This window comes from Mesocricetus auratus, unplaced genomic scaffold (genome assembly GCF_017639785.1).
Source record: "Mesocricetus auratus isolate SY011 unplaced genomic scaffold, BCM_Maur_2.0 Super-Scaffold_100066, whole genome shotgun sequence".
Taxonomy (NCBI): domain Eukaryota; kingdom Metazoa; phylum Chordata; class Mammalia; order Rodentia; family Cricetidae; genus Mesocricetus; species Mesocricetus auratus.
Window position 1 is genome coordinate 941,289 of NW_024429235.1, and position 121,168 is coordinate 1,062,456.

The 121,168-nt window shown below is 38.7% G+C and overlaps 4 protein-coding genes and 4 pseudogenes across 4 annotated transcripts; 3 read left to right on the forward strand and 5 right to left on the reverse strand.

The window, feature by feature from the left end:
• Positions 1 to 330: 330 nt before the first annotated feature.
• Positions 331 to 1,254, reverse strand: LOC121136337 (olfactory receptor 7E24-like). The gene has a single exon (XM_040736666.1). It carries the CDS (start codon positions 1,237 to 1,239, stop codon positions 331 to 333), a length of 909 nt encoding a protein of 302 aa, XP_040592600.1. The 5' UTR covers positions 1,240 to 1,254.
• A 64-nt stretch (positions 1,255 to 1,318) lies between these two features.
• LOC121136338 lies at positions 1,319 to 11,408 on the forward strand (annotated as a pseudogene).
• A 14,980-nt stretch (positions 11,409 to 26,388) lies between these two features.
• LOC121136339 (olfactory receptor 7E24-like) lies at positions 26,389 to 27,285 on the reverse strand. The gene has a single exon (XM_040736667.1). The coding sequence runs from the start codon at positions 27,220 to 27,222 to the stop codon at positions 26,389 to 26,391; it is 834 nt and encodes a 277-aa protein (XP_040592601.1). The 5' UTR covers positions 27,223 to 27,285.
• Positions 27,286 to 39,900: 12,615 nt separating this feature from the next.
• LOC106020763 lies at positions 39,901 to 40,825 on the reverse strand (annotated as a pseudogene).
• A 2,130-nt stretch (positions 40,826 to 42,955) lies between these two features.
• On the forward strand, positions 42,956 to 44,777 carry LOC121136340 (annotated as a pseudogene).
• An 8,723-nt stretch (positions 44,778 to 53,500) lies between these two features.
• Positions 53,501 to 95,473, forward strand: LOC121136341 (annotated as a pseudogene).
• Positions 89,767 to 94,089, reverse strand: LOC121132750 (olfactory receptor 18-like). The gene is made up of 2 exons (XM_040736723.1): positions 94,061 to 94,089; positions 89,767 to 90,712 (listed from the first exon to the last, which is right to left on the reverse strand). The coding sequence occupies exons 1-2, from the start codon at positions 94,087 to 94,089 to the stop codon at positions 89,767 to 89,769; spliced, it is 975 nt and encodes a 324-aa protein (XP_040592657.1).
• Positions 95,474 to 111,775: 16,302 nt separating the features above from the next.
• On the reverse strand, positions 111,776 to 112,693 carry LOC121136364 (olfactory receptor 7E24-like). The gene has a single exon (XM_040736695.1). It carries the CDS (start codon positions 112,607 to 112,609, stop codon positions 111,776 to 111,778), a length of 834 nt encoding a protein of 277 aa, XP_040592629.1. The 5' UTR covers positions 112,610 to 112,693.
• Positions 112,694 to 121,168: the final 8,475 nt, after the last annotated feature.

Sequence of the window (121,168 nt, forward strand, 5' to 3'; positions counted from 1 at the left end):
GCCTTGTAGGTAAGCCTGGTTCTCTGCCATTTCTGAAACACAATTCAGCATAAAGGCCCATTTAAATTCCCTCCTTTACACACCATTTATTTAAGTGTTGAATATACTCATAAAATAAGGGCTTGTTCAGCAATGTAACCCACTCATCCCTAGAGACCTTTCATCTCTGAAACTTCAAATTTTTGGTGTAATTATAAGACTAACCATTACCATACGTGGAACCTCAATGACACTTCATCATGCAATATTGTGAAGCATCAGCTAGGGCTGATGGGAAACATTGGCTTGGATTTACATTACATATGGTGAATCCTTAAAGAATAGCAGTGATTAGAATGCTCTGCCTAGAATCTTCCTTAAGGCAGTTTTAATGTCCTTGTTCCTCAGGCTGTAGATATAGGGATTCAACATAGGTGTGACCGCAGAGTACATCACTGAGGTCACTGCAATACTTCTTGGAGAATGTGAGAGAGAGGAGGTGAAGTACACCCCTAGTCCTGTTCCATAAAACAAGCAAACAACGGACAAATGAGACCCACAGGTGGAGAAGGTTTTGTGCTTCCCACTTGATGATGATGATCGCATGATGGAGGAAACTATTTTAAAGTAAGAGAAAATGATTCCTGAAATAGGAAGTAACCCAAAGAGGGTGCCTATACAGTATCTGACAATGTTATTGGTGACAGTATCAAAATTGGCAAGTTTAAGGACTTCAGAAGGGCCACAGAAGAAGTTAGAAATTTCAACATAAGCCTCACAGCTGGAAAAATTTAATGCTGCCACAAAGTGAAAAAGTAATTCCACAAGGCTAAGGAGAAAACACCCTAGAAGTAATACACAGCAGCGACTGGGATTCATAATGACCTGGTAATACAGAGGGTGGCAGATGGCCACAAACCTGTCATACGCCATCACAGACAGAAGCATGCCATCCATACATGCAAAAATTATGAGCAGTGACATCTGTGTCAGGCAGCCCATGTAGGAGATGACTGGGCAGTGAACATGGATGTCCACAATCACCCTTGGAACAGTGGTGGAGATGAAACCAATATCAACCATGGACAGGTTGGAGAGGAAGAAGTACATGGGTGTGTGGAGATGAGAGTCAGAGCTTACTGTCAGGATGATGAGCAGGTTTCCAAACAGGGCCAAGATGTACATGGACAAGAATATGCCAAAGAGAACAGTCTGTAGGTCTGGATCCTCTGACAGTTGAATGAAGTGGAATTCTGGCATAGATGTTGTATTACATATGTTTTTATTTCTTGAACATCTATTGGAGGAAACCAAAAATGCTTTTAACATTCTTACCAGCATGCATGTAGATCTTCCTTATAATTTGAGTAAATTAAGTATAAATATTGGTTATTTCCTCAAGCTTATTTTGATATCATTAATAATTGCACGGTTGTGGCAAATACCATACTCTAATTGTATTTTGTTCTCAGCTAATGTTTTACCTATTATGAGAGCCGTATTGAATACAGTAATCTAGCTGATTAGGCCACAGTTACTATACACAGCTGGCCTGTAGTCACAGTAATAAAGCAAACACCTTTAAGAAAAATATAAGTATTTTGTAGAAATCTTACATTAGGAAATGTTTAATCAAATAAATTGAAATGTTGAAGCATTAACATATACTTTTTCTTTTATTTTTATTTTATTTCATTTATTTTTGGTTTTGGAGACTGTTTCTCTGTATTGTTTTGGAGCCTGTCCTAGAACTAACTCTGTAAACAAGGATGGCCTTGAACTCACATAGATTCACCTGCCACTCCCTCCTGAGTGCTAGGGTTAAAGGCATGTGCCACCAATGCCCGGGTTAAATATCTTTTTTATTATTGCAGTAACATGGGGCAATTTTATATTTTCTAGATTATGTCTGACAATGTGGAGACCTAGTCTCTAAGTAACAATTTATGACTCCTAACCAGAAAAAAATTTTCAGGCTTCACCCTCTTCTATAGGTTTCTTTTTTTTGACTTAAATAAAATAAAAGTCACAATAGGTTGGGCAATATTTAACTCGTTTTAATAACTTATTTATATTTTAAGATATATTAGTATATTTATCCCTTATTTATCTTAGTGTATTTCAAATTTTGTTAAGTATGTCTTAGTTTAATCTATGGTATCACACATCATTTCTGTCCAAACTGCTAAGATATCCAGTGATGTGAAAAATGATACAATATCAATAAATACAATTGAAATTTTATGCTAAATTTGGGAATCATCACCATATAATCTCAATAATATACCTGCTTTAAAACATAATTTTCATATGACTATGCATTGTCACTGATTTTCTGAAGAGCAGTCATCTTGACCCAGGCCCTAGTTTCAGTCCCTACCTCCTCAGACTGTAAAATGATTTACATGTGAGTCAGGACTGTTGCATAGATTTCCATGTTCTTACTTCAGCTACAGAGGAAATTTCAGGTTCACTTTTAGGTCAGTGAACCTAAATATTTTAAGCACTGAATTGCTTAAAATATAACAGACTTAAAATACAGAAAACATGGACAAGGGGATATGTATATGAGAAATACTAGATTATATTTAATTCAGCCTGGGATAGAAGGCACTGCTTTATAACACTTTCTGGCATTTGGAAAGTATTCAATAAATACCATGTGGGTAATAATACTTTTAAACAGAAACCAACCATGACTAAATCATAAGCATTTTGTATTGTATATGTCAGATGTGCTACTTTACAGAAATTTGAACTATGATGAATGAAATTTTACTTCTTAGTGGTTCTGCATGATTTTATTGTCTGCTTCATCTACCTCAATGACTGATAGGAATTCAGGGGTCAGATTTTTTCCAGTGATATTTCTATATAGATACCTGTTGAAATTCATATACAGAGCCATTTTAAATTAACCTAATGCATACTTGATGCTCATTTATTAGTATGCACCATAGCACATGCTGTCCCTATAATGAGTCTCCTCACATTGAAGAGAGGTTCTAAGTCTGTCTGTGAAATTCCCATATCAACTGCACAGGGATTAGCTGAATCACTGTCTCATGGACAGACAGGCATTAGATTTTAAGTACTGTATTTATATAGAAAAACTGAAAACTGAGAATAATAAATTGATATTAATTAGGACCTATAAATTGCTTAAGAAATATTAAACCACATAAAGTAGAATTAGCTAAAGCAGTGCCCCCAGTTGTCTTATAAGGAAGAGCACAATTCTGAAGGAAGACAAGATAATCTTGATTGACAGCTGCCTCTTCAAAGCAGTCCTTGTCTGTCTCCAGAGCACTATGACAATAGTATACATTGAAAATCTCCACATTTGTTCAAACAACAAATTTGTTATTTCTGTCTGTGTAAAGCATGGTTATTACTTAACATGTAACTGGGGACTACAAAAATATAAAAAGAAACAGGGATTTCTGATCCTGGCTGACTCCCTTTTGTCCATGAGCCAGAACCAGGCATGCATTATAACCAAAATAATTTTACCTTGTTAATCTTTAGCTAGTAGACTGGTTTCACCTGAGCAGATAGTCAATTCTGCCACAAAATTACTTATATCATACAAAAGCTCATCTTTTTCCGTTCCTTCCACATGCTACTTGGTTACTTTATAGAAATATGTGAACAAACAAACTTGTAGCAATAGATCTGTGTCTTTTAATACTCATCAGTTAATTTTCTGATAAAAACTGTCTCACCTGGGTACTCTAACACCTCTTTTGTTTTGCACTATAAAATATGGGAATTATGATATTATCACATATAAATGTCATCCACTTTGCATAATGATTTTCCCATTTTACCTATAAAAGACATGAAATCAAACACCAAAATATTTAATCTTGGTTCAATTTCAGGGTCACATTCCTGAAAAAATGAAAATGTAAAGTAAAACATATATGTTGAAGTCAGTGTTATGAGAAGAGAAAGTGACTACTTAATGACTAAAATAAGTATTGTTCATTTTACATCTGTTTCAAAGACTCTATAGACTCTATGAGACAAAAAAATTGAAAGTTAGAGGTAGTAAATTATATCAATATACAAAAAATTCTGATATAAGGGTGACTGTTCTTACAAAATATATTTACTAAAACTTGGTCATCTGACAGTTAATGTGTGTCAGAATTACTCCTACAGGTCCTAATTCACATAAATAAATAGGAGAGACAAACTAATTAAAAACAAATGGGTCATTCTTTTTCTCTAAAGCAGTTTGGTTTGCTTTGGGTTTAATTAGTGATTTTTATTTCTAATTTTAATGTATCAACATTTCTTATGTCCATTTCACCTCTTCTAACTCCTATATAACTATATGACTCACCTATATAACTCACCCATGCTACTTCACATTGATAGCTCCTAGTCCATTCATTTTTATTTCATCTGCATATGTATATTTTCGTGGATTACAAATCATATAGTTTTAAGGTAACCCTCAGAGGCCTTTACAACAGGTATATGTTTAAGCACTCATGATTTCAAATTACAAAACGTATGCGGACCTGACCTTATTTCCTCATTGAAACCTCGGAATGATGGAGGATGCTGATAACAGCAAAAATATCTGAGAAAATAGAGTGCTATCTTTGTAAATCTGTAAATCAGGCACTTCAGAGGGTTAGGGCAAATATAGATCAAGGGAACTAGAAAAGCCTGAGTTGAATTATTGTTTCAGTGTTGTAAGACTGTTACCAATGCACCTCAAGTATGCAACACTCTGTTAACACAGCAGAAGTGAGTATTCCATTACAAAGGAACTGGAAACCTGGAGAGAAAAAAGGCAGGGCCCTAAAATTCTTTTTAGAATAAAGCATTATGAAATGTCTGTTTACTTAAGAGATCATTTTGTGTTTTGATCAGTCAAAGTAATTCCCACAAGATTTCATTTTTTTCTGCCTGACCACCTTCGTAGTCATTTAAATTCTATAAATAAAAATTATGCAAATGCTTACAATATTGATATTTGGAAGAAATATTCAGATGAAGTAAGATACATAAAGTGTACAGCTCAGATTTTCCAACCAGGGAAGCCATTAATAATCACACACATAAGACAGTTTTCTATAAAAGTATAGTTAATGAATCACTGTCACCTGCATAGCCACAGTACTTTAAGTTGTTTCTAAAACAACATTTTGAACATATTTTCTGCTCTCATTGGTCATTGGACTGTGAGGAAGAGACACTGGTGATAGTTCAATGAGAATTTGAGGACTGCTATCACACTAAAAAAATCCCAATAGAGAAGCTCAAATTTTAGTAACACTTATTACAACATCATGCTGTCTAAATTACTGTTGTTCATATGATTAGGAAGAAGTAATAAATCTTGTACTCTCTTTTTTATCCTCAATTGCCTCAGAACTTACATGAATATATTGTAGGCCTCTGCATCCATGATAAAAAATGGTTGCTATGACAAACCCTCCCCTACTTATTGGATGTTGATGGCTCAAGCTCACTTCTGAATGCTGAAGTAAACATAATAGCAAGAGCTTTCTGATGCTGAGCATTGTAGAAATCGCAAACAGGGTTATATAGTCCTGGATTACAGAGAACAACCTGATGACCTACAGGAATGGACTAACTAATTATTCTTACGTAACCTTACAAACAAAATGCACAGAGCTGGTGATTACTCATACTGGTCCACAATATTGCAATCTCTGAGGAATTCCTGGGCTAATGCAGGAAGCAGGAGAGAAGTTCAATATTCCCAAGAGGATAGCTATGAGGATTTTGATTAACATCCTAAATATTACACGTGCAGTTTTTTTCAGTTTGGGCTCTCTTTAGTAAATATTTTTTCATTATTATGTCCTACTGAATGCTCCTTCTGTATCTGCAGAAACCTGATTCTTTTCTCTGTGGCAATTCAAAGGCCAGAATTTCACCCTATCTCTTCTCAAAATTTGTATCAAACAGATCTTTGTCTCTTGAGGAATCCCACTGTTGAGGTTGATCTCTGCAACTCAAAATGTCTCTTCCAAGCTGCTTTGCCAAACAGTGCCTCTATTGACACACATAAGACCCTGGAACTCTGTGACTCTGATACCATCTGCTACTGGGAAAGGGGTCTCCTAGGCTCTTAAGCACATCAGTAAGAAGAAACTCAATGTTGTGGAACAAGATAAGATGGACAAACTGATCATCGAGATGGACGACACTGAAAATACATCTAAATTTGGCACAAATGTCATACTGGAATTTCTCTGACTTTTTAAAAAGCTGGTGCTGTGGAAAAGGGTGTTTCCCTGTAGCCTCACATGACTGACTTGGCTGGCATACCTGAAGTCATCTCATGGGTCCCACATTTCAATGTGATCAATAGTGGTTTTCATGCTGGCCACAAGCTGGTCATGCAAATGTTCATGATCCTGCTTGCAGGGAGTCCAGTTTCAGGGAAACCAGGCCCATTGGAGCAGAGGTTTACCACAACCTGGATCACAAAACCACATCTCCAACCATCTTCTTACGTTTTACTTGACACAACGTCTCACTCTGTTGCCCAGTCCAGCCTTGTTCTCCTGAGCACCCTGCTTTAGGTGAGTTTTCAAGAGAGGACTAGCTAGATTTGGTGTTTACTAAATCCTTCAAGTGATTCCAATGTATTCTAAAGTTTGAACGTCACTGTTCTGGTCTTTACTGAACAGTCTGTGACTAACAAGGCTCCAGGAAGAATCAGAAAGAGAGAAAGTGACAGACAGAGATAGAGACAGAGTGTTGTGCCCAAGTTGCAAAGTCCCCAGAAACCACCAGGAAGACACACCCAATAAACTGCAAAAGCAAAGTTTAATGATTATTCGTCCACCCAGGACAGGGACCCCATCTGGCTAGCTGGTGCTGCAGCCCCCAGAGGGAGTGAAATTCCTTGTCTAATGCTAGGTTTTTAAGACAAAAGTTACAGGATTACATCTGTAGGTTCAGGTTCGTTTCTGATTGGTTGACGTTTGGAAACGATCAAGAGAATTTCTCAAAGTCAGATTTGGGCATGAAATATCTGTGTACCAGTTATTTTCATTGGTCCGTGATGAGAGGGAGCATTCTGTGGTTTCTGTAGCTTTGTCTTGTTACTGCAGGTGGCCTGTTGTTCATAGATATCGATAGTTTTAAAAACTATATCCTGGAGACTACAGGGGAGGTTTTGGTCCCCCCTGGAGTTTCTTTTGTAGCCAAACAGTTCCCATGAACCAAGCATCTGGGAAATTGGAGGTGGGGTTTCTGGAGTTTCATTGTGTGCAGTTTTGGTGCTAGACTCCAGGAGGCCAGAGGATCTGGAGTTTCCTTATGTCAGAGGCATATATATGTGTCTTTTCTGTAGCCTGTCATGGCTGCTAAAGCAGGGGGCTGAGTGAGGGTCTGGTCTCTATTTCTATTATAAGTAAAGCCCTTGAGTTTAGTTTACCCCTTTCACAGAGCAGAGGCACACACACACACACACACACACACACACACACACACACACACACACACACGAGAGAGAGAGAGAGAGAGAGAGAGAGAGAGAGAGAGAGAGAGAGAGAGAGAGAGAGAATTACAAGTCCTAGGTAGGTAATAGGGTAATAGGTAATCAGGAAAACTCAGAACAGATGAATTTTTTAATATCCAAATCAACGTTCTTTGATGGGATCAAAATAGTATGCATTCATTGAACTCACCCACTTTTGTTCTCCATAAATATGAACACAGGACACTTTCAGGCACTTTGACATTTGGGGAAATAGCTAGCATCCAAGTGTGAGGTTCCTCCGAGATTAATTCCACAAAGGAAGAGAGAGAAGACATTTAACCATTATTTAATTTTTAACTTAAAACAAGAGACCTTGTCTTTCTGGGCTCCTATTAGGCACTTCAGTGCCTGATACAAGGTCATGTTATCTTATATCTGGGCAACTTTTTCCTTATCAAAAGGAAAATCATTAATGAGAAATGATTGTTTAAATAACATCTTTTAGACATGTAAAACTAAGGTCTGGGGAGTGAGATTCCTTGAAATGTTAAAGAAATGTTCCAATAATGTTGATCATTAGTTATGGTTTCCTTATGGGTGTCCAAAATTAATTATTTTCTTTTGCTATTGTTGATGGTTATTGTTGTACTTGTGACACAATATGAGGCACAAGTTTCCATGTAGCACATGACAAAAACTTTAAAAGAATATTCTGAAAACAAATAGCAGAGACAACATAGCCTCTTGGTAGGAACATTTTCTCAGGTGGGCACTGTTTGCCAGAGACAAGAAGAGGCTCAAGCAGCTCCTTTAAAGGAGGTTTCCTGAATCAATATACGTGGCAAAAACCAAATAAGAGGCCCTGAAAATAACAGAATGGTGTGTACCAGCATCTGGCAGTGGCAGTGACCACATCTCTGAGATGGCAGCACACTGCTTGATGGCAGCATAGACCAAGGCTGGGAGCACAGCTAAAACATGCACCATTCATTTAGCAGATAATAGACTCATGACCAGAAAAAGTGTTTTAGCACATCTGCCCCACAGAGGCTAAAACATGCACCATTCATTTAGCAGATAATAGACTCATGGTCAGAAAAAGTTGAAGAAAAACCTCTATTACATTTACATTGTATTTAAAAATATATGTAGGCTTGGGAGAGAAAGATAAAATGATTAAAAAAGAAATAAGGGTAGCTGGGTGTGGAGGCACATGCCGTTAATCTCAATGCTCAGGAGGCAGAGGTAAGCAGATCTCTGTGATTTCAAGACCACCCTGGTCTAGTGAGTGAATTCCAGTACAGGCTAAAGTAAACAGAAACACTGTCTCAAATAACGAAAAAAGAAAACAAGTAGAACAAATTGAGTAATGAAAAGGTCACGTAAAGATGGAAAATACACAGAGAGTCTAGGTACTGTACGTTATTGTGTTGTATTTGAAATGATTGCTAAGGAAAAGCATCAGCGGCTAACAGGCATTTGATTATAAATGATGTTGTTTTTTATTCTTTTTTATTTTTAAGTTTAAATTTAGATTAGAAACAAGGTTGCTTCACAAGTCAGTTCCAGGACCCTCTCCCTTTCCCTCCCCTTCTCCCGTGCCCTCCCCCAACCCCCCATTATCACCTCATTATCCCAGGGAGGGTGAGGCCCTCCATGGGGGTGTCCATAGTCTGTCATTTCATCCAGGGCAGGGCCTAGACCCTTCCCCAAGAGTTCAGGGTGAGAGTGCATCTCTCATTTTTGGATGAGAGTCCAAAGTCCATGTGTATACTTGGGATGAGTACTGATCTACTACTCAAGGCTCAATAGAATACTTAGGCCCCCTCACTGACACCCACATTCAGGGGGTCTTGATCAGTCCCATGCTGGATTCCCAGGTTGATGCCTGGGACTTAAGAGTTAACCTTTGTCTGGTCATCTGTTTCTGGGGGTTAAACCAGCCCAGTCTTAATCCCTTTGGCCATCAGTCCTCCCTCTCTGTTACTGGCTTTCTTGAGTTCAGCTCAGTGCTTAGCCATGGGAGTCTGCCTCTTCTTCCATCAGCCACTGAATGAAGTTTCTGTTTCCCAGACTCTCTGGCCATGGGATTGTAGGCTGGCACTCCCCAGATCTATGTCTAAAATCCATATATGAGAGAGTACATGCCATGTTTCTCTTTTTGTGACTGGGTTACCTCACTCAGGATGGTTTCTTCTAGTGTCATCCATTTGCCTGCAAATCTCAAGATTCCATTGTTTTTTTCTGCTGAATAGTACTCCATTGTGTAAATGTACCACATTTTCTCTATCCACTCTTTGGTTGAGGGCAATCTAGGCTGCTTCCAAGTTCTGGCTATTACAAATAATTCTGCTATGAACATAGTGAAACAGATATCCTTGTTGTATGAATGGGCATCTTTTGGATATATGCCTAAGAGTGGAGTTGCTGAGTCTGGTGGTAGGTTTATTTGCATTTTTCTGAGGAATCTCCATACTGATTTCCAAAGTGGCTGAACAAGTTGACTTTGCCACCAGCAGTGGAGGAGTGTTCCACTTTCACCACATCCTATCCAGAATAAAATGTCATTGTAGTTTTTGATTTTAGCCATTCTGACAGGAGTGAGATGGTATCTCAGAGTTCTTTTGATTTGCATTTCCCAGATGGCTAAGGATGTTGAGCACTTTCTCAAGTGCCTCTCAGCCATTTTAGACTCCTCTATTGAAAATTCTCTATTTAGTTCTGTAGCCCACTTTTTAATTGGATCCTTTGGTGTTTTGGAGACTTGCTTCTTGAGTTCCTTGTAAATTTTGGAGGTCAACCCTTTGTCAGATGTGGGATTAGTGAATATTTTTCCCATTCAGTGGGCTGCCTTATTGTCTTGCTGACTGTGTCCTTTGCCTTACAGAAGCTTCTCAGTTTCAGGAGGTCCCATTTATTAATTGTCGATCTCACTGTCTGTGCTAGTGTTGTTATGTTCAGGAAGCTGTCTCCTGTGCCAATTCGTTCAAGGGTACCACCCACTTTCTCTTCTAAGAGGTTCAGTGTGGCTGGATTTATGTTGAGGTCTTTGATCCATTTGGACTTAAGTTTTGTGCATGGTGATAAACAGGGATCTATCCGCATTCTTCTACATGCCAGCCTCCAGTTATGCCAGTACCATTTGTTGAAGATGCTTTCTTTATTCCATTGTATATTTTTAGCTTCTTTGGCAAAGATCAGATGTTCATACATGTGTGGGTTAATATCAGGGGTTTCAATTCAATTCCATTGGTCTACCTGTCAATTTTTGTGCCAAAACCAAGCTGTTTTCAGGACTATAGGTCTATAATAGAGCTTGAAGTCACTGATGGTGATGCCTCTGAACATTGCCTTGTTGAACAGGGTAGTTTGGGCTATCCTGGGTCTTTTGTTTTTCCATACAAAATTGATTATTGTTCTTTCAAGGTCTGTGAAGAATTGTGCTGGGATTTTAATTGGGATTTCATTAAATCTGTAGATTGCTTTTGGCAGGATTGCCATTTTTACTACATTGATCCTACCTATCCAAGAGTATGGGAGATCTTTCCATTTTCTGAGGGCTTCTTTAATTTCTTTCTTTAAAGATTCAAAGTTCTTGCGATACAGGTCTTTCACTTGTTTGGTTAGCATTATCCCAAGGTATTTTATGTTGTTTGTGGCAATTGTAAAGGGTGATGTTTCTCTGATTTCTTTCTCAGCCCTTTTATCAGCTGTATATAGTAGGGCTACTGATTTTCTTGAGTTGATCTTGTAGCCTGCCACTTTGCTGAAGGTGTTAATCAGCTATAAGAGTTCCCTGGTAGAGTTCTTTGTGTTATTGATGTAAACTATCAAATCATCTGCAAAGAGTGAAAGTTTGACCTCTTCCTTCCCAATTTGCATCCCCTTGGTCCCCTTTGGTTGTCGTATGGCAATGGCTAGAACTTTAAGTACAATGTCAAAAAGGTATGGAGAGAGTGGACAGCCTTGTTTTGTTTCTGGTTTTAGAGGAATTGCGTTGAGTTTCTGTCCATTTAGTTTGATGTTGGCTGTTGGTTTACTGTATATAGCTTTTATTATGTTTAAGTATGTCCCTGTTATCCCAGATCTCTCCAAGACCTTTATCATGAAGGGGTGTTGGATTTTGTCAAAGGCTTTTTCAGCATCTAGTGAGATGATCATGTGTTTTTTGTTCTTCAGCTTGTTTATATGGTGGATTACATTGATGGATTTTCGTATGTTGAACCATTCCTGCATCCCTAGGATGAAACCCACTTGATCAGGGTGCATGATTGTTTTGATGTGTTCTTGGATCCTATTTGCCAGTATTTTATTGAGTATTTTTGCATCAATGTAATGAGGGATATTGGTCTGAAGTTCTCTTTCTTTTTTTTTGTAGTCATAGGTATGTGCAGGTATGTGTTGAATGTACATATTCATGTTTGTGTGTGCATACATGTGCATGTAGAGGCCAAAGGTCAGCTGTTGGGTATCTTCCTCTATCACTCCTCTCTTTTGAGGCAAGATCTCTGAACCTGGGACTCATCAATTTGCCCAGTCTGGCAGGCCAGCGAACTTCTAGGTATCTACCTGTCTCGGCCTCCCTAGGACAGGAGTCATAGGCACACACCATCATGTCTGGTTTATTATGTGGGTGTTGGGGAGCAAACTCAAGTCCTCTCAACCTTGGTCCTTTCATTCAGGACAAGAAACTTGATCTAGAAATTTCCTGCCCCACCCCACTGTCTGAAGTCCTAAGGTGGTCTGTACTCCCTACAAAGGAGGCTGGGACACTGATAGCATCTGTGGGTGGGACAAAGACAAGGGGGATGTAGGTGGCATTTTTGCATAGCTAGTCTACAGTACTTGTCACAATCCTACTACCCCATCCTTTAGATCTTAGCCTAAACCCATTCATTCAAATAATGTGTTTCTATACACTTCCAATGCTCATATTCTCTGCCAGCTGTTAAAATAGTCAAAATTATACATTGATCTGAAAAAAATCACTGGATTAATGTTATGGGCCGAATCTGAAAGACTCCCTACAGACTCATGTTCTGAATACGTGTCTCCCAGTAGGTGGCGCTATCTAGGAGGTAGGGGATCTGTTCTGATTACAGCTCCCCTCTGCTTCCTGGTTGTGTCAATATGAGGAGTGTCCACTTTGCTGTACCTAACACACGGAACTGAAATCTGTCTGAAACCTGGAGCCAAAACAATCTTCCGTCCTTACATCATTTTATCTGCTGTTACTGTCACAGCAATGTAAGAAATTGCTGAATAAAACATGTGATTAATATCAGTGGTTCCCATTCGACTACAAGGCCTGGGCTTGCCGGCAGAAATTCTATACTAACTTGCATTCTTGGGACCAGGGTGCCTATTATTTTACAGTTTGGGCAAACATTGAGAACCAGGGTTGGGGACACGGCTCAAGGGTTAAAGCACTTGCTTTGCAAGCGTGAGGTATGGAATTCAGATGCATAGAAAACACGCGGATGTCTGTAATTCCAGCCTCAGAAATTTGATTAAGCCTCTGATTTTGGTTGAGAGACCCAGCATCAGTGTTTAAGGTGGAAAAGGGATGGAAGATGATTCTCAACATTAACCTCAGGTTTCCACACGCACACACACACGTAAGTGCACCCCACATGTGTGCTCATACACATGCATAAATACGTGTACACATGAGAAATGGAAAACAAACAACTATGGAGATCAACATTTACACAGTGTGAGTATATTAAGTATTAGGAGACCCGAATATTCACCTATTCAAAAACAAACCAATGATGAAAGTGCGAGACAACAACACATTGGAAAACAATGGCATATAAGTTATGATGATTTTTTTTGTTTTTTGTTTTTTATCATTTTTTATTTTAATTTTAAATAGCTTGTTTTACATGTCAATCCCAGTTCCCTCTCTCTCCGCTCCTCCTGCACTCCCCTTCTCCCCCACCCTCCTACCCTATTGCCAAATCTTTCCACATCAATATTGGTCTGAAGTTCTCTTTCTTAGTTGTGTCTTTGTGTGGGTTGGGGATCAAGGTTATTGAAGCCTCATAGAAAGAGTTTGGCAATGACCCTTCTGCTTCTATTGTGTGAAATAATTTGAGAAGAATTGGCATACGCTGTTCTTTGAATTTCTGGTAGAATTCTGCACTGAGGCCATCTGGACCTGGGCTTTTATTGGTTGGGAGACTTTTGATGACTGCTTCTATTTCCATAGGGGTTATAGGTCTATTTAAATTGCTTATCTGTTCTTGATTTAATTTTGGCAAGTGATAGCTATCCAGGAAGTCGTCCATTTCCTTTAAATTTAAAAATTTTGTGGAGTACAGGTTTTCAAAGTATGACCTGATGATTCTCTGGATTTCCTCAGTGTCCATTGTTATGCCCCCCTTTTCATTTCTGATTTTGTTAATTTGCATGTTCAGTCTCTGTTGTTTGGTAATTTTGGACAAAGGTTTGTCTATCTTGTTGATTTTCTCAAAGAACCAAGTCTTCGTTGCATTGATCCTTTGTATTGTTTTCCTAGTTTCTACTTTATTGATTTCAGCCTTCAATTTGATTATTTCTTGGTGTCTACTCCTCTTGGGGTAGAGCCGTTCCCATTTTCCTGAGAAACAGCCATACTGATTTTGAAAGTTGTCATATAAGTTTGCACTCCCACCAGCGATAGAGGAGTGTTCATCTTTCTCCACATCCTCTCCATGATAGGCTGTCATTAGTGTTCATCATTTTAGCAAATCTGGAAGGTGTAAGATGGTATCTCAATGTTGCTTTGAGTTGTATTACCCTGATGGATAAAGATGTTGATCACGTAAGTGTCTCTCAGTCATTTTATGTTCCTCTATTGAGAATTCTCTATTTAGCTCTGCCCCCATCATTTTTTTGGATTTTGTTGGGTTTTTTTGTGGCTAGCTTCTTGAGATCATTATATATTTTGGTAATCATCCCTTTGTCAGATGGGCGGTTGGTGAAGATCTTTTCCCATTCTGTTGACTGCCATTTTGTCTTTTTGACTGTGTCCTTTCCCTTGTAGAAGTTTCTCAGTTTCAGGAGGTCCCATTAATAATTGTTGTTCTCAGTGTCTGTGACTACTGGTGTTACATTTAGGAAGTGTTCACCTGTTCCAATTCATTCAATGGTACTTCCCACTTTCTCTTCTAAGAGGTTCAATGTGGCTACATTTATGTTGAGGTCTTTCATTCATTTGGATTTAACTTTTGTACATAGTGATAGATATGGGTTTATCTGCAATCTTCTACATGTCCATATCCAGTTATACCAGGACCATTTGTTGAAGATGCTTTCCTTTTTCCATTGTATAACTTTAGCTTCTTTGTTAGATCAGGTGTTCATAAAGTGTGTGGGTTAATATCACTAAATACCCTTGGTCAATCTGTTTACTTTTATGCCAATGCTAAGCTGATTTCAGGACTATAGCTCTATAATAGACCTTGAAGTCAGGGATGATGATGCCTCCAGAGGTTCCTTATTCTACAGGGATTTTTTGGCTATCTGTATTTTTTTCCATTTAAGTTGAGTATTCTTTTTTCAAGGTCTGTGAAGAATTGTGTTGAGATTTTGATGTGGATTGCACCGAATCTGTAGATTGCTTTTGGCAAGATTGACATGTTTATTATGTTGATCCTACCAATCCAAGAGTATGGGAGATCTTTCACATTTCTGGTATCTCTTTAATTTCTTTCTTTAAAGACTCAAATTTCTTACTGTACAGGCCTTTCCCTTGTTAGGTTAGCATTACCCCAAGATATTCTATGTTGTTTGTGGTTATTGTAAATGGTGGTGCTTCTCTGATTTTTTTCTGTGTGTTTATCAATTGTATATCATAGGGATACTGATTTTTTGGAGTTGCTTGAATATTTAAAAGTGATATAATAATGTAAATCTAATAGTTACTACCTCCCTCCTCCCATACTTAACATATGCCCACCCTTGCTCTCTTTCAAATTCATTACCTTTCTCTCGAGCTGTTGGTATGTCTCTTGTTCTCAGAATCCCTTCTCTGTCTAAAGATGAGGTCACTGAGCTTTCCTCTTCCACATTATCATGTCAGTTTATGTTCCTTGTTAAGTTCCTGTTCAGGCAGCCTGCTTGACAATCCTGGTTCCTTGTCATTTATTAAACACAATTTCAATAGAATGACTCCTTTCAACTGCATCCTGTGCACAGCTTTCAGGTGTTGATTGCACTCATGTTGTAAAAGGCTGTAAAAATGTGCACCAATCCTCACTAGAAAAGTTTAATTACTCCAACTACAACTTGTTGTGCACTTTTACATCTACCCATGTACCATATGTGCAGCCTCAGTGACCATCACTATGTCATGCAATACTATGAAGTATCAGTTAGTAATAATATGAGATATTAACTGGGATTTATTGGTACAGTTAGTACATGGATACATAAAAGTAAATTCATAAAGAATATCATTGATGAGAATACTCTGCTAAGCATATTCCTTAAGGAAGTTTTAATGTCCTTGTTCCTCAGGGTGAAGATGAAGGTGTTCAACATAGGTGGGATAACAGTGTACAACACTGAGACCACTGCATTATTTCTTGGAGGCTGTGACAGACAGCAAGTGAAGTAAATTCCTAGTCCTATTCCATGAAACAAGGAAACAACAGACAAATGAAACCCACAGGTGGAGGTTTTTTGATTCCTACTTGATGGCGATGATCGCATAATGGAGGAGACTCTTTTAAAGTAAGAGAAAATGATTCCTGAAATAGGAAGTAACCCAAAGAGACCAGCTTCACAATGTCTGACTATTATGTTGGTGAAAGTATCCAAACAGGCAAGTTTAAGTAGTTCACAAGTGTCACAGAAGAAGTTGGAAATTTCAAAGATATCTTCATAGTTGGAAAAATTTAATGCTGCCACATAGAGAAAAAGTAATTCCAAAAGGCTAAGGAGAAAACACTCTAGAAGTAAGACACAGCAACAACTGAGTTTCATAATGACCTGATAATACAGGGGTTGGCAGATGGCCATAAACGTGTCATATGCCATCACAGCCAGAAGCATGTTATCCATACATCCAAAAATTAGACACAGTGACATCTGTGTCAGGCAGTCCACATAGGAGATGACTGGGCAGTGTTTATGGATGTCCACAATAACTCTTGGAACAGTGGTGGAGATGAAACCAGTATCAACCATGGACAGGTTGGAGAGGAAGAAGTATATGGGTGTGTGGAGATGGGGTTCAGAGCTTTCTGTCAGGATGATGAGTAGGTTTCCAAACAGGGCCAATTTGTACATGGACAAGAATAGACCAAAAGCAACAGGCTGTAGGTATGGATCCTTTGTGAGTTGCATGAAGTGGAATTCTGATGTAGACATTGCATTTCCCATGTTATTATTTCTTGAATATCTATTGGTGAAAAACAAAATTGTTGTTAATGTTGGTATCAAGGAGTAGACCTTTAAAATTTGAGTCAAGTAAGTAAAATTATTGATATTTTCTCAAGGTAATTGTTATCAATATTACTCAGCTGTGGCAAATGCCATACTCAAAATAGTGTTTTTATTCCTTAGTTCATTTATTACCTCTTAGCAGAGCCATATTGAACACTGTAGTCCAGATGATGTGAAGTCAGAATTACTGTAAAAAGGCTAGCCTATATTCACAATAAAATGAAGCAAACAACTTTTACACAAAATGAGTTTTTATGGCAGCCTAATTTTAGGAAAACTGTCAGTCAAATAAAGTGAAGGCTTGAAGCATGTAAACCGAAGTCTTTTTTCTGCAATAACATAGAATAAGTTTATTCTTCTTAGAATATATCTGACAGAGTGAAGTCCCATTGTTTACATAACAATTTGTGATTCCTACCCAGAAAAATGTTTGAAGGTTCCAGTGTCTTCTATATATTTCTCTTCTTTGACTAAAAATATTTTCTCCATTTTTGTTTTGTGATTTAAGGAAGCCTTTGTTAAAAAGTTATTTAGATTTTTAATGGCAATTGATGTATCTAACGTTTATTTCTCAAAGCCTACTTCAAATTTTTTTAAATATGTGCAACTTACATCCTCATGATCACAGAACCTTTCTGTCCACAACTGCTGATGTGAAAAATATGCAGTGTCATTAAACACAGTTGAAATTTTATGCTGTGAAGTTACCTTGGAGAGTGAATCTCCACATAATATTAGTAAAACACGTGTTATAAAAACATGGTTTTTTGGGTCTATGCAATGCCATTGATTTTTCTGAAGTCAGTACAGATTAACCCAGAGCACTAGCTTCAGTCCTCATCTCCTCAGACAGCGAGGCCTGGTGCACACATGTCCGTGTTCTTACTTCAGCTACAGAAGAAATTTCGGGCTCACTTTTAGATCAGAGCACACCGAATTGCTCAAAATGTAAAAGGTTTAAAATACAGAAGAAATAGCAGTGCAAGAACATGGGCAATACTCTAATGGATCCTAATGCCCCTTTTATGTTTTACCTATTAATTAGTGGAGCTACGATATTATTGCATATAAACATCATGCCATTTTCATGATGATTTTCCCATGAAAGACATCCTTCTAATACGTGCCATTAAAAATAGTTAAATCTACCCAGTAATACTTCTTCCAAGATAATGCAATATGGGATGAACTCACATGACGAATATATTTCTATTTGTTTCCAATGATGAAGAGATTGTCTGTGGTTGTGAATCAATGAATTGAGAGAATATGACATTTTTCATAACAACATGCTCATTTATAACAATGATAATAGCCTACCTCAATTTGCAAAATGATAAGTTTTGTATTGTATTCATTTCTCCATGAATACAGAAAATGTGGTTTTGTGGGAGTATTACCAAAGAGAACTTGACGATAAAATTATGTGAAACTATTAAGTGGGTCTTCACACAAAACAAAATATTGACTTTCCATTTCTTTTCATGCCTATACATTGTTTTGTCTTCAGGTAAGAATACATAAAACAACTTTTGATAACCTAATAGTGCAGCTATTTAATATCATTAGATGATCCAAAAAGTATATTACACTGAATCAAACAATAAAATATTGATCTTGCATCAATTTCTTGGCCACATTTCTGAACGGAATGGAAATGTAAAGAAAACCAAGTATTTGTAATTCAGTGTTTGATAACATTAAGGTCTACTTAATGTTTAAATCATATATTGTTCACTTCACATCTGTGGAAATGAATTTTTAGGCCCTTTGAAACAAAAAATGAAAGTTAGAGGTAATAACTTATATCAATATACAAAATAAACTTCAATAAGTAAGACCATTGATGTTAAAATATTTACTAAAATTTGGTCATATGATAATTAATGTGTCTCAGAATTACTAATAATGTGTCCTAATTTACAGACATAAATATCAGAGACAAAATAATTCAAAACAAATATGTCATTCTTTGATTCTGGAGTGTTTTCTCTTGGTTTATTTTTGCTCTTTATTTGGTTATTTTTGTATCTCAAATTAAAATATAGTAAAAATTCTTCCTTCAATTTCACCACTTCAGTCTCCCTATATAACTCTAACTCACCCCACTGTACTTCACATCCATAGCTTCTGAGTCCATTAATTGTTTCATGAATATATGTATATTTTTATGGATCACTACTCATATAGTTTTAAAATGATATCCAGAGGTCTTCACAGCATGTATCATTTTTTTAAACTCATGTTTTCAAAATACAAGTGATATAGGGACCTGACCTGGCTTCCTCATTTCAAACTTAGTGGCTGAGCCTTGGAATGATGGAGGATGCTGATAGCATCAAAATATCAACAAAAATAGAACACAGGATGTGTAGATCTGTAAATTCAGCACTTCAGAGGGTGCAGTCAAAGGAGAACAAGTTCACTGAATTCCTGCTGGGAATTTGATAAAACCATGTCTCAAAGTACAAAGGAGTCAATGTGAGCCAAGGGAACTAGAAAAGCCTTAGTTGAATTATTCTTTCAATGTTCTCAGCCTGTTCCCAATACTGCTTGGATACAATACCCACAGTTCACACACCAAAGGTGAACATTGTGTTAAAAAGATCTGGAAACCATGAAGTAAAAAAGACAGGTCTGTTTCTTTTTAGAATAAAGCATTATGAAATGTCTGTTTACTGAACAGATCATTTTGTGTTTTGACCAGACAAATAATTCACGCAGGACTTCAATCCTTTCTACCTAACCACTGTCTTTGTCTTTAATATTCTATAAGTAAAATTATGCAAATGCTTATAATTTTGGAATTTTGAAGAACTATTCAGGTGTAGTAAGATACATAAAATTTTGAGATCAGATCTTCCAACCAGGGAAGACCATGGTGGTGAAACCCACAGAGACAGCAGACCTGACAAGGGGGAGTTCTTGGACCCCAGACTGATGGCTGAGAGGCCACCTTGGAACTGATGCAGAAGCCCCTGAATGTGGTGTCAGTGAGGAAGCCTCGGCAATCTCTGGGGCCTTGGGTAGCAGATCAGTGTCAATCATGGTTTATGAATGATCTTTGGGAACCCATTCCATATGGAGGGAACTTCTCTCAGCCTGAACACATGGGGGAGGGCCTAGGTCCTGCTCCAGATAAGTGACAGACTCTGGAGATCCCCCATGGAGGGCCTCACCCTCCCTTGGAATAGTGTGGGGATTGGGTGGGGGGCTGGGGAAGGCTGCTAGAAGGGTAAGGTAGGAGAGATGGGAGAGAGAGTTAGGATCAACATGTGAAGCAAGCATGTTTATAATTTAAATAAAATATATTGAGAAAAATATATTACTGGGACATATAAGGACTTTAGTAATGGAAGACAAAGCACATGTTTGTGTACTCAAACATTCATTATTTCTATTAAAATGTCCATTCTTCTGACTGGAGAGATGTCTCTGTGATTAAGATCACTAGCTGGTCTTAAAAAACAAACTGATAATTGAAGCAGAATGCACTGTAAATAAATATAAATTTGGTGTAAGTGACATAAAGGAAGTGTCTCTGGGTATCTGAAAAGCCGGTGCCATGGAAAAAGGGTTGGCCCTGCACCCTGACATCGCTGATTTCACTGGTAACCTAGGAGTTAGACTGCAGGTCATAGCTTTCAATGTGATATACAGTGGTTCTCATGTTGGCAACAAGTCAGCCATGCACGACATGAGTTCATGATCCTGACACCGGAGACATCCAGTTACTTGGAAGCTACCTGCTTTGAAACAGAGGTTTCCTACAACCTGGAGAATGTCATCAAGAGGAAATAAGGGAGGGAAGCCACCAAGGTAAATGATGAGTAAAGATTTGTGCCTAACATCCTGGAGAACAATGAAGCCTTGTTGTTGCTGAGGGCCACAATAACAAAGGCCCGGTAAATGGACCAGGGTGTATTCTGCATGGATATGGCTGCCTCTGTGTTCTTCAGGCCGAGCAAATAAGACCTGGACTTCAAGTCTCCTATGACTCCAACAAATACATTAGTCATGAACAGTTGGCTGACCTGAAAAGTCCTTGACTGTGGAGTATCCAGTGGTATCCATTGAAAACCACTTTGAGAAGGACAACAAGGAAGCTTGGCAGAAGTGCACAACTATTGCACTTCTCCAGGTGAGTAGGAGTGATCTCATGGTAACCAAGTCTAAGTGGATTGACAAGATTGCAGAGTAATCCTATAACTGCTTCCTGGAAGTGAACCATATCAGCCCTGGAACTAAGTCTGAATGACTGTAGGATAACCAGTTCAATTGTTGGTGCATTAAGAAGGCCCATTTCTTTGGAGACATTGAGGATACTTTTCATTGCTGACCGGGTGGTGAGGTACTGCACAGAGAAGATCAATCCTGCTGTCCCTTGCTGATCTGAGTGCCCAACCAACTACAATCAGATGCTGAGAATCAAGTGATCAATGGACATGGATGCCAAGTTTGCCTGTAGGCACTTCAGGAATTCCCTGGAAAAGTAATGCATGAGCTGGAGGTCCCAGGAGCCATCAGCTGCTTAGGCCTTGTCCCTGATATCTTTGAAATGATGCATGGCCAGCCCAGTTCTACCTGTTCAAATACAACAACTACCTTAAACATTTAAAGCCACACCTGATCATCTGGAGCCCTGTAGAAACTGCAGCTTTCTAATCAAGTGATTGTTACAAACAATAATTCATGTCACCTCACTTCCCAACTAATGTCTGGAGCCCTCATAACTACAGTGCCATCTCTAGGGTGGCCACAAGCAAAAACCACCTCATTGGTTCTGTGTGCAAAATAAAACCTCAGTGTCCCCAAAATAAATTAATAAATCAATGGATAAATTTTACTTTTATACCTTGAATATTTTTCATTATATGATTCTAACTTTGCTTTCACAGACATCATTTTTAATATCTTCCTTATTCATATTCTCCATAAGATCCTTGAACATATTAATAATTACTACTTTAAAAGTCCTTGTATTGTCCTTCAGCTATATTGTATTTCTCAAGACCTTCAGAAACAGGTTTACTAGCATCTGATGAAGGCTTGTTGTCTTGGGTTCATGTTTGTGTTTTTGACTCTGATCTATGCGTCTGGAACTATAATGTGTTCGGTGTTTCTTGGTGTTGATAACTAGTCTTATCCTTGATGGATGGGCGTTACATTCCTTGGTTGCTGCTAACCTAACAGGATCATAGGCAAGTATGATGTTTCTGGGGTTTCTTGTAAAGAGTACATCTCAGGGTAGTTCATTGTCAGAAAGGAATGGAGATGGGCTAGAAGGAAAGGCCAAGAAGACTATGGGAGAGAGCTGGAAAAATGTGTACACACCAAGAGAGAAAGTCCCCAGGAAATGTAGGTTAGGCAGAAAGAGGGCCTCCTGCATAGAGAGTGCAATAGGATGAATAATAAATGTGGACAGACAGGGGTTAAAGAGAAAGGGGAACTCTGGTTCTTCAACAAAGCATGGAGTTTCAGGTGAGCAGAGTATGATTGGGAGGAAGGGCTCATGAAAAATGCTGCTTCAGGACTGGGAAAAGTCTGAAGAAAGTATAATGAAGGACAGGAAGAACAGTGAGAACAGCATATCTAATGTCCAAGTCAGTGCAGCCATTGGGGATTGCTGGTAGAATGTGCTTGTGGAAATGGTAGGTTCACAAAATGAAATGCAGATGGAGTAAATGGAAGGCATTTGAGGGTCATCAGGAAAGACCTAGCTGGGCCTGCAGCAAGTAGCAGAGTCTCCAGGAGGTAGGCTAGAGGAAGGGCACCTGCAAGCAGACTGCTCCAGGACTGTGAGACTGGAAAAATGATAATGGCAGACAGGTAAGATATAGGGAAAACTGCCTACCTGAGCCCCAGCCGTGTATGGTCACTGGTACAAAATGTTTATAGGGATCCCAAACGGACATGAATGAATGGAGATGGACTGAAAGTGAAGGCTAAGAGAGTTGGCAGGTAAGTTATGCCTGGTATACACCAAGAGTCAGGTTCCACAGGGCTGTACATCTCATAAAAATATTATTTTGGTCTTTTATTCATGAGTGACTAAGAGACCAATCTCTCAGCTGTTCCGACTGATAAAGGTGATGATTGTGCCTGTATGGGGCCGCTAATGTTGCTTGACATGGTGGGCCAAGGGGAGGATGAAGTGGTTGGTGTGAGTTAGTGACAGAATGGGTCTTCTGGGAACAGGGTTCAGTGAGTGGCAACAGGGGTTTCGCCTGCACACAGGTCTCTCAGATGCAGGCCTATTGCTGGCGTCTGCACTAGAGCTGTGGGATTATACCAGAGTTGAGGCAGAGTTCAACTGCCTTAATGGACCTGGGATAGGAGAGGGAAATTTATATGTATTAAATAAGGTTTCTTCATGGATTGTCATTCTCCATCTCTTATCTAAAATTTTACAGGATGTAGTGGACTGGGTACTCCCTTAGATTTTGTGGAACATTAGGCCAGTCCCTTCTTCACCTCAGAGCCTTCATTGAGAAACGAGGTGCTTTTTAGTAAGTCTTCTGCCTTCATGTTATTTTATCTTTTTCCTTGCAGCTTTATTTTCTATTTTTTTCTACATTTTCAGTGTTTTGATTCTTGGATGTTAAGGGCAACTTCATTTCTCATTATTTCTATTTGGTATTCTGATATGCTTCTAATAATTTGACATGACCTCCTTCTGTATGTTTTAAAAGTTTCCTCTTATGATTATGGTTTTGTTGAAAATATTTTCTATACACTTGATATGGGTTACTCCTTTTTGCTCTCGTCCTGTTATTCTTAGTTTAGATATTTTCACAGTGTCCCAGATTTCCTGCCTGTTTTGTGCCTGACTATTTTATACAGTATTTTCTTTGCCTAGGGTATCCTTTTTATTCCTGTACTGTGTCCAATGACTTGGATGTGCTCTTCCACCTATGCTATTCTCTTGGTGAAGCTTGTCCTTATATTTCTTAGTCTAATTCCCAAATTTTTCATTTCACATCTCACCCCAGTTTAGATTTACATTATCAATATTCTTTTCATGTCTGGAACTGTTTTTGTCATTTTATTCCACTGCTTATTATATTCATTGAATGCATTAATTTGTATCTTATGATTTTTTTTGGTTTTTCGAGACAGGGTTTCTCTGTAGCTTTGGAGGCTGTCCTGGAACTCACTTTGTAGACCAGGCTGGCCTCGAACTCACAGAGATCCGCCTGCCTCTGCCTCCCGAGTGCTGGGATTAAAGGCATGCGCCACCAACCCCCGGCCAAGTTGTATCTTATTTAAGCTCCTCAAGACTATATAAATGTTATTCTTGAAGTATCTGTCCTATGCTTCAGCTCTACTGCTTTACTCAGGGCCTACTGCATTGTTTTGCTATGTCCTAGAAACTACATATGGTTCTGTCTGATATTGATTATGTATTTATACTGCGTTGTAGATATCTTGTCTTGGGATAATTGTCATTTTAGATGCTGACATTTGGTCTTGTCTTTGTTGGGTGAGTGTTTTCTTTCTTGGGTTCATTTTCCTTCCCTGATTCTTAGTAGACTGTAATAACTGTGGGGTGCCTGTAAGGAATTACTTCTGAAATACATGTGTGGCCATTGGGATTTCTGGGTGCAATGTAGTTTTAGGAATTGAAAACTGACCATTATGACGACGTGTATGCTAGAAAGTTAGAGTTTGAAGGAATTCATTGGTAAGTAGGAAGAATGTAGGGTATACCAAAACAATCTTCCTGGACCCTTGACGATGTTGGCAGAAAAGTAATAGAGGCCACATCAGGTGGTCTGGTACAGGGGTGGGGGATAAGATGGTAGATTGAAATTGAAGGAAATGGGGGAAGAGTGAAGATGCCCATTGAGGATGTGACTAAGGGATGTGGTCCTCCTTGAGGCTATAAGATAGCTATATGCCTGTTCCACTGGAGGTAGGAGCAGACAGTCTCTTTGCTGTTTAATTTCTGATGTTTCTATCCAAAGCTAATTATTGGCCTTCAGTGTCTCAGTATGTATATAAGCCCAGGATCTTGGTCAAATAGAACCGCATCATTTAAAATACAGAACACTCAAAACAAATTTCTCATTAAAAAAGAACTCTTTTTAGTTTAAGAAAAGTAGGAAGTACTTAAGTTTACCCTTGCATGTTACCAGACAATAATATAGTTTTCTTCTGTTTAAAATAACTAAAGTCCTTTAAGATATCCAGAGAGAGTACAGTCTAAATGGTGAATTAAAATTAATAGTTCATAATTCAAAGTAGTTGTGTTCTGTTTTCCCAAGCAGATTTTCTGATACTAGGAAGACATTTTTTATAGTCCATGTTTGTTTTTTAACCAACGTTATGTTAAATTGTGCACAGATTATTATTTTTCCTTTAATTATACTATTCAAAATATGGTAAATGTGCTTTTTATTAAAATTTACATGTTAAATGGAACCACGAAACAAAAATGTGCCATTATAAAATGATGTACTTTCCAGAAACATAAAATATTGAAATATTTTTAAATTCATAAAGTTTATGTTTATATGTTCAATTCCATCAGTCCCCCCTCAAATACATCACATGGCATCAATCTTATATTCTTCTCCCTTGTTCCACATTCTACAGTGACTTTTTGATGCAGCTTTGTGGACTCTGTGGACATATCACCATTTAAACCTGGGTAGAATTTCAGAACTGAAATTGACAAGAGCATTTTGAACTTCAGCCATCTCATACTTCTTTGGTAGATTTTATTCATGTCAATCCTTATACATGAATTTTAATTCTCTCATTTCAAACAACAGGGTCACTATTTTGACAGCTCACATCATGGCTTAATTCCCATGTACTTTGTTAACTCCCCATGGGAGCCCTTATCTGTTGGGAATGGATCTGGGTTGAGCTTGGGCCAAGGCAAGAGGAGGGAGATGAGGAAAGGCAGAACTTTGTTGCAATGTAATATGAAATTTTAAAAATGACTTAAAGTAAACTGATTCATTTAAAGAAATTACAGAGCAAAATATTATCATATTAAAATGTTCCAAATCAATAAAAATATATTATGGACTTGTAAAATTTCAATTTGTGTTAGGATGAGGCCTATTGATTTTTATTTCTTCCACATTACCATATCTAATCATGTCTTCCTCATTCAGGTGATGCTCAGGCAGCCTGGTAGACAAGCCTGGGTCTCTACCATTTCTAAAACATAGTTCAGCCGAACAGCCCCTTTAATTTGTCTCCTGTGCACACCATTTAGTTGTTGAATATACTCACACACATTGTAAGGGCTTGTTCAGCAATGTAACCCAGTCATCCCTAGAAACCTTTCTTCTCTGGAAATTTAAATTTTTGTGTACTTTTAAAATTACCTATCACCATATGTGCAACCTCAATGACCACCACTTCATCATGGAATATTGTGAAGCATCAGTTAGTGATGATGTGAGACATTAACTGGGATATATATATATATATATATATATATATATATATATATAATTTTTAAGTAATATCAAAGATTAGAATGCTCTGCCTAGAATCTTCCTTAAGGCAGTTTTAATGTCCTTGTTCCTCAGGCTGTAGATATAGGGATTCAACATAGGTGTGACTGCAGAGTACATCATTGAGGCTACTGCAATACTTCTTGGAGAATGTGACAGAAAGGAGGTGAAGTAGACTCCTAGTCCTGTTCCATAAAATAGGCAAACAATGGATAAATGAGACCCACAGGTGGAGAAGGTTTTGTGCTTCCCACTTGATGATGATGATTGCATGATGGAGGCAACTATTTTATAGTAAGAGAAAATGATTCCTGAAATAGGAAGAAACCCATAGAGAGTGCCTATACAGTATCTGACAATGTTATTGGTGACAGTATCAAAATTGGCAAGTTTAAGGACTTCAGAAGGGCCACAGAAGAAGTTAGAAATTTCAACATAAGCCTCACAGCTGGAAAAACTTAATGCTGCCACAAAGTGAAAAAGTAATTCCAGAAGGCTAAGGAGAAAACACCCTAGAAGTAAGAAACCACAGCGACTAGGATTCATAATGACCTGGTAATACAGAGGGTGGCAGATGGCCACAAACCTGTCATACGCCATCACTGCCAGAAGTATATCATCCATACATGCAAAAATTATGAGCAGTGACATCTGTGTCAGGCAGCTCACATAGGAGATGACTGGGCAGGGAGTTTGGATATCAACAATAACCCTTGGAACAGTGGTGGAGATGAAACCAATATCAACCATGGACAGGTTGGAGAGGAAGAAGTACATGGGTGTGTGGAGATGGGAGTCAGAGCTTACTGTCAGGATGATGAGCAGGTTTCCAAACAGGGCCAAGATGTACATGGACAAGAATATGCCAAAGAGAACAGTCTGTAGTTCTGGATCCTCTGACAGTTGAATGAAGTGGAATTCTGGCATAGATGTTGTATTACACATGTTTTTATTTCTTGAACATCTTTTGGAGGAGACCAAAAATGTTGTTAACATTAGTACCAGAATGCAGGTATACATTCCTTATAATTTGAATAAAGTAAGTATGAATATTGTTTTTTATCAAGCTTATTGTGTCATCATTAATAATTGCACATTTGTGGAAAATGCCATACTCTAATCATATTTTATTCTTAGCTCATTTGTTAACTATTATGAGAGCCATATTGAATACAGTAATCTATATGATGAGGTCAAAGTTACTATAAACAGCTGGCCTGTAGTGAGAGCAAAATAAAGCAAACAACTTTAAGATAAATAAAGGTATTTTGTAGAAGTCTCACATTAGGAAATTGTTAATAAAATAAATTAAATACTGAAACATTTGAATATACTTTTTCTTTTATTTTTAATTTAATTTCATTTATTTATTTTTTCGAGACAGAGTTTCTCTGTATTTTTGGAACCTCTCTTGGAAATCACTCTGTAAACCAGGCTGGCCTTGAACTCACAGAAATTCACCTGAAACTACCTCCTGAGTGCTGGGATTAAAGGCATGGGCCAACAACACCCAACTTAAATATAATTTTTTATTGCAGTAACATGGGACCTATTTATATTTCTTAGAATATATATGACAGGCCGGGCGCTGGTGGTGCACGCCTTTAATCCCAGCACTCGGGAGGCAGAGGCAGGCGGATCTCTGTGAGTTCGAGGCCAGGCTGGACCAACAGCCTCCAAAACAATACAGAGAAACCCTGTCTCGAAAAACCAAAAAAAAAAAGAGAGAAAAGAATATATATGACAGTATGAAGTCCTAGTGTCTAAGTAACAATTTATGACACCTAACCAGAAAAATATTTTCAAATTTCACCCTCTTCCATAGGTTTCTTTTTCTCTTTGACGTCAAGAAAATAAAAGTCACAATGGGGGGCAATATTTAACTTTTTGTTAATAACTTATCTACATTTTAATAGGTATTAGTATTTGTATTCCTTATTTATCTTAGTATATTTCAAATTTCGTAATTGTGTCTTAGTTAAATCCACAGTATCACACATCATTTCTATCCACAACAGCTAAGATATCCAGTGATGTGAAAAATAATGCAATATCAATAAATGCAGTTGAAATTTTTTGCTAATTTTGAGAATCATCACCACACAATCTCAGTAATATAACTGCTATAAAACATAAATTTCATATGTCTATGCATTGTCACTGACTTTCTGAAGAGCAGTCACTTTGACCCAGGCCCTAGTTTCAGTCCCCACATCCTCAGACTGTAAAATGATTTACATGTGAGTCAGGCCTGTTGCAAAGATTTCCATATATCTTACTTCAGCTACAGAGGAAATTTCAGGTTAACTTTTAGGTCAGACTACACTGAATTGCTTAAAACATAACAGACTTAAAATATAGAAAACATGGGCAAGTGGAATATGTACATGGGAAATGCTAGATTATACTTAATTCAGCCTGGGGTACAAGCCACTGTCTTACAAAACTTTCTGGCATTTAGAAAGTATTCAATTAATACCATATGAGTAATAATACTTTTAACAGAAACTAACCATAACTAAATCATAAACATTTTATATTATGCATATAAAATGTGATACTTTAGAGAAATTTGTATTATGATGAATGAATTTTGACTGCTTAGTGGTTCTGCATGATTTTATTTTCTACTTGATCAGTCACAATGACTGAGAGTAATTCAGGGGTCAGATTTTTTCCAGTGATATTTCTATATAAATACCTGTTGAAATACATATAGAGCCATTTTATATTAACATAATACATAGTTGATGCTCATTCATTAGAATGCACCACAGCATATGCTGTCCCTATAATGATTCTCCTCACATTGAAGAGAGGTTAAGTCTGTCTGTGAAATTCCCATATCAACTGCACAGGTATTACCTGAATCACTGTCTCATGGACAGACAAATATTTGATTTTAAGTACTATATTTATATAGAAAAACTAAGAATAATAAATTGACTTTAATAAGGACCTATAAATTGCTTAAGAAATATGAAACCACATAAAGTAGAATTAGCTAAATGAGTGCCCTCAGATGTCTTTTCAGAAAGAGCAAAATTCTGCAGGAAGACCCTATAATCTTGATTGACAGCTGCCTGTTCAAAGCAGTCCTTGTCTGTCTACAGAGCACTATGACAATAGTATACACTGAAAATTTCCCCATTTGTTCAAACAAACAAATTTGTTATTTCTGTCTGTGTAAAACATGATTATTACTTAACATGTAATTTGGGACTTGGAAACTATAAAACTGGGATTTCTGACCCTGTCTGGCCCCCTTTTGTCCATGAGCCAGAACTAGGCATGAACTATTACGAAAACATTTTTTCCTTGTTAATCTTTAAGAAGTAGACTGGTTTCACCTGAGCAGATAGTTAAGTTGGCCACAAACTTGCTTACATCATACAAAAGCTCATCTTCCTTTATTCCTACCTCATGTTACTGGTAACTTTATAAAATTTGTTAAAACCACACATGTAGCAATAGATCTGTGTCTTTGTTATTTTTATTTTTAAATTTAAATTTTAATTAGACACAAGGTTGCTTCACATGTCAATTCCAGGTCCCTCTTCCTTTCTCTCTGCTCCTCCCACACCCTCCCACCAACCCCTCCAATATCCCCTCATTTCCCCAGGGAGGGTGAGGCCCTCCATGGGGGTGTTCATAGTCTGTCATTTCATCCAGGGCAGGGTCTAGACCCTCCTCCAAGAGTCAGGGTGAGAGTACATCTCTCATTGTTGTATGGGAGCCCAAAGTCCATTTGTATACCTGGAATAAATACTGATCTACTACCCAAGGCAGTATATTACCTAGGCCTCCTCACTGACACCCCCAGTCAGGGGGTCTTGATTAGTACCATGCTGGATTCCCAGCCATCAGTCTGGGATTCAAGAGCTAACCCTTGTCAGGTCAGCTGTTTCTGGGGTTAAACCAGCCCAGTCTTAATCCCTTTGTTCATCAGTCCTCCCTCTCTGTCACTGGATTCCTTGAGTTCAGTTCAGTGCTTAGCTGTGAGATCTGTGTCTTTTAATATTCATCAGTTAATTTTCCAGATAAAAACTGTCACATGGTTACTCTAACCCCTCTTTTGTTTTACACTATAAACTATTGGAATTACGATATTGTCACAAATAAATATCTTCCACCTTGCATGAATATTGTTCCCACTTTACCTATGAAAGACATAAAACCAAACACCAAAAATATTTCATCTTGGTTCAATTTCTAGGTCATATTACCGAATAGAATGTAAAGCAAACCATATATGATGAAGTTGGTGTTATGAGAATAGAATGTGACTACTTAATGATTAAAATATATATTGTTCATTTCACATCTGTGGCAAAGACTCTTTAGGCCCTATGAGACCAAAAATTGAAAGTTAGAGGTAGTAAATTACATAAATATACAAAAATTCTGATACAAGATTGAATATTCATACAAAATATATTTACTAAAACTTGGTCATATGACAGTTAATGTAACTCTGAATTACTCTTACACGTCCTAATTCACATACATGAATAGCAGAGACAAGCTAATTTAAAACAAATGGGTCATTCTTTTTCTCTTAAGTAGTTTGATTTGTCTAGGTTTTAATTTATGTTTGTTTTCTTGTATTTCTAATTTTAGTATAGCAGCATTTATTCTGTGCATTTCACTTCTTATAACCAGTATAACACTCCACTCACCCCTGGCTACTTCACATTCATAGCACCTAGTACATTCAATTTTATTTCATCCACATGAGCATATATTCATGGATTACAAATCATATAGTTTTAAAGTGACACTTAGAAGTCTTTACACCAGGTATATGTATATGCACTCCTGAATTCAAACTACAAAATAGATAGGGACCTGACTTCATTTCCTCATTGTAAACTCGGAATGATGGAAGAGACTGATAACAGCAAAAATATCTGAGAAAATAGGATGCTATCTTTGTAAATCTGTAATTCAGTTACTTCAGAGGATGAAGCCAATTATGGATCATGGGAAGTAGAAAAGCCTGTGTTGAATTATTGTTTCATTTTTGTGAGGCTGTTACGAATGCACTTCAAATATTCAACCCTCAGTTAACACAGCAGAATTGAGCATTCCATTCCAAAGGAACTGGAATACAGGAGAGAAAAAAGGCAGGGCCTATAACTGTTTTTAGAATAAAGAATGAAATGTCTGTTTACTTTACAGTTCATTTTGCGTTTTGATCAGGCAAAGTAATTCACACAAGATTTCATTCTTTTCTGTGTGACCACCTTCTTAGTCTTTTAAATTCTATAAATAAAAATTATGCAAATGCTTACAATTTTGAAATTTGGAAGAACTATTCAGATGAAGTAAGCTGCATAAAGTGTAGAGCTCGGATTTTTTCCAACCAGAGAATTCATTAATAATTACAGACATAAAACAGTTTTTCTATAAAAGTATAGTTAATGAATCACCATCAACAGCATTGCCACAGTACTTTAAGTTGTTTCTGAAACAACATTTTCAACATAGTTTCTGCTCTCCTTGGTCATGGGACTGTGAGGAATAGACACTGGGGATAATTGAATGAGAATTTGAGGACTGCTATCACACTATATAATCACAATAGAGAAGCTCAAATTTTTATGACACTTATTACACCATCATGCTGCTCAAATTACTGTTGTAATAAAAGTTGTACTCTCTTTTTCATACTCAATTGCCTCAGAACTTACATGAATATATTGTAGGTCTCTGGAGCCATGATATGACAAACTTTCCTTTATTTGTTGGCTGTTGATGGCTCAAGCTCACTTCTGAATCCTGAAGTGAACATAATAGCAAGAACTTTCTGATGCAGAGCACTGTAGAAAGAGCAAACAGGGTTATATAGTCCTGTTTACAGTTATATAGAGCAACCTCCTGATGACCTACAGGAATGGGCTAACTAATTATTCTTACATAACCTTACAAACTCAATGCACAAAGCTGGTGATTACTCATACTGGTCCACAATATTTCAATCTCTGAGGAATTCCTGGGCCTAATGGAGGAAGCAGGAGAGATGTTCAATATTCTCAAGAGGATAGCTATGAGGATTTTGATTAACATCCTAAATATTACACTTGCAGTTTTATTTCAGTTTGGGCTCTCTTTAGTAATTACTTTTTCATTATTATGTCCTACTGAATGCTTTTTCTGTATCTGCAGAGACATGATTCTTTTCTGTCTGGCAATTCAAAGGCCAGAATTTCTCCCTGTCTGTTCTTAAGATTTGTGTCGGAGAGGTCGTTGACTCTCGAGGAATCCCATTGTTGAGGTTGATCTCTGCACCTCAAAATGTTTCTTCCAAGCTGTTGTGCCAAACAGTTCCTCCATTGACCCACATAAGACCCTGAAACTCTGTGACACTGATGCCATCTGCTACTGGGGAAGGGGTCTCGTGGTAATTGAGCACATTAAGAAAAGTGCTGTACCTGCTTTGGGTATTAAGCAACTGAATGCTATGGAACAAGAGAAAATGGGGAAGGGGTATCCTAGGCTCTTAAGTACATTAACATGACTATGGAAGAAACTCAATGCTGTGGAACAAGATAAGGTGGAAAAATTTTATCATTGAGATGGACGACTCTGAAAATACATCTATATTTGGCACAAATGCCATACTGGAAGTGTTCCTGACTGTTTAAAAGCTGGTGCTGTAGAAAAGGGGGTTTCCCTGTAGCATCACATGACTGACTTGGCTGGCAAACCTGAAGTCATCCCATGGGTCCCACATCTCAATGTGATCAACAGTGGTTCTCATGCTGGAAACAAGCTGGCCATGCAAGAGTTCATGTTCCTGTCTGCATGTAGTCCAGGTTCAAGGAATCCAGGATGAAAGGAGCAGTTGCCCAGTTGCCCAGTCCAGCCTAGTTCTCATGAGCACCCTGCCTTAGGTGAGCTCTCAAGAGATGACTAGCTAGATTATTGTTTGTGATATCCTTCAAGTGATTCCAACACATTCTAAAGATTGAAAGCCACTGTTATGGATTTCTACTGAAAAATTTGTGATGAATGACGCTCCAGGAAGAATCAGAAAAAAGAGAAAATAGCAGAGACAGAGACAGAGCAGAGGCAGAAAGACAGACAAAGAGACAAAGAGAGAGTTACAAATCCTAGGTAGGTAATCAGGAAAACTCAGAACAGATGATTTTTTTAACATCCAAATCATAGTTCTTTGATGGGCTCGAATGAGTTTCCATCCATTGCACTCACCCACACGTTTTTTAAATTTTTTTTTCTCTAGGGGTAGACACATAAGTATGAACCCAGGAAACTTTCAGGCACTTTGACAGTTGGGGAAATATCTAGCATCCAAGTGTGAGGTTCCTCCAAGATTACTCCTACAAAGGAAGAGAGAGAAGTAATTTAATCATTATTTTTTAACTTAAAACAAGAGGCCTTGTCTCTCTGGGATCCTATTAGGCACTTCAATTCCAAATTGAAAAAAGCTCATGTTACCTTATATCTGGGAAGCTTTTTCCTTATTAAGAGGAAAATCATTAATGATAAATGATTGTTTAAATAACATCTTGCAGACATTTAAACCTAAGGTCTGTGGAATGAGATTCCTTGAAATGTTAAAGAAATATTCCAATCATGTGGATGTTTCACTACAGTTTCCTTGTGAGTGTTTAAGACCTTGCAGGTGTTCAAAATTAATTATTTTCTGTTGCTGTTGTTGATGGTTATTGTTGTACGTGTTTCTGTTGTGATGTGCCTCAATGTGAGGCACGGATTTCCATATAGAGCCTGACAAAAGCTTTAAAAGGGTATTCTAAAATTAAATAGCAGAGACAACACAGGCTCTTGGTAGCAACATTTACTCAGGTGGCTCTGTTTGCCAGGGGACAAGCAGAGGCTCAAGCAGATCTTTTAAATGAGGTCTCCTGAATCAACATAAGTGGCAAAAACCACATGGATCTTTTAAGAGGCCGTGCTAACAACTGAATGGTAGGTACAAGCATCTGGCAGCAAGCTGCTTGATGGCAGCATAGAACAAGGCTGTGAGCACAGCCCCCAGTGCTGGTGGTAAACTTACACATCCCCCCACCCCTGCCCACAGTAGCTAAAACATACACCACTCATTTAGCAGATAAAAGACTCATGGCTAGAAAAAGATGAAAAAAAACCTCTAAAGCGTTTACATATATGTAGGCTTGGGAGAGAAAGGGAAAAGGAAGAGTGATTTAAAATGAAATAAGAGTAGCTGTGTGTGGTTTTTAATCCCAGTGCTCAGAAAGTAGAGGCAAGCAGATCTCTGTGATTTCAAGGCCAGCCTGGTCTAAAGAGTGCATTTCAGGACAGGCAAAATAAACAGAAACCCCATCTCAAATAACAAAAAAGAAAACATGTAGAAGGAATAGAGTAACAAAAAAGCCAAGTAAGGATGGAAACTATACAGAGAGTCTAGATACTGTATGTTATTGTCTTGTCTTTGAATTGATTGCTGAGGAAAGAGCAACAGCTGCTAACAGGCATTTGATTATAAATTATGTGCTTTTAATCCAATTTATGTATCTATTTTTTCTTTTTTGTTTTATTGAGACAGGGTTTCTCTATGGCTTGGCAGACTGTCCTGGAACTAGCTTTTGTAGACCAAGGTGGTCTCAAACTCACAGAGATCCACCTGCCTCTGTTTCCTGAGTGCTGGGATTAAAGGGGTGTGCCACCACAACCCAAATCCAATTTATATATTTGAAAATGCTTTGACTTCAAAATTTAAGTCTAAGGACAGGTTACTTTGGAAAGGAGATTTTGCTTTAGTTTCCACAGAAAATGAAAAGCTGTGAATGCCCACCACACTAATATGATTTGATGAAGCAAGACCACCTGAAGCAGTGGCCCAAGTGATACAAGATCCAAAACAGCAGGGACAATGCAGGCTTGCAATCTACTACATCCAGGATTTGGCCAGGTTTCTGTGTTTTCTGTGATCCCCAAGGAATAGACAGTACCCCCAAATAACAGGAAGTAGTTTGGATAGAATGACAACCAAGTTCCCAAATATTATTCATAAAAGTTTGGTTTCATTGAAACAGGGTGGATTATGAATGGTTAATGATCACAGTCAATCTCCTTCTAAAGAAAAATAGAATGAGTGTTTCCCGGCCCGTCTTCCAGTGCCCTGCTTGGAGCTTTCTGAGGTCTGCAGTGTTCAGGTGAGACAGGAAACCATCCCAGCACCAGTTTATCCAGCATCTGCCTGTTTGTAAGAGATCTATCTACCTGTTCCACTGGAGTTAGGATCAGAGAATTCTTTGCTCTTTAATTTCTCATGTTTCCATTCAAAGCTTATTATTGGCTTTAAATGTCACAATATTTGAAAAAAGATCATATTACATTCTTTCCTGTATAAGAAAAAAACTCTTCCTAGTCAAAAGAATATAGAAAGCAGTTAAGTTTACCCCAATTTATTACAAGATCACAACATAGTTTCCCTCTGTTTGGAATAACTAAAGCCCCTTAAGATATCCAGGGGCAGTGTTGTCTAAATGTCTAATTAAAGTTAACAATTCACAATGACAAAGTTATTTTGTTCCATTTTCCCAAGCTGTTTTCCTGTAATTTAAGAATCAAGCTTTTTGATACTAACATGTTTGTTTTTTAACCAATATTATCTTAAATCATGAATATGTTATTAAAGTTTCCTTTTAATATACATCACAAAATTGGTAGTAGATATGGTAAATGTGCTTTAAATTAAAATATTTATTAAAATTTACACAGTGAATAGAAACATTAAACATAAATGTATCATTACTGAATGATCTATTTTCGAGAAACATAAAATATTGGAATGTTAATTGAATTTGTAAAGTCTATGGTTATGTTTACAGCAACATCAATCCCCCCTCAAATAAATCACATGAATCAATCTTATATTCCTCTCCATTTATTCTATATTATCCAGTGACTTGTTGTTGTGGCTTCATGGATATGATGAAAGGACAAGAGCATTGTGAACCTCAGCCATCTTATGCTTCATTGGTGGATTTTAATTCATGTCAATCCTTGTCCATGAACTTTAATTCTCTCACTTGAAATAACAGGCTCACTATATTGAAAGTTCACAATGGGATTTAATTTGAAAATCATAACCAAGTAACATATATAACATGCATAATATTTGTCATAAGTAAACATAGTAGCAGGTATCACACACATTATCTGGGGTGATAAGTGTCACCATTCTTTGGGAATTGTTAAAATTTTAATCAATTTTGCTTAAATATTTATTTTCAGTTTTTTATTTGTTTTGGAAACATTCCTATTTACATATCCATCCACCCATTCCTTCACACTGCCATCCTCCCATGCTTACCACCAACCCACAAAACCTCCCCTATCCACTCCATAAGGACAGTGAGATCCTCCACAGGGATCATCAAAGTCTGTCACATCATTTGGGGGAATGCCTAGGCCCTCTTTCATATATCTGGACTGCAATAGTATCCCTCCATAGGGAATGGGATCCCAAAGTCCATTTGTGCACTAGGAATAAACACTGGCTCCACTGTTAGAAGTCCCATAGACTGCCTTGGCCTCCTAGATGGCACCCACATTCAAGGGATTGGTTCAGTCCAATGCTGGTTCACCAGCTTTAAGAATAGTGTCTCCATGCTCTCAATAGGTCAGGTTAACTATTTCTGCAGGTTTCACCAGTACTGTCTTGACTCCTTTGCTCCACCTCCCTGCAAATGGATTCTGGGAGTATGGCTCAGGGTTTAGCTTTGGGTGCTGGTTTCTGCTTTATCAGCTACTGGGTGAAGGCTCTAGGAATGGTAACCAAGGTAGTTGTCAATCTCATTGTAGGGGAAGGGTATCAAAGGAAGCCTCTCCAACACTGCCTAGAATCTTAGTTGGGGCCATCCCTCTAGATCCCTTAAAATTTCCCCTGTGCCAGACTTCTCTCTGAACCTGTACTGGTTTCCTGTTTCAAGGCATCTCCTTTTTTATCCTTCTCTATTCCTCCCCTGTCTCAGTCCTCTTGTTCTATTTTCTCCTCCCCATTTTCCCTTCTCCCATTCTTACTTCCCTCCCCAACTCTCTTCTGCTCCAAATTTGCTCAGGGGTTCTTAGCCCCTCCCCTTCTTTGGGGGACCATGTATTGTTCTCTTGTGGTCCTTCCTGTTTCCTAGCTTGACCGTCTGTATGAATGGTAGTCTGGTAATCCTTTGCTCTATGTCTAAAATCCATATACTAGTGAGTATACTTCATGTTTGTCTTTTTGTGTCTGGGTTACCTTGCTCAGGATGTTTCCTTCTAGTTCCATCCATTTGCCTGCAAATTTCAAGATTCCATTGTTCTTTTCCGCTGAGTAGTACTCCACTGTGTAAATGTACCACATTTTCTCTATCCACTCTTCATTTGAGAAGCATATAGGTTGCTTCCAGTTTCTCTCCATCACAAACAATGCTGCTATGTACATAGTGGAACATATGTCCTTACTGTATAAATGTGCATTCTTTGGGTATATACCCAGGAGAGGAATTGCTGGGTCTTGTGGTAGACCCATTTCCACTTTCCTGAGAAACCGCCATACTGATATTGAAAGTGGTCATAGAACTTTGCACTCCTCTCCAGCATAAACTGTCCTTGATGTTTTTCATTAGCCAATCTGGCAGGTGTAAGATGGTATCTCACAGTTGCTTTGAGTTGTATTACCCTGATTGTTAAAGATGTTGAGCACTTTCTTAATCATCCTTCAGCCATTTTAGATTCCTCTATTGAGAATTCTCTATTTAGTTCTGCACCCCAATTTTTATTGGATTGTGTGGTGTTTTGGTGGCTGTCTTCTTGAGTTCATTATATATTTTGGAAATCAGCGCACTGTCAGATATGCGGTTGGTGAAGATTTTTTTCCCATTCAGTGGGCTGCCGTTTTGTTTTGCTAACTGTGTCCTTTCCTTTACAGAAGTTTCTCAGTTTCAGGAAGTCCCATTTATTATTTTTTGATCTCAGTGTCTGTGACTAGTGGTGTTATGATTAGGAAGTGTTCACCTGTACCAATTCGTTCAAGGCCACTTCCCACTTTCTCTTCTAAGAGGTTCAGTGTGGCTACATTAATGTTGAGGTCTTTCATTCATTTGGATTTAAGTATTGTACATGGTGATAGATATGGATCTATCTGAAATCATCTACATGTCTGCATCCAGTTATTCCAACACCATTTGTTGAAGATGCTGTCTTTTTTCCATTGTATATCTTTAGCTTCTTTGTAAAATCGGGTGTTCATAGGTGTGTGGGTTAATGTCAGGGTTTCCAATTCAATCGCATTGGCCTATCTGTTTACTTTTAAGCCAATACCAAGCTGTTTTCAGGACTATATCTCTATAATAGACCTTGAAGTCAGGGATGGTGATGCCTCCAGAAGTTCCTTATTCTACAGGGGTGTTTTGGCTATCCTGGGTTTTTTTGTATTTCCATACAAAGTTCAGTGTTCTTCTTTCAAGGTCTGTGAAGAATTGTATTGGGATTTTGATGGGGATTGCATTGAATTTGTAGATTGCTTTTGTCAAGATTGCCATGTTTACTATGTTGACACTACTTATCCAAGAGCATGGAAGATCTTTCATTTTCTGTTGTTTTCTTTAATTTCCTTCTTTAAAGACTCAAAGTTCTTACTCTACAGGTCTTTCACTTGTTTTGTTAGCATTACCCCAAGATATTCTATGTTGTTTGTTGCTATTGTAAAAGGTGATAATTCTCTGATTTTTTCAGTGCATTTATCATATGTATATAATAGGGCTACTGATCATTTGGAGTTGCTTGAATATTTAAAAGTGAGACTATAATGTAAATAGAATAGTTACCACCTCCTTTCTAACCTACTTCACATGTACCAACCCTTTCTCTCTTTCAAATTCATTGTCTTTCTCTCTAATTTTTGATATGTCTCCTGCTCTCAGAATCCATTTTCCGTCTAAAGATGCAGCCACTGAACTTTCACCTTCCACATTAGAATATCAGTTTATTTTCCTTTTTCAGTTCCTGTTCAGGCAGCCTGCTGGACAATCCTGGTTCTCTGTCATTTATAAAACATAATTTCAATAGAATGACCCATTTGTTTTCTTTTTTTTTTGGTTTTTTGAGACAGGGTTTCTCTGTATTGTTTTGGAGGCTGTCCTGGAACTTGCTTTGTAGACCAGGATGGCCTCAAACTCACAGAGATCTGCTTGCCTCTGCCTTCTGAGTGCTGGTATTAAAGGCATGTGCCACCAATGCCTAGCGCAGAATGACCCATTTCAATAGTTTCCTGTGCAGAGCTTTTAAGTGTTGATTTTACTCATATTGTAAAAGGCTGTTCAAAAATGTGCACCAATCCTCCCTAGAAAAGTTTAATATCTCTCACTTCAAAGTTTTGTGCACTTTTACATCTACACATGCACCATATGTGCAACCCCAGTAAGCGTGACTATATCATGCAATACTGGGAAGTATAAGTAATAATGTAAGATATTAACTGGGATTTACCGGTACAGTTAATATATAGAAACATTAATGTGAATTCATAAAGAATATCACTAATTAGAATACTCTGTTCTGAATGTTCCTTAAGGCAGTTTTAATGTCCTTGATCCTCAGACTGTAGATGAAGGGATTCAACATAGGTAAAACAACTGAACAACACTGAGGCCACTGCATTATTTCTTGAGGACTATCACAGAGAGGAAGTGAAGTAAATTCCTAGTCCTATTCCATAAAACAGGCAAACGACAGACAAATGAGACCCACAGGTAGAGAAGGCTTTTTGCTTCTCGCTTGATGGTGATGATCGCAAAATGGAGGAGACTATTTTAAAGTAAGAGAAAATGATTCCTGAAAGAGAAAGTAACCCAAAGAGACCACCTACACAGTATGTGACTATGCTGTTGGTGAAAGTATCAAAACAGGCAAGTTTAAGTAGTTCAGAAGGGACACAGAAGAAGTTGGAAATTTCAAAAATATCTTCACAGTTGGCAAAATCTAATACTGCCATATAGTGAAAAAGTAATTCCAGAAGGCTAAGGAGAAAACACCCTAGAAGTAAGACACAGCAACCACTGGGATTCATAATGACCTGACAATACAGGGGTTGGCAGATGGTCACAAACGTGTCATATGCCATAACAGCCAGAAGCATGTTATCTATACAATCAAAAATTATAAACAGTGATATCTGTGTCAGGCAGCCCACATAGGAGATGACTGGGCGGTGGATTTGGATGTCTACAATCTCCTTTGGAACAGTAGTGGAGATGAAACCAATATCAGCCATGGACAGATGGGAGAGAAAGAAGTACATGGGTGTGTGGAGATGGGGGTCAGAGTTTACTGTCAGGATGATGAGCAGGTTTCCAAACAAGGCCAAGATGTGCATGGATAAGAATAGGTCCAAAAGAACAGGCTGTAGGTCTAGATCCTCTGAGAGTTGAGTGAAGTGGATTTCTGGTGTAGATGTTGCATTTACCATGTTCTTATTTCTTGAACATCTTTTGGTGAAAACCAAAAATGTTGTTATTGTTGGTACCTGGTTGTAGACTTTTACATTTGAGTCAAGTAAGTAAAAATATTGATATTTTCTCAAGCTTATTGACATCAATAATCATTAGTCAGCTGTGGTAAATGCCATACTCACAATAGTGTTTTTTCTTAGCTCATGAATTACCTCTTATGACAGCCATATTTAACACAGTAATCTAGATTATGTGAAGCCAGAATTACTGTAAAAAAACTAGCCTGTATTCACAGTAAAATGAAGCAAACATCTTTAAGACAAAATGGGTATTTTATAGAAGCCTCACTTTATTTTATTTATTTTTTTTTGGTTTTTCGAGACAGGGTTTCTCTGTAGCTTTGGAGGCTGTCCTGGAACTCGCTTGGTAGTCCAGGCTGGCCTCGAACTCACAGAGATCCGCCTGCCTCTGCCTCCCGAGTGCTGGGATTAAAGGCGTGCACCACCAATGCCCGGCTCGAAGCCTCACTTTAGAAAAACTGTCTGCCAAATAAAATGAAAACTTGGAGCATGTGAACACAGGTCTTTTTATTACAATAACATAAAATAAGTTTATTCTTCTTAGAATATATGTGTCAGTGTGAAGTTTGATTCTTTAAATAACAATGTGTGATTCCTACCCAGAAAAATATTTGAAGGTTCCAGTGTCTTTTATGGTTTTTCATTTTCTTTGACTAAAAATATTTTCTACATTTTTTTTGTTTTCTGATTTGAGGAAGCCTTTGTTACATACTTACTTAGAATTTTAATAGCAATTAATACATGTACTATTTATTTCTCAGTCTATTTCAAATTTTTACAAATATGTGTAAGATAAATCCTCATGATCACAGAACATTTCTGTCCACCACTATTAAAATGTCCAGTGATATGAAACACATGTAATATCATTAAACACAACCGAAATTTTATGTTACAAAGCTAACTTAGTAATATCAGTAAACTACGTGGTATAAAAACATGCTTTTTCTATGTCTATGCAATGCTACTGATTTTCTGAAGTGCACTACAGATTGTCCCAGAGCCAGAGCTTCAGTCCCCACCTCCTTGAACAGTCAGGCCTGGTGCATACATGACCATGTTCTTACTACAAAAGAAATGTGGGGCTCACTTTTAAATCAGAGTACACAGAATTGCTCAAAATGTAAACAGGATTAAAATACAGAAATATTACACGTGCAAGAACATGGGCAATACTCTAATGGATCCTAACACCCTATTTCTGTTTTATACTATAAACTATTGGAGTAATGGTATTACTGCATATAAACATTATCCAATTTTCTTGAAGGCTTTCCCATGAAAGATATCCTTTAATATGTGCCATCAATAATAGTTAAATCTACCCAGTTATACTTCTTCCAAGATAATACAATATGGGATGAAATCACATGATGAATATATTTCTATTTGTTTCCAATGATGAAGACAGTGTCTGTGGTTGGGAATCAACGAATTGAGAGAACATTTATGACTTTTTACATAGCCACATGCTGATTCAAGCCAATGGTAACAACCTACCACAATATGCAAAATGATAAGATTTATATTGAATTCATTGCTCCAAATTAAAAGTCCTATGAATACAGAAAATATGAGTTTTTTGTGGGAGTATTTCCAAAGAGAACCTGATGATAGAATTATGTGAAATTCTTAAGTGTGTCTTACACAATACAAAAGATTTACTTTCCATTTCCTTTTATGCCTACACATTCTTTTATCTTCAGTTGAGAATGCATAAAACAATTTTTGATAACCTAATAGTGCAGCTATTTAATATCATTAGATGATCCAAAAAGTATATTACACTGAAACAAACAACAAAATATTGATCTTGCATAAATTTCTAAGTCACATTTCTGACTAGAATGAAAATGTAAAGAAAATACTTATGTGGAAGTCAGTGTTAAGATAGTAGTAAAGGTCTACTTAATGTTTAAATCATATATTGTTCACTTCACATCTGTGGCAATGACTTTTTAGGCCCTTTGAAGCCCAAAACAATGAAAGTTAGAGGTAAAAACATATCGATATACAAAAAAATTCAATAAGTAGGACCATTCTTATTAAAATATTTACTATGGTAATATGGTAATATGGTACTATGGTCATATGGTAATTCAGGTATCTCAGAATTACTAATAAAGTGTGATAATTTACATAAATAAATAGCAGAGACAAAATAATTCAAAACAAATGTGTCATTCTTTGATTCTGGAGTGTTTTCTCTTGGTTTATTTTTGCTCTTTATTTGGTTATTTTTGTATCTCAAATTATAATATAGTAAAAATTCTTCCTTCAATTTCACCTCTTCAAACTCCCTATATAACTCCAACTCACCCCACTCTACTTCACATTCATAGCTTCTGAGTCCATTAATTATTTCATTAATACATGTATATTTTCATGGATCACTACTCATATAGTTTTAAAATGATATCCAGAGGCCTTAACAGCATGTATCTTTTTTTTAAGCACTCATGTTTTCAAAATACAGATGATATAGGGACCTGACCTGGCTTCCTCATTTCAAACTTAGTGGCTGAGCCTTGGAATGATGGAGGATGCTGATAGCATCAAAAATATCAACAAAAACAGAACATAGGATGTGTAGATCTGTAAATTCAGCACTTCAGAGGGTGCAGTCAAAGGAGAGCAAATTCACTGAACTCCTGCATGGAATTTGATAAAACCATGTCTCAAAATACAAAGGAGACAATATGGGCCAAGGGAACTAGAAAAGCCTCAGTTGAATTACTCTTTCAATGTTCTCAGCCTGTTCCCATTACTGCTTGGATATAATACCCACAGTTCACACACCAGAGGTGAACATTGTGTTAAAAAGATCTGGAAACCATGAAGTAAAAGACATAGGTTTTTTTGTTACTATAAAGCATTATGAAATGTCTGTTTAATGAACAGATCATTTTGTGTTTTGACCAGGCAAATAATTAACACAAGACTTCAATCCTTTCTAACTAACCACTATCTTTGTCTTTCATATTCTATAAATAATTTATTATGAAGATGGTTATAATTTTGGAATTTTGAAGAACTATTCAGGTGAAGTAAGATGTATAAAATATAGAGCCCAGATCTTCCAACCAGGAAAGACCTTAATAGTCACACACACACAGGAGCTTTCTTCAAAAGTGTAATTACATAATCACCCTACTCGGCTAGAAATCCATGGAAATGAAAGCATGTACTACTGGTTGATCACATCAATAAGACTATTACTCCTGCTCTGGGTTACAAGAAACTGAATGTTGTGGAACAAGAGGAGATGGACAAACAGATCATCAAGATGGATGGCACTGAAAATAAATCTAAATTTGCTGCAAACGCCATTCTGGAAGTGTTCTAGGCTGTCTCAAAAGCTGGTGCCATGGAAAAGGGGGTGTCCCTATACCCTCACTTCTTCTGACATGGCCAGCAAACCTGAAGTCATCCTTCTGGTACAAGATTTTCCTGTGATGTACAGTGGTTCTTGAGCTGACAACACACTGGCCCTCCAAGAGTTCATGACCCTGTCTGTAGGAGCATCCAGTTTAAGGGAAGCCATATGAAATGTAGCACACACTTATGAAACCTGAAAATGTCATTAAGGAGAAATAAGAAAAGGATGCCACCAATGTGAGTGATGAGGATAGGTTTGTTTTTAACATCATATAGAAAAAAGAAGCTTTGGAGCTGCTGATGGCCCACTGCAAAGGCCAGCGACACTGACCAGGGTGTCACGGACATGGATATGGCAGCCTCTGAGTGGCTCAGATCTGGCATGTATGACCTTGACTTCAAGTCTTCTTTTTATTGCAACAGGTACATCCAGATGGATGACCTGTATAAGTCATTCACCCAGAAGTATTCAGTGGTGTCTGTCAAAGACCCTTTTGAGGAGCACAACTAGGAAGCTCTGCACATGTGCACTGCTATTGCAGGCATCCACGTGGTTGGGGAAGATTTCATCATAATTTCCAAGAATAAATGGACTGTCAAGGCTGTGACAGAGATGTCCTACAACTGCTTCCTGCTCCAAGTGAACCAGATCAGTACTGGGACCTAGTCTCTGCAGGACTGTTAGCTGACTTAATGAAGTTCCATTGCTCTGAGGACACTGAGGATACTTTCATAGCTGACCTTTTGATGGGGTTTTGAATGGGGTAAATCAAGTCTGGTGCCTCTTGCCGATCTGAGCACCCAGTCATGTAAAATTAGGTCCTTAGAATCAAGGAAGAGATGGGCAGCAATATGAAGCTTTCTGGAAGGTCTTACAGGAATCCCCTGGAAAAGTAAAGCATTGCCTGGAGATCCCTAGAGTGCCAAATGCTGAGACCCTGTCTTTGATGTCATGGAGATTGTTCAAAATGGCCCAGTGCTTGCCCCTCTCATGCCTTAGCTTCCTTGCAGTTTGTAAGCCACACCTGACCACCAAGATCCCTGCTGGAAACCCCAGCTTTGTAATCATGGGATTTGTCCAAATCATTGTTTCTGTCCCCTGACTTCCCAGGTAGTGTCTGGAGCCTTCATAACACCAGTGTAATCTCTAGGGTGGCCATGGGTAAGAATCCACATCAGTAGTTCCACATGTGAAATAAAGGACTCTGTGACCTCAAAATAATTTAGTGAATTAATGGATAAATTTTACTTTCATACCTTGAATTTTTCATCATTTTTTCACAAACTTCATTTTTCTTTCTTGGGGGAGATCTTTTCTTTTATTATTTTTATTTAAATAAAAAACAATCTCATGTTACACAACAATCCCAGTTCCCTTTCCTTCCCATTCTCTAATGTACCCCAACAACCCCCATCACACCACTTTCCACTCCCCTGGGAGAGTGAGGCATCCTATGGGGTAATCATCAATGTCTGTCACATTATTTTGGGCATGACCTTGGCCCTCCCCTTGTATCTAGACTGAAAGATTATCCCTCCATAGGTAATGGACTACCAAACTCTGTGCATTAGGGATAAATACTGGTTCCACTGCCAGAGGTTCCATAGACTGCACTGGACTCCCAACTGACACCCACGTTTGGGGGGCTTGTTTAGCTCCTATGCTGTTTCCCCAATATTCAGGCCTGGGTCCATGAGCTCCCTCTTACTCAGGTCACCTGTTACTGTGTGTTTCTCCAGAATGGTCTTAACCCCTTTGCTCATCACTGCTCCCTCTCTACAACTGGGTTCTAGGATTTTGGCTCAATGTTTAGCTGTCATTCTCTGTTTCTGCTTCCATCAGCTACTGGGTGAAGGCTCTATGATGGCATTTCAGGTAGCCATCAATCTCATTATAGGGGAAGGACATTTAAGATAGCCTCTCAACTATCACTTAGAGTCTTAGCTGGGGTCATCCTTGTGGAATATTGCACATTTCCCTAGTGTCAGATTTTTCTTTAAACCTATAATGGCTTCCTCTATTAAGGTATCTCACAGACTTCATTTTTCATATTTTCTCAATTCATATCTTCCAAAAAAATACTTGAACATGTTCATTATAGCTATTTTTGAAGTTCCTGTATTGTGCTTCAGCTATATTGTATTTCTCAAGGCCTCCAGAAAGATGTTTACTGACTTCTGGTGGAGGACTATTGTCTTGACTGTTCATGTCTGTGTCTTTGCACTGTGGTCTAAGCATCTGGAGCTATGAAGTGTTACGTGTTTCTTGGTGTTGATATCTGGTCTTGTCCTTGGTAAGTGGGTATTCCATTCTTTGGTTGCTGTTAACCTCTCTGGATCCTAGGCAAGTATGGTGGCTCTAGGGTCTCTGGTTAAAGAGTACTTCTGTGGGTAAGTCATTGGCAGAATGAACTAGAGATAAGGCTGAGAGGACTGTGGGAAAGATCTAGGGGATGTCTCTATACCAAGAGACAGAGTCTCCAAAAAATGTAGGTGTGGCAGGAGGTGGGGCTCCTGAAAATGAAATTTCTGGCCCACCCCATCTTGTGACCATTTAGTCCTAAATAAACACACAGAGGCTTATATAATTATAAACTGTTTGGCTGATGTTGCAGGCTTCTTATTGGCTAGCTCTCATTTAATTAATAATACATGTCTACTAGACTATGTATAGCGCTGAGGCTGTAGCTTATCTGAATTGCTCCTGTATATTATTCCTTTGATGAATACATGGCATCTCTCTGGCAGCTCCTCTCTGTGTACCTCTTCCAAGAATTCAGCTAATATGGTAGCCCCACCTGTAAAAAGAAGCTTTTTCTTTGTGAGAAGCTTTCCTGCCAGCCTGATTCTAGAGCCGCATCAGTCCCAAATAAACACACAGGAGGCTGTATTGATTATGAAGCTGTTGGCCTTTTCTTGTTTCTTACTGGCTAGCTCTGACTTAAGTAATTACCCCATAATTGTTAATCTAAGTATTTCTCTTACTGGAGAATGGTTCCGGGCTTCCTACCCCCATGGCATTACATCTTGACTCTCTTGTGTTTCCTTCCCAGAGTTCTCCTGGACTCCTAGTCCCTCCTATCTAGATTCCCTATAGGCCAGACAGTGCTTTATTGACAAATGCACAGGACTTCCCCAACACCCACCCATACTTCCTGCCTGGCTACATCCTGTCTTTCCCTTGACTAAAACAGCATTACTCACTAACCAATAGGAGAAGCATATATTCACAGCATACAGTAGGGCATCCCCCATCAGGCTCTTGCAAAGAGACTGCAGTAGGATAAATAGTGAGTCTGGAGAAGCAGGGGTGAAAGGGCAATGGGGACCCTGTTTCTGCATCAAAATGGGGTTTTACTAGGAGGAGGGCCTCCTGCAAAAAGGATACTACAAGACTTGGAGTAAGTCTGAAGAAAGCATAATGAAGGACAGGAAGAACCAATGAGAACTGCCCACCTGAGTCTCAGACCAGTACAGCCACTGGGGACCCTTAGTAGAATGCTTTTTGGGGAAATGATGGCTCACAAATATGTAGAAAATGTAATAAAGGGAAGGCTTTGAGGTCAGCAGGAAAAATCTAACTGGGTCTGCAGCAAGTAGCAGAGTCCCCAGAAAGTAGGATGAGAGGAGGGGCTCCTGCAATAATGTGAGTCTGGAAAAATGGTAATGGAAGGCAGGAAAGAGAGTGAAAATTATTCACATGAGTCCCAGCCTTGTGTGGTCACTGGTAGAAAGTGTTTGTGGGAATCAAAGATGGCACAAAGGAATGGAGATGGACTGAAAGATAAGGCTAAGAGAATTGGCAGGATTCCTAAGCCTGATCTACTCCAAAAGTCAGGGTCCACAGGGCTGTACATCTCACAAAAATAACATTTTTGTCTTTTGTTCACATAAGTGTCTGAGAGACCAGTCACTCATCTGTTCATTCAACTGGTATAGGTGGTACTTGTGCCTGTAGGGGCTGCTGATGTTGCTGGGCATGGTTGACCAAGTAGAGGATGATGTGGTAGTGTGAGCAGGTAGCAAAGTGGGTCTTTTGGGAACAGAGTCAAGTAGGTGATGGTTCAGCAAGCCCACAGGTCTGTCAGATGCTGTCTGCACCAGAACAGTGTGATGCTACCAGAAATGGGTGCAGGGTCGAGCTGCCTTGCTGGGGCTGGGATGAAAGAAGGAGACTGAGATTTCTAAAATTTATGGTGATGGGGGAAGTCCTGTGTATATGTCAATAAAGCACTGTTGGCCAGTAGGGAAGCAAGATAGGTGGGACTAATAGTCCAGGAGGACTCTGGGTAGGAGAAACACAGGGAGTCAAGATGTAACTGCCATAAGGATAAGAAGTCCAGAAAGTTCTCCGGTTAGAGAAATACTTAGATTAACAATTATGGGATAAATACTTAACTCTGAGCTAGCCAGTAAGAAACAAGCAAGGCCAACAGCTTCATAATTAATATAGCCTCCTGTGTGCTTATTTGGGACTGACACTGCTCTGGAACCAGGCTGGAGGGAAGGCTTCTCTTTTACATTATGGAGTGTATTTCTCCATCTCTTATTTAAAATATTGACAGAATGTAGTGGTCTGGGTGGCATCTGTAGTCACTTAGAGTTTTTTGAACTCTTTATCAGTCCCTGTTGCATCTCAAACTCTTCATTGACAAGCTAGGTGTTAATGGGATAGGTCTGCCACCTTCATGTTATTAGTTCTTTATTCTTGTATCATTATTTTTCTTTCTTTTTCTGCGTTTTCAGTGGTTTGATTACTGAGTTTTATGGGAAACTTCCTTTCTGGTTATATCTGTTTGGTTCTCTGATACGCTTCTTGTACTTTGATATGAACCTGCCTCTTTATGTTTTCCTATGTTTTTGTTTAAAATGTTTAATGTACCCTTGACCTGGGTTTCTTTTATTTCCTCTATCCCTGTTATTGTTAGCTTGAATATTTTCACAGAGTTCCAGATTTCCTGCGTGTTTTGTGTCTGGTTTTTTACATTTAGCATTTTCTTTAACTGGGATATCATTTTTTTTTCCTGTCCTGCCTTCGAGAGCAAGATTCTTCCATCTCTTCTGTTCTCTTGGTGAAGCTTGTCCCTATGCTTCTTATTCCAGTTCTTAAATTTTTCATTTCACATTGCACCTCAGTTTGCATTTTCTTTATTAATACTATTTTCATATCTTGAACTGTTTTCTTCATTTTATTCCATTATATATTTATGATATTCATCAAATGTGTTGATTTGTATTTTCTTTAAGCAACTCAAATATATATTAATGATATTTTGACGTCTTTGTACTATTCATAAGCTCTATTACATTATTCAGGCCTATTACTATGTACTAGAGAGCACATATCGTTCTCTGTTTAATTAATTATGTATTTCCACTGGTGTGTAGGTATCTTGGCTTGAGATGATTGTCATTTTAGATGCTGACATCTGATCTTTTCTTTGTTGGGTGAGTGTTTTGATCCTTGGTTTCAGTTTCCTTCATTAGTTCTTAGTAGAATCAGGTGGCAGTTGGTTACCTGGCAAGAAATGCTTCTAAGATCCATATGTGGCCATCTCGGAGGATCCAGACCTACAGACTGTCCTGTTTGGACTCTTCTTGTCGATGTACATCTTGGCACTAATTGGAAACCTGCTCATCATCCTGACAGTAATCTCTGACTCCCATCTCCACACACCCATGTACTTCTTCCTCTCCTACTTGTCCATGGTTGATATTGGTTTCATCTCTACCACTGTTCCAAGGGTGTTGGTGGACATCCAAACCCACTGCCCAGTCCTTTCCTATGTGGGCTGCCTGACACAAATGTCACTGTTTATAATTTTTGGATGCATGGATAACATCCTTCTGACTGTTATAGCATATGGCAGGTTTGTGGCCATCTGCCACCCCTTGTACTATCAGGCCATTATGAATTCCAGTCTCTGCTGTGTCTTACTTCTAGGGTCTTTTCTCCTTAGCCTTGCAGAATTACTGTTGCACTTTGTGGCAGTATTAAATTATTCAAACTGTGAGGATTACATTGAAATTTCTAACTACTTTTGAGGCCCCTCTGAAGTCCTTAAACTTGAAAATTTTAATACTGTCACAAATAACATAGTCAGATACTGTATAGGCACTCTCTTTGGCTTAATTCCTATTTCAGGAATCATTTTTTCTTACTTTAAAATAGTTTCCTCCATCATGCTATCGTCATCATCAACTAGGAAACTCAAAGCCTTCTCCACCTGTGGGTCTCATTTGTCCGTTTTGCCTGTTTAATGGAACAGGACTAGGAGTGTATTTCTTCTATTCTCTGTTCCATTCTCCAAGAAGTAATGCAGTTGCCTCAGTGATGTACACTGTGGTCACACCTGTGTTGAATCCCTTCATCTACACCCTGAGGAACAAGGACATTAAAACTGCCTTAAGGAAGATTCTTAGCAGAGCATTCTAATCATCAATATTGTTTATAAATTCACCATATATTTGTACATTAATTGTATATGTAAATCACAGTTAGTGTCTCACATTATCACTAACTGATACTTCACAATGTTGCATGATGAAGTGGAGGTCATTGAGGTTGTACATATGGAGGATGGGTAGTTTTAAAAGTACAAAATAAATTTTAAGTTGCCTAGATGAATCTTTTTTAGGGATGAATAGTGCACGTTGTTGAACAAGGCCTTGCAGTATGAGTATAATCAACACCTAAATGATGTGCACAGGAGGCATTTTATGGGGCTATTCTGTTGAATTGTGTTTTAGAAATGGCAGAGAACCAGGCTTGTCTACCAGGCTGCCTGAACAGGACCTGAACAAGGAAGACTAGAGTTGATATGCTAATGTGGAAGACCAAAGGTAAATGGGTCTCATTCTTAGACAAAAAGGAATTTTTAAGTCCATAAAGAATTTTTTTGATTTGATAAATTTTATTTTGATATTATTTTGTTCTGTAATTTCTTTAGATGAATCAATTCTTTGGGGGGGTTCTTTTTAAAATTTCATTTTATGTCGCTTCCAAAGTTATACCTCCCCCATTCCCCTCCTCTTGCCTTTCCCCAAGCGTATCCCAGATCCAAGCCCATCAGATAAAGGGTCCCATGGGTAGTTGTTGAAGCTTGTCACATTAAGTTGGATAAGGACCAACTCCTCCCTACTGTGTGAAGGCTGAGCATGATATACCCTCATAGGGAATGGGCTCCAACAAGCTAGTTCATGCACCAGGGACAGGTCCTGTTCTACTGCCAGGGTTCCCTCAAATGGACCAAGCTAAACAACTGTCTCCCACACAAGAAGGGCCTAGTTTGGTCCCATGGATTCTCCAGAGCTGTCTGTCAAGAGTTCATGAGTTTCCATGACATTAGTTCAGCTGCCTCTATAGATTTCTTCATCATGATCTTGATCTCCCTTGCTCAGTGTATTCCTGAAAGTTTATGACTTGATAGACAGAGCATCAATGGGGTTAGGGAGAAATATGGATGACCCTAGCTAAGATTCCTGGCAGTAGTGGTGAGGGGGCCTGAACTGGTCATCACTGTAATCAGACTGATGAATACCCCAAAATCATCATAGAGCCTTCATCTAGTAATTGACAGAAACAGATGCATAAATCCACAACCAACCAGCAGACCCAGCAGACTGAACTCTGGGAATCCAGTCAAGGAAGGAATTTTAAGATCAGGATATATCTAAGCAGTCAGAGAAAAAGAGCAATGAATTTGAAAGAGAGCAAGGTTGACTACATGGGAAGTAGGGAGGTATGATCTGCTGGATTTACATTATAATCCCATTTTTTAAATATTTAATCAAAATCAATTAAATTTTTACCAATTCCCATAGAAGGGTGCCATTTACCACCTCCAGATAACATTTGGGGTATATGCTACAGGGTTTACTTATGATGTACTCATGAATCTTACTTGATTTTTTCCAAATTATAATATATTTTTAAATTTGTAGAGTTTATGTTTATATGTACAACTCCATCAATCCCCCTTCAAGTAAGTCACATGGAATCAATGTTATATTCTTCTCCTTTGTTCCACATTCTAAAGTGACTTGTTGTTTGCAGCTTTGTGGGCTCTGTGAACACAACAACCTTTAAACCTGTGGAAGACTTCAGAACTGAGGAGGACAAGGGCATTTTGAACTACAGCCTTCTCATGCTTCATGATAGTGCTCATGCAAATCAAGGTTAACAACGCATGTATATTTGGAAAAGGATAAAATTTGCATTGTATTAAGTAGTTCATTATATACTCCTATGAATATAGAAAATAAGAGTTTATTGGCAAGTATTTCCAAAGGGCACTGAACCATAGAATTATGCGGAAATCTAAAGTATGTCTTCACACAATACACAAGATTGACTTTCCATTTCTTTTTATGCCTCTACATTCTTTTAGTGAGTATATGTACAACAATTTTTGGTTAATCCAATAATGCTGGTATTAAATATCATCATATGACCCAAAATGTCCATGAAATGGAATCAATTTACAGGTAACATTCCTGAATGGAATGAAAGTGTAAATGAAAACAAATACATGGAAGCCAGTGTTTGGGAGGAGAAAGGGTTTACTTAATATTTAAAATATGACTTGTTCATTTCACATCTGTAGCAACAACTCTTTAGATACTATGAGACAAAAAATGAAAGTAAGAGGTAATAGGTTATATCAATATGTAAAAAATACTTACATAAAGATGAAACTACATTTTTAGGTATATTCCTGCAATCCCTGATCTCCTCAAGACATTTATTATGAAGGGGTGTTGAATTTTATAGAAGGCTTTTTCAGCATCTAGTGAGATGTTCATGTGATTTCTGTCTCTAAGCTTGTTTATATGGTGAATTACATTGATGGATTTTAGTATGTTGAACCATACTGAGACTGAGAAGTGCTGGGTGCAGGTCCTACAGGAGTCCATTTGTTACTCTGATGAGAGCCTCCATGTCTCTGTTCAAAAAAATTTGGGTTTGCTTTTTCTTCTGTCATCGTTGGTGCTGCAGGCTTGGGAATTGCAACAAGCTTTGGTATAGATCTATCTCCTATGTTATCCTTCATCTCATCGTAGTTTCCAAGCATACTCTGAGTACGACTTGATAACTTATCTTCTTTGCTAGTAACTTTGTATGGCTCAGCAAACAGAGGTGAGCTAGGTGGGAAGGCGTCTTCACCCTGCTGAATTTCCTGATTCCGCCTTTCCCGTTCTTTCATGCGCAGCACATTCCGGTCTTCACGGTTCATGTTGCTGTTTTCTTTGTTCCTGTCAGGTACACGTAAAACCCTGAATTCTACCTTACCACCTCAAAAAACCATCCCTGCATATCTGGGACAAAGCCTACTTGATCTTGGTGGATATTTTTTTCTGATGTTCTTGGATTCAATTTGCCAGAAGGGCTAAAATAAAAAAACATCAATGACAGTGGAGATTGGGTTGGGGGTTGGGGAGTTTGGTGGGGGGGTGGGTGAGTAGTGAAGTGAGAGCTGAGATTGACATGTGAAGCAAGCTTGTTTCTAACTTACATTCAAAAAGTTTTAAGAAGTAGCAAACTACATAGTTTAGTTCTAAATTTTACATTTCCAGTTTTATTTCAGATTGGGATATCTTTAGTAATTTTTTATTATTATTAAACTCAACTGACTGCTCTCTTCTGTGTTTGCAGAAACCTGTTTCCTTTCAGTGTGCACTCCAAAGGCAAGAAATTCACCATGTCTCTTTCATAATTCGTGCCAGAGAGATCTTTGGGTATTCCACTCTTGAGACTGATCTCTGCACCTCAGAGGGTCTCTTCCAAGCTGCTGTGCAGAGTCATGCCTCCACTAACACACATAAGGTCCTAGAACTCCATGACAATGATTACATCTGCTACTGGAGAAGAGGTATCCTCAGCTTTCAAGTACATCAATAAGCCTATTGCACCTGCTCTGCATAGTAAGAAACTGAATGTTGTAGAACAAAGGAAGACGGGAAAACAGATCATTGACATCGACAGCACTAAAAGTAAATCTAAATTTGGTGTAAATGCCATACCATAAGTGTCCCTGGATATTTCAAGACATGATGCTGTAGAAAAGGAGGATTACCTGTGCCCTCACATTGCAGATTTGGCTGGCAAGCCTGAAGTCATCCCATGGGTCCCACATTTCAATGTCATCAATAGTGGTTCTCATGCTGGCAAGGAGCTGGCCATGCAAGTGTTCATGATCCTGCCTGCAGGGAGTCCAGTTTCAGGGAAGTCAGGCCCATTAGAGCAGAGTTTTATCACAACCTGAAGAACAAAACCACATTTCCAACCTTCTTCTTACTTTTTACCTTGACACAATGTCTCACAGTTTATCCATTCCAGCCTTGATCTCAAAAAGACCTCTGCCATAGGTGAGCTCTCAATAGAGGGCTTGCTAGATAATTGTGTTTCATTAAATCTTTCAAGTGATTTCAACACATTCTAAAGTTTGAGGGCCATAGAGCCATTTCTCTGTACTTATGTTGAAAAAGTTGTGACTGATGAGACTCCAGTAAGAAACGAGAGAGAGAGAGAGAGAGAGAGAGAGAGAGAGAGAGAGAGAGAGAGAGAGAGAGAGAGAGATCTATTGCTGTTTTCCATCCAGCTGTACCAAAGACCTCCAGCATTCTGGACACTGCATGCCTCCGCAGCCCTCCCACCCTCCCAGAAATCAACAGTTACACTGCACCAGCCTGGCAAGCTCTGGCCCAAAGGGAGCTTGCAGAACGGGCGCCCTGAAAAACTGCTAAATACCATGGCTTTCCCTGACAGCAAGTCCCGCTTCTATCCAAGGGTGCCAGGTTGGCTGTTCCCAAAGCCATACTGCTTTCACTTTCCTTCACTTCCATAAGGTTTGCAATACTCCATACTTTTAGAGTCAAGCAATCCTCACAGGGATCTTTCCCTTCCTTTTAATAAAATCCTCCTCGCAAATTTTTTTGCAAAAGTTACTTAGAATTTTTCTGATTCCATTGTGAAAAATACAAAGCACCTGCGGCAGACCTGTGTTTTGCGGCACACCTGCGCTATCTGCTGGACTAGCACAGTCATTGCAGGAAAAATCCTTCTCCTCAACCAGAGATAGTTGGAGGTGAGTTTTGCATTCTGGTAACTTAAGCTAACAATAAGATTACTTACTTTATACCATGACAGATCAGATGATCTAACAATGCAGAATGGTAGAGATCTCATTGCTTATTACATGACTGACATCATGGGAGTGGATTATAAAATGCCCCGAATCTATCTATCTATCTATCTATCTATCTATCTATCTATCTATCTGTCATCTATCCTGGAAGAGAGGGCTTGATCATAGGGCAGAAAGCAGGGAAGTTGTCCAAACTAAGGGTAAATAAGAGACAAAAAGTAAAAATCTTCAGGTCAATGGGGAAATGTCTAGCATTACCTTCTCTGATACCTAAAGGATGGGAAATTATAGTAATTGATCTAAAAATAGCTCCTTCACTATACTTTTACAAGAAAAACATAGGGAAAAATTTGTTTTCACAGTGCCTACCTGTAACAACCCCCAATAAGTTAGCAGATTTCAATGGAAGGTTGAAATTTAAATAGTCCTACTTTACGCCAGTATTTTGTGCAAAAATATTTGGAAATAATTCACAAACTGTTTCCACAATACATAATTTACCATTATATGAATGACATACTGCTGGCTAATTTATGGAAGGAACGATGGAAAAGATATTTGAGATAGTAAAGATATTTTCCCTCATGGGGGATTACATGTTGCCATTGAAAAGAAGACAAAACAGAGATTCTATTAATTATTTAGTTTATAAAATAGATCTACAAATAATTAGAACTAAAAAAGTACAGATCAGGAGAGATCATTAACAGATTCTTAATGATCTTCACAAACTATTAGGAGAAATTTCTCAACTACAGACTTTTTTTGGACTAGAGAGCCATGATTTAAAACACCTAATCATGGCCCTAAATGGAGACAAGGACTTATATACTCCACAAATATCAGTTGAGACTGAAAAATCATTAGAATGGGTAGAAAAAATAATATTAGAAGCACATTCGGATTCAAAACTGACTGCATTCTTGTTATTTTACTATCTAGAGAATACCTCTCAGGAATTTTAATGCAGAAGCATGACATCATACTAGAATTGCTATTTCTGCCATATAAATAGAATAAAAACTGAAGACATATAGAGAAAACATTCTGATTTCATATTAAAAGGTAAGTTAAGGTTTCATCATCTAACTGAAATTGACCCATCAGAGATATTGTACCTTTGACATATAAGGAAATTTCCTCCTTATGGAAGGATAATGAATATTGGCAAAGAGCTTTGCAGTAACTTGTTGGGAATGATTAGTAACAACTATCCCAAAACAGAAAGAATCAAATTCATAAAGAAGAAAATTCTACACTGATACAATAGCTGGGAGAATGAGATGCCCTCTATGTGGGATAATAAGAACTAGGGAGAGGAGACTCTTTCTCTTTGGGTTCCAGTTTTTGGCCTGGAGAGCAGTGTGTGTACCTTTGGTTCTTGACTTTCTTGGCTTCCAACATATGTGATTTCTTACTCAAGAAAATATCATAGGACATCCCTATTTTTGTATCTTAATATTTCTGCATTAAGAGTGAGATTCCCTTGAATGATAAAGAAATATTCCAATCATGTTAATCTTTGTTTATACATTCCTATTGGGTGTTTAAGACATTGTCGGTGTCCAAAATTAATTATTTTCTGTTGCTGTTGTTGCTGATTATTATCGTTCTCATTGTTTCTGTTTTTGTTTTGCTTTCTGGGGGATGGAACCTTCTGTCTTCCTTTACATCACCTGCTGCCCAAGTTTGATCTTTTATTATATTTGCATATTTCTGTTGTTGTCTGTTTCCTTTGCTGCTTAAGATTTCCCTTAATTCCTTTTCACAGTAAGGAAGTTTAGTTAGGTTGATTCTTGCCCTGAGAATATTATTGCCTTCATTCCAATTTGAATCAGCTTTCCTTTAAACCTTTTATCTCCACTGCAAAAGAGTTTACTCCATTATTAGAGGTACTAGTGCTCCTTTTCACCTCAAACTGTTTCTCTTTGCCAGCTAGCTCTTTTCATTGTAGTGCATAAGAATGATCATATATAACCATGTAACTCTTCAAATTTCTTCTGTCAAGAACATTCATCCAAAATTCTGCAATTTAGACTCAAGCAAAAAAATGACAAAACTAGACACATTTTTCCCAAAATATCTTAAGAATCCTCTTGAATATAATTCTCCTCTAAAACCTCTAGATCTGAGTGATGGTCCAAATCACCCTAGCACTTCTGTATTCTATAGTCTACTAGAATGACCCATTAATCCCCACCTAAAATGTTCACCAGCCTTTCTAGTCCATAGTCCTAAAGTAATCCACATCAGTCCAGTGAATGTCATGGTCAGGCCAATCACAGCATTATCCCCGTCGCTGGTACCAAGTTCTGACTTAGTCATTCTTCTATTGCTGTGAAAAGACCAGGACCAAGGCAACTCATGAAGTAAACCATTTAATTGGAGTCTTGTAGGGAGCACCTCAGGCACCTTGATCTTTTGGAGCCAAACCTGTACTTTCTAAAGTCTAAAGTTTTATGTAATTGGCCTATAGCTCTAACACCGGAGCCTTCTGGGAGTACTCAGAAGAGAATCCACACAGGTAGAACATAGGAAAACCCTGACTTAGAAAGCTTGTCCAAATTGAGCCAACACTAACCATCACCTAGGCAATGGCCATTAGCCCACCCATTTCTCTCCTTGCTGAACTTTTCACCTTGCCATTATTCTGTTCTATGTGCTTAAACAATACCCGGCTACATACACACCTGGTACGCAAAGCAACCCTCTTACCTCCTCACCCCCCCCCATTTTCCTCTTCTACCAAGTATATTAACTGCCCTGGGAAAAATAAAAGTTGCTGCTTGATCTGATACTTGCCTTGTGGCCATTCTTTCCTGTATCTTGTCCCTATCCCTGGTCCTTAGGTCTCTTGCTCCAGGTTGACGTCCTGCAGTCAGGATAACTGGCGCCCAGCTATGGGACTCAATAGACCTTGGCTCAGGGGAATTTCTGTGTTCATCAGAGGGATGGGCCCATCCACACACTGAGGTGTCCATGACACAGTCGAAAGTGACCCTCAGAAGAGTCTTGTCTGCCAATCGCCTGACTATGCCCTCGGCTGACTCCAGGTTTCATGAACACCACCTAGGTTGAGAGGTGGATAATGGGACAAGAATTTAGAAAGGAAGATTTGTAACTTTTTGGGATCAAAGAATCTCTCAATACAAGGGGAATTAGAGTCAAGGAAAAGCAGTTACAAACATTCTTCACCTCTGTGGAGGAAATTTGTCCTTGGTTCCCTCAGGGAGACCTCCCCCAGCTTCCTGCCCGGAAACAAAGATACCTATGCCAAATCCCTATTTAGCCCCCCTTAACCCCCCCTCTATCCTGTTCTTAACAGCCCCAAGTCCCTTGACCCTGGAGACATGGCTGCCCATGAGGAGGAAGCTGCCTGCTATTCTAAGCCTGCTCTCCCTTCCCTTATGGGTTAATAGCCATTTACAGTGGCTACACACAATGACTCCTATAAAAGATGGATTACCCTAGCTGCTGATTGCAGGCCAGACATCCTGATGCCTGTATGCAGTCTTTCTGTGCTTCGCCTAACCTTGGGCAGCTAACAGCCAACTCAAGCAAAATGGCCAAGATACAGGTTTTAAAGAGTTAATATGATGTTGCCCTCTGTATGCTCTTAGTAATAGAATGTCTCCTCATGTCTTTTGCCCATTTCCTACTTGTATCATTTGTTTATGCCACTGTTGAGTTTTATATAGCTTCTCTATCAGACATGTGTTTGCTTAAACTATTTCAGATAACTTGTACCAGAAAAAAGGAAATACATTTTACCAGTCCTTCATGCATGGCCAATCACTGACAAAAGAGATGTGTGGCAGGAGTGTACCTCAGTTGGTAGAGCAAGAGACTCCTATTTCTGACTTGTGCCTTCACCCTTTTAAGAAGCAATAAAATCTCTTGTAGTAATAATGATTAGACTGTAGCCAGCTTACTAACTCATTTAATAAAGATATCATTAGCTAATAAAACAGTGACTACCTGTTGTTCAGTGACAATCTCAAGGTTTTTAGATTTATTTTGGTTGTCATCTAAATGTAAACTTAAAGGGCTTTTCATCAGGCCAAAGGCACCTCTATCCAATCTATATCTGGCTCACTGTACAGAAGAAAAATGTGCAAGATTCTAACTCAAACCTGTAGTTTTTACTAGAATTCAAAGGTAGGTGTCTGTTTCTGTTTCTTTACAGATACCTGATATCTGCTTCTTCAACAATGTAGATTTTTGTACAGATTGATAAAACTAATATATCTAAAACTTTTTAAGTCCTTTTATATAACAAAAGTCCATATAGGCTTCAGAGGATCAAAAGTCATAAAGCTTGGATCCACTTCTCACAGGTCAAAAGGACTCCAGGTAAGTACAGCTTTTTGTTATCCAACCTGTCTATTCCTGAGAGTGAGAATTTCTCCCCTTTTCTTGGAACTTCTGCCCTTCCTGATCACTAAAATTATGAACCTAAGAGTTCCAATTAAGTACATAAGTTTTAACTTCTGTTCCCAATATAAACATGTCTCAAACAGATTTCCACTTCTGGCTGACATAGCTGATCACCAGTTGCTGACTACAGCCTGCTCTAAAGACTGTGAACTCTCGTTTTGCTATAGATATAAACCAGCCCAGCCTATGTGAACACTCTCTGTTTCTTCAATAGAGTCTGCCAACAAGATGCTTCTGATAAATACTCCACTGCCTAAATTCCCTCTGTGCTTTTGACTAGCACTTCAGCCTTTACGACAACCTAAAGTCAACAGGAAGTAACACAGAAAAGAATACATCGCCCATTTTTCCCTGGCTGAGATGCTAAATCAAAGAAAAACTCCCTTACATAGGGGACAAAATAACAATATAAATTGTTCACTAGTAACCCAGGATTGGGTTACCTATGAGAAGAGCAGGAAATGAAAGCTATAAACTAAACTGTAGGGTTTCACTTCTAATAATTTAGGAATAAAGGGAACAGACCCTCGCTCAGCCCCCTGTTTAGCAGCCATGATAGGCTACAGAAAATACATGTAGGCCTCTGACACAAGGATCCCCTAGCCTCCTGGAGTCAAGGACCAAAACTAAACAGAAAGAAACACCAGAATCACCTCACCTTGCAACAGGTCATTGGATCTGGCCTATGCATCACCTCCCCTGCCCATCCTATCCCTCCCCCTTCACATGCTTCGCTTTACAACACTACTTTAGTCCTCGGTCATTACAGGCATCTCTGCCCTGATGGCTATTAAATCCAACTACCAGGAACTCTCTTTTGGGCCATGGGCATTCCAAAAACTAGTTAACTTTATCAAGCAACAGGTTGACACTGCCACCCAACTGGTCTTGGTACAATATCATCTTGGTACATATAAGAAAGAGGAGGTTCCTCGGAGTCGCCCCATTACACACGCCTGGGAATATTCCCCAGGCCACCCAACATGATGGCTAATTTCACAGGGCATGACTCCATGTAGGGAGGCATCCAGGTAACAAGCCTGTAAGCATTGTGGAAGGTACCTTAGACGCCCATCCCCTAAAAAGGCACCAAGGAACAGGTCTACCCCTGGGGTCGCCCCCAAGAGGATGTCCTCATGGTGTTGTCCAGATCTCTGTACCCCCTCTTCTGACAACTCAGGCCTCCTCCACTTAGTAAAACAAAAGGGAGGAAAATGTTGGGAGTGTCTCAAGTACCTTGATCTTTTGGAGCCAAACCTGTACGTTCTAAAGTCTAAAGATTTACATATTGGCCTATAGCCCTAACAAAGGAGCCTTCTGGGTGTACTCAGAAGAGAAACCATGTAGGTAGAACATAGCAACACCATGACTCAGAAAACTTGTCCAAATTCAGCCAACCCTAACCATCACCTAGGCAATGTCCGTTAGCCCACCCATTCCTCTCCTTGCTGAACTTTTTATCTTGCTATTATCCTGCTCTATGTGCTTAAACAATACCCTGCTACATACATACCTGGTATGCAGAGCAACCCTCTCACTCCCTCACACCCCTACCGTTTTCCTCTACTACCAATTATATTAACTGCCCTGAGAAAAATAGAAATTGCAACTTATCAGATACTTGCCTTGTGGCCCTTCTTTCATGTCTCTTGTCCCCATATCCAGTCCTTAGGTCTCTTGCTCTAGGTTGATGTCCTGTAGGTCAGGACAGAGTCTTGCTTACAGTTTTATAAGGTTAATCTTTGTTCTTCATGAATGGAAGCAGAAAGGCATGGCACTAAAGAACTGAAAGTTTTACATCTTCACCCATAGGCAGCAGACAGAGAGATATAGTGAAAGACTGGGCCTCGTGTGAATTTCTTTTATTTTATCTTAGAAATACAATTATTTACATATTCAATTCACCATTCCCTCTGCCTCCTATCCTACCATGCTTCCCACTGACACCCCACTGATTCCCCACCGATAGTGAGGCCCTCCACAGGGGATCATTTGGGGGAGGACCCACGTACTTCTTTCTGTATCTTGGCTGCAATAGTATCCTGCTATAGGGAATGGGCCCCCAAACTCCATTTATGACTTAGGAATAAACATTGGCTCCACTGTTAGAGGTCTCCTAGACTGTCTTGGCCTCCTAGCTGGCACCCACATCCAGAGGGCTTGGTTTGGTCCTAGGCTGGTTCCTCCACTTTACTACAAGGGTCTTGGTGCTCTCATTAGTTCAAGTCAACAGCTTCTGCGGGTTTCTCCAGCACTGTCTTACTTCATTTGCTCATCTTTCCTCCCTCTCTGAAACTGGATTCAGAGAGTATGCCTCAGTGTTTAGCTATGGGTACCTGTTTCTGTTTCGATCACCAACTCTCCAGCATAGACTGTCATTGGCGATTTTCATTTTAGTCATTCTGGCTGGTATGAGATGGTATCTCAGAGATGTTTTGATATGAATTTCCCTGATGGATAAGGATGTTGAGCACTTTCGTAAGTGTCTTTCAGTCAGTTTAGATTCCTCTATTGAGAATTCTCTGTTTAATTCTGTACCGCCATTTTTAATTGGATTGCTTGATGTTTTGGTGTCTAGCTTCTTGAGATCATTGTATATTTTGGAAATCAGTCCTTTGTCATATGTGAGGTTGGAGAAGATCTTTTCCCATTCTGTGGCCTGCCATTTTGTCTTGCTGACTGTATCCTTTACCTTACAGAAGCTTCTCCATTTCAGGAGGTTCCATTTATTAAATATCCTCCTCAATGCCTATGCTATTTGTGTTATATTCAGGAAGTAGTCTCCTGTACCAATTCATTCAAGGGTACCTCCCACTTTCTCTTCTAAGAAGTTCAATGTGACTGGTTTTATGTAGAAGTCTTTGATCCATTAGGATTCAAGTTTTGTGCATGGTGATAGGTATGGATCAATCTGAAATCTTCTGCATTTCCACATTCAGTTCTCTTAGCACCATTTGTTCAAGATAGTTTCTTTATTCCATTGTATATCTTTTGCTTCTTTGCCAAATATCAGGTGTTCTTAGGTGTGTCAGTGAATATCAGAGTTTTCAATGAGATTCCATTTGTCTACCTGTTTACTTTTGTGCCAGTGCAAAGCTCTTTCAGGACTATGGCTCTATAATAGAGCATGATGTTGGGGATGGTGATGCCTCCAGAAGTTCCTTTATTGTACAGTGATTTTTTTTGTCATCCTGGGTTTTTTGTATTCCCATATAAAGTTGGGCATTGTTACTTAAAGATCTGTGGAGAATTGTGTTGTCATTTTGATGGGGATAGCATTGAATCTGTTGATTGCTTTTGGTAAGATTGCCATTTTTGCTATGTTGATCCTACCTATCCAAGAGCATGGGAAATCTTTCCATTTTGTGGTATCTTCTTTAATTTCTTCCTTTAAAGAATCAAAGTTTTTACTCCACAGGTTTTTGACATGGTTTGTTAGAATTTCCCTGAGATATTATAACAACAATTAACTAAGAAAATCAATAGCACTACTAAATACAGATGATAAACAGGATCAGAAAGAGATCACAGAAACATCACCCTCTACAACACCTGAGATTGTCTTTTCCATACCTTGTATTCTTTTGGTTATGCTTGCATCTGTAGACCTGACTATTTGCCCCACTTTTCTATTTCCAGCCTTCCTTAAGATTGTGTTTTTTATTGTCTCTATTTCAGTTTTCAACCCTTGCACTGTTTGAATTGTTTATTGCATTTTTTGCTTTGTCTTTTCATCCATTTGTTGCATTTTTTAGTTTTTGGTTTGTTTTTTCTTCCATTTCTTTGAGGGATTTTCCTACAACCTCTTTTAGGGCCTCTATCATTTTCATGAAGTTGTTTTAGGTTCATTCTCCTCTGTTTCATTTGTATTGGAATGTTGGAGTCTTGCTGGTGTGGAATCTCTTTAATCTGGTGGTATCATATTTGCTTTTCCATTGCTGAGTGTGTTTTTGTGTTGTCTCTTTCCCATCCCTTCTTCTAGTGGATGCAGAAAGAGCCTCTTACTGGTCTGGTGGTTAGGGGACCGGAGTTCCCTTTTGGTGGGGGGAAGCAAGTCCATTACTCTTGTAGTTCTATTCCTGGTCCTAGTACTGGTCCCATGGGTAGAGAAGAAGACTGGGAATTTGGGGGTGAATAGGCTCTGACCTGGATGGGAGACTCACTGGTAGTCTCCAAGTACTGGAACACAAGTCCAGAGACTGACTCCAAGTTGCCTGGTCCCTTAATTGGAGAAGAAGTCAGGGAAACTGAGGTGTGTACATTTGCACTGGAAGGGAAGTTTCACTGGCCATCTGCAGGAACTGATCTTCTGGGGCCTAGCCCCCACAGGGGCTCGGAGTTGTTTGTCAGCTGATAGCCACAGGTGCATCCTGTTTTCTAGTCCTGGCTTATTGTCCCTGCATTGCCCCACTGACTTCAACATCTAGCAAGAGGAAAGCACGCTGTCTTCCACAAGGGTTTTTTCTTTATTTTTTAATTTAAATTAGAAACAAGGTTGCTTCAGATGTCAATTCCATGTCCTCCGTTTCCCTCCCCTCCTCTCGTGCCCATCCACCAACCCACCAATATTCCCTCATTTCCCCAGGGAGGGTGAGGCCCTCCATTGGGGTATCCATAGTATGTCGTTTCATCCAGGGCAGGGCCTAGACCCTCCCCCAAGATTTCAGGGTGAGAGTGCATCTTTCATTGTTGGATGGGAGTTTGAAGTTCATCTGTATACCCGGGATAAATACTTATATGCTACCCAAGGCTGAAAAGATTACCTAGGCCTCCTCACTGACACCCGAATTCAGGGGGTCTTGATGAGTTCCATGCTTGATTCCCAGGCATCATTCTGGGATTCAAGAGCTAACCCTTGGCAGGTCAGTCATTTCTGGGGGTTAAACCAGCCCAGTATTAATCCCTTTGGTCATCAGTCCTCCCTCTCTGTCACTGGATTTCTTGAGTCAGCTCAGAGCTTAGCTGTGGGAGTCTGCCTCTGCTTCCATCAGCCACTGAATGAAGGTTCTGTTTCCCAGACTCTCTGGCAATGTCATTGTTGGAAGGCACTCCCCAAATATAGGTCTAAAATCCATATATGAGAGAGTAAATGCCATGTTTCTCTTTTGTGACTGGGTTACCTCGCTCAGGATGGTTTCTTCTAGTGCCATCCATTTGCATCCATTGTTTTTTTTTTCTGCTGAATAGTACTCCATTGTGAAAATGTATAACATTTTCTCTATCCACTCTTCAGTTGAGGGGTATGTAGGTTGCCTCCATGTTCTGGCTTTTACAAATAATGTTGCTATGAACATAGTGGAACAGACATCCTTGTTGTATGAATGCCATTTTTGGATATATGCCCAAGAGTGGAGTTGCTGGGTCTTGTGGTAGGTTTATTTCCATTTTTCTGAGGAATCTCCATACTGATTTTCAAAGTGACTGTACAAGTTGACTTTGCCACCAGCAGTAGAGGAGTGTTCCACTTTCACCACATCCTATCCAGCATAAAATGTCATTGTTGTTTTGGATTTTAGCCATTCTGACAGGAGTGAGATGGTATCTCAGAGTTCTTTTGATTTGCATTTCCCAGATGGCTAAGGATGTTGAGCACTTTCTCAAGTGCCTCTTAGCCATTTTAGACTCCTCTATTGAAAATCCTCTCTTTAGTTCTATAGTTCACTTTTTAATTGGATCCTTTGGTGTTTTGGAGACTTGCTTCTTGAGTTCTTTGTAAATTTTGGAGATCAGCCCTCTGTCAGATGTGGGGTTAGTGAATATTTTTCCCATTCTGTGGACTCTCTTTTTGTCCTGCTGACTATGTCATTAGCCTTACAGAAACTTCTCAGTTTCAGGAGGTCCCATTTATTAATTGTTGACCTCACTGTCATTGCTATTGGTGTTATGTTCATGATGCAGTCTCCTGTACCAATTCATTCAAGTGTACCACCCACTTTCTCTTCTAAGAGGTTTAGTGTGGCTGGATTTATATTGAGGTTTTTGATCCATTTGGGCTTAAGTTTTTTGCATGGTGATAGACATGGATCGATCCGCATTCTTCTACATGCCAGCATCCAGTTATACCAGCACCATTTGTTGAAGATGCTTTCTTTTTTACATTGTATATTTGTAGCTTCTTTGTTAAAATCAGATGTTCATAATTGTATGAGTTAATATCAGGATTTTCAATTCTATTCCATTTGTCTACCTGTCTATTTTTGTGCCAATACCAAGCTGTCTTCAGGACTATAACTTTATAATAGAGCTTGAAGTCAGGGATGGTGATGCCTCCAGATGTTGCCTTGTTGAACAGCGTTGTTTTGGCTATCCTGGGTCTTTTGTTTTTCCATGCAAAATTGATTATTGTTCTTTCAAGGTCTTTGAAGAATTGTGCTGATATTTTAATGGGTATTACATTGAATCTGTAGATGGCTTTTGGCAGGATTGCCATTTTTACTATGTTGATCCAACCTATCCAAGAGCATGGGAGATCTTTCCATTTTCTGAGGGCTACTTTAATTTCTTTCTTAAAGACTCAATGTTCTTGCGATACAGGTCTTTCACTTATTTTGTTAGCATTACCCCAAGGTATTTTATGTTGTTTGTGGCAATTGTAAAGGATGATGTTTCTCTGATTTTTTTCTCAGCCCTTTTATCATTTGTATATAGTAGGGCTAGTGATTTTCTTGAGGTGATCTTGTAGCCTTACACTTTGCTGAAAGTGTTAATCAGCTGTAAGTGTTCCCTGTTAGAGTTCTTTGGGCCATTTATGTAAACTATCAAATCATCTGAAAATAGTGGAACTTTGACCTCTTCCTTGCCAGTTTGTATCCCCTTGATCTCCTTTTGTTGTCGTATGTCTCCTTGTTGGAAGAGAAGACCTGGGATCTGGGGTCCTAGGTTCCCCCTGGGATGGGAAGCTCTGTGGCTGTCCCCAGTCACTGGAAGGGGCCTTCTTTACCTGGATCTTCTGATTTCCTAGTCTCATTAGTGGAAGAGAAGACCTGAAATCTGTTGTGCTGGCTTCCACCGGGATGGGAAGCTCTGTGCAGTTCCCAGGAAATCCCCAGGCACTGGCATGTAGGCCTGGATGCAGGGTCTGTTTTACCTAGTCCTGCCAGACCTGCTGGTCCCCTGGTCTCCTCCTTTTCTACTGTGTTATAAAACTATATACAAGACTGCTCCCTCTGACATGAGAGAGACCCCTTAACATTTGCAAAATAGAGAGATCTCTTAGCACTTGCAAATAAAAGACACTTCTTAGTACAGTTACACATCTGGTCTTTCTTTTCCTGATACCATGGAGTTGTTTGTTGCATGGGCACCGCACTGGTCCCCTGGTCCAGTTGGTGGAATAGAAGACCAGGAATCTGGGGTGCGTGGCTCCCTGCATGAGGGGAGGCTCTGTAGCAGTCCCTATGAACTGGAAGGCAGGCCTGGATACAGAGACTGGTTTACCTGGTCCTCTGGACCTGCTGGTGGAAGAGAAGACCAGGAATCTGGGGTGCATGGCAGATTCTTTCTTGACCCAAGAATGGTGCAATTTCCAAGAGTTTATAGGTTTTCTGCAATGTTGTGTTGTTGAATTCTCACTTATCCCATAGTAATCCAATAGGATACAGTGGTTATTCTAGTTTTCTTGTATCTGTTTTGGTTTGCTATGTTACCAAGTATGTGGTCAATTTTAGAGAATGTTCTGTGTGGAATTGAGAATAAGGTATATTCTTTTGTGTTTTATTGTATTATTCTAAATGTCTGTTTATCCCAATTGGATCCATAGCTTCTGTTAATTCTTTTGTTTCTTTGTTAAATTTCTCTCTGGTGTTCCTGTCTAGTGGTTAAAGGGGAATATTGAAGTCTTGTAGGGAGAGATCTATATACTAGTAGCGGTCACATGCCCATTTGGGTGTGGTCATAGGTACATAGAATGTATGGGGGATGAAAGTTCTGGGGTGAAAGAGATGCTGTCTCCTTTGGTTATGGTTGCATTCTAGTTGTGTCCCAGAAAGCATCTTGCAGACCTTTGGTTCTTTGCTTTCTTGTTTTCTCACATAAATGATTTCTCCCCCAATAAAATATCATAGGATGTCGTGCCCGCCTCTACCAGCAAGGAAGACACAATGCCCAGACTCTTCTTTAAGCAGTTTACTCAGGAACCTTGAACAATCTTCTCCCTGGGAGTGCCAGGAAGCACCAACCCACAACTTAAAAGCCCTTGGGCAGCCAACCCCAGTATGCCATGTGGAACATGCAGATAGGTCAGCATATGCTGAAGCAAGCCTGATATCCAGCCTTAACCAAATACAGGTGTTGTTTATCATAGAGAGCACCTGCTGTCGGGCTAGCAGAAGGCAGAAGCCAGCACCATCTTAAGGGTGCGACACTTCACAGCTCTCTATAGTTCCCCCTTTTTTTGTTTTAAACACAACAGGCAAGAATAGAGGTCTGATCTCTGACATAGACAGGGACATTGAACTGATTTCTCATTTGGTGTCATCCACCCAACAAGTATCAGACCCGTCCATACCCTTTTTTTCAGAGGCAGGACGTTTTTTGGGTACCAGCCCCCCCATGCAATCAGACATGCTCTTCTCCGGTTCACTGTTAGCTGACACAGAGTGTAGTGCTTTGCCTCGCATCCTGAGTGCATTAAATAAGCTCTTAAGGTAGCTAACCATGCCTGGGAGGACTTGTCCTGCTTCAATAGTGGTAAAGGCCTGAATGATCATGGGTGCATTGTGTCTTTGTGTGACTCTAATCTTACATAGAAACCACAAGCAAAACAGGGAGACCAACACCAAAAAGCCTGTTAATGCTCCTATACCTGCCCACTCCTTAAGATGGTTCATTGCAGAAGTCAGCCAGTATGATACTCTCGATGCAAAGGAAAGGTCCACTCTGGTAGAATTCACATGGACCACTGCCAGCCTCAGTTCCTTCAAATTATCTTCAAATTCAAGTGACCAATTCTGTAAAAGAAAACTGGACAAGTACTTAGACAAATTTGCGGCTTTTGTAAAATTGGCATACTGAACAGATGACATGTGCAAGCCAAACTGCTCCAATCACTAGGTGTCCTTGCTGATCTTGGAACACAGGAAAAGCAAGCCGCAATTCCATACGTACTTGCTTCCATGTCCCTGGACAAAAGGACCATCCAGAGCATGAACTCTGAGTAGGCTGTTCTACTTCTGGGTATGGTGGTGGAGCAGTAGGTCTGCAACAGCCCTTCACTTCAATACCTGTCATATGTTTTTCTTTTTCCTTTTTCCTGCAAGCTACTTGCATGGCTGGTAGACTGGGTAGCATTTAATGAGTAGAGGCGTAAAGCGACTAATAACCACATTGGCTGTAATAGATTATAATTAGGACATTAACTGGCTAAAATAGGCCCAGGTGGTGTGAGGCAGCTGGAGAAAGCTGAGTAGCATTAGTAAGGTAGCGATTCACCGACTCAAGCTAAGTGCTTCCATAGAGACTGGATTTGATGAAGATTTGAATGTGGGGGATAAGAATGGATGAGGTTCCTACCATTCTGGGGAGCTGAGAGATGGCTCGGCTATTAAGAGCACAGGCTGTTCCTTTCAGAGGACCCTGGTTCAACTCCCAGCACCCACATGCCTGTTTCTTATATGAAGTTGAATGCTTCACTAATCACAGTGGGAAAAAGACATGCCAAAGCCTGCAGTGAGGGAGGGGAAAGCAGAACATTGATCTCAGCTGGCCTGTGCTGCTTGTACAGTTACCTTTAATGGAAGACACTCTTCAACAACAGTGGAGGCTTCTGGGTACAGAGAAAAGTACTGCAATGAGCAAATTGGCTACACCTGGCTGCATGGTTTGAACCAACCCATCTGAGCCTGCCCAGCAATAAGCCAAGTGAAGAAACACCTGAGTGACCCTTACATTAAACCTGGAAAAACTCATTTTTGACACACAGTACAGGGTTTTTATAGTGAAAAGGCTCCCCCTAGTATCCAAATCTCTGGCGCTTAATTTAAGCTGGAAAATATACCAAAGCCTGGATTGTTCCTCGGTCCCATGCAAAATCAAGATCTTTATACCATGGGGATCATGAAAAAAACTCAGAAACCTGTATAAGTCCTTATTTTCCGTTTCTGTAAGACTGCATCATCATAGCTGTTTCAATTGTTGGAACGCCTGGTCCACTGCTTCCAAGGGTCTTGGTTCATCAAACCATAGAAGCCTGGAAGGAATCCTCAAGGCATTTTTAAAAGATATAAGTTGAATTAATTCAGCTGTGCTTATAATTAAGTGTACTTTAGCAGTTGTTCTTTTCTTGGCAAACAAAAAACTGAAAAACACAATAGCATACCGTATCCAGACTTTCTGTGTATTTTTCATCTTTACGTGGCTTATTTATTTATTAATACTGTATTTCTTTTACTTTTATTTATTTTTCTCTGAGACAGGGTTTCTCTTTGGAAATCTGCCTGCCTCTTCCTTTTCAGCAAATCCTACCGGCGTGCGCCACTACAACCGGCTTCTCTACTTATTTACCACTTTGCCATTTCTTTTTCTCTTTCAATCTTATCAGCTCATTCAGAGCCAAAAAAAAATTGGGTGCAACTGAGAAGCGCCCATAGCCAAACTAGCAATGTTTCTTTTGAGCTTTTACTTTCGGTTCACTGCTCCACGAACCGTTTGTCCCACTCTCTCTTTGCAGAGAAGAGCAAACGAACCTGCTCTTGTTACTCTGCTCTTGTCGAGGTCACTTTTTTACCCCACTTTTGTCGCAGTCCTTTAATTGTCCCACCTTACCTTGGGAACTTACCAGCGCGTGCTGCCCTGACTGCAAAACAGTTCTGAGTCAGTTGGAAAAGACTCCCTGTATGGGCCACAATTTGTCGCACCCACCTCAACCAGCAAGGAAGATGCAATGCCCAGACTCTTCTTTAAGCAGTTTACTCAGGAATCTTGAACAATCTTATTCTGGGGAGCGCCAGGGAGCCCCAACCCACAGCTTAAAAGCCCTTGGGCGGCCAACCCCAGTATGCCATGTGGAACATGCAGATAGGTCAGCATATGTGGAAGCAAGCCTGATATCCAGCCTTAACCAAATGCAGGTGTTGTTTATCATAGAGAGCACCTGCTGTCGGGCTAGCAGAAGGCAGAAGCCAGCGCCATCTTAAGGGTGCGGCACTTTGCAGCTCTCTACAATAGGACATCCCTATTTTGTGTAACTTAATATTTCCAAATTATCTGGTGTCAAGACATAAATTTACCCAACCTCCCCATCTTCAACCTCCCTCCCTGGCTGAATGCCAGCTGCAAGACTACAAGTGTGGCCTAAGGCCCAGTGTGTCTCAGAGCCCCTTGAGGCCTTCCTAAGTCACTGGAATTTCCCAACTCAGTCCCAATTTCTTGCTCAGTGAGATTTTCTTCTGCCAAATAAGGTTCCATCCCTTTTGTTCTCTTGCTGTGCCAAAGACCACTGACATTCCTGGAGACCTCATGTCTCTGCAGCCCTCCTGCCTGCCCAGAAGTCAACACTCCTGCCAGCTCAGCAATCCCTGGTCTCTAGGGAGCTTATGGAACCAGTACCCATGCACAGCCACTAAATACCACGGCTTCAGAAATTACAAACAATCCCTCTCTTGGTGGTTGCTGAAATGAGTGACCCAACAGCTACGATATGTGGTGTTTGCTTTCTTTCTGGCCCATAAGTTTCCACAGCACTCCATATCCAGAGGTTCTTGCCATATCCAAAGTTTCCTGCAATCTATATGGGGTTCTTTTGCCTTCCTTTTAACAGAATCCTCCTCGATAAATTTTTGTGAAAGCTACTTAGAATTGTGCAGATTCCACTGTGAAAATACAGAGCACCTGTGGTACACCTGCACCACTGCTAGGCAAGCATATTTACTGCAGGTAAAATTTAAGTGGAAGTAAGTTTTGCATTCCAGTAGTTTAATGTAATGACAAGATTAACTATTCTGTACCATGGAAGATATTCTTACTATGTGGAATGCTAGGGATGTCATTGCTTATTACATGAATGACATCCTGGAAGAGGATTATACCATGCCCCAAATATATGTATGTCTAATGCTAACAATTAGCTTCATAATCATATAACATCCTGGAAGAGATGCCTTGGTAATAGGGCTGAAAGCAGGGAAACTGTGAAAACTACTAAGAAATTAAAGACCAAAATTCAAAATCTTGATGTCAAAGAGGAAATGTCTATTAAAGTGGATACATTAGAACTTAATGTAAGGGCCTCATCACCAAAAATATAATCTATTCAAGAGGACATTATCAGTCTGGCAGAAACAAATCATTCCATGTCCGATCACTTGATTAATAGATCTCAAAGCCTGAAACATCAGATTTGTTAACTTGCTGAAACAATTCATTCCATGCTGAGGATAATGACCAGCTAACAGATAGAATAGTATTCTTAGAAGGCACCATTCAAATAATATCTATGGATGATAACATTAAATATTAAATGCTTGGAATCCTATATAATTGATAAATCCATGAAACTGACAGACTCTAAATCCTTAGAAAAATTTTTGACCAAGTAAGTACAAGCACTCAGAGAAACAATGGTCAATAGTCTGCAAATCTTAGATGTTCTCCAATCTGATATATCAGAATCAGAATTATTAACACAAGGTCCTAACAGAGGTTTACTTACACCTCTCAGATGCCAGGAAGACCTCCCTAAGGTTGTTATTCTGCCTCCCATGGTTTTCTCAGTATCTATGACTGAATAAATAACAACAAAGAAATATCCAAATAGTTTTGTTGTTTACCAATGGGAATGAATAAAGATGAAGGACCTAAAGGTAATCAAATAAGCCATTGATTCTTATGGCATTTACTCTCCTTATTTCAAGGAGTTACTAAATTCTTATATGAGTGCGAATAGGGTGACCTCAAAGTATTTGAGTCAATTCATCTCAGCAGTACTAGAAAATTTTCTGAAATACAATGGAGAATTTTATAGAGGTAAGAAGTTAAGGCACTCAAGCATCAAGGCCTACAGAATGATTATGAAGCTCCCCAAGGTAAAATTCTTGGTGAGGGTGCTTATTCTGACCCACAGTTTCAGGCTGAATATGAAGAGCACAGCATTAATTGAAGGCTTTGCCAACTAACTGGAAGCAACCCAAAAGAAATTATTGTACCTCTAACTGCCCTACCTGTTCATTCTATAATCAAACTCCATTGACAGTAGGCAGTAATACTACAAGCATTCACAGAAATGAATTTTGGCAAATGTCTGGGTTTCACTTTCTATAATTCAGAAGTTTAAAATATGTGTACCATACCATAGACATGTTTTGAAGCTTCCCTTGGGCTCCAGCTCACAGTTCTTAAAAGGTTGATTCTTTTTATCATACACCTGTTAGAGTTGATGGCTATTGTGATTGTGGGTATACCTGCACAAATAAAAACTGACAATGCTCCAGCATATGTCTCCAGCAAGTTGGAACAGTTTTTCAAATATTATAACATAAAACACTTAACTGGTTTCCCATTCAATCCCACAGGACAAGCAGTTTTAACTACTCTTTAAAAGAAATGTTCCATAAACTGCCAAGGGGAGGAGACACCACCAAGCACAGATTACATTGTGCTTTATTAACATTAAACTTTCTTAATGCTAATGAGAAAGGACAAATCTCTGCAGAAAGACACTGAACTAAAGAAAAATCTTCTGAACTAAATCAGCCAGTGTATTTCAAGGATGTTATTACCTCAGTTTGAAAAATAGGATACGTATTATGTTAGGGAAAGGATTTTGTCTTTTTTTCCACAGGAGAAGAAAAGCTTTGAATTTCATCAAAATTGATCATGATTTGATCCAAACAGGAGAAAACTCTGGAGGTGCAAATATGAGTTAATCAACAAAGTCATATTCTAAAAGGTGTAAGGAGACCACACAAAAAGAAAAAGAAATGTTTTGTTTTTGTATTCACAGGTAAAACATATCTTCAAACAGTGAGAAAATGTTGAACATGTGGATACCTAAAGAGGAGAGCATGGCATTCCAAGGAACCATGAAACAAAGAAGAATCTAATGTTTGGTATCTATGTGTAATTCTCTTCACTTCAGCCTTGTAATATCTGTTTCTCTTTACTTCCTAATACTCTTTTGATCCCAATTCACTTAATCCGAAGCTGGTTTTAGAGGTGGATTTTGCTTTCCTCCTCTAAAACCAAACTTGTTGGTAAAATAAAATTCCATGTTTCTGTATTATATTAATGATCCAATTGATGTAAAACAGAAAGAAAACAAAATCTAGGGACTTTCATCTGTTTATACTCAGTCCTTTCGCTGAAAGTCTAATTTACCTCACATTTACCATATTTATTATATTTGCCTTTCCTGGTATGCATACATATAAAAGTTGACATTTATTTAAAGATTGAGTTTTCCAACAAGAACAAAGAATTTCCTAAGAGCAATCTTCAAACACACCAGAAAGAAAATGGGGCCCCAATTCCTTGACTCCACCTGATCCAACTTGATGCATCTACACTGAGAAGTACTACCCTTAAACCAGTTAGTGACTACATAGCTTACACAAATCCAGACTAAATAACTGATATGGTGCATCTTCTACACTGTCGCCAAAGACTCACACAAGAGCTTCAATCAAGATTAGAATTTCAGTCAAGAACTTTAATCAAGTAACTCCCACCAGAGACTGGGTACAAATGTTGTAGCCAGTCATCTTGATACTTTCACTACGCTAACATTTTCTTCTTTCAGGATTCCATAAGGTTATCTATGTCCCATTTCATCAGGAAGTAAATATGGGTATAATATGCCCCCTTTCCCTACTGTTGATATTGCAGGATAATTTACACCTGCTAGGGTTATTTTTTAATTATTTATGGTTGCAATTGGAAAGTGATAGGACTTAAGCATCACTTTCAGATAAGGTTAGGGTTTAGATGGGATAGATAAGCTTAGGAAAGGATATAGGTAGTTTATAGTTTGTTTATCATCTATGTATATTTTCTGTAGATATGTTTGAGACATTTTGTATATTGAAACAATTTACTTATGTTTTAAGTTTAAATCTTTTCTTTACAATAAAGGGGAATTATAGGAGGAGATCTACATACCTGTAGTACTGAACATGACTGTTTATGTGTGGTCACAGGTACATAGAATGTATATGGGATAAAAGAGCTGGGGGAAGGAGATGCCTATTTGGGTTCCTGTTGCATTCTAGTTGCATCCCAGAAAGCATCATCCAACTTTTGCTTCTCGGCTTTCTTGGCTTCTCACAGAAGTGATTTCTCCCTCAGAAAAATATCATAGGACATACCTAGTTTGTGTAACCTAATATTTCCACATTAAAATCTCCTACTATGAGAGTGTGAGGTTTTTTATGTGATTTGTGTTTTAGTAATGTTTCTTTTAGGAAAGTGTGTGTCTTTGTATTTGGGGCATAGATAGTCATAACTGAGACTTCATCTTGATGGACTTTTCCCATGATGAATATGAAATCAGATCTTTGAACTGATTTTAGCTTGAAGTCTAATTTGTTAGATATTAGGATTGCTACACCATCTTGTTTCTTTTGTCCATTTGATTGAATAATCTTTTCTTAACCATTTACACTTAGGTAACATCTGTCTATAACATTGAGAATTGTTTCTTGTATGAGGCAGAAGGATGGTTTCTGTCTTTGTATCCATTCAGTTAGTCTGTGTCTGTATTGGCAATTAAGACCTTTGACATTGAGGGATGTTATTGACTGTTAATTCTTGTTTATTTTGGATTTTATTTTTGGTGGTGGTGTTGGTGTGTATAGACTCCCCTCTCCTTTTTTCCTTTCATGTTTGGTAAAGTGAGATTACCTATTGCCTATGATTTTTTAATGTAGTTATATTCTTTGGGTTGGTGTTTTCCTTTTAGTATTTTCTGTAGGGCTGCATTTGTGAATATGTATTATTTAAATCTGGTTTTGTCAAGGAATATTTTTTCTCCCTCTATAGTAATTAAAAGCTTTACGGGACACAGTATTCTGTGCTGGCATTCATGTTCCCTTAGAGTTTGTAGAATATCTATCCAGGACATTCTGGCTGTTATAGTTTCCATTAAGAAGTCGTATGTAATTCGTATAGGTCAGGCTTTATATGATACTTGGCCTTTTTCTTTTACTCTTAATATTTTCTCTTTATGTTGTGGGTTTGATGTTTTGATTATTATGTGGTGAGGGGACTTCTTTTTGTGGTCGATTTTATTTATTGGATTTTTTTGGTTTGTCTTTTCCCCCATTTCATGTATTTTTTGTTTGTTTTTTCTTCTATTCTTTTAGGGATGTTCTCGAATCCTCTTGGAGGGTCTCCATCATCTTCATAAAATAATTAATATCCATCTCTTCTGCTTCATCTGCATTGGTCTTTGCTGTTGTGGACTCTCTAGATTCTGGTGGTGTTATTTTGGTCTTTCTATTGCTGAATGTGTTCTCATAATGTCAACTTCCCATCCCTTTTTTAAGTGGCTACAGATGGGGTCTCTCTGTCTACTCTGTTCTCCAGGTGCCATATGTGAGCCAAGACCTCAGTGTCTGCAATTCAAGATGGTCTAGCTTCTCCTGGTATTCTCCTCATTCAAGCAGTATGTGGTGGGCAGAGGGGGAGCCAAGAGTGGGGCGTGGCAGAACTCATATCCTTCCATTCTGGGCAGGTCCACTCAATTCAAGGAGCAAACCCAGGAAAACACAAGGAGGGGTTGATGGGAGGCAGTTGGGGCACAAACAGAGCCCATACTCACCTGAAGCAGAGCACATGGGTGAGATGGAACCAAGAGTGGGGTGTGACAGGACTCAAGTCCCTGGTGTGAGCTTATAAAACTACCAGTTATATATCCAGTGACATGCCTTTTCTAACAAGTCCAATATTGCAACAATGTTATACAAGTGAAGGCTGAGATGGTCAGCAAAAGAGACCTACCTTGGTCTGCAGCAAGTAACAAAGGCTCTAAGAGGTAGGGTGAGAGGATGGGTTTCTGCAAGCAGTCTGGTGCAGGACAGTGAGACTGAAAAAGTTGTAGACATATAGGAAAGAATGAAAATTGCCCACGTGAGTGCCAGCCTTGTGAGATCCCTGGTAGAAAGTGTTTGTGAGGATCAATGCTGACACAAAGGAAAGGAGATGGACTTAAACGGAAGGCTGAGAGTGGTGGCTGGAAATCTAATCCTGGTCTATATCAAGAGCCAGGGTCCCTTGGAATGTACATCTCATAGAAATAATTATTTTGACGTTTTGTTCATATGAGTGACTGGGAAACCAGTCTGTTACCCATTATTACAAATGGCATAGGTGATGTTTATGTCTATAGGGGAGCTGGTGTTGCTAAGCAATGTTGGCCAGGGGAGGATGGTGTGGTAGTTGTGACTGGGTGGCAGAGTGGGTCTTTTGGGAACAGAGTCCAGTTGGTGGCAGCAGTGGTAGTTCAGCCTTTGTACAGGTATCTCAGCAGCTGGCCTATTGCTGGGGTCTTCAACAGAGAATTGGGATTCCAACAGTTGGTGCAGGGTTGATCTGCCTTCATGGGACTGGGAAAGAAGAGGAAGATTGATATTTCTTAAATTTGATTACATAATAGAGTGTCTTCCTCCATCACTTATTTAAAATTTTTACTGCATGTAGTGGTCTGGATGGCATCTGTAGTCTCTCAGTGTTTGTAGAACATTCTTCTAGTCCCTTTGGCATTTCAGAGTTTTCAGTGAGAAGTCGGGTGTTAATTGACCTCCTTCATTGGAGCTGTAATGTTCTTACTTTTTCTGTATGTTTAGTGATTTGATTATTAGGTATTGTGGGGAATTTTTTTTCTCATTCAGTCTTGATGTGGAAGTCCTGTGTCAATAAAGCACTGTTGGGTCAATAGGAATCTAGATAGGTGGGACTAGGAGTCCAGGAGGAGTCTGGGAAGGAGAAAGACAGAGAGTCAAGATGTAACACCATGGGGTAGGAAGCCCGGAAATGTCTCAGGTAAGAGACATACTTAGATTAACAATTATGGGGTAATTACTTAAGTCAGAGCTAGCCAGTAAGAAGCAAGCAAGGCCAACAGCTTCATAATTAATACAGCATCTTGTGTGTTTTTTGGGGACTACAACGCGGCAGAGCCCAGGCTACTGGTGGGTGATAAACTAAAGCGGCTAGCAAGGAAAAGGCTTCTCTTTACATAATGGTACCAGGATAAGGAGCGGGATTGAATTTCCATGTAGAATGACAAAAGATTTAAAGGAATTTTAGAAACAGAAGAACGGAGAGAAGCACAGATTTTTGGTAGCAGCATTTTTCTCAGGTGGGTTCTGTTTTGCTAGCGACAAGCTGAGATTCACGCGGCTCACTTACAGGAGTCTTTCTGACTCTGCATAGAAAGAAAAAAAACCAGCAAGGTTCTTTTAAGAGACTCTACTAACAATTGAAAAGTTATACGTTCAGCTGGAAGTGGCAGTGACTACATCTATGAGCCAGCAGCTTTTGCTGGATGTCAGACTGAGGCTAAGCTGGAATCATGCTCATGCCCACCATCTTGGAAAAACTGCAGTTTAAATTGCCACGTTTTTAACAGATGAGACATGTGGCCAGAAAAACATGAAGATTTACAGTAAAGTCAGACTTGGATGAAGAAAAAGGTTTACAGTGGGTTTAAAAATATACATAAGATTGAGAGAGAAAACAAAAAGGCATAGTGGTAAAATAGAGAAGCTGGCTGTGGTGACACATGCTGGTAGGATTTGCTGCAGAGGTAGAGGCAGGTGGATTTCCAAAGAGAAACCCTGTCTCAGAGAAAAATAAATAAAAGTAAAATAAATAAAGTAATAATAGATAAATAAATAAGCCACGCAAAGATGGAAAATATACAGAGAGTCTGGATACTGTATGCTATTGTGTTTTTCAGTTTTTTGATTGCTCAGGAAGGAACAACTGCTAAAGTACACTTGATTATAAATGCTGCTGAATTAACTCAACTTATATCTTTTAAAAATGCCTTGACTTCAAAATTTAGGTATAAGGATATGTTACTTGGAAAAGGAGTTTTCATATATGTTTCTACAGAAAATGAAAAGCTGAGGATTCCTTCCAGGCTTCTGTGGTTTGATGAACCAAGACCCCCGGAAGCAGTGGACCAGGTGTTCCAACAACTGAAACAGCTAAGATGATGCAGCCTTACAGACTCCGAAAATAAGGACTTATACAGGTTTCTGAGTTTTGTCATGATCCCCATGGTTTGAACAGTGCCCCCTTCCAGCACGAAGCAGTTTGGAATGAGCGACGTCCCAATTCCCATCTTGTTTATAAATCATTGTTTTCATTTAAATGGAATTGTTTATAATTGGTTAATGATCACAACCAATCTCTTTTTAATGGTAAAAAGGGGAATTATGATATGAGTATGGTTTTTCATTTATTGATACAAATTCAAGGTCAATTTTGTGATGTGTATATTTCTCCTCTTGATTAAGTATTGTGCTTATACTGATCTTTTAAAATGTAATGCATAATTGAATACAGACTATAGATAGTTATTTATAATAGAATTCATAGTTAGGTAAGTTAGGTTTTCTAGATATACAAAAATATATTTGAGATAGATAGTGTTCAAACCTTGCAAAGCCCTTCAGAAAATAGCATTTAAAATGGTTTAGGGTTTTTCTTGACAATGAGAAATGTCTGCTCCTGGCAGCACCAATTATGTCTGAGAGGAAGATGGGCATCGAAGATACTCATTATTGAATTTGCTTTCAACATGGCAAGATTGGCCATTTGAGCAAGAAACTGCTCTTGCCTAGACTGTTTGACTGTTGTTGTATAATCTGGTCATGCTGTGCCCACAGGAAAGTGACTGCTGAACTCAGTCTTACAGGGTTCCTGATTCATGGAAGAGTCTACGAAACTTACTGCAGGACACAGAAAAATGACTGACAGACTGCTGAAGCAGATAGACAGTTTGAAATTTCCTGCTTTGCTGAGAAATGTTCCTGACACATTGTGGCCTATGGGCTGAAGATGGATGCCCAAACGTTACAGAGGAATTTCGGGTGACTGTCCAGGCAGTAAGATGTCTCTGTCAATCCTAGGGTTTATATATTATCCTTCTGTGGTCTTTGATGGAGTTGAAGACAGATAGTTATAATTATAGTTTTCCTTAGTTATGATAAAAGATAAGCTACATATAGGACTTTGGACTCACAACAATGAGATAGATGACATTTTCTTTAAATCTTGCTGAATGTTGATAGACAAAATATTGTAACTGTGTTCTTACTTGATAACTGTTCTGTTATATATAATTTGACTATGTTAAAGTAAAGACCTTTCTTTTTGTTTAGACAGAAAAGAGGAGATGATGTGGAAGTCCTGTGTCAATAACGCACTGTTGGGTCAATAGGAATCTAGATAGGTGGGACTAGGAGTCCAAGAAGACTCTGGGAAGGAGAAAGACAGAGAGTCGAGATGTAACACCATGGGGTAGGAAGCCCGGAAATGTCTCAGGTAAGAGACATACTTAGATTAACAATTATGGGGTAATTACTTAAGTCAGAGCTAGCCAGTAAGAAACAAGCAAGGCCAACAGCTTCATAATTAATACAGCATCTTGTGTGTTATTTGGGGACTATAACGCGGCAGAGCCCAGGCTATTGGTGGGTGATAAACCAAAGCGGCTAGCAAGGAAAAGGCTTCTCTTTACACAGTCTATTTGGTGTTCTGATGCACTCCTTGTACTTTGATATGAACTTCCTTATATAACTTTTGGAAATTTTCACTTATGATTTTGTTGAAAATATTTTCTCTGCCTTCAACCTAGGTTTTTTCTCATTCCACTATTCCTAGATTGGATATTTTCACAGTGCCTCAGATTTTATGAATGTTTTGTACCTGGCTTTTTTACATTAGCGTTTTCTTTGTCTGATGTATCCCTTTCTTTCCTGTCTTATCTTCAATGTCTGTCATTTTTCTTCCATTTCTTGTATTCTCTTGGTGAAGATTCTCTCTGAAGTAATTTTTCTAGTTAATAAATTTTTCCTTTCATGTTTTACCTCAGTTTAATTTTTTTAATCACTACCGTTTCCATTCTCCTGTCTTGAACTGTTTTGTTCATTTTACTTCACTGCTTATTGTATATATTCCATGAATGCATTAATTTATATCTTCTTTAAGTAACTCAAATGTATATGAATACTGTTTTGAAATCCTTGCCCTGTGGTCAGCTGTATTGTGTTACTCGGGGACTATAGTGTTTCTTTGCTATGTATTAGAGAGTACATATTTTTCTTGCTGTTATTGATTATCTATTTAGGGTGGTGGATGGGCATCTTGGCATGTAATGGTTGTAATTTTATTTGATGGTATATCATTTGTCTTTGTGGAATGACTGTTTTTTTCCTTGACTTCTATTTCCTTCACTGATTCTTAATAGAGCCGGGTGACTGCGAGTTGCCTGCAGGAAATACTTCTGAGACAATGCCAAGTTTGGCCACTGGGAACTAACAACTAGGATTACATGTGGGGTAGGAGAGGGGAGTTTGAAGGGTCCAGACTTAGGAGGACATCGTGGTGTGCTAAAGGATACGCCTAGACCCTTAGGAATGTAAGCAGACAGGGAAGAGAGGACATAACAGGCAGTCTGATACAAGACTAGAAAATACAAAGGAATATTAGAATGAAAGTAGGAGTAGAAGAGGGAAGATGCCCACCTGATTCTCTGGAGTGTTTGACTGGCAGATTCTAGGGAATGTGCTTTTTTGGAGCTGGAAACTGAGACTAAAGGATGTGTTCCTGAGGGTGGATATAATAGATCTATCTGTCTTTTCCACTAGAGGTAGGAGCAGAGAGTCTCCTTGCTGTTTAATTTCTCATGTTAGATGCAAAGTTAATTGTTGGCATTCAACATCACATTGTTTGAAAGAAAATCATATTATATGAAAGAAGCCCAGGATCTTGGTGAATCAATGGAACAAAGAACAAATGCAACAAAGAGTTGGTTCTTTGAGAATATCGACAAAATAGACAAGCCTGTATCCATCTTATGAAACTATAGAGTATGAACTCAAAAATTAACAAAATCAGAAATGAGAACTGTGACATAACAACCGACTCTGAGAAAATACAGAGAATCATCAGGTAAATTTTGAAAACCCACATTCCACAAAATTTGAAAATTTCAGGAAATGGACAATTTTCCTGATAGCTATCACATGCAAAAATTAAATCAAGAACAGATAAGCAATTTAAATAGACCTATAACCCCTATGGGAATGGAAGCAGCCATCAAAAGACTCCCAACCCAAAAAAAGCCCAGGTCCAGATGACCTCAGTGCAGAATTCTAACAGAAATTCAAAGAAAACCTTATACCAATTCTTCTCAAAGTATTCCACCAAATAGAAGCAGAAGATTATTTGCCAAACTCTTTCTACTAGGCTTCAATAGCATTGATGCCCAAGCAATACAAAGATACAACTAAGAAAGAGAACTTCAGACCAATATCCCTCATGAATATTGATGCAAAAATACTTAATAACATCTCAAAGTTTGCTTTGAAGAGTTGATTCCCTGTAAAGTCAAGTTCCTGAGAAGGGGATCAAGGAGGGCATTAATAGATGTGGAAAGAGAGGGTACTATGAAAAGGATAGGTCACAAACTTGTAGCTACATAAAATCAAGTAGATAGTAGAGCATTTTATAGATAACAAGGCAAACTGAACATTATTCTGATTGGTTTAGGGGGTTGAAGAACCTTTGAGAAGTTTCTGAGCCCATAAACATCCATAGAACATAAATCTTATGTTGTGTACAGAAAATTTTAGGGCATTCAAAGAGCCATGGAAGTCTAAGAGCATTGATGTTTAAAAGTCTTGACAATTCTTTTTCTCAATAAAAATTCATCAAATCATTTTTCCATAAAAAATACTCAATAAAATACTGGCAAATCAGATCCAAGAACACATCAGAAAACTCATCCACCATGATCAAGTAGGTTTCATCCCAGGGATGCAGGGATGGTTCAATATACAACAATCAGTAAAATTAATCCACCATATAAACAAGCTGAGAAACAAAAATCACCTGATCATCTCACTGGATGATGAAAAAGCCTTTGACAAAATCCAACACCCATTCATGGTAAAGTACTTGGAGAGATCTTGGATAACAGGAACATATGCCAACATAATAAAATCTGTATAGAGCAAACCAACAGCAAACATCAAAGTTAATGGAAAGAAGCTCAACATTATTCCTCTAAAATCAGGAACAAGACAAGGCTCCATACATCTTCAATATTGTACTTGAAGTCCTAGCCAGAGCAATAGGATGACAAAGGATATCAAGGGGATACAAACTGGAAAGAGGTCAAACTTTCTTTATTTACAGATTATAAGATAGTTTACATAAGTGACCCAAAACTCTACCAGGGAACTACTAAAGCTGAGAAATATCTTTAGCAATGTTACAGGATGCAAAATCAACTCAAGAATGTCAGTAGCCCTACTATATACATACAATAAAAGAGCTGAGAAAGAAATCAAAGAAACACTGTCCTTTACAATAGTCACAAACAACATAAAATACCTTGGAGTAATGCTAGCCAAACAAGTGAAAGACCTGTATGTCAAGAACTTTAAGTATTTAAAGAAGGAAATTAAAAAGACACTAGAAAATGGGAAGATCTCCCATGCTCTCAGATAGGTAGAATCACCATAATAAAAATGGAAATCTTACTGAAAGAAATATAGAGATTTAATGCAATCCCCATTAAATCCAAGCACAATGCTTCACAGACCTTCAAAGGACAATTGTGAACTTAATATGGAAAAGAAAGACCCAGGATAGCCAAAACAACCATGTTCAACAAAGCAACGTCCAGAGGCATCACAGTCTCTGACTTCAAGCTGTATTACAGAGCTATAGTCCTGAAAACAGATTGGTATTTGGCACAATAATAGACAGATTGACCAATGGAATCAAATTTAACATTCCAATACTAACCCATACATGTATGAACACAAGATATTTCACAAAGAAGCTAAAATTATACAATTGAAAAAAGAAACATCTTCAACAGATGGTGCTGGCATAACTGGAGGATGACATGGAGATGACTGCAGATAGATCCATGTCTATCTCTATGCACAAAACTTATATCCAAATGGGTCAAAGACCTGAACATAAATCCAGCCACACTCAACCAGTTACAAGGGAAATTGGGATGTACCCATGAATGAATTGGTACAAGAGACCTCTTCAGGAATATAACTCCAGTAGCACAGACTCTAAAATCCACAATTAATAAATGGAGCCTCCTGAAACTGAGAAGCTTCTGTATGTCAAAGGATACAGTTAGCAAGACAAAAGGCACCCCACAGATAGGGAAAAATTATTCACTAACACCACATCTGACAGAGGGCTTATCTCCAAAATTTACAAAAATCTCAAGAAGCAAGTATCCAAAACACCAAAGGATCTGATTAAAAAGTGGGCTACAGAACTAGAGAATTCTCAATAGAGGAGTCTAAAATGGATGATAGGTACTTAAGACAGTAAAAGAGAAAGTTTGTGGTACCCTTGAACGAATTGGTACAGGAGACAGCTTCCTGAACATAACACCAGTAGCACAGACAGTGAAATCAACAATTAATAAATGGGACCTACTGAAACTAAGAAGCTTCTGTAAGGCAAAGGACACAGTCAGCAAGACAAAAAGGCAGCCCACAGAATGGGAAAAAATATTCACTATTCCCACATCTGAAAGAGGGTTGATCTCCAAAATTTACAAAGAACTCAAGAAGCAAGTCTCCAAAACATCAAAGGACCCAATTAAAAAGTGGGCTGCAGATCTAAATAGAGAGTTTTCAATAGAGGAGTCTAAAACGGCTGAGAGGCACTTGAGAAAGTGCTCAACATCCTTAGCCATCCGGGAAATGCAAATCAAAACAACTCTGAGATACCATCTCACTCCTGTCAGAATGGCTAAAATCAAAAACACCAATGACAATTTATGCTGGAGAGGATGTGGTGAAAGGGGGACACTCCTCCATTGCTGGTGGGAGTGCCAACTGGTTCAGCCACTTTGGAAATCAGTATGGAGATTCCTCAGAAAAATGGGAATAAACCTACCACAAGACCCAGCAACTCCACTCTTAAGCATATATCCAAAAGATGCCCATTCATACAACAAAGATGTCTGTTCCACTATGTTCATAGCAGCTTTATTTGTAATAGCCAGAACTTGGAAGCAACCTAGATGTCCCTCAACCGAAGAGTGGATAGAGAAAATGTGGTACATTTACACAATGGAGTACTATTCAGCAGAAAAAAACAATGGAATCATGAGATTCGCAGGCAAATGGATGACACTAGAAGAAACCATCCTGAGTGAGGTAACCCAGTCACAAAAAGAGAAACATGGCATTTACTCTCTCATATATGGATTTTAGACATAGATCTGGGGAGTGCCAGCCTACAATCCTATGGCCAGAGAGTCTGGGAAACAGAAACTTCATTTAGTGGCTGATCAAAGAAGAGGAAGACTCCCTTGGTTAAGTACTGAGCTGAACACAAGAAAGCCAGTAACAGAGAGGGAGGACTGATGATCAAAGGGATTAAGACTGGGCTGGTTTAACCCCCAGAAACAGCTGACCAGACAAAGGTTAACTCTTGAATCCCAGGCATCAGCCTGGGAATCCTGCATGGGACTGATCAAGACCCCCTGAATGTGGGTGTCAGTGAGGAGGCCTAGGTAATCTATTGGGCCTTGGGCAGCAGATCAGTACCCATCCCAAGTATACACACAGACTTTGGACTCCCATCAAACAATGTGAGGTGCACTCTCACCCTGAACTCTTGGGGAAGGATCTAGGCCCTGCCCTATATGAAATTACAGACTATGGACACCCCCATGGAGGGCCTCACCCTCTCTGGGGGAATGAGGGGATAACGGGGGGTTGGGGGAGGGCACGGGAGGAAGGGAGGGAAAGGGAGAGGGACCTGGAATTGACTTGTGAAGCAACCTTATTTCTTATCTAAATTTAAACTGGAAAATAAAAAAAGACAGTGCCCAACATCCTTAGCCATTAGCGAAATGCAAATCAAAACAACACTGAGATATCATCTTGCTCCTATAAGAATGGCTAAAATGAAAAACATAAATGACAATTTATGACGGAGAGGATTAGAGAAAGGGGAATACTCATCCATTGCTGGTGGGAGTGCAAACTGGTACAGACTTTAGAAATCAGTATGGAGATTCCTCAAGAAAATGGAAATCAGTCTACCACAAGACTCAGCGATTCCACTCTTAGGCATATACCCAGAAGACCATTTACACAACAAGGGTGTCTGTTCCTCTATGTTCACAGAAGCATTACATGCAATAGCTAGATACTGGAAACAACCTAGATGCCCCAAAACTGAATAGTGGATAGTGAAAATGTGGTACATTTACACAATATAGTACTACTCAGATGAAAAAAAAACAATGGAATCTTGAAAGTTGCATTCATATGGATGGCACTAAGAGAAACCATCCTGAGTGAGGTAACCCAGTCACAAAAAGACAAACATGGTATGTACTCACTCGTACATGGATTTTAGACATGGATCAGGGGAGTATCAGCCTACAATCCCAGTGCCAGTAGTCTGGAAAATAGGGAGGTTCCCAAGAGTTATGCATGCTATCCCAGAGAAGTGAAATTAGACAAGATCTCCTGAGCACATTGAGATCATCACGGGAGGGGAGAGGGTACCAGGAAAAAGAGAAGAATATAGGAGGAAGGTAGAAGAAGGCATGGGGTGGGCAGGAAGTTTGATTTGAATTAAGAATAGAGGAGAGTAGGATGAGAGACACCATAATAGATGGTTTTAGGAAAGAGATGACACCAGTGAGATTTCTACATATCTAAAAGGATAGTATCAAACTAAGCAACAGTGGAGAGACTACATTAATAGCCCTTTCCTGATGATAAAGTTGGTGACTACCTTATTTGCCATTCTAGAACATTCATCCAGTGACTGATGAAAGCAGAGACAGATACCCACAGCTAAACACTGAACAGAACTCTTGGAACCCAGTGACAGAAATGGAGGAGTGATGAGTAAATGGGTCAAGATCAGCAGGTGAAAATCTCAAAGACAATATACAGGACAATGGGGAAATCTTGAACCCCATACTGATGACTGAGACTCCAATAGGGGACTGATCCAGACTCCATGAATGTAGTGTCTGTGAGGAAACCACAGAAATCTCTGGGTCATTGGGTAGTAGATCAGTGTTTATCATGGTGTATGAATGAAATTTGTGTGCCCATTCCACATGGAGGGATGCTCTCTCAGCCCTGACACATGGGGAATGGCCTAGGTTCTTCCTTTGATGAAATGACAGATTCTGGAGACCCCCACAAGGAGGTCCTCATCCTCCCTGGGGAATGATGTGGGGATTGAGTGGGGAGCTGGGGGTGGACTTGAGGAAAGACAAGGCAGGAGGGGTGGGAGAGGGAGCTGGTGAATCATCCATGCAAGTTTATAAGACATACTTTATTGTAGTAAAAAATAAAAAAACAGGTTGAGCAAGTAAGTATGTAGCTTTCTCCTCTGGTTTCTGCCTCTTTTCCTACTTGGTTTATGTCTTGACTTTTCTCAGTGATGGACTGTGATGGGGATATATATGCCCAATAACACCTCCTCTCTAAATTGAATTTGGTCAATGTTTTATCACAGCAACAGAAACAAAACTAGAATATTCTATCCAAAAGAGGTCTTTCAGTTTTTCCTGTTTAATCTGCATAATGCTAATTTATGTTCATTGCATCATTTCTCTGGCATTGTGCTTCCTGTATGGTGAGTAGCAATGCTGAGTGTTGATCTTACCTCCGCTGCCAATTTTAGGGAAGTTATTTAGGTTTTGAATGTACTAAGGCATTATCTGTCATTTATTTTGCATAAACGTTTTATGAGCTCGAAAATGTTTCTTAATCGTTGAGTTACTTGAGTGTTTTCAAGCATCTATGGATTTTGAATTTTGTCAAAAGCTTATTTGTGTATTAAATGATTCCATGATGGGTCTTCTTCCTCAACTATTCATGTAATAGATTACATTCATCCTCATTTTGAGATGCTAACCTTCCCAGCCTCAGATTCTGTTGGTAAACTATTCATTTTGTTATGGTTCTCTGTTGTTTATATGTTGACTGACTCTTCACTGAGAATTTTTATTCATGGTAATTGGTCTATTTACATCTGATTTTTCTCAACTTTACTGTTGCTTTAGTACTTGATTAATGAAATATTAATAAACTAAGAATGATTTCCAAAAAAGAATAATGATGACACCAATTGGCAAGCTGAGCAATTGTGTAGAGACCACCTCAAATGCCTATTCCTGATAGTGAACTTGATGACTATAACCATCCTGGAGCCTTCATCCAGTGACTGATGGAAGCAGAGGCAACCACCCACAGTTAAATACTGAACAGAACCCAAGGAAACCAGCGACAGAGTGAGAGGAGCGAAGAGCAAATTGGCAAAGAATGGGCTGGCAAAACTAGCAGATACATATGATCCGAACAGGGGAGAGCTCTTGGACCCCAGACCGACAGCTGGGAGGCCAGCATGGGACCGATCCAGACCCCCTGAATGTAAGAGTCAATGAGGAGGCCTGGGCTACCTATGGGGTCCTGAGCAGTGGATCAGTGTTTATCCCTCGAATACTAACAGACATCGTGTGTCCATAACACAAAGAGGGTTGCTCTCTCTGCCTGGACTCTTAGGGAAGTGCCTGGACCCTACCCTGAATGAAATGATAGACTCTAGATATCCCCTATGCAGAAGGAATTGGCAATATGGTGGGAGAATGGGGGGTGGGTAGGGGGGGTGCGGGAGGAGGGGAGGGAGAGGGAACTGGGATTGACATGTAAAACAAGCTATTTAAAATAAAAAATGAATATAAAAAAAGAATAATGAATTTCAAAACTTTGTTTATATGTGCAACTCTATCAATTCCCCCCTCAAGTAAGTCACATGGAATCAATCTTATATTCTTCTCCCTTGTTCCACATTCTACAGTGACTTCTTGCTGCAGCTTCATGGACATTGTAAACACAAAAATCTTTAAAATTGGGGAGGACTCCAGTAACTGAAAAAAGAAGAGCATTTTGTTCTCCAGACATCTCAGTCTTTCATAGTGGATTTTAATTCATGTCAATCCTTGTTCATGAACTTAATTCTCTCACTTGAGATAACAGGCTCACTATACTGACAGCACACATTGAAACTTACTTTGAAAAAATATCAAGAAACATGTATACGTTTTATCAGAAGGAAACCCAATAGCAGGTACCCCACATATACTCTGGGTATGATAAGTGCCATTCTTCTGTTGATATGATTATAAGTTTAATTGATTTGTTTAAATAATGTAAAAATCAGATCATAATGCAATTCCAACATTTTCTGCCTACCTCCCTACTTCACATGTGCCCATCATTGTTCTTTTTCAGATTCATTGCCTTTTTCTTTAACTTCTATTTCTCCAGCTCTAAAAATTCAGTCTTTGTCTAAGGATGAGGCTACTGGGCTTTCACCTCCCACATCATCTTGTCTATTCATGTCTTCCTTTTCAGTTCCTGTTCAAGTAACCTGATTCTCTGACATTTCTAAAGCATAGCTTCAGCAGAATGGCCTCTACACTCATATTGTAAAAGGTTGTTCAGAAAAGAATGCCATTCATCCCTAGAAAAATATCATCTCTCCAATTTCAAATTTTGGTGTACTTTTAAAACTATCCATACCCCATAGGTACAACCCAAGTGACCAACACTATATCATGAAATACTGTAAAATGTCAGTTAGTAATAATGTGAGATATTAACTAGGATTTACAAATACAGTTAATATATAGATACATAAATGCGAATTTATAAAGAATGTCAATGATTAGAATGCTCTGCTAAGAATCTTCCCTAAGGCAGTTTTAATGTCCTTGTTCCTCAAGGTGTAGATGAAAGGATTCAACATAGGTGTGACCACAGTGTACAACACTGAGGCCACTGCATTACTTCTTGGGGAAAGTGACAGAGTAGAGCTGAAGTACACTCCTAATGCTGTTCCATAAAACATGCAAACAATGGACAAATGAGACCCACAGGTGGAGAAGATTTTATGTTTTCCACTTGATGATGATGATTGCATGATGGAGGAAACTATTTTAAAGTAGGAGAAAATGATTCCTGAAATAGGAAGTAGCCCAAAGAGAGTACCAACACAGTATCTGACTATGTTCTTGGTGACAGTATCAAAACAAGGAAGTTTAAGCACCTCAGAAGGGCCACAGAAGAAGTTGGAAATTTCAATATATTCCTCAGAGTTGGAAAAATTTAATACTGCCACATAGTGAATCAATAAGTTCACAAGGCTAAGGAGAAAACAACCTAGAAGTAATACACCACACCAATTGGGATTCATAATGGCCTGATAATACAGAGGGTGGCAGATGGCCACAAACCTGTCATATGCCATCACAACCAGAAGCATGTCATCCATACATGCAAAAATTACAAACAGTGACATCTGTATCAGGCAGTGCACATAGGAGATGACTGGGCAGTGAGTTTGGATATTCTCAATCACCCTGGGAACAGTGGTGGAGATGAAACCAATATCAACTATGGACAGGTTGGAGAGGAAGAAGTACATGGGTGTGTGGAGATGGGAGTCAGAGCTTACTGTAAGGATGATGAGCAGGTTTCCAAACAGGGCCAAGATGTACATGGACAAGAATAGGACAAAGAGAACAGTCTGTAGGTCTGGATCCACTGAGAGTTGAATGAAGTGGAATTCTGGTACAGATGTTATGTTCGGTATGTTTTTATTTCTTGAACATCTTTTGGAAGAAACCAAAAATGTTTTCAATAATGGCACCAGCATGCATGTAGTCCCTCTTTGCAATTAGACTCAAATAAAATATTCATTATTTTCTCAAGCCTATTTTGACATATTTAATAATTGCTCAGTTGTGCAAATGCCATACTCTAAATTGTGTTTTGTCCTTAGCTACCATGTTGTCTGTCATGAGAGCCATATTGAATACAGTAATGTAGAAGATGTGAGGCCAGTATTACTGTAAACAGCTGACCTGTAATCACATTAACATAAAGCAAACATCTTTAAGACAAAATGGATACTTTTAAAAATTCTTACTTTTGAAAACGTTTCAATCATATAAAATGAAAACGAATCTGTTAAACACACATCATTTTATTACAATAATGCGGAACAAGTTTATTTCTCTTAGAATATACCTGACAGTTTGAAATACAAGTTTCTAAATTAAAATTTATGATTTCTACCTAGAAAAATATTTTCAGATTTTAGTATCTTCTATAGGTTCCTTTTTTGAGTAAATTTTTTTCATTTTTTTTGTTATTTGGTGATTGAAGTAAGCCTTAGTTAAAAACTTATTTAAATCTTTAAAACCAATTAATATATGTATTCCTTATTTTTCATAGTCTATTTCAAATTTTTATAAATATGTCTTTGTTAAATCTACATTATCACGGAACATTTATGTTCACAACTGCTGAGATGTCCAGTGATGTGAAAAATAATGAAATGTCAACAAATACAGTTGAAATTTATTGCTGCAAAGTCAATTTGGGGAGATCATCTCTACATAATCCCTGTAAAATATCTGCTATAAAACCAGGGTTTTTGTATGTCTATGCAATGTAACTCATTTTCTGAAGTGCAGTTCAGGTACACTGAGAGCCCTACTTTCAGACCCCTCCTTCTCAAACTGTAAAGGGATTTGCATGTGAGTCAGAATGGGGCATAGATGTTCATGATCTTCCTTGAGCTACAAAGGAAATGTCAGGTTCACTTGTAGATCACAGAACACTGATTTGTTTAAAATGTAAAAGGTTTAAAATATAGAAATCATTATTAATGCAAAAACATGGGCATACTCTAATGGGTCCTTAACATCTCATTTTTATTTTACACTATAAAATATTGAGATTATGATATTATCACATCTAATTACTTTCTACTTTGCATGATGGTTTTCCCTCTTTACCCAAGGAAGAAGTCCTCCTAATAGGTGCAATTAAAAATGATGTAATCTACCTAGTTATAATACTTCCAAGTTAATGCAATATGGGATGCACTCATTCATTGAATATATTTCTATTTGTCTCTAATGGGGAACATAGTGAACTTTTGAGAATCAATGATTTGAGAGAACATGTATGACTCATTCCATAGCCACATGGTCATACAAACTAAAGTATAACAACCCAACTCCTTTTGCAAAATGATAAAATTTGTATTTTATTCATTTGTCCAAATTAAAAATCCTATGAATACAGAAAATATGAGTTTATTGGGAAGCATTTCCAAAAGGCACTGAGTCACACAATTAGGTGAAAATTTAAAGTGTGTCTTCCCTTAGTACACAAAATTGACTTTCCATTTCTTTTCATGCCTGTCCATTCTTTTATTTTCAGGTGTGAATGCACACAATTTTTTGACAACCCAATAGTGCAGCTATTTAATAAAATGAGATGACCCAAAAGTCTATATCACAGAATCAAGCAACACAAAAATTGATCTTGCATCAATATCTAGGTCACATTCCTGAATGTAATGAAAATGTCAAGGAAATCAAATACATGCAAGTCAGTTTTTGAGAGGAGAAAGTGTCTACTTAATGTTTAAGGTATTATTGTTCATTTCACATCTGTGGCAATGAATGTTTAGGCCCTATGAAACTGAAAAATGAAAGTTAGAGGTAATAAGTTATATCAAAAAACCTTACATAATGAGGAATGTACATATGACAGTTAAGGTGTCTCAGAACTACTAATAATATGTACTAATTTACATAAAAAGCAGAGAAAAATAACGCAAAATAAATGTGTCATTATTTGACTATGGATTGTTTTGGTTTTGGTTTTTATTTATTTTTATATTTCAAATGAAAATATAGTAATATTTCTTACTTCCATTTCATCTCTTCAAACTCCCTGTACAACTCTAATTCACCCCACTCTACTTTACATCAATAGCTTCTGTGTTCATTCATTATTTCATGCATATATGTATATCTTCATGGATTATTAATCACATAGTCTTAATAAGATATCCAGAGATCTTAACAGCAGGTATCTTTGTAACCTTTCTTTTTATTAAACTGCAGATGATATGGGGACCTGACCTCACTTCCATCTTGAAAACTTAGTAGCTGAGCCTCAGGATTGATGGAGGATGCTGATAACATAAAAAATATCCAGAAAAATAAAACACAATCTTAGCAGATCTGTAAGCCCAGAACTTCAGAGGGTGAGGCAAAATGAGTGCAGGATACCTGAAATCCTAACAAGAACATGATGAGACTATATTCCAAAGTACATGAAAGATAATTAGGATCGAGGAAACTACAAAAGCCTGAGTTGCATTGTTGTTTCAAAGTTTTGAGACTTCCAAATGTACCTTGAATATAATACCATAGTTCAAGCAGCTGAAGTGAACTTTCTGTTATAAAGATCTGGAAATCACAAGGGAAAAAGACATGGGTCTCTTTTTTTGAATGAATATTTATGCAAAGTCTCTTTCCTGAAAAGACCATTTTGTGTTTTGATCAGGCAGAGTAATTCACAAAAGATTTCATTCACTTCTGTCTTACCACCTTAAACATATTACACAGAAATACTGTCTTTGTCTTTTATCTTCAGTATGATCATACCTAGGCAGAAGCTAATAGTTTTGAAATTTGGAAGAAATATTTGGATAAAGTAAGATACATAAAGAATACAGCTCAGACCTTCCAGTGAAGACCTTAATAGTCACACACACCCAAACACACACACACACATGCACGCACATGTGCACACACACACACACATACACACACACATCTTAGCTTTCTTCAAAAGTATAACTACAGAATCACCCTCACAAGAATAGTTACAGTATTTTAGATTGCATATGAAACAATGAAATTGACTGTATTTTCTGCTTACTTTGGTTATAGGAGTGTGGGGAAAAGACACTGGTGATACTTCAATGAGAATATCAGGACTGCCATTACAGATATAAATCGTAGTAGAGAGGCTCAAATCATTATTGAACATATTACACCACTATGCTTGGCAAATTATAATAGTTCATATGATTAAAAAGAAATAATATTTCTTGCAGGCTCTTCTTCATCCTCAATTCCCTCAGAACTTACATGAATAAGTCATAGGCCTGAGGGGCCATGATGAAGGGCAGTAGATATGAACAATTGCCCCTGATTGTTGCCTGGTGAAGAATCAAGCTCACTCTTGAATCCTGATGTGAATATAATAGAAGGGGCTCCTGATGGAGAACAATGTAGGAAATGCAAACAACATTATATAGTTCTGGATTGCAGAGTAAAAAGCTGGTGACCTGCAGGGATGGGCTAACTAATTATTCTTACATAACCTAAAAAACCCAATGCACAGAGATGGTGATTGCTTATACTGGTCCACAATATTGTAGTCTCTAAGGAATTCCTGGGGTTAATGGAGGAAGCAGAAAAGATGTTGCATGTTCTCAAAAGGTTAGCTATGAGGTTTCCTTGATGCCCTAAATTATTTATCTCCACTTTTATTTCATTTTGGGCTCTTTTCAGTATTTTTTAATTATAATTGAATTCCACTGAATGTACTCTCCTTTGTCTGCCGAAATCTGTTTCTTTCCTGTGTGGCAATCCAATGGCCATGAATTCACCATGTCTATTATGAGGATTCATACCAGAGAGATCTTTGACTCTTGAGAAATACCACCATTGAGGTTGATCTTTGCATCTCAAAATGTCTATTCCAACCTGCTGTGCCCACAGTACCCCAACTGATATCTATTGGGCCCAGAACTCTGTGGCAATAACATGTGCTGCTAAGGAAGGGCCTCTCTAAGGTTGTTGAGCACATCAATAAAACTGTTGTACCCGATCTACGTTGAAAGAAACTGAACATTGTAGAACAAGAGAAGATGGACAAACTGATTATCAAGATGTATGGCACTGAAAATAAATATAAATTTGGAGCAAAAGCCATAAACTATGTGTCACTGACTTGCTGATATCCCTTCAGTCATCTTGCTTTTCCCAACTTCCAATGTGATCAGTTATGGTCCTCTTGCTGGCAACAAGCTGGTCCTGCAAAAGTTCGTGACCCTAATTGTGGTGGTGTTCAGTTTCTGTGAAGCCATGTTCACTGGAGCAGGGGGTTATCACAACCTGAAGAATGTCATCAAGAAGAAGTGAGGGAGGAAAGCCACCAGGTGAGTGATAAGGACAGGTTTGCACCTAACATCCTGGAGAACAAACAAGTTTGGAGCTGCTGAACGCCAAAATTGAGAATAACAGGTACACTGACCAGGGTGTCATAGACATGGACGTGCCTGACTTTAAGTTCAGCAGAACTGGCAAATATGATCTGGACTTCAAGACTCCATTGGTTCCAACAGCTATATCATGCCAGACTAGATGAACGACCTGTATAAATCCTTTACCTGTGAATATCCTGTGGCTTACTTCAAAGATCCCTTTGACCAGGACAACAGGGAGACTTGGCAAAAGTTCACAGCAAGTGCAGGTATCCAGGTGATTGATATGTAAGGTGTAATTCTGACAGGTCTACCTTTATATGTTACTTGAAAATTTTCCTTTGCTGTTCTTAATATCGTTTCTTTATTCTGTATGTTTAGTGTTTTGATGATTATGTGGTGAGGGGACTTTTTACTGGTCGAGTATATTTGGGGCTCTGTAAACCTCTTGTGCTTTCATAGTGATGCCCTTTTTTAGATTAGGAAAGTTTTCTTCTATGATTTTGTTGAATATGTTTTCTGTACCATCGAGCTAGATTTCTTCACCTTCTTGAATACCTATTTTTCTAAGGTTTGGCCTTTCCAAAGTGTCCCATATTTACTGGATATTTTGTGTTAGGGATTTGATGGACTTAACATTTTATTTGGTCAATGAGTCGGTTTTATCTAGTGAATCTTCAAAACCTGAGATTCTCTCCTCCATCAATTGTGTTCTGTTGGTTATGCTTACCTCTGTAGTTCTTGATCACTTTTCTAGTTTTTCTATTTCAGCATTCCCTCATTCTGTGTTTTTTATTGTTTCTATTTGAGCTTTCAAGCCTTGAACTGTGTGAATTGTTTCCTTCAGTTTTTGGTTCTTTTTTCTTGGCTTTCTTTAAGAGATCTCTTTATTTCTTGAATTTTTTGGTTTGTTGTTCCCTCCATTACTTGTACTTTGTTTGTTCAGGTTTTGCTGGAATAGTGTCCCTAGACTCTGGGGACATCATATTGGTCCTTCTGTTGTTGAATGTGGTCTTATACTGTTATCTTCCCATCCCTTCTTCCATTGGGTACAGGTAGGATTTATTCCTCTACTCTTCTGGTGGGTGTAGGCACGTCAAGACTTAGATGTTGGCAGACTTTGGACATTCATGCCTGCCGGGGGGCATCTGTTTCATGCAAAGCAGTCCAAGGAAACTCCAATAAGTGGAAGGGGGACAGGCCTGTGCACAGACCACACTCACCATCTTAGTTGGGTTTAGGTTACCCAAGTAATACCATCATTCTTATATCTTTCCAATATCTTTTTCTTGCTTACCAACTTTATCTTAATACCTTGAGACATGGTAATATTAACAAATACATTTATCATCTGTTCTGAGAATTTTTGTGAATGCTACGAATATTTTCTTCTCATGATGTCCCAGTGACAATTTCATGCTTGAATCGCCTGCAATGTTCATTCACCCCTAAGTATTTTCTCTTTTTCTCCTCCTAATTCTTTCCAACTATTTCCTCTCTTGCACATTACTATTCATACAGTGTTTGAAGTCTTGCATACACCTGTAAGATAGATGAAATATGACAAAATATGAAAAAAGAAATGCAAAATTTCCTTCTTTTAAGACATTTTTCTATATATAAGAGACACTAAACATCTCACCAGAAAATTTCTAGATAAGGTAGCACTATCATCACGATGAAATTAGATAAAATTAACAAACAAAAATCAATAGTCACAAAGAAATTGTAGTCAGAAAGAAAGGGGATAAAGATGTCATTCAAAATAGCCCAAAACAATTAAAAATCTTACAATAAACTTACTAGAAAAGCTATATAATGTAAGCATTAAAACACCAAAGGCAGAAATTTGGGAAGACAGTAGAAGGAACCCCTAGCTGGTAAACTAAATAAAAGAATGTCAAAAGAGGCATCCTGCCAAATTAGGTACCTATGTTAAAATAGACTAGTGGGATTTTTCCTTCTGATTTAAGCCAGGGAGAGAGCTCAAAGTGGGCAGGAAAGAAGAAGGAAGTATATGGAAGGTGTTGGTGAATGGAAAGAAAATGATAGATAGGTATAAATTTATGGAAGAAAGAGGGATAGATAGAAAGATGATAGATAAATGATTGATAGATAGATAGATCTTATGAAGTTTTCAAGGGATAAATAAAATTTAAAAAGAAATAATAAATCTAGGTTTCTACAGGATCCCATGTCCTGTGCCCTGGCCTAACCTGACTACCACACCACCATCACAATCACAATAACCCCACCACCACCAGCAAACCCAAGCAAGTCTCAGTCAAACTCAAGGATTGTGCCAGGACAAATCCTATTTCCATAGCTCAACATAATAACATTGTATTCATGAAACACATAGCAAACATCATCCTACATGGAAAAGATCTTGAATCCCACAGAAGTAAGAAATGAAACAGTGATTTTCACTATCTCCATACTTTGTCAACATAGTTCTGAATATACTAACTAGTTGGAGCAATGAGGCAAGAGAATGAAATGAAAGGGATACAAATAGTGAAAGAAAACGTGAAACTATACCTTTTTATTGTTTACATGATACTATATGTCTTAATCAGCATTCTGTTGCTGTGAAGAGACAGCATAATAAATGCTTATAAAAGAAAGCATTTAATAGGGGCTTGCTTACTTTTTCAGAGGTTTAGTTTATTATCATTATGGTGGGGAACATGGTGGCATTCATGGGACTGGAAGAGTAGGTAAGAGCTAAATCCTGATCTGCAGGACATGAGAGTCAATGGGGTTTGGCATGTGTTTTAGAAATTTCAAAGCCAGTTTCACACTTCTTCCAACAGGACTACACATCCATTTTTTTCTTTCTTAATTTTTTTTATTAATTTATTTTTTACATTCCAATCCCAGTTTCCCCTCCCTTCACTCCTCCTGCTCCTCTCACTTCCCCCTTAACTTGCATCTGCTCCTTCAAGAGGGTAAAGCCTCCCCTAGGAACTCAAATAAGTCTGTCCTATAATGACATTGAGGCAGGACCGAGGCATCTTATCACACCCATAACCCTGTGTATAGGCTGAGAATGATATCATTCCATAAAGAATTGCTTCATATTCCAATCCTTCTATTAATTTCAAATAGAACCACTCCTTGATGACTAAGCATTTAAATATGACTGCCTATGCCATTATTATTCAAACTACCATTCTTTACATTAGAGATACAAAAAAATCTACCAGAAAATTTCTAGAAATGAGAAATAAATTCAACAATATGGCAAGATATAGACTCAAGTCACACAAATTAGTAGCTTTTCTACATATAAACAACAAACCTATAGAGAAGGATATCATGGACACACTTTCCTACACAATGGCTTCAAAGAAAATACAATATCCAGGAATGTACGTCACTAAGGAAGTGAAGGACCTGTATAATAAAAAATTAAATCTCTCAAGAAAAATTGAGGAAAACACTAGAAACTGGAAAAGACACATGGACATGGATTGGTAGAATTAATATTGATAAAATGGCCATTATACCAAAAACTATTTACATAGTTAATACAATTCAATAAATATCCCTATCTCATTATGCACATAAATAGGGTAAATTGCCCTAAAAATTCATAGGGAACCACAAAAGACCCCAGATGGTCAAAACAATCCTAAGCAACAAAAGGACAATACTAAATAATTGCCATCCAGGATCTTAAAATATATTTTAAAGTCAGAATAATAAAAACAATAGGTATGGTCACAAAAGCAGACATATAGACCAGTGGAACAAAATCAAAGATGCAAACTTATGTGAGCGATTAACATTTATTACAGAAGTAGCAATTAATACTCTAGGTATCAATTCCAGAATATTTGTTACTATGAATTTGGCTGAATGTAGAATATAGCCTGGGAGCTTTATATTCTCAAATATGCCCCAGAGAAAGGAAAAAGCTTCTCATTAGAGCATCAGCAGTAAGAGCTACAGCTACTGAGTCTCCAAATTTCATAGCCCTTTATAATGCACTGAGAGGTTCCTTTTAGTCAGTTAACAGCACATGTTCCAAGTCATGTCCACCCCTAAGACTTAAGTTTGCCAGGATGTTTTACAAGTCATGCCCAGGGAGGAGATATGAAGCACTAGCTTTTCTCAATATCCTATCAACCTTCCTGGCTCTTAGAGATATGCACGCCCTATTGTCAGAGTTGTTAAATGTGTCTGTGCATATAAAAACTAGAAGCCATGTGGCATGAAAAGGAACTTTTAGAGGCTTTTTAGAGGGACCTTGAAATATCTTTTAGAAGGAACTTACAGAGAACATTTAGAAAGCACTCTAATGATTCAAACATTTTGCTGGCCCTCCCCTGTCACCTGACAGAATGCATTCAGGCAGCACCCTGGTAAAAGAAAGATCACTGCCCACTTTTCCTCTGTTCCCCAGGGGAAGACAGGATTCTTCTGGTCTCCTTTTTCTTTTGTATCCTGTCTCTGTGTGTCTTTACCTTATTTTCTTGCCTGTAGGTCAGTAAGACATTCATTTTTTTAAAAAAAGATTTTATTTACAATACTTTGCCTCCATGTATGCCTGCAGGCCCGAATAGTTCACCAGATCTCATTACAGATGATTGTGAGCCACCATATGGTTGCTGGGAATTAAACTCAGGACCTCTGGAAGAGCAGCCCGTACTCTTAAACTCTGAGTCTTCTCTACAGACCATCAGTAAAACTTTCTATATGAGTCATCTCTACAGGTCTCTGTTCTACATCCACACACGGTTCATCACCTGCCCACAGATAGTAATCTTTGCAGTTGCAGTGAAGGATTTGGCACCATTGTCCTGTGGTCCCAAGCCATTTTACTTAATTCCTAACTGGTACATTTAGGGAATTTTTAGAAGGAAGTTTTGTAGAAAGAACTGTTGGAGAATTTTTAGGAGGAACTTTCAGACCTTAAGAGAACTTTTAAAGAGCTTCTAGGGAAAGAATTTTTGGGGAGAGAGGTTTTAGAGAGAGATTTTGAGAGAGAACTTTTGCAAAGAATAGCTTTTGAAGAAAATACAATATCAATTCTTGAAAAATGAAGGGCTATCCTGCTGTAAGCCTCCGCTCTGAACCCATGATAATACACACACTTTCAGCCATATAATGTTTGGCAAAGATATCAAAAATCTAGTGGAGTGAAGACAGCATCTTCAAACATGGTGCTAGGAAAACTGAATGCCCACATGCAGAAGAATGAAACAAGGTCAGTATTTATCACTTGCACAAAACTAGCTGCAATTAGATCAAGTACCTAAATCTGACATCTGAAGCACTGAAACTTCTAGAAGAAAGCATATGCTGTACCCTACATCACAGAGGTATAGGAAAGAACTCCCTTTATCAAATTTTATTGTCCAAGAATTAAAGGAAACATTGGACAAGATGCACTGCATGAGGCTAAAAAACTGTTTTAAAGGTAAAAAATAACAACTGGATGAAAAGAAAGTGCGCAGAATAGGACAGAATCTTTGCCTGACAGATGAATAAAATCTAGAGTATACAAAGAACTAAAAAAAAAGACTCATTCAAAAAATTAACCTGGAACTTGAATAAAAATCTTTCAAAAGAAGGAGAAAAATATGTCTAAGAGATATATCAATACTCATCCTATCTAATAATTAAGTAAATGCATATCAAAACCACCATCAGAAGAGCAAGCATCAACAATAACAATGAATAAAAATGCTGGATGGGATGCTAAGACACAGGAACTTTTATTCACTGTTGGTGGGACTGAAAACCAATGCAGACATTAGTGAAATCAGTGTAGATAATACTCAAAAAGCTAAACATCTTCTGTCATACAACTCAACTGTACCACTCCCTGTCATATTTTCAAGGCATGGACATATAACTGCCCAGATGTATGCTCAGCCTTGTTCATTGGTACTCTGTTCACAGAAACTAGGAAATGGGAAAAAAGGTAAGTGACCTACAACTGATAGATAAATAATGAAAATGTCGTACATGTACATTATAAAATACTATTAGCTGTGAATAAAAATAAAGTCTTGAACTTTGCAGGTAAATGGATGGAAGTAGAAAAGATCATTTTGAGGTAGATAATCCAGACCCAGAAAGACAAATGTTGTATATTCTCTCTCATTGGAAACTACTAGCTCTAAATCTTCAGATGTGAATGCATAGCCTGGAATAACTTTAGAAACCAAGGAGGCAAAATTAATTATTGCCAAGATGTAGGATTTGGAAAACAATAATGAGGTGAAAAAACAGGATATTAGTGACCTGTCCCGCGCTACCGTCTCGCCAGCAAGAACGACGCAGCACACTTAGGATCCTTCTGCAGAACAGCTTTAATGCGTCTTGAGAGGGAGAGCATAAGCTTACAGAGTGGAGACCCGGGGAGCGAAAAGCCCAACCCTTATATAGCTCAGCAGTCCCAGCCTCGGACATGTCATCTCCTGACTGGCTCCTGCTCGTCAGCCCATATGACGCCACGGGAGAGGCAGAGAGTAAGGGATGAAAAAGTAGCAGGCACGTGCGCACCAAGGTTGTTTACTCCAACTGACAACGGATGTCAGCGCCATCTTGTAACGGAGAATGTGGGGGCGGCTCCCCACATCTCCCCCTTTTTGTTTTAATAGCAAACAGGCTCTCCCAGGACATTAGAGGGTAGAGACAGTGGTTGAACTTCCCAAAGAACAAAATTAGTGAGATGTGTACAAAACCTATCCCTAGATTCATCAAAATCCGGGATGCTTCCGACCTGTCCTCTGTCTTTTTCTGGGAAAAGGGAAAAAATACAGCAGGTAACCCTTATGCAGGACAACATGTCTCTCAGAGGAAAATGACTCTCTGTGCGATGCCTTTGCTCAACACCCCTCTTGGGAGGCCAGACTAAACACTCTACCCTGTGCAATGAACCTAAGTTCCGGGTGTGCAGGAGCTGTTCAGTAGGCAGCCTATTGCTTAAGCATAGTCAACCAGATATCGGTTGACTCCCCTTGCTCGAGCGCAGCCAGTGCTTGTGCTATGACCACCTTATCTCTTTTGTTTTGGGTTCTGAGCTTGCAGACTAGCCAGAGAATAAACACTATTCCACAGCATAGGACTGCTCCAAACAATCCCATCCCCACCCATGCTTTGAAATATAAAACAGCTGAAGAAATCCATGAAGACAATCTCTCCATGAAGGACAGGTCAAGGCGGGTAGAATTAATCTGAGCAATGGCGACCCTCAATTCGCGAAGCGTCTGCTCAAATTCATAGGTCCTATTCATTGCAATTAGTGCCATCAATGTCAAGTTGTTCCTCTTTGTCACGGGAATGTCTCGCCATCCTTTTGCTCCATAACGGTTCTGGTGAGTCGTTCTGGGACCCAAAAGGGATTTTCTTCATTCTGTGGAAAAACACAAACAGCTCCCCTGGATCTTATCAGAATAGGATCCGGGCCTTTCCATTCATTAGTTAGCACATCTTTCCATTTTACAAATTCTTTGGGCTTTTGTGGATCCGAGCAATGCCTTGTTGCTGCATTTTGACCCTTATCATCCAGATTTAAAAAATTCATAGTAAACAATGCCATGGCAATAGCCACTCTTGGTGTTGGGGGCAACTCCTTCATAATTCCCCCCTTTTGTTTTATTAGGTAAAACTTAAGTGTGCGATGTGCTCGCTCCACGATGCCTTGTCCCTGAGGATTGTAGGGCAGGCCTGTAGTATGTGTGACTTGCATTTGTGCAAGCTTCCAGTTCCTGAAAAGGGTATAATCCTTCTCCCCTTTTTTGTTTATCTTCTAATGTCCCTCTTGGGGACTGTAAGGGCTCCCCCTTATCCTTAAATTTACCGGGGGGGTTATCTTTCTTAATTACAACCGGTTTCTTTTTACGTGCACCTAACCTCTCACTATGCTTGGTTTCTGACATGCTAGACGGATTGAGAGGAGCCATGATAAAAATAAACACCTGTGGCTCAAATGAAACAAAAGTAAAGACCGCGCGCAGCTCTTTTATCTACAAGAGACTAAAGCACACAGTCAGGCACTGCCGCTTATCCTAACAATTGTAACGATGTAACAATTGTAACAGAGGCTCCAATCCAAAGTCCCAGAATAGCATACCTCTCTGAGCGTAGTCACCTGCAGTTCTGAATCCTCCTTGAGTCCAAGGGGTCTCCGATGGTGCTGACGATGATGAGGTCTGAATTCCTGGGTTTCGGCACCAGATGTCCCGCGCTACCGTCTCGCCAGCAAGAACGACGCGGCACACTTAGGATCCTTCTGCAGAACAGCTTTAATGCGTCTTGAGAGGGAGAGCATAAGCTTACAGAGTGGAGACCCGGGGAGCGAAAAGCCCAACCCTTATATAGCTCAGCAGTCCCAGCCTCGGACATGTCATCTCCTGACTGGCTCCTGCTCGTCAGCCCATATGACGCCACGGGAGAGGCAGAGAGTAAGGGATGAAAAAGTAGCAGGCACGTGCGCACCAAGGTTGTTTACTCCAACTGACAACGGATGTCAGCGCCATCTTGTAACGGAGAATGTGGGGGCGGCTCCCCACATCGACCAGAAAAATAGGAAAAAAGAGGGAGTCTTTGTGGAGGAGGAAGGAGATCAACTGAAGCTAGTATAACTGCCAGCAAATCTGTTCCTTGTTTGAACATAAAATATGATAAGATAGCACCTCACTCCATAAGGACGTATATAGTTTATTTTTTCATTAACATGCTTCATTTATTTTACATACTAATCTAGTTTCCATCACTCCTCTTGTACTCTCCCTTCTACTAACCTTAACCCTACCCACCACTTTTCTGTCTCCATTGAGAAATGGGCTTAAATATACTATGAGACATCAAGTTGAGGAAAGATAAAGCTATTACTCCTACATCAAAGCTAGGCAAGGTGATCCAGCATGGAAAACAGGTTCCCAAAAGCCAGCTAAGTGCCAGGGACAGGTGAGGATCTCACTGATAGGAACCTTAAAAACCGATCAAGGTACACAATTGCTACATACATGCAGAGGTTCAAGATCATTCCCATGCATGCTCCTTAACTGATGGTCAGAGTCCAAGCTCAGGTGGGATGTCTCTGTGGGTTCCTGCATCATGATCTTGACTTCCCTGGTTCACAAAATCCCTCCTCCCTTTCTTCGAGAGGACTCCCAGAGCTCAACCCAGTGCTTAACTATGTATCTCTGCAACTGCATCCATCAATTACTGGAAATAGGTTCTGTGATGATAATTAGAGTACTCACCATTCTGATTACATTAGATGGCCAGGTCAGGCACCCTCTCTAATATTGCTAAGGGTCTGAATGGGATCATTCTGGTGGATTCCTGGGAATTTTCCTGGCAGTAGGTTTCTATCTACACCTCAACCCAACCTCAAACTGTCTCCTGCATCATGCTTGCCTGATGGGGAAGTCCTGTGTATAATAAAGCACTGTTGGCCAATAGGGAAGCAAGATAGGTAGGACTAGGGTACAGGAGGACTCTGGGAAGGAGGAACACAGGGAGTAACAATGTAACCTCCATAGGGTTAAGAAGTCCAGACCCTTTCTTGGGTAAGAGAAATACTTAGACGATAAATTATGAGGTAAATACTTAAGTCAGAGGTAGCCAGTAAGAAACCAAGCAAACTGCCAACAGCTTCATAATTAATACAGCCTCCTTTGTGTTCATTTGGGGCTGATGCAGTTCTAGAACCAGGCTGGCAGGAAGGATCTCTCTATATATGGTGTGAGAAGTGGGATTCCTTCCAGGCTTCTGTGGTTTGATGAACTAAGACTCCCGGAAGCAGTTGGCCAGGTGTTTCAACAATTAAGACAACTGAGATGATGCAGCCTCACAGACAAAATAAGGACTTATACAGGTTTCTGAGTTTTGTCATGATCCCCATGGTAAGAACAGTGCCCCCATTTAGCACGAATCAGTTTGGAATGAGTGACATCAAAACTCCCACATTGTTTATAAATATTTGTTTTCATTTGAATGGAGTTGCTTATAATTGGTTAATGATCATAGCCAATCCCTTTTTAAAGGAAAAAGGGGAATTATGGGTATGGTTTTTCATTTGTTGATACAAATTCAAGGTCAATTTTGTGATGTGTAAATTTCTCCTCTTGATTAAGCATTGTGTTTATATTGATCTTTTAAAACAGAATGCATGATTAAATGCAGACTATAGATACTTATAATAGTCAGAACTTATAGTTAGGTAAGTTAGGTTTTCTAGATATATAGAGATGTATTTGAGATAGATAGATAGATAATATTCAAACCTTTCAAAGACCTTCAGAAAATGGCATTTAAAATGGTTTAGTTTTTTCTTGACAATGGGAAATGTCTGCTCCTGGCACATCAATTACGTCTGAGAGGAAGATGGGCATCAAAGGAACTTGTTGTGGAATTTGCTTTCAACATGGCAAGATTAGCCATTTGGACAAGAAACTGCTCTTGCCTAGACTGCTTGACTGTTGCTGTATAAACTGGACATGCAAGACCCACAGGAGAGTGACTGCTAACTCAAATAGTCCTTCAGGGTCCCTGATTCATGGAAGAGTCTACAAGACTTTCTGCAGGACACAGAAAAATGACTGACAGACTGCCAGTGCAGATGTACAGTTTGAAACTTCCTGCTTTGCGGAGAAGTCTTCCAGACACACTGTGGCCTTTGGGCAGAAGATGGATGCCCCAACATTACAGAACAACTTTGGGTGACTGTTCAGGAAGTGAGATGTCTCTGTCATTCCTAGTGTTTATATATTATCCTTCTGTGGTTTTTCCTCTTAGCGATTGTTGATTACTGATCTTTAAAGGTCTGTGAAGATGTATATTGGGATTTTGATGGGGATTGAAGAGAATCTATATTCCTTTTGGAAAGATGGCTGTTTTTACTGTGTTAATCCTACCTATCTATGAACATGAGAGAGCTTTCCATTTCCTGATATCTTCTTCAATTTCTTTCTTCAAAGATTTAAAAGTTCTGTTCATACAGGTATTTCACTTGTTTGGTTTGAGTTACCACATATATTTTTTGGATTTTTGCTATTGTAAAGGGTAAGATTTTCTTTGCTTTACTGAAGCTTCTCAGTTTCAGGAGGTCTGATTTATTAATTGTAGAACTCAGTGTCTGTAATACTGGTGTTATATTCAGGAAGCACTCTCCTGTATCAATTTGTTCAAGAGTATCACCTACTTACTTTGTCATCTAAGATGTTCAGTGTGGTTGGATTTGTGTTGAGATCTTTATCCATTTGAATTTAGGTGTTGTGCATGGCAATAGATATGAATCTATCTGCAGTCTTTTACATGCAAGCATCCAGTTATGCCATCCCCATGGCAGTACACAGAATGAGAAGTGGTATTCACCAACCCCATTTCTGATGGAGGGTTGATTTTCAAAATATGCAAAGAACCCAAGAATATAGTCACCAAAACAACAAATAATCCAATTAAAATGTGGGGTACAGAATTAAATAGAGAATTCCCAATAGAGGATACTAAAATGTGTGAAAGATACATAAGAAAGTGCTCAACATCCTTAGCCATCAGGGAAATCCAAATCAAACCATTTCTGTTATACCATCTTGCTCCTCTCAGAATGGCTAAAATTGAAAACATCAATGACAATTTATGCTGGAGAGGATGTGGAGGAATGGGAACACCCCTCCATTGATGATGGAAGTGCAAACTCATACATCCACTCTGGAAATCAGTATGAAAGTACCTCAGGAAATTTGGAATCAGTCTATCTCAGTATCTACCTATTCCACTCTTAGGCATATACTCAAAGGATGCACATTAATACAACAAGGACATCTGTTCATAGCAGTATTATTTGTAACAGCCAGAATGTGGGAGCAACCTAGATTACCCTCAATTGAAGAAAGGATAAAGAAAATGTGGTACATTTACACAATGGATTACTTACTACTAAGTGGAAAAAACAACGAAATCTTGAAATCTGCTGGCAAATAAATGAAACTAGAAGAAACTATGCTGAGTGAGGTAGCCCATTCACAAAAAGACAAACATTGTATGTACTCACTCACATATGCATTTTAGACCTAGACCATAGGATTACCAGCCTACAATCCATACCTCCAGAGAAGCTAGGAAACAAGGAAGATCCTAAGGCAGACATATATAGTTCGCTGGAGAAGGACAATTGGATAAGATATCCTGAGCTATTTGGGAGCATTGGTGGAGGGGATAGGAAGTTAGGAGAATGAGAAGGGGAGAAATAGAGGGGAGAGGATGAAATGGAGGAGCAGGAAGTTTCAGTCAGGGGAAGTATAGAGGAGAGCAAGAGAAAACATATCATAATAGAGGGAGCCATTATAGGTTTAATGAGAAATCAGGCACTAAGGAAATGTTCAGAGATCTCCAGGGATGACCCCAACTTACAATCAAACAATAGTGGAGAGGCTACCTCAAATGTCCTCCTCCAATAATGAGATGACTAACTTGTATGCCATCGTAGAGCCTTCATTCAGTTAGTGATGGAAGCAGAAGCATACATCCATACCTAAAAACTTAGCTGAACTCCTGAAATGCAGTTGCAGAAAATGAGTAGCGATGATAAAAGGTTTCAAGACCACACTGTAGAGAACCACAGGAATAGCTGACCTGAACACTTGGGAGTTCATGGACCCCAGACTAATAGCCGGAAAACCAGCATAGGACTGTTCCACACCCCCTGAAGGTGAATGCCAGTTTGGAGGTTTTGGCAATCTATGGGGCCTCTGGTAGTAGATCAGTATTTATCCCTAGTAGAAGCCTAGCCTCAAACTCACAGAGATCCGCCTGCCTCTGCTTCCCGAGTGCTGGGATTAAAGGCGTGTGCCACCACCACCCGGCTCCCTGGTAAAATTTTTGCCATCACCTATGCATACTATCACGTCATCTGCAAATAGCGAAAGTTTGACTTCTTCCTTTCCTATTTGTATTCCCTTAATCTTTTGTTGTCCTATTGCTCTAGCTAAAACTTCAAGTGCAATATTGAAAAGATATGGAGACAGTGAACAACCTTGTCTTGTTCTTGATTTTAGTGGAATCATTTCAGTTTCTCTCTGTTTAATATTATTTTGGCTTGCTGTATATTGCTTTTATTATGTTTAGGTATATTCCTTATATACTTGATCTATCCAAGACCTTTATCATAAAGGGGTGTTGTATTATACCAAAGGCCTTTTCAAATTCTAATGTAAGTTTCTGATTTTTTAATCGGGGCTTTCTCTCTCTCTCTCTCTCTCTCTCTCTCTCTCTCTCTCTCTCTCTCTCTCTCTGCTTTTTTGGTTAGTTTGTAAAAAGAGTTTGTCTATCTTGTTGATTTTCTTAAAAAACAACCTCTTTGTTCATTGATTCTTTGTAGTGTTCTCTTTGTATCCATTTGGTTGATTGCAGCCCTGAGTTTAATTATTTTCTGACTTCTATTCTGCTGGGGTGAGTTTGCTTCTTTTTATTCTAGAACTTTCAGTTGTTCTTTTAAGTCACTCATGTGATATTTCTCTTACCACTGCTGTCATTGTGTCCCATAAAGTTGGGTATGTTGTGCATACGATTCTACAAACATTTAAATTTCTTTTTCTTAATTCTTTCATCCAGTGGTTCTTCAGGTGAGTGTTGTTTACTTTCCACAAATTTGTAGGATTTCTGTAGTCTGTGCTGTTGAATTCTAACTTTATCCCATGGTTATCTGATAAGATACATGGGATTACTCTATTTTTTTTCATCTGTTGAGATTTACTTTGTGACTGAGTATGTGAGAAATTTTAGACAGGTTCCATTAGGTGCTGAGAGTAACGAATAATGTTTTATGTTTAGGTGAAATGTTTTCTATATGTCTGTCAAGTCCATTTGAGTGATCACATTTCTTAGTTCCCTTATTTCTCTGTTAAGTTTCTGTCTGGTAGATGCTTCCATTGTTGAAAGTGCGATGTTGAAGTCTCTCACTATCAATGTGTTGGTTTGATATGTCAAATGGGCTTCACTAATGTTCATTTGCTTTTATAAAGGTAGGTGCCCTTATATTGGTAGCATAAATGTTCAGTTTGAGTCTTTTTATAAGCAAGCTGAGTCCATTGATATTAAGGGATATTAATGACAACTGATTGCTAATTGCTGCTACATTTTCTTTGGGTGGTGTTGGTGATCTCTCTCTCTCTCTTTCTGTGTGTGTGTGTGTGTGTGTGTGTGTGTGTGTGTTTTCCTCTTTGGTGATTTGCCTGTGTTTTCCTGGATGCAAACTTCCTTGTGTTGGGGTTTTCCTCTAGTACTTTCTGTAGGGCTGGGTTTGTGGATAGGGATTATAATAGGTATTTCTCCCATTCTCAGAATTCCTTCTTTGCCTGTAGCCCTTTGCCTAAGGATGAGACCTACTGAGCATTCCCCTTCTATGTTTGCATGCCTATTCTTGTATTCTTTGTTCAGGTCCCAATCAGTTAGCCTGGTTGACAAGTCTGATTTTCTGTCATTTCTAAGACACAATCTCAGCAGCCTGATATCTTTCAATTGACTCTTGTGCATACATTTTGGGTGTTGATTACATTCATATTGTAATAGTTATAGTCAAATTTTTATCAGAACCATCAACTTTAGACAGAGCCAGCCAATAAGAAGTCATAGCCAGTGGCCAACAGTTTCATAATTAATATAGCATCTGTGTGATCGTTTTGGGCTGAAGCAGCAGCAGGGCCTAGTTGGGCCAGAAACATTCATGTTACAATAAGTGATCTATAGTATTTACCCTAGTATGCAAATGGATTTTGGGAGCCCATTCCCAAAAGAGGGACACTTTATCAGCCTGAACACATGGGGGAAGGGTCTCTGCCCTGCTCCAAATGATGTCACAGACTATGAAGATCCCCCATGGAAGGCCTCACCCTCCCTGGGGTGCAGAAAGGGGATGGGATAGGAAAACAAATATTACAGTAAACCAATATCAACTGAAATTGTGTTTATGTTATTAAAATTTCATTTTAGTACACAATTGAAACTTAGTATCAGACATGATAAATGTGCTTTTTAAGAACATTTATTAAAACTTACATAGTAAATGGAATCATTAAACACAAATGTGCCCTTATTGAACAATGCACCTTCCAGAAAACATAAAATATAGAATAATTAAGAAATAATTTTGAAATTTAAAGTTCATGTTAATATATACAACTTCATCAATCCCCTTTCAAATGAGTCACATTGAATCACTCTTATCTTTTTCTCCATTTGCTCTACATTCTACAGTGGCTGATTGAATGGTTTCATGGCCTCTGTGCAAACAACATCCTATAAAACTGTGGAGGACTTCAGAACTGAGAAGGCAAAGAGCATTTTGAGTCCCAACTAATTCAACCTTCTTTAGTGGATTTTAATTCATGTCAATCCTTATCCATGAACTTCCTTCACTTAAGGGGTCAATCTTCTATGGGTATTGTTATAAATTTAATTAATTTTGCTTAAATATTTTAAAAATGAGATTATAAAGTAAATCCAACAGTACCCACCTCCCTTCCTACTTCACATGTACCCACCCTTGCTCTCTTTCAAATTCATTGCCTTTTTATTGAACTGCTGATATTTATCCTGCTCTCAGAATTCCTTCTCTGACTGTAGCTCCTTGTCTAAGGATGAGGCCTACTGAGATTTCCCATGCCACATTAGCATGTCTATTCCTATCTCCCCTCTTCATGTTCTGCTCAGGTAGCCTGCTTGACAAACCTCATTTTCTGAAATTTCTAAAACACAATCTCAGCAGACTGACCCCTTTCAGTTGGCTCCTATGCGTGCATTTCAGGTGTTGATTACATTAAAATTGTAAGGGTTCTAGGGGGACTTCATAGTTTTATCAGGACTTTTATCTGCCCAATAATGACACAGAGGCATGATATTAATTATGAACACTTGTCTTAAATGGCAGAAAGACAATTAAGGAAATGCTCAACATCCTCAGATATTAGGGAAATGAAAATCAAAATCACCCTGAGATTCCATCTTACATTGATCAGAATGGCTAACATTAAACACACCAATGACAGCTTAGGCTGGAAAAGATATTGACAAAGGGGAACACTCCTCCATTGCCGGTGAGAGTGTAAACTTCTAAAGCCTCCATGGAAATCAGTATGGCAATTTCTCAGAAAATTTCAGATCAACTTACCTCAAGACCCTCCAGTACCATTTCTGGACATATACCCAAAGGAGGCATATTGACTCCACAAGGACAGTTGTTAAACTATGTTCAAAGCAACATTATCCATAATAGCCATATCTTGGAAATAACATTGATTCTCCTCACCTGAAGACTAGATAAATAAAATGAGGTACATTTACTGACTGTCACATTGAGGGAGGCTTCAGTCAAAGAAACCTCAAAGTCCATCCTCACACTGACACACTTCATCCTACAAGTTTAAACAAGCTAATAGTGTCATTATTTTGGGGGGAGTTTACTTTTAAACCACCATAGTACCCATCCTCCATATGTCCAACGTCAGTGACCACCACTTCTTTTGCATTGTTGTGAAGTATCACTGTGTGATAATGTGAAAAATTAACTGGGTTTTACATGTACAGTTGATGCATAGATGTATGGTGAATATGTAAAGACTGACAATTATTAGAATACTCTGCTAAGAATGTTCCTTAAGGCAGTTTTAATGTCCTTGTTCCTAAGGCTGTAGATGAAAGGATTCAGCATAGGTGTGACTGCAGAGTACATTATTGAGGCCACTGCATTACTTCTGGGAGAATGTGACAGAGAGGAGGAGAAGTATTCTCCTAGTGCTGTTCCATAAAACAGGCAAACAATGGACAAATGAGACCCACAGGTGGAGAAGGTTTTGTGCTTCCCACTTGATGATGATGATCTCATGATGGAGGAAACTATTTTAAAGTAAGAGAAAATGATTCCTGAAATAGGAAGTAACCCAAAAAGAGCACCTACACAGTACCTGACTATGCTATTGGTGACAGTATCAAAACAGGAGAGTTTAAGTATTTCAGAAGGGTCACAGAAGAAGTTGGAAATTTCAATATAATCCCCACAGTTGGAAAAATTTAATACTGCACCATAGTGCAAAAGTAATTCCACAAGGCTAAGGAAAAAACACCCTAGAAGTAAGAAAGCACAGCGACTAGGATTCATAATGGCCTGATAATATAGAGGGTGGCAGATGGCCACAAACCTATCATATGCCATCACTGCAAGAAGCATGCAATCCATACATCCAAAAATAATGAGCAGTGACATCTGTGTCAGGCAACCCACATAGGAGATGACTGGGCAGTGAGACTTGATGTCCACAATAACTCTTGGAACAGTGGTGGAGATGAAACCAATATCAACCATGTACAGGTTGGAGAGGAAGAAGTACATGGGTGTGTGGAGATGGGAGTCAGTGCTTACTGTCAAGATGATGAGCAGGTTTCCAAACAGGGCCAAGATGTACATGGACAAGAATAGGCTAAAGAGAGCAGTCTGTAGGTCTGGATCCTCTGACAGTTGAATGAAGTGGAATTCTGGTACAGATGTTGCATTTTGCCGGTTTTTATTTCTTGAACATCTTTTGAAGGAAACCAAAAATGTTGTTAACATTGGTACCAGAATGCAGGTAGACCTTCTTTACAATTTCAATCAAGTACGTACAAATACCATTTTCTCAAGCTTTTTGTGACATCAATTATAGTTACTCACTTGTGACAAATGCCATATTCTAAATAGTGTTTTGTTCTTACTTCATGTGTGACATTTTATGAGGGCCATATTGAATATAGTAATCTAGAGAATTACTGTAAACAGCAGGTCTTTAGTCACAGTAAACTAAAGGAAACACTTTTAAGACAAAAATGGCTATTTTGTATAAACATTAGTTAAAGTGTAAATAAAAGAAAATGAAAACTTGAAGCACTTAAACACAGGCCCTTTTATTACAATAACATAGAACAAGTTTAGTTTTCTTAGAATATATCTGAGAGCATGAAGTCCTATTCTTAACTATTTAGGATTCCTATCCAGGAAAGCATTTTCTACTTCCAGTATCTTCTATATGATTCTCTTTTCCTTTGAGTTAAAAAAGTTTCTCCAATGGAAATGGAGAGGATAAGTCTTTGTTAAAAACTTATTTAAATTCTTAAAACCAATTAATATATATTCCATATTTCTCCTTGTTTATTTCAAATTTTTGTGAATATGTCTTAATTAAATCCACATTATCAAAGAACGACTCTTTCCACAACTGCTAAGGTATATGTTGATGTGACAAACAATGAAACCTTATCCAGTGACTGATGGAAGCAGAGGCAAATACCCACAATCAAACACTGAACTGAACCCACGGAACCCAGTGAAAGAGAGAGAGGAGTGATGAGCAAATTGGCAAAGAATGGGTTGGCAAAACCAGCAGACATAGCTGATCTGAACAAAGGGGAGCTCTTGGACCTGAGAACGACAGCTGGGAGGCCAGCATGGGACTGATCCAGAACACATGAGTGTGAGAGTCAGTGAGGAGGCTTGGGCAACCTATGGGGCCCTGGGCAGTAGATCAATATTTGTCCCTGGCATACAAATGGACTGAGGGTGTCCATAACACAAAGAGGGATGATCTTTCTGTGTGAACTCTTAAGGAAGTTCCAAGACCATGTCTTGAGTGAAATGACAGACTCTGGATATCCCCTATATTGAAGGAAGTGAGGATAGGGTGGGAGGCTTGGGGGGATGGTGGGAGGATACGGGAGGAGAGGAGGGAGAGGGAACTGAGACTGACATGTGAAGCAAGATATTTAAAAATGAAAGTAATAAAAAATAATGAAACATCAGTAAATACATTTGAAATTTTATGCTGCAAATCTAAATGGGGGGAAAATTATCTCAGTAAAATATCTGCCATAAAACATGATTTTCCTATGTCTGTGCAATGCCACTGTTTTTCTGAAGTACAGCCAGCTTGACCCAGGGCCCTAGTTTTAGTCCCCACCTCCACAGACAGTAAAGAGATTCCCATGTAAGTCAGGTCTGGTGCATAGATATCCATGTTCTTACTTCAGCTACAGAGAAAAATTTGGGTTTGCTTTTAGGTCAGAGCACAATGAATTGCTCAAAATGCAAAAGGCTTAAAACATATTAGAAATTGGATAGGCAAAAACATGGGCAATACCCTAATGGCTAAATATAAATACATAATTTTGCATGATGATTGACCCACTTGCCCCATGAAAGACATCTTCATAATATGTGCTATTAAGAAGGTAAAGTCAACCAAGATCATGAAATATAGCATGCACTCACATGTAGAATGTATTTCTATTTATATCCAATGGTGAAGACATTGGCCCTGCTTGGAAATCAGTAAATCAAGAGAACATTTATGACTTTCTCCATAATCACATGCTCATACAAACTACGAACAACAATAACCCATCTCCATTTGCAAAATGATGAAAGTTGTATTTGTTCGACCAAATTTAAAATCTTAAGTATATAGAAAATATGAATATAAGCAAAGAACAACATCCTATCTCGATTGCCAAATGATAAAAATTGCATTATATTTGTTTTACCATATTTTCAATCCTATGTGTATAGAAAATATGAACTTATTGGGGAGTATTTCCAAAGGGTACTGGACTCTAAAGAGGGTTTTCACACAATACACAAAATTGACTTTCCATTTCTTTTCATGCCTCTGCACTCCTTTACTTCATGTGAGAATACGTACAACAATATTGGACAGGCCAATTGTGTAGCTATTTAATACCATTAGATAATCTAAAAGTCTGTGACATGGAACCAAACAACAAATAATTAGTCTTGCATCAATTTCTAGGTCACATTTCTAAATGGAATAAAAATTTAAAGGAAATCAAATATATGGAAGCCAGGATTTTGAAGGGAGAAAGGGGATGCTTAATGATTAAAATTTGTATTGTTCATTTCACATCTGTGGCAATGACTCTTTAGGCCCTATGAAACCAAAAAAATGAAAGTTAGAGATGATAACATATCAATATGTAAAATGATATAAGGATGAATGTTCACAGAAAAAGTACTTACTAAAACTCTGTCATATAATAGTTAATGTATGTCAGAATTATAAATAATGCTAAACACTCTTTGATTCTGGAGTGGTTTGGTTTGGTTTCATCTTACATTTTATTTGATTATTTTTACATTTTACATTTAAATGATAATACAATAATATCTCTTCCTTCCATCTATACTGCTTCAAACTGCCTATATAATTCTAACTCACCCCACTCTACTTCACATTCATAGCTTCGATGTCTAACCATTATTTCATGCATATATGTATGTCTTCATGAATTACTAATCATATAGTCTTAACAGGATATGCAGAGATCTTAACAGCATGTATCTTTTTAAGCTCTCATGTTTCAAACTACAAATAATATAGGAACCTGACTACATTTCCCATTGAAACCTTAGTGACTGTGCCTTGGAAGGATGAAAGAGGCTGGCAGTATCAAAAATATCCAGAAAAATAGAATGCAGTTTTTGAGGATCTGTAAACCAAATACTTCAGAAGGTGAGGCCAATGGAGTGCAGGTTCCCTGAAATCTTACAGGGAACATGATGAGACCACATTTCAGAGTACATGGAAGATAATAAGAACCAAGAAAATTAGAAAACCTTTAGATGAACTGTTGTTTCAATGCTTTCAGACTGTGTAAAATGCACCTCAATTATACAGCTTGTCATTCAAAAACCTGAGGTGAACATTCCATAATAAAGATCTGAAAACCACAAGCAAAGAATTTATGAGTATTTTTATTTTAGAATAAGGTATAATGCAATGACTTTTTACTGAACAGATCATTTTGTGATTTGATCCAGCAACATAATTCACACAAAAGTTCACTGGCTTCTGCCTGACAACCTATCACATGTTACACATGAATACTGTTTTTATCTTTTACCTTCAATAAAATATTGACTATGCAGAAGCTTATAATTTGGAGATTTAGAAGAACTATTCAGATAAAGTAAGATATATATAGTATAGAGCTGAGATCTCCCAACTAGGGAAGAAATTAATAGTCACACACACTTAGTTGCTTTTTACAAAAGTATAATTATTGAATCTCCCTCAACAGCATTGCCACAGTACTTTATATTGCATATGAAACAATTGAGTTGGCTCTATTTTCTGCTCTATTTGGTCATATGAGTGTGCAAAAAGACACTGGGGATAGGTCAATGAGAATTTGTGGACAACCATGACAACAATAAAATACTAATGGAGATATTCAAATTATTATTGCACTTATTATACCACCACTATGCCCAAATAATCATACTTCATGTGATTAGGAAAAACTAATAATTCTTATAGTCTCTTCTTAATCCTAAATTCTCTCAGAACTTACATGAAAATACTGTGGGCCTGTGTATCCATGATGAAGGGCTCTGGCTATGACAAATCTCCCCTGCTTGTTGGCTGGCAAATGGTCAATCTCACTCTTGAATCCTGAAGTTCAGATAATAGCAAGAGGTTCCTGAGGCAGAGCACTGTAGGAATAGGAAACAGGGTTATATAGTTCTGGATTATGGAGAACAACATAATTACTTACAGGAATGGGCTAACTAATTATTCTTACATAACCTTAGAAACCCAATGCACAGAGCTGTTGATTATGCACACTGGTCAAAAATAATATTACAATCTCTAAGGAATTCGTTGGGTTAATGGAGGAAGCAGAAGAGATGTTGAATGCTCTCAAGAGGTTAGATATAAGGTTTCTTTGATGTCCTAAATTTCCCATTTCCGTTTTATTTCAGGTTGGGTTCTATTTAGTAATTCTTTTTTATTATTATTAAATTCTCCTTAGTGCTCTCTCCTGTGTCCACAGAAATCTGTTTCTTTCTTCTATGGCAATCCAAAGGCCAGAAATTCACCATGTCTGTTCTCAAGATTCATGCCAGAGAGATATTTGACTCTCAGAGAATCCCACTGTTGAGGTTGATCTCTGCAACTCAAAAGCTGTTCTCCAACCTGTTGTGCCCACTAATGCCTCTACTGACACATGTAAAGCCCTGGAGTTGTGACAATAATAACATGTGCTACTAGATAAGGGGTCAAGTGGGTTGAGCACATAAAAACTAATGAACCTGCTCTCAGTAGCAAGAATCTGAATGCTGTAGAACAAAAGAAGATATGAAAACTGAAAATAAAAATAAATCAAGCATTGCTTAAAATGCCATGTTAGAAGGGTCCGTTGCTTTCTGAAAATCTGGTGCCATGTAAAGGTGGTATCACTGTACCCTCACATCACTAACTTGACTGGCAGCACTGAAGTCTTCCTAATGCTCTCACCTTTAAGTGGAATCAACAGTGGTTATCATGCTAGCAACAAGCTGGATGTGCAAGAGTTCATAATGATATTTCCAGAGTCTTTCAATTCTGGGAAGCCATGCCCCTTCAGAAGAGCTTTACCATATCCTGAAGAATATCATCAAGTAGAAATACCAATAGAAAGTCACTAACGTGACTGGCATCCTGGAGAACATAGAAGCCTGAGAGCTGCTGAAGACCACAATTGAAAAAGCCAGCTACACTGACCAGGGTGTCTTCAGCAAGGACATGGCTGTCTCACAATTCTTTAGGCCTGGCATGCATGTCGTGGAGGTCTAGTCACCTATGATTCCAACAGGTACATCAAGTTGAGTCCTGGCTGACCTGTCCTTCATCTGGAAATACCCATGGGTGTCTAATGAGGACTCCTTTGACCAGGATGACTGGGAATACAGCAGTTCAAAGCTAGTGCAGGCATCTAGGATGTTGGGATGAATTCATGGTAACAAACTCTTGAGGGAGTGCCAACACTGTGACAAAAAGTCCTACAACTGCCTTTTGCTCAAATGAACTAGATCGGTCTCTAGGACCAAATCTCTGCAGGCATGTAAGTTGGCCCAGAGCAATGGCTGGGGTGTCATGGAGTCACCTCACTCTGAGCACACTGAAGATATTTTCATAGCTGACTTTTTCATGGGGTTCTGCATGGGGTGTATCAAGACTGGTGCCCCTTGCTGATCTGATCAGCTGGTCAACTACAATAAGGACCTTAGATTCTAAGGAGAGATTGACAAAGATGCTAAGTTCACCAACAGGAATTTCAGGAATCCACTGAACAAGTAAAGCAATGAATGGAGATCCCTGGAGCCATCAGCTGCTTAAACACTGTCCCAATTGTGGTGACTCAAGGCCTCCCTATTGCTAGCCACTCCATTGTCAAAACTACATTGTCACTGTGGCAATCAAGATTCACTTGACCCAGTACATATTAAAAATTTAATCACAGTCAGGGAGATAACACTTACACAAGAGACAGGTGGCTGCCTGTGAGAAGGAAGATAACAATACTAGAGCAGGCAGGATGTACAGGCAAGTAATTTTCAAAGGTGCAGCAAAAACAACAACAGCAGACTACCTGGACAGTCACCCAATGTCTCACAGCAGCACAGGGGCAATCAGCTTTGGCTAAGTCCTAGAGTAACAGACTGACCAACACAGAAGCAGGGAGGTAGAAATCCTGTCATACCCTGACTCCAAGGTTCAGCAGTCTTTTAAATTTTATCATGCAAGTGCAGTAGGACAGCATTCAAAAGTCAGCAATCGAAGTAGGGGCACTTATTCCTAATGATATGAAATTAACTTCATTGTTTATACAATTACAAGAAACAATCAGTAATAGGACTCATCCTATATTCATGACACACATCAGATCCAAATATATTTGCCATGACCTATAGCACATAACAATAATGAGATTGATCATTTATTATAAGGAATGTGCTAGAAGCCTCATAATTTCATAAAAAGATACCATGTGAATAGCAAGGTTTAAAAAAGAATATTCTTCATCACTTGGCAACAAGCCAAGGAAATAGTAAAAAGAAATATCCTGCCTGTTAATTCAATAACCAAACTCCATTAACAGTAGGTAGCAAACACCAAAGGTATACATAGAAATGAAATTTGAAAAAAGGATGTATTCCACTTTGCAGAAATTTGGAAAATTAAAATATGTGCACCATACAATAGACAAATTTTCAAGGATTCAATGGGTCACTGCTATTAACTCTGAAAAGACTAATTCAGTTATCACCTATTAGAGGTAATGGCCATTAAGGGTATACCTGTACAAATAAAAACGGACAATGCTCCATCATATGCACCAGAAAATTAGTATAGTTATTTAAATATTATAAAACACATAACTGGCATACCACAAAATCCTACAGGACAAGCAGTGATTTAGAGATGTAACTGCAGTTTAAAAGAAATGCTCTGGAGCCTCCCATCCTGGCTGGAGTCAAGCAGCCCAGATCCGAGGTCTTCTTTTCCACCAATGAGAACAGAAGGCCAGCGGGTCCTGCAGGACCAGGTAAAACAGTCCCTGCATCCAGGCCTGAATTCCAGTGCCTGGGGATTGCCTGGGGACTGCCACAAAGATTCCCATCACGGCGGGAGCCAAGCACCCTAAATCCCAGGTCTTCTCTTCCCATCAACAAGAACGGAGAACCAGCAGGTCCATACAAGTGGCTCCAGACTAGCTGGTTTAGGAGCGCAGTGTCAGGGGACTGCCACAGAGTCTTCAATCTAGGCAGGAGCCAGGTCTTCTCTTCCACCAAAGGGAACAGGGGACCAGATGGGAGACTATGCATCCCAGAATCCTGAGCTTCTTCGCCACACACAGCACCAGAACTAGGAAAAGGAAGAGACGAACTACCAGAGTATTGGACTTGCTTGCACCCATCGAAAGTGAATTCTGGTCCCCTAACCACTAGACCAGTGAGGGGCTCTTTCTGCACCTACTAGAAGAAGAGATGGGAAAGAGACAATAAAAAACACACTCAACAAAGAAAAACAAATATGACACCAACAAGTTCTAGAGACTCCACACAAGCAAGAATGCAACATTCCAATGTAAATGAAGCAGAAGAGAATGACCTTAAAAACAACTTCATGAAAATGATAGAGGCCTTAAAAGAGGATATAGGAAAATCCCTCAAATGAATGGAAGATAAAACAATCCAAAAATGCAAGAAATGGAAGAAAAAATAAACCAAAAAATTCATATAATGCAACTAATGGATAAAAAGGTAAACCGAAAATTGCAAGAAACAATTCAGACCATGTAAGGCATGAAAACTGAAATAGAGACAATAAAAAAACACAATCTGAGAAAGGCTGGAATAAGTAAAGCTGGGCAAACGGTCAGGTACTACAGATACTAGCATTACCAACAAAATACAAGAAATGGAAGAGAGACTCTCAGGTGTTGAAGATACATTAGGAGAAATGGATTCAACAACCAAAGAAAATCTTATGTCCAACAAATCCATAACACAAAACACAGAGGAAATATGGGACATCATGAAAAGTCCAAACCTAAGAATAATAGGTATAGAAGAAGGTGAAGAAAACCAACTCAAAGGGGCAGAAAATATATTCAACAAAATCATAGAAGAAAACATTCACAACCTAAATAAAGACATACAAGAACAGCAAATAGAGTGGGCCACAAAAAGTCCCCTCAACACATAATAATCAAGACCCCAAATATACAGAATAAAGAGAGAATATTAAGAGCAGCTAAGGAAAAAGGCCAAATAACGTATAAAGGCTAACCTATCCACATTACACCTGACTTCTCCATGTAAACTCTGAAAGCCAGAAGTTCAGGGATAGATATTCTACCAACAGTAAGAGACCATGGATGCCAGCCCAGACTACTATACCGGGCAAAGCGCTCAATCAATGTAGATGGACAAAACAACATATGCCATGACAAAACTAGATTCAAGCAATACATATCCACTAACTCAGACCTACAGAAAGTTCTGGAACAAAAACTCCATCCAAAGGAAGTTACTACAACCAGAAAAACATAGGCATTAGATAATCTCAATTTACCAACAGCCAAAAGAAAAAAAGGGTTGAATTCCACACATAATTCCACCAATAACAACCATTCCAATTCAAAGAAGAAT

Coding starts and splice junctions, on each gene's coding strand:
- LOC121136339 (XM_040736667.1), bottom strand. CDS start 27,222: ATGTACATCTTGGCCCTGTTTGGAAACCTGCTCATCATCCTGACAGTA.
- LOC121136337 (XM_040736666.1), bottom strand. CDS start 1,239: ATGCCAGAATTCCACTTCATTCAACTGTCAGAGGATCCAGACCTACAG.
- LOC121136364 (XM_040736695.1), bottom strand. CDS start 112,609: ATGTACATCTTGGCCCTGTTTGGAAACCTGCTCATCATCTTGACAGTA.
- LOC121132750 (XM_040736723.1), bottom strand. CDS start 94,089: ATGGCCCCTCAGGCCTATGACTTATTCAT. Junction 90,713..94,060: donor CAGGCCTATGACTTATTCAT/GTAAGTTCTGAG, acceptor TTCTTCCAAAAG/ATGTTCAAGAAATAAAAACA.